General features: G+C 39.1%; 4 protein-coding genes and 1 long non-coding RNA gene across 18 annotated transcripts; 4 read left to right on the forward strand and 1 right to left on the reverse strand.

The window, feature by feature from the left end:
- Positions 1-24,173: 24,173 nt before the first annotated feature.
- LOC131691717 (GDP-Man:Man(3)GlcNAc(2)-PP-Dol alpha-1,2-mannosyltransferase) lies at positions 24,174-26,343 on the reverse strand. Its single transcript, XM_058978327.1, has 4 exons — positions 26,152-26,343; positions 25,884-26,093; positions 24,839-25,822; positions 24,174-24,665 (listed from the first exon to the last, which is right to left on the reverse strand). The coding sequence occupies exons 1-4, from the start codon at positions 26,169-26,171 to the stop codon at positions 24,425-24,427; spliced, it is 1,455 nt and encodes a 484-aa protein (XP_058834310.1). The 5' UTR covers positions 26,172-26,343; the 3' UTR covers positions 24,174-24,424.
- Positions 26,344-30,523: 4,180 nt separating this feature from the next.
- Positions 30,524-31,962, forward strand: LOC131689780 (ragulator complex protein LAMTOR1). Its single transcript, XM_058975073.1, has 5 exons — positions 30,524-30,775; positions 30,840-31,003; positions 31,066-31,202; positions 31,312-31,385; positions 31,465-31,962. The coding sequence occupies exons 1-5, from the start codon at positions 30,704-30,706 to the stop codon at positions 31,555-31,557; spliced, it is 540 nt and encodes a 179-aa protein (XP_058831056.1). The 5' UTR covers positions 30,524-30,703; the 3' UTR covers positions 31,558-31,962.
- Positions 31,963-46,989: 15,027 nt separating this feature from the next.
- LOC131691698 (uncharacterized) lies at positions 46,990-49,310 on the forward strand. Its single transcript, XR_009305836.1, has 3 exons — positions 46,990-47,435; positions 47,494-47,791; positions 47,849-49,310. It is a non-coding gene; the product is annotated as an uncharacterized LOC131691698 (long non-coding RNA).
- A 13,876-nt stretch (positions 49,311-63,186) lies between these two features.
- LOC131691347 (TCF3 fusion partner homolog) lies at positions 63,187-63,972 on the forward strand. The gene is made up of 2 exons (XM_058977667.1): positions 63,187-63,443; positions 63,650-63,972. The coding sequence occupies exons 1-2, from the start codon at positions 63,235-63,237 to the stop codon at positions 63,792-63,794; spliced, it is 354 nt and encodes a 117-aa protein (XP_058833650.1). The 5' UTR covers positions 63,187-63,234; the 3' UTR covers positions 63,795-63,972.
- A 12,724-nt stretch (positions 63,973-76,696) lies between these two features.
- LOC131689720 (fibulin-1) lies at positions 76,697-118,856 on the forward strand. 14 transcript variants are annotated; one of them, XM_058974993.1, is made up of 17 exons: positions 76,697-76,788; positions 86,581-86,995; positions 98,579-98,835; positions 98,895-99,060; positions 99,170-99,344; positions 108,655-108,851; positions 108,980-109,129; positions 109,299-109,401; positions 109,505-109,575; positions 109,720-109,848; positions 110,047-110,187; positions 110,252-110,578; positions 110,780-110,917; positions 117,406-117,918; positions 118,000-118,129; positions 118,237-118,473; positions 118,545-118,856. In XM_058974993.1, the coding sequence occupies exons 2-17, from the start codon at positions 86,929-86,931 to the stop codon at positions 118,705-118,707; spliced, it is 2,964 nt and encodes a 987-aa protein (XP_058830976.1). In that variant the 5' UTR covers positions 76,697-76,788; positions 86,581-86,928; the 3' UTR covers positions 118,708-118,856. The 14 variants fall into 14 exon arrangements, with proteins under 14 accessions (XP_058830976.1, XP_058830977.1, XP_058830982.1 ...); XM_058974994.1 differs by having other exon boundaries at positions 76,714-76,788; positions 86,553-86,995; XM_058974999.1 differs by having other exon boundaries at positions 76,714-76,760.
- The last annotated feature ends 3,040 nt before the right edge of the window (positions 118,857-121,896 follow it).

Consider the following 121,896-nt stretch of genomic DNA (forward strand, 5'->3'; position numbering starts at 1 on the left):
AATACCAGTTTAAATACTAATTGTTTTACTACGTAAGTAACAATTAGTTATATACTATTGTTTTTTAACATTTATTTAATTTGAATTAATTTTGAAATATAAAAAAAATTGTTCTCATTTTTGCTGTTCCTTATTGTTTATTTTTTTAAATTTTTCAAAAAAATGACTCGCATGTATAATTTGCGCACAGTAACTGCTGTAACAGTACGGTGCGTATTATCAATGTATTACTGGTCAGAATTTTTTTTTTTTTTCGTTTCAGTTTCCACACCATTTTGTTGTATTTTCCAAACCCGATTTTTAAACTTTCACTCTTCCAAATAATTGCCCTTTTTCAAAAATAACGAAATTCATTTTTATACCGTTTCTAGACCATTCTTTCAACTTTTAGAATCATTTGATTTTTTTCAAATCGGTCGAAAATTCGCAAGATTATAGCAATTTTTGTGAAAAAGTAAAAACCACGATTTTTTCACTTTTTTGTTTATTCCAATTTATGTATATACACAGCTACTTTTGCAATTAAAAACCTGTTTTAATCCACCTAGCGGTGCAATTGTGCCTTTCTCATTTCTCTAAACTATGGCACGGAGGCTTTTTATGTTCAACATAATTGTGGAAATGTCCATTACATTCTTAGTACACTTTGCACTTATACACAATGGCATGCCAGCCACGAACTTGATGAGCTACGTGTCGACGGTGAAACACTTGAAACAAAAAAATATCATACTCCATTAGCCTAATCATCATTAGATCAATGTTATCTGCTTGCTAACTCATTTTGTCATGCGGGGCTGGGTATGTGAAGAGGGCGAAAGTCCCATGAACGAACGACTCCCCAGCTTAAATTGGTATGCTTTGTGATACAGTGGTGGTTTAAAGATGATGGGGTTGAAAGGGAGGAGTATGAGGGCTGGATGGGGTGGTGGTCTGAGAGGTGATTTAAGGAGATTTTTACGCCCCTGTTAAAATCCAGAAACCCTAAACGAGTCGAAAAAAAAATTTGGCCCTCCGGCCGGGATTAGGTTGACGTTTTTCAGAGTGATTGCATAACCTTTCTATATGAGAAAGGCAAAAATGTGCCAAAATCCAAAAAAGTGAATCGTAGTCAAATTTTTTTTTCGAGTTTGCATCAAATCTCGACGTTTCATGCACCTTGAACACATTTAGCATCAAAAATAAAAATTCTATTTTTAATTTTTCCTATAGTTTATATGAGAAATTTCTGTGTGGCCGCACTCTGAAACCCGTAATTCCGGAACCAGAATTCCGATCGATCCAAAATTCAATAGCAGCCGATGGGAAGGTTGCACCTTTCATTTGAGACTAAGTTTGGGCAAATCGGTCCAGCCATCTCTGAGAAAAATGAGTGACATTATTTGACACATACGCACATACATACACACACACATACACACACACATACACACACACATACACACACACATACACACACACATACATACATACACACACACATACAGACTTTTTCCGATCTCGACGAACTGAGTCGAATGGGATATGACACTCGGCCCTCCGGGCCGGGATTAGGTTGACGTTTTTCAGAGTGATTGCATAACCTTTCTATATGAGAAAGGCAAAAACGAAGAAAATGATGTATTATACGTTTCTTTTGATTGCATTTTTACTTACGAAAATTGCGATCACACGCGTGAGGTACATTTGTACCCCAGTGCAACGTTCTAGGGTGAAAAACGCGCATGCAATGTTCTAGGGTTAACAGCACTGCCCAAAATAGATCGAGGATTTTAGCTTTTCTGCACCGTGTTCAAAAATAAAGTTAAAGGGTTGTGTGCAGGACACGACCAAGGTGACATTGAATATGTAGTGTGCAATACAATTTGCGGCGTCGTCAGCGGTAAAACATGATGATGAGTTATGTTCTATCAACGACCATGCGGTAAACATGGGTAGAAAGCCCAACACCTACCAGTAGAAGGCAATGGATTCTTCACATTTCCATTCGATCATAGCCATATGAGCCGGCCTAGTCCTAGTTTTCCGTTCTAAGTTGAAAACTGATTCGCTCTAGAATACCTAATTTTTCAATTACATTGCTTTCGTTTCTCTTAGTCTTAAATTTGCCGAAAACAGCCAACAAAATCGATACAATAATCGAAATATCGTACGTTTACTCTCTTCACGGATATGGTCGGACAGAGTATTCATTTTGTCAAGTAGTCGTTGACATCCGGGTTGTCAAACATCAATGGAGTTATTTGATGCCAACGAAACGCGCACATATTTTATGTGTTTGGATATATACAATCATACGTGGATTAATCTATATGAAATGGAAAAAACAGCGTTATATTTTACAAATACTTTAAACATTTTACATCGTTTGTCATCATATTAAAAGTTTTGCCGCATATATATGAAAACTAATAATAACTACTTAAACAGTGCGAAACCACACACATGATATGCATTAATTTAAAAATTGATTTATTGCGTATTTAAACATTTGCTTTGAAACCTACTTTTGTTGAGTCGATAAAGTTCAACTTCGAGTTAAACTATAATTTTTAAACTATATTTCTTTCGTTTAGTTTAAATGTCTTTAAATTATTTTCGATTTTGGCTTTACCATTTCGATCAATGCGTTGAACTTAATGCATATCGTTTTAAACAACAGCCAGTACGGTGCCAGGGGTCATGAATAAATGACGTAGCATTTTAGGGGGTAGGTGGGTATAGCAAATTTGTGACGAGGGGGAATATTGTGACAAAATGCTACGAGTGGGAGGGAGGGGTCGAAATTCGCCGAAAAAAGCTACGTCATTCGTGTACGGCCCCAATGGGTAGGGTTACGATATGAGTCGAGCTAACTAGGGCTCAACAGTTTCGATACGCACAAATCAATTAATCGAGATTTTAATCTATTATGCGAAACTAGTATCTAAATAAATCATTTTTTTCCGATGCGCACTAAAATGAGCAAAAGAGTAAATACACCGAGTTTCAAGGGATTCCACGAAGCTCAAAACAATCGGCTTTACAAATTTGAGAACCGTCGATTTGTTTTTTATCACTTTAAAAACTCTTGTGTCGCAAAAAACAACGCGGTACTAGATTCATCGAAACGACATGCTCTCAACTACCACTGACACTGAATGACGTAACTCTCCAGTTATGGTGTGCAAAGCAGTACACAGTGCACTGCATAATTTAAATGTATCTGTCGGTTACTGCTATCGTCTCCGCTCCGACGTTTGACCAGAGAATGAGCTCGCCCGAGCATTGAGCAATGCTGAAAGTTATATATCCGAGGATGACGTCATCGGCAAAATCAATACAGCCAATCAGAACCATGGAAAGGAGACGAGCGCTTGGCCGCTAGATGCCTAGAGTCTAGGCCCTAGACCTGTCGTCGTCCCCACCTCCAGCGGTAGCAGTGATCAAATGCAGCTCTCATCGCAGCGAATTTTCTTAACATGCCTGGTTGCTGCTGCTGTTCTTTACTGCCCGACGGTCGACAGGAAAATGAACTCGTACGAGGAATGATATTCCTTAAATAGTCGAGGATGACGTCATTCATAGACTCAATGTGCTGGGTGCTCAAATCTGTCGTACGAGACGCTATAGGTACGATGCTACTTGTTTGGAAAAAGAGCAACTACTGATTCAAATAGGCACGCGGCACATTCATGTATAACTTTTCGTGTTCGTTTGAGTCACTATAGTGCTTCCTATTGACGGCTCTACCTGAGAAATCTGCCCCAAGAATGGCAGTTTTCCCTTTTTTCGTAAACTTTTCAATTATATCGATTTTCAAAAGACTGCTTTTATGGCAGATATATTACATTATTACCAATGATTAAGTTAGGCGTTTCTGAATCGGTTGGTGTATAAATTATTAAAGTCCATCTAGTAATAGCGGAGTTGTAAGCGTGCAAACCTTACATAGTTTCGTTCCATAAGACATATTTTAGACATAAACACATAGCCCCAGATAGTGTAGTAAGACATTTTCTATGTCAAAAATTCGGTTCTCTCGTTATTAATGTAAAGTATGCTAACTTTGAAATTTAAAGGGAGAACACGAAATTATTGCGACATATTCAACAGGGCATAACTTTTTTACCATTGGGTAAAAATCTACCAAATTTTGCACACTTTCTCATTGATGTGTATTGTTAACATGCTGTCAAACTCGAAGTCGTGTTTTTCGATTCAACGAAAATGGAGGTGAACCAACGCGAGTCGAGAGAACAAATTCTTTCAAAACACCTGGAATTTCCTGACCTGTCGCACTGGCAGTTGGGAAAAATGTTGAACATTCACCATTCAACCGTCTGCAGAGTGTTGAAGCGGATCCAGCAGCGGTTGACGTTGGATCACGGCAAATGAGCCGGAAGAAAACCGGGACCGGAGAACAAAAAGACGGAGGGAAAGGTGAAGCGGATGATTAAAGCAAATCCCAACGTCTCAAGCCGTGATTTGGCTAAAAAGATCGGCTTGTCGCAGAGCAACGTCCAGAATGCAAAGAAGAGAGCTGGACTACATACATACACAGCAACAATCGACGGCTAAAACTCGGGCACGGAAGCTCTACGAGAATGCTGACAAAATATGGCTGCTGTGTGATGGACGACGAAACGTATATAAAAGCCGATTTTAAGCAAATTCCGGGGTTGGAGTTTTTCACCGGCAAGAGCAAGTTCTATGTGGACGACAAATTTAAGAAGAAGAAAATGTCGAAGTTTGCCTCCAAATATCTCATTTGGCAGGCCATCTGCTCTTGCGGACTGATGAGTGAGGCTTTCGTGACAAAGGGCACAGTAAATGGCGAGACCTACAAATCTGAGTGCCTCGAGAAGCGCCTTTTGCCGTTCTTGCAGCAGCACGACGAAGCTCCGCTATTTTGGCCAGATTTGGCATCATGCCACTATTCTAAAAGTGTCCTGGAGTGGTATGAGGCCAATTCTATCCATTTTGTTCCAAAGGACATGAATCCGCCAAACTGTCCGGAGCTGCGCCCGGTGGAGCAGTACTGGGCAATGATGAAGCGGGAACTTCGGAAGAGCAAGAAGACGGTCAAAGACGAGAAGGACATGTTAAGAAAATGGAAAAAAACTGAGAAACTGGTACCGGATAGTCTAGTCTTTGATGGAGGGCATCAAGCGAAAATGCGTTCAATTTTACACTCAAGGCTCCATCGATTAACTTTTCTTTTGATTTTTGAAGTAAATATATGTATAAAACTACCCTAAAATTTTGGTTTTATTTTAAACATTATAAGAAAATTGGCATGACATTTTCGGTATCGCAATAATTTCGTGTTCACCCTTTAACACAAAATTTGTGAGTAATTTTCCAACTAGAATTTCGCAGATATTTTGAAATTGGGCCTGTACATTAACAACCCTGACCAATAACTCGTGTAACCTTTCTGGAACATTTTCATATTATCGAAAAACATGAAACCCTTGAAGGTGCGAGATACTTTTTATTTGTGACTACATTCTAGCTGAATAGGGGAGGAGGGTATATACTCTTCCTTGAAATCGGCAATGATGGTGTATATTTTTATCTCGACCAGCATGAGGCCACCTAGAGCCATTTCCACTAGCTCTGTTATTGTCCGGCATTCTACGAGAATCGGATTAAAACTCTGTCAAAACAAAAGGGTCAAGTTTCGTTTCATAATGTAGTATGAAGGGTTTATAGATCCTATAAAAATAAACATTGAGGGCTTTTATAGAGATACGCAATCAATATCCGCAGTATTCTCGACACAGAAGAATCCGATTAAACGCTCCGGAAGTGGACTTTGCCTTCAGTCAAAATAAAACATGGCTCGTGAATGTTTTTAATTAAAATTCACGATTGGATCTAATCGCTCGAATCAGTCTGATGTGGTCAATACACACAGACTGAAAGCGGAAGCTCTATACAAATATGTGAAAGCAAAATGCGATACAGGCTCGCTGACCATCAATGAAACTGTCTCCTCTTCAGCACCTCTTGCTCCATTACAACATAGGGCAACGAGTGTTCTCCATATGAATGAAGCATTAATTTTTAAAGCGATGTTGAACAATTTTCAAATGAGGTGGATGGAACTAGTAAAACCTAAAATCAAACATCTGACCGTATGCTTTGCTTATGTCGTTATTCACAGTTGAACCGGTAATAACATCATCCCGAGTCATCAACGACCTGTCAACATCCTCTGCAAATGATTTTATTGCGAAAAAATCTTAAAAACATACTAGAATGGTGAGCCAATCGACAATCTTTCGCAATGTGGGTGTGGGTGGTGAAACACAAAAATTCCAAGGGAATCCACAAGTTGTCTGCAAGATGCACCCCGCTCCGTAAGTACCTACCTACTACACAGAGGATAAACCGCACAAATATATTTAATCTTCACACAGATATCGACGCTTTCCAGTAGCTTCTGTATAGTGCACGGATTCAATAAGCTGTGCTGCTTCGAATTTTTCTCAGCTTTTCCCGAGAAAGAAGCCCGGAAAAGCATGTGGATTTGTATCCTTCCTGGTTGCTGGTCGAGGTTCGGGAGAGCAAAAGAAAAAAGAAACGGAAAAAACTGGAATGAAATAAATTTCCCTCTGCCTGCCCACCACTTTCCAAGAGGCATTCCATTTTCTTTAGAAGTGGCTCATTGTTGGGTTTATTCTGCGGCGACAAACTTGGGAAAATAGATATCGACATAAAAGAGTTTATTTTGCTGGCAATGGGAAAATTGTTTTGCTTCCGGTTTCGGATAAAGGATGGTGGCGACAAGAGCTGAAATGGATCTTTTGTGTGGTGAAAATTGACCGCCGAGTTGCAGTGGATGTAATTTGCTGCTCACGCTGAACGCTTATGTCCTCAGTGTCAAGTTTAAGTCTACTTTGCAGACGATGATTGTATTGCTACAGTAAAATTACATCCTTAGGTATTCGCAATAAAAGCGTGCAAATTATTTGAAATACAATTCCACGTGCCCTCTCATTCCACGTAACACAAATCCATCATCATAAAATCCATTACCTGCCCAAAATTTTCATTGCGAAGGACGTGGCACTGAGTACTCCACGTTCATCAAATAAGCTTCAGGTACCGTTCTCACTAAGTACTGATTCAAAATACGTTTGCAAATCGGGATGTTGAACAAGTATAAAAAAACCCCATCAAATCAAGCGAGGTTAACCAAGTGTGCAACAATTTCCACTCTGACCCAGAGTGCTCCAAAGTGAAGCAAGCGTACGGCCAAAAGCTTCTATTGATTTCAATAATCAGATTTTCGCACCCGAAAATGCAAACACACAAACTGATAGACAGACGCCGCCAGTCGGCGGTTGTGCAAAAAGCTGACCGCAAATCAATCAGGTTTACCATCGAGTTGGTTTTATTCGTTTTCATTTTTTTTTGGATTCACAGTGGCAATAGTTTGCGTGCGCTTTCATAAACCAAAATCCCATTGTTTTCACATTGTGTTGTACAGATGGCATGAGCAGGAGAATTTTGAAAATAATTTTTCCCAAGTAACCAGAAGCATTAAGCCATTGCACTATATTGGCTATATATTTGAACTAATGTTGCATTGGAACTCCATTACAGCATTAACAATGCAATGAAGGTCTATATTAGCATCAATAATGCATAACTGCATAGCCGACATATAGCATTATCGCTTAAAGCTGATATAACGCGTACATGCTTCAATGGTCTTTAAAGCATTCAAGCTTTACAAGTGCATTTAGTGCCATTATAGAGCAAATAAAAAGCCGATATAATGCTATTGTAATGCTGTGGGTTTGTTTGTTATGCAACTCTTCTTGAAGATTATATTCGGCATATTTCATTTCAATCGAACATGTGCAACATAGTCTAGGGAGCAAACGCAGCGCACTTGCCGTGAAGGACGAGGCAAGGTAACTCAGTTCGAGACTGACTAAAGGTAATTTTCGTAAAACATTCATATTATGTGAGAACGAAAACCCATTAAGGATATTCATTACAATGCATTAGAAGAGAGTCAATTACGGTTTTAAACAGAACATCTTATTTTAAAATTTTTCTTTTTTGCTTATCATACCGAAAGGAAACATAAGAAATGGTTTCAAAACCATGGCGGACAATGGCAGCCAACTAAAACTTTTTAATAGCATTAGTATTGCCAATATAAGGCTTTCAAATTTGACATTTGTGCGCTGGTGCTATATAATAGCATTAGTACTGCAGAAACGAGCTGTCAATCTCTGCACAGTGATAGCACTATATTTCGCCTTTTCTGGCATAATATCAGCATTATATCAGTATTTTGGGCTCTTTAGGCCAGCTTTACATGTGGATCCAAAGCAGATATTAGGCTACGTTATAATGCTTATTGGTTACTTGGGTTACCAGGGTTGAAACACTTTAAAAGCGCCTTTAATCCACCAACAAAGTGATGAAAAATTTCTTATAAATCCTAGATCTCCCTCTTCGGATCTTTCATCGATCAAATTATTATTAGAAAACATCTTAACGAGAAATTTCCAAAGTCGAATAAAATCAAAGGCAAAGCGAAAAAATACCCTTTAAAATAGGCGGACAATCGACTTATTACTAATGCCTTGTGAATGAAATATTTAAGTTCTTCATTCATTGCATTATGTATGGAAAAACTGAATTTTCCTTTGCGAACTGTGCTTGTGCTGGCCCAAAAAAATGGAAAAAAATCCGTATATTTGAGGTACATATCATTAAGAGCGAATGTGAACTTTTCGACTGTAAGGACTGAATATATGAATGGGGTTTTTTCGGCTATGCAGTCTATGGTAGCAGCAAAAACGATGTATCGCTTCAGCTCCGACGTTTCGGTGGTTTATTCCACCTTTTTCAAGGAATCCAAAATTAATTTCATTTTTATATAATTTTTGGTTTTTGTTTCTATTTTGCGTTAGGGAGAGCTTACTGTGTGTTAGACTTACATAGGCTATTTCGTTTTGTTGTTAAGTGTGTGTGTATCTCTAACATTAAATCGCCTTAGTAAAAATATGATGGCGTCTGAAAAATTCCGATTTGGAAATATAATTTCGTTCGGTATTCCTAACGGATCTATGTTGTACTTCTACTTACTGCAAGTGTGTCGATATGTTTGCGGTCGACTGTATTTTCTCTTTTTGCATCGAATCGCTAGTCTGCTGGTACGGTTTGAAAAAAATCCTGTCTGTTTGCCTAATCTCTTTCTGCTAGTTAATGTAGCTCAAATCTACGGTTTTTTTTCCATTTTTTGGACTGGAGTTGAAACGATACATCGTTTTTGCTGCACAGCCGAAAAAACCCATTCATATATCATTAAGAGCGTTTGGGGCCATACACTAATCACTTAAGGGCATATGGGGGGAGCGGGAGTTTCAAAATATCTTACAAATTCTTATCTGAGGGGGAGGGAGGGTTTGTCCTTTCTTACGTAATATCATAAAACAAGTTTAAAAAATTAAATCCATAAGAAATTTTTTTTTTAATAAGAAAAGCGAACTATTTTCATTTGTACCATATAATCTTTGTATATCAAACAATATGAGTAATTTTTTGGCTCTTGGTTGTACATTGTTCTGTTCGGGAACTGGGGTCACAATATGCCTTACAAGTTAAGAAGTGTTGATACCCTTCGGGTTGTTAGACCGACTTTGTTCTTTTCAAACGTTCGATTCAAACCCGCAAGGTATCTGGAAAATGTTCTAACATGCGATTGTTAAGGATCTTGAATGTCGCATATTTCCAGAGTGTGAACTGTATTTTAATTCAAGAAAATTCGAAGATAGTTAACTCGGAGCTATGCGTACGATAAGCGTCACAGCTGGAACTCAGAAAAAAATCATGCCAGAAGAGGTTATAAACTTTTTTCAATTCTACATCACAAGAAAATAGATTGAAAGGAAGTGGAATATGTATAGCAAAGCAGATCACGTGGACCAAATTGGAGTTACTGAATATCTGACAACAGTTATTCTTTCTACTGGGCGAGATTGACATGCAATTAAAATTCTGCAGATGATTACAGTTAAATTTTGTCATGAGTTATAATGGAATTATGTTTACCTATCAATTAGTTACAAGAGACGCTCCTTAAGAAGCAAAATAATAAATAAATTGCTTTACAAAAACTGAATCTGGTATATCACAGCTGTCAATTGGCGGCCCATGTATTTTCTTTGCTGTGGCGTGTGCAATGCTGTGCGCGGCCGCAAGCCGCTGAACTGTAGTTGACGGAATAGGGGGTCCGAATAGCCCCGTACGCTCATATCGCACAAAAGTGGTGAGTGTCTCGAAAATATATCTGTTTTCACCCAAACAAAAATAATTCCATAAAATACGAGCCTCGAGCTATCCAAAACACGTACTTTTTATTATTTCACTTTTATTTGTTGCTTTAATCACGGTTTTTCCATTATAATGATTTTTGTTTTGAGAATTGCAAAACAACGAAACACGTTGAATCTCCTTTCTACAAAGAACAAAGAATCAACTCCAGCTCTCAAAATTAATGTTTCAGAATAGCGGTTCCACGAATATGTATGATAGTCAGAAAGTCTTGCTATTTTCTGAGAAATCGAGGGGGTCCTAATTGCCCCCACTGTCTTAATAGCTCCGAGTTCCCCTACATATCGTTTTCGCTATCTTATTATTTGATGAATTAACAATTCGATTTTTTAATTACGATAATCATAATAAGATCTTATGAGGGGAGGGGGAGTTTACCAAAATCTTACGAACTCTTATCCGGGAGGAGGGGGAGGTTGAAAAGCTCTAAAAAAGCCTTACGTAATTAGTGTACGGCCCCTTTATTCTAATTTCCATGGCGATCTGAGAACTAGAACTGAAAGTGCAGCTCTTGATAACACGCTACCTCAACGCGATTATTTCGATATCGACCTTTTCTGAAAGTAGCTTCACCGTGATCAACATGTTTCGAATACTGTTAGTTCCCCAATAGCTAATGTCGGTGTCGATTGATGATTTACCGGGCCGGTATTTATTGACGACAGTTATTTCACAACCGGAGACATTCTCCAACTTTGTCCAACTAACCCCCAAATATCAGTGTCAATCCGTATGCGGTTCGACTACTATGAAGGAACAATATTGCAAAAAAGAGTCACATAGCCGTGTCTGCAATAAACACATGCAATAACAGGCCTAAAGGGCGAACTCGAAATTATTGCGACACCGAAAATGATATGCCAATTTTCTTATAATGTTAAAAATCAAACCAAAATTTTAGGGTAGTTTTATACATATATTTACTTCAAAAAACAAAAGAAAAGTTAATCGATGGAGCCTTGAGTGTAAAATTGAACGCATTTTCGCTTGATGCCCTCCATCAAAGTCTTTACAGTGTCATCCGGTACCAGTTTCTCAGTTTTTTTTTCCATTTTCTTAACATGTCCTTCTCGTCTTTGACTGTCTTCTTTCTCTTCCGAAGTTCCCGCTTCATCATTGCCTAGTACTGCTCCACCGGGCGCAGCTCCTGACAATTTGGCGGATTTATGTCCTTTGGAACAAAATGCACAGAATTGGCCTCATACCACTCCAGGACACTTTTAGAATAGTGGCATGATGCCAAATCTGGCCAAAATAGCGGAGTATCGTTGTGCTGCTGCAAGAACGGCAAAAGGCGCTTCTCGAGGCACTCAGATTTGTTGATCTCGCCATTTACTGTGCTTTTTGTCACGAAAGGCTCACTCCTTAGTCCGCAAGAGCAGATGGCCTGCCAAACGAGATATTTGGAGGCGAACTTCGACATTTTCTTCTCTTAAATTTGTCGTCCACATAGAACATGCTCTTGCCGGTGAAAAAATCCAACACCGGAATTTGCTTAAAATCGGCTTTTATATACGTTTCGTCGTCCATCGCACAGCAGCCATATAAAAGTCAGCATCTTCTCGTAGAGCTTCCGTGCCCGAGTTTTAGCCGTCGATTGTTGCCGCTCATCGCGGTTTGGGAAGTTCTGTACCTTGTATGTATGTAGTCTAGCTCTCTTCTTTGCATTCTGGACGTAGCTCTGCGACATGCCGATCTTTTTAGCCAAATCACGGCTTGAGACGTTGGGATTTGCTTTAATCATCCGCTTCACCTTTCCCTCCGTCTTTTTGTTCTACGGTCCCGGTTTTCTTCCAGCTCCTTTGCCGTGGTCCAACGTCAACCGCTCCTGGAACCGCTTCAACACTCTGGAGACAGTTGAATGGTGAATGTTTAACATTTTTCCCAACTGCCGGTGCGACAGGTCAGGAAATTCCAGGTGTTTGGAAAGAATTTGTTCTCTCGACTCGCGTTGGTTCACCTCCATTTTCGTTGAATCGAAAAACACGACTTCGAGTTTGACAGCATGTAAACAATACACATCAATGAGAGTGTGCAAAATTTGGTTAATTTTTACCCACTGGTAAACAGGTTATGCCCTGTTGAATGTGTCGCAATAATTTCGTGTTCGCCCTTTAATTGATTCCCATCATTATCACCAGAGAGGACGACACACTGCATCACAAAAATTCCGCTTCCACTGCGTGACCAGTGACCACGCTACGTACAACGTGTATCGATTGAACAATAAACGGGATGGTTGCTTGTGCTACACCAATGAGGATAGTATGAAAGGTTGTACTACAACGAAACCACTGAACGGACACTCTAATCCTCCTAAATGACATCAGCTACAATGAGAGGGACAATATGTTGGAGGACTTTGTAACATTCCTTGCTCCATATCGTCATCATTCTTTTTTATCTGATGGAAAGAAAAGTGGAAGATCAGAAAGCTAAGAGAACAAAACTATAACACATAGCAGAAGGTAGGGAGATAGAGTTCTTCACTTACAAAAAAATGAGAAAAATGTATCATATCATATGATTCATTTAGAGACTAATCTTCTTTATAACATATACTGACAGTAGGCGGATTATGGTTATAAACCGACACCATAAGCGTAACGCTTTTATGGAGTTACCACAAACCAATATAGTTTGTGTACATATTTCTTCCATAGAAATTTCTTAACAGGGCCTAATTTTGTTAGCGCCTCAAAAATTTTATTTGATTTCTTATACTTAACAGAAAAGTTGGATTCGGTGTTTTGAATTCATCTTGTTAGTAACTAGCATTAAGTTGGGACTGATTAAAGGCTAAATCTGAACTAAGACACTAGCTTTCTCATCAATATACCATGACTTCTGGGCAGGTATTACTCGGGATTAGCCAGATACATTACTGCCACTACACGCACGATTTTCCCATGTTTTTAAGGTAGCGGTTCACAACCTTTCTCATACCACGGACCCTTTAGAAGTCACTCTGGGTTGTTGCAGACCCCTGCTGTAAAGCATCGATTTTATATGCTATCAATATATTATTTTCAGTCTGTTAGGAAACAAGATTTGAAATTTCAATATCCACTTGGAAAATATATTTTTCTTCGCGGACCCCCAGCAACGACTTCACAGACCCCAGGTTGAGAATCACTAGTAGTTTAGCCGTTCATACAAACTGTGTGACTGTTTGGTTTTAGTGTCTAACTGGTGCCAGTTTAGTGCTAGTTTAGATTTACTGTCTAATGGCAAGTAGGTCAAGTAGGTGCATGTTACTAAGGAGATGATTTCGAAACACTAAATCTAACTTTTCTAAGATTACTGTTATGTCCATATGCACAAATTGGTTCAATCATTTTGCTCCTGTAAGAGAGAGAATTTTTATTTACATATACTAATAAATGGCGATCAGTTCGAGTACCGTAGAGCGGGGTGTCTTTGATCACCTGGGTAGCTTTGATCACATGAGACTTATTTCAGTAACTGTACTATAAGACGATTCTCTCTAACAAAATCATTGAACTTATCAACCAAATCGCTTCTAAACATACTCGTCATTTATCAGCAACGATAATTTAGTAATTTTTAATGTACTTTCTGTTTGGAGTCTGGAGTCGACTGTTTCCAATTTTTGGGTTAGGTGTATGGCTTTGCAGTCTAATTTTTAAGCAAAAACAAACTATTCTGTCTTCATCCGACGTTTCGGCCAGTTTGGGGCCTTTATCAAGGATTTCGTAATTGTTGTTTTGTTGTCAGATCTGTTGTTGTACAACAATTTTGCAGGCTGAACGCGATTTTTTTAACATGAGAATTATTACTTTTCCTGTTTCCGAAAAGTACAGCCAGGTTTAACATCACATTTGAGATATGGGAGGGATTTGGGGTAAAGCAAGTACACATGTTTTGTCGGCAGGATGCGTGCGGTAGCTAAATAGCCACAGCAATAAATTTTTGAGACCATCTCACATAAAAACGCTTTTCATGGTAAACGTAAGCCAGCCTTTTGAAAAACCCGTTATAATCCACCTAGTGGTGCAATTGTGCCTTTCTCATTTATCCAAACTACGATTCCATGACTAGTTATATTTAATATAATGGTGGAAATGTCTATTACATATTCAGTGCGATTAACACATACATACAATGAATCGACAGCTACGAACTTGAGTTGCTACACAGAGAAAAACATATTGGTAAAAGTAAGAGCAAAAAACAACCAACGCCTACTATTAGGTTGAAAGCAAAATTTTTAAATTAATCAAGAATAATAATCAAAATAAAAGTTTTCCTTTTAAACTAATGAAGAATAGTAATCAGAATAAAAGTTTTATCTTTGAACTAAGAGTATACGATTGTTGTTTTTTGCTAAGAGTGGAAAACTATTATTTTCGTCAAAAAAAATTTCTGTGTGTATGTGTCGACGCTGAAACACTTGAAACTAGCGGCGGTTGTAGGAGGAGGCTGTGGGGGTTTGGACCATCCTCCCAAAATATTCAACATGTTAATAAATTTTAAATTAGTTTCTCAACTCAAAATCATTTCAAATCAAATTTTTCACTGGTTTTTCAGACCCATTAGGAAAATTTATTCTGAAGGAACTAGAAAATTTTATTCGGGTATGGGGGCATGATGAGGGAAGAGCGGTTTAGGGAAGGATGGTGAGTGATGTGGGAGGGGGTACCCCTCACCGTATCCCGCTAACTACGCTCCTGTTAAAATACAGAAAACCTATGCAAGTCAAAAAAAATTGGCCCTCCGGCGAATTCACTCTTCAACCCGTAACTCCGGAACCGGAACTCGGAATTTAATTAAATTCAATAGCAGCCTATGGGAACGTTGTATCTCTCATTTGAGACTAAGTGATGAAATCGGTTCAGCCATCTCCGAGTAACCGATGTGCATATTATTGGTCACATACATACATAGACACACAAACATACGCACACAAACAGACATTTGCCCCCCACTGCCAAAGTCTGGCGGCGACTGAGTTAGGTAAGGGGGGCAAACAGTGATAATAAATATCTCACGCCTTGAGCGCAGTCCACTGGACCTAAAAATAAATAACGAGAGAGATTTGGCCCGATCGATGAGAGGGAGATGTCACGATCTGCTTATAGGAGATATTAGGGGTCGATAGGTCAATTGGGAGGAATTGGAGGCTGCGGCGGTGATCACGATACTGTTGGGAATACGTGATGCCATCATCACAGTTCCTCGATGGCGGACTGGTTAACGCACCCAACTAGAGACTGGGAGATCGCAGGTTCGATTCCTTTTCACTGTTTCTTCATTCTTACCGTTCTGGTCATTCTTTCTCTGTCTGTTTTCCAGTGGACACGTGCATAGAAATAAATATGTTGTTCCATTTTGACGTTTGTTAGTTGCGCTGAGTTCATCGAAATAAAAACACGTTGTTCAAAGTGCGTGGTTGTGTAATTCTTTATTTCGTCCGGATTATCCGTGTTTTTCGTAGATCCGGTTCCGTCGATCAATTGTCCGCCCAACAGGTTTTAGGCCCACACTAGTTCGTGATTATAGAAATCGGGTTCGCGCTAGAAAAGTCACGGAACGGTTTATTTATCGGTCGTTTTATCGGTCGTTTGTTTGCAACGTCGAGCGTCGGCCGGTGGATTCCTGCAAGCGGCAAAATGGCGGATTCGGAGAAGTTTGCATTGCAGAAGTTAAAAACCACAAGTACCAGCCGTGGAAGTTTAAGATGGAGATGTTGCTGATTCGGGAGGATATATGCTACGTCATCGCCGAACCCCAAGTGAACCCAGTAACAGATGCGTGGACGAAGCAAAAGCTCGGGCGACAATCGGGCTCTGCATTGAAAACGACCAGGTAAGTTTGATGCGCAATTGTGCGAATGCGAAGGACACATGGGATGCGTTGAAGACCTACCACAACAAGGGGTCGGAGGTCTACCTCCTGAAGAAGATCACACATCTGGAGCTCAAGAAGGGCGACGATATGGAGCAACATTAGCAGACTTTTTTCGATCTACTACAATGGATCGTCGATGTTGGTGACAAGATTGGGATGAATTGACGATACAGCTGATGAAGTCTGAGTTACTGGCGGAAACAGAAAAACGCCGGGAGGTCGGCGGAGGTGTTACTTGGAGTAGTGGACACGCGTTGCGAGTGGATCATCGCCACCGACGTGGAAGTTGTGGGAGCAAGCTTGCTGGTGCCGGAAGTAAACAAGCGGAGACGCGATCCTGTTTCCAGTGTAAACAAACGGGACACATGAAGAAAGATTGCCCGAATGGTTCAGCTGGCGAATCAGTGACGAAGCCGATGAGGAAAGTCAGATTAACCGAAAGGGACCGCTGGCTTGGATGGTGGGACAAGCTGGACCATCGAGCTGGTTTATCGACAGTGGTGCTTCACGGCACATGACGGGAAATCGGAAGTTTTTCACTGTGTTGGAGCAAACCGGTGGTACGAGAGTGATGTTGGCCGACGGCGAGCAAGCTGAAATAGCTGGCACGAGCCGTGGAATCATCGTTGGCGTAACCACCACCGGAGAACCGATACTTATCGAGTTGAGAGATGTATTGTATATGCCGAAACTTGGTATCCTTGCGAAGAGGAGCTTTGAAGTGGTGTTCACTGAGAATCGGTGCGAAATTCGAAGTTGCACCGGACAAGTGTGTGCGGTAGAGGAGCGCCACAGAAGCGGAGCAGGCGATGATTAGTGTTCAGACGTCGCACACGGCGCATTGCTTGAATACGTGGCACAGACGCCTGGGACACCAGGATCCTGATACCTGTAGGTCGATTCACGTAAACAAGCAAACTGATGGGATGAAGCTCATGGACTGCGGAGTATGTAGGGGAAAGAGGGTAACAGTGGAACTATGAAATTGTATTGTTTTTATAGTTCCACTGTTACCCTCTTTCCCCTACTGTGTACCAACATTGCGTAGAAGGAATGATGGCACGGGCACCGTTTTCGAAAAGTGTGGATAAAGGTTCCAAGGAAAAGCTGGACGTGGTCCAATGAAGAGTACGCCGTGTGGAAACCAATACGTCCTTTGTTTGGTCGATTACCGTACACGAATGGCGTTCCTGTACCTTCTGAGGAAGAAGTCGGACACTGCAGAGAAAATCAAGGACTTCATTTGCATCTGCTGGCAAGGTTCCCAGAGTGCTGCAATCATACGGTGGAGGAGAGTTTACCAGCTAGGATTTGCAGAACTTTCTCCGAGCGGAAGGTATTGTAATCCAGTTCAGCGTGCTCTACTCACCGCACCGGTGTAGTAGAAAAGCGAAACCGATACCTGAAAGAGATGGTGGTTTGTATACGAAACTGGATCAAAAGTATCGGGAAGAGGCAATTCTGACGGCAACCTATTTTCAGAATCGGGTTCCTTCCAGATCCATTGGAATGCGTCCTTATGATAAGTGGTATGGAAGACTACCGACGTATGAGCCCTTCCAGATTTTCGGCTCCAAAACCTCGGTACACGTTCCAGCCGAGACGCACAGAAAAATGGAGTTTAAATTGCGTAAGCTGGTAATTGTAGGCTACTCCAAGCTCCAACGAGCATAAAGCCTATAGGCTGCTGAATACGATTTCGGGACGAATTACCATCAGCAAAGATGTACACTTCCTCGAGGATTAGCGTATGGACAGTGAACGCGTGCGGAAACTCGAAGCTACTGAATCGACGATTGAGTTGAAGCCACTACGGGGTCCGGTAGTCACTCGTGAGCCGGCACCCGTGCCATGAGTTTGGCACAATCAGTGCTGCGAAATTTCAAAATCATTTACCTATTTCTACTTGTATTTATCGAAACCGACATTCAGACTCACCGCCTCCCTCATTCATTTACTTTCCAACTGACTGAAATTTCATGCAGAATCGAATGCTTGAGTGTAGAGGAAATATAAATTCCTTCACCAACCAAAGCATTCATTTGTTATTATGTGGAGAGTTTGAAGGCAGAAGTTGGAATATTCTACATTTTCGAGCATAATTGAACTGCGTCATCTCTATTTGGGGCAGTTTTGCTCAATAATCCTTCTCATAGGTACAATAGAAACAAAATTCAGTTTGCTTCTGAAACCAAACAAGTCCAAACCTGAATGCGCTGTGTCGGGAGAACGAATGACGAGAGAAACGAACAAAAAAATTCATTCATCGAGGCGGGCGTGAATTGAATTTTGTTTTCTTTCAAGTTCACGCAGCGATGTCAATTTTTTCAAGCTCTGGGCACAATACACTAACGGATATACTGAAGCAGCTTGGATTCAAACAATGTAGTTCCGATTCGTGTTTATATAGAATATAGATTGGGAAGAATGAGTTGATGTATTTGCGCATATATGTGGATGATTTGCTGTTGGTCTCTGCACGGGAGGAGGAAATCGACCAGGTCGAGCAAGTGTTGCAGGGGCGACTGAAGATTACAAGGCTAGATGACATCCCAAGTTTCCTAGGCACTCTTGCGTGGAGCAATTTGGACGGGTTCTTCGTGGTTTCCCAAAGGGCTTTCATCAAAAGAGTGGTGGCACGATTTGGATGGGACAACGGTAAAGGAACGAAGTACCCATACAAGGGATGCTACAAGGTGACCGAGGATAGCTCGAAGATGGAAAGTAGCGAGGAATACCACAAGTTGATCGGTTGCCTGCTGTACTTGTCCGTCAACAGCCGTCCAGACGTCGGAAAGTTAGTTGCCCGTCGGTGACCGTCCCGGTTGACTACGGATTGACACTTGGAAGGAGTGGACGTGAGCTACTGCTATCAGGATTTTGCGATGCCGATTTGGAGGGCAATAGTATTGACCGCAGATCTTATACTGGCTACATGTTCAGTCTAGTAGGAGTGACCGTGACTTGGGTAAGCCGGCAGCAGAGCTGCGTGGCAGTGTCCACCATGGAGACCGAATACGTGGTCCTCTCAGAGGCTACGCAGGAAGTTGTTTGGCTACGGCTGGCTGAATTAATCGAGAAACACCGACGACCGACGATCATCTTTGAGGATAACAGCAGTTAAGGTCTGAGCACATAGACACGTGCTATCACTTCACTATAGGAGCTGCTGTTCATCGGGCGATATCGAGCTGCAAGACTGTGCATCGGAGTACATGCTTGCGTATATCTTGACCAAGCCACTAGGGTGAACCTGCAGTGATAGGATTGGCAATCGTGTCGATCGAGGAAGAGGCCGTTAAGGAGACTAGGGGTTAAATTCACTAGGAAGAGTGTTGCGCCCTTTCCAGATGTTGCGCTAGGCGTTTATGCACGAATACACCCCTGTAGAGCCAAAGTCCTTATCTAGGAAGGTCCTAGCATCCGTCAAAACGAAAACTGCCTCTGCGCTCGTATGTGTCTACGTTATCAATACCACCTTTTATAGGGTGTCTCTGTTCACTACTTTTGAGTTTGGACCCATTTACCACCAACAATTGTTTACTGCATTTGCCTAAAGGTTTTCCATACAAATAAAAATATTGATTTTTACCCATAACTGAAAACTGTGGAGCCGTTATCGACCTCCATTCTAAGTAGACAATTATCTATGGAAACATTTATCAAACACGGTTCGCTTGTTTTATTAAGTGACGTCACGCACATACACTGTAAATCACCTGTATTCCAATCATCATCGCTGTCATCGTCAGCTAGAGTCGTCTTCGTCGTCATTCTGCCCATTAGGGTGCTCAGCTGCTTCTCTGCACTCGTACCAGGCTTCGCTTCGTCTATAAATTTAACCGCATCTCGTTTCATATTTTTTAGTCTGAAGCATTTTCAGGAGATGCATTAGTGTTGAGGCTATGTGCCTTGTTATAAACACTAAGCAGACGATGCAAACTCGTCCCTGGGGGAACCTGAAAGTCACTGTTCAAAGTTTGTGCATTTGTTTTCGCTATGTTCCAAGTAGTAATGTATTTATCCATCGACTCTAGTGTAAGTTTCTCCTCATTGAGAAGTCTCTGCTTGAGAACTTCATCCCCCAACCCAGCTAAAACCCTATCCTGTATCGCAATGTCCTTGAAAGCCCCAAATCCGCAGAATTCTGCTTGCAAGTTTCACTGCTAAAACAAAGTCCTCTGCGGATTTGTCGGGTTGCTGGACCCGATGGCTGAATCTGTATCGCTGTACAAGATCAGGCTCTGATTTATCGAACTTTTTTTCAACTTATTGATCATCTCCGTATATCCTACTGTAGTTAAAGTTCCATTTTGGAACACAAGTTTTAATTGTGAATATACATAAGGTCCGCATTGGTTCATGAAGTGCGACTTCCTCTGAACTTCCGACACCTCATTTGCTATAAAATTATATTCTAGCCTATCAGCCCAGTCGGAAAAGGACGTACCTTTCCTATAGGGTTCAATGCTAGAGGCCATGTGCCCATTATTCTAACCCATTATGCATTATATTTGTCAAAAAAAATATTTTTGAACCCAAAAGAAACAATATGAAACAAAATAGAAACAGAAAAAAGCAATCATATGCTATAGTCGACTTGCGCACTTAATAAAAAGTTTAAAATGACTCACTCGATGCAGCTAGCTTGTTCCTGTGGCCTTTGCCAACTAATCGACAGTTGTCGTATTGTTAAATTCTTATTATAAAAACCTCCTATAATCGTGCTCGCCTCCGTTACTGAATTCGTTGCTTCTTGACACTAAAAATATAGGAAGACACTCTTAATAATTTGTTGTGCAATGAAATATTCTCTAAGTGTTTTTTAAAGAACAAAGGGAACAAAGGATGTTCCCTATAATGGTTTCCGCCTCTCCGAAGCTGAAACAAAAGAAATTCACACAAGACTAACACGTGGACAAAGGTATTCACTTTTGAGTGCCGCTTTTAGAAATATTTAAATTACCTTTGTGATGAACTTTCATCAAACCAACAATAAAAAACAAATGAGCAAATTCTTTTTGTTTTACCTGTTTCTACAGTCTTGGCATCAATTGACACCGTCGTGACGTCAGCAGAGGTTTATCTATACGGGATACTGCTTTTTCCACCGTCAATTGGGCCGTCGTAATTCTCGCACGCCGTCGAAATTCGTGTTCGCCTGTTCGCCGTCGAAATACTCGTTCCTGATTAGCCGTTTTTCTTCGCTGCCTGCGAACTCAACTGACGCCGACAAAACGCAATGGCGTCGTAGAACGGACCTTTGTACTTTCGGCCTATCTGCGATCGCAATTCGACGGTTGTCGTTGATAGCAGAACGTTGTATTTTCGCAATATATATCACTCGCGCTAACGTAAAAACTACTCCACGAAAAAAGCTCTTTTTTAATATAATAAACCACTAGTTACCGTTTTTCCTCGTCGCCAGTTAAAGAAAAAGGTGTTTCTCAAGAGAAAAGAGAAAAGTTGACTAGTTCGGGTAACTATTCTTTCAGAAGTGACAACTCGTTTTATTCTACCCGTCTACCGCGACGACACTTATCGGTAGCGTTATCTGCGCGTTATGTTCAATGAATGATACAAAACAATGAGTTCAATAATAGGTGAAGCAAATGGAAATATACAGTAGTGAGGGTGGACACATCAACTACCACTAACAGTTTTGACGCACGCTAGGACCTTGTTTAGAGGGACTTTGCTGTAGAGCAAAAATAAATATGTTGTTCCATTTCGACGTTTGTTAGTAGCGCTGAATTCATCAAAATAAAAACACGTTGAAATTTTGTCCGGATTATCCGTGTTTTTCGTAGGTCTGGTTCCGTCGTAAAACGTACAGGACTGGCGACTTACAAGAAGGCGATGACTCCAAATCGTGACGATAAACAAAACAAGTCGGCCAGAAGACGATCGCGGAATGTTGATGCGGACGAAGTTTGATTGCGTAGTACATGATGACGAAACCTTCGTCAAGGCAGACTTTAAACAACTTCCTGGATAGGAATATTATACGTCAACTGGCAGATATTTCCTAACATTAGGCTGTCGAAATTCAATATTCGCAAAATAGAAATATCTCGAGTGGCAGGCATTCTGCTCCTGTGGCTTGAAGAGCGATATTTACATCGCAACCGGGACCATCAACTAGGAAATTTATGTGCATGAGCGCCAGGAAAAACGTTTCTTGCCTTTTGTCATGCGAAACAATTATTCCGTTTTGTTTTGGCCGAATCAGGCATCTTGCCAACGCCCAGATAGTGCCCAAAGGCATGAACCCTCCCAACACACCAGAGCTCTGCTCTATAGAAAAATATTGAACAATCGTCAAGTGTCTGCTGTGAGAAAAGTGACCAAGGAAGTTGTGCACACCGTTTTGGAAAGTGTCAAACGAAATTCCCGGTAACTCGCATTCGCTAAAAAGGATGCTTGAGTGAATATTTTTTCTTTATTCTGTATGAATTGAACTTGCAAAAGAAACATGATTTAACTTTTTAATAAAAGTTTGACCGATTTACACACATTGTTGTTTACCCCATTTTTGATCGTAAAACCCCTTCCCTGACCCAGCCGTCGCAACCGAAATCGTACAAATAGACCATGCCGGTCGGAGGGTTGGCGATCCAACTTGCATCTCCCACATCAATCGACCAACTACAGGTACACGCGCCATTGGGCTTCAATAGTCTTGCTAGTTCTACGTTGAGAGTACATATAAAATTCCGAAGCTGAAGCTCGCCATTAAAGCCCGGAGATAATTACCTTAAAAAATCTCACCCTTTCAATGTGATTATAGCCCTATAACAGTCGCGATAAATTGTGGTCTTTGTCGCCCTACGTGATACCAAATATTACAAAGTTATAGTTGACAAATGATGAACACCTTACGTGATCCCACCCCCGGCCTTTAATCATCACTTATTGCCTATCACTTGATAACAACCCTGTCCCAGCACCAAAAAGTCGATTCCAAACCCGTTTGTTGTGCCTCTGCTCTGATAGAAGGTAACCCCCCAATGTTCGCTTTTCTACACCTTTTGGTGTTCTGTTCCTAACTAACGCTCCTTCGAAAACCTTCAGCCGCTTTGACGTTCGTGCTTGTCCACCATTTCGCTCAATATGTTCACTTTATCTGTGCAAATTCCGACAATATTTGATTACTTTAAAGCCGAGTACAAATCGAGTTGTAACTAATTCTTACATACCACTAACCAATTTGTATGTTCTCATTCGCTATTTGGCATGACGATGAGCGCAGCCTATGTTATCCGATAGATTACAAATTCTAAAAACCAAGAGACACTTCTGAACAACCTCTCGTCCCATCAACACACAAAATAATTGCCAAACAAACCATCAATTCGCCACAGAATCCCATTTGTTTTCAGTTTGCTCCCTTGCCTCGACCAACAATTTGCCCTGCCAAACTCACACAAAAGGGCGCTTAATTAAATTCAATTTCAGCTTTACACCCAAAACTTGTCCCCACGCCGGTTAGATTGAAGCGATGTCAAAGTTTCGCAACCTATAGCTAACCTCCCCTTTGGTCCGTCACCCACCCGCCGGGGCTGACCTGAACAATGTGATTGAATTCAGTTCTGTGACACATCGCATCGTCGCCCGACAGGGGCAAGGGTCCCAAAACTTTTCCCCGATACCCGGCATGTCACAGACACACACAGGACGGATTCTGCAGCACTCCTCACTAAAATTGAACCGTTGCAAACAACCATAACTATCGATAACTACCACCGGTTGGTTCTAATTGCATTTGTATGTGCGCATTCAGTTGAACTGAAAGTTGTCCAATTTTGCCCCATTGATTGGATATCGCTCCTTCATTTTGTGACAATTGCTATGGGAAAGTTTTCGGGCAACCGACTATTAGGTATCACTAATTGTGCTACATTTTCATGTGGCAACCGAAGAAAAAGTCCACAAAACTATTTGAAAAGGTTTATTTTAATTTACATCGTAGATAGTTATACTTATTCGAATAAATAACTAGGAATAAAGCCAATAGGATCTAATTCTAGGAAGCAATTAACCGTAGATTTATTCCTGGGTTAATTAATGCAGTAGAACTTTTTTTATTAGGAATAGCGGAGAATCAATTATTTTCGCGGTATTTACGAACATACACGAAATTCTATGATACAAACCAGGTTCAGTAACCAAACAGAACTGGTATAAGCTAACCAGATTGTAGGTTCTACTGGAACTCCTTGTCATCCATTATGGGTGATATAGCTCGAAGGAAGCCACTTTCGAATTCCTTTTCTGAAAAACGGCCAACTGACGCACGTGCTGCTTCACGGATTTTGTTATTCTGCTCCCGGCTGTTGTAGAGGATGGTGGCAATACAGCGCGCGTAGTCGTACGCATCGATCGCTAGGTAACCGTTTTGACTGCCTTCGGACGTTTCGATGATGTCCATCAGTGGGCCACCGGATCTGGCGAATAGTGAAAATAGATACTTAGAAACACTGAAGCCACTTCAAATTGTTCTAGCATCCGGTGTTGTTTGTATTCTCATTTACAACAAAATTAAATTGATTTGCCATTCGTTCGTATGCGGCAAACAAAAACCAAGTGTTTACATAAAAATAAGATCATCAAAACTCACCTGTTGGCCACCATAATCAAACCAGCAGCCATACCGTCCACCACACTGATTCCAAAGTGTTCATTCCACATCGCATGCAGTCCAATAGTAGCAACCTGATAGCACTGAATCAGCTCCTGGTAGGGCACGTTCACCAAAAATTCCACCGAATTCTCCAGCGAAAGATGTTTCGCAAAGTCCTGCATATTTTTTACACGCTCACGATCTTCCTCGTCCCTACAGGAACCGACAATCGTCAACCGTAGCTGGTTCCAAAGAGCCTCGTCCTTATTCAACAGTGTCCTCAGCTCGTACATCGCTTGCAGCTGTAAGGGGTGGTCCTTCTCCGGGCGAAATTGTCCCACCGATAAAATGATGATTTTTTCATGCGCGCTTGCCAACGATTGGAGCTTTCTCAAGTGCGAAACTTCGCACGGAGGATACACTCGGTGAGTTTTGTACGGAACATCCCACAGAGATATAATGTGATTCTCCGTCCAGCTAGAGTTTACCATAATCGTATCTGCGCAGCGTCCCACTACTCCGTATATTTTGGAAAATATTCGATAATAGACTATTTTAATCCAGGTAGCGAAGGGATTCTTGGCCACGTAACCACGATTGTTATAGGTGTGCATTTGACTTTGAACCCTTCTCAACATATCGGTACTAATGGTCGGATAGTGCGTGTAGCAACCAATCTTACACCCTCCAATGTAGGAGAAAATTGGATAGGTAAAAGCATAACCCATCGTATCAATAAAAACATCCGGCTGGAGACTCAATAATGCTTCCAGCGCCATTATCATCGATCCCAGACTTTGTCCTAGCAGAGTGAAATAAGGATAACGTTTCGCTTCTACCCATTTCCGCTTCTTCAAGAAAACAAACTGGATCGTGTCTCTGTCCAAACGTAGATTGAAAGTTCTTTCTGCCTTGTCAAGAATCTCCTCTCCGGTGACCTCTAAGTCCCCAGTGTAGATGAACAGTTTAATTCCATCGTATCTGGAAAATATGTAACCTTAAAACAACTTGCTTTAGGAAGTCTCACATGATAGACACTCACTTATTCTGCAATGCACGAACTGCGCACCATAGGACCCGTTCACCGCCTCCACCGGCGTTGCAATACGGATGAAGAAGCGCCACGTATTTATCAGTGTCATTATTATTTCGACGTTTATTTTTTTGGCTATTGATCAGCTGCCGGAGTAACAGAAACACAGTAAGTAGTCCGATCAGACTGAAAGAGCCGATGAATAATAGCACGTAGATCCTATAAAAAATAGCAAACTATAGAACCGTATTTAGATAAAATTTTACGTTGTATTCACAAGCTGCATAGACAGATCATTTTACAACTCGGCGCAGTGACGTTCGTGAAGAGCAATCTGGATTAGCACCTAGGACACCTTCAATCGATTACTTTATTGATTTTTGTTACCGTTTTCTAGACCGTGGACAGACCCATCCGCAAAAGGATTTTTTTTTTCTACTGGCGACAAGACAACGGAACCTCTTTGTTTATACGCGTATACTTTGACAGCTGTTCGATTTTGACGTGGAGTAAAGCCGGTCAGCAAGAAAGAAGAAAAGGAATAAAAGTGCTCGATTTTAGCTAAGTCGCAAACCATTTTGACATTTGGCATAATGTTAGGAACACCTTCTTTCTGAATTCACCACTTACCTCCAGTGACGCCAAATCTGCTAATTTCATTTTCATTACGAGTGCTGCATGAAATAAAAACAAATGCATCGGCTGAACAATAGGGTAACCAACCTAATTTAGACCCTACATATTTTGGACCCTGTCAATGTATTTGCCTCCTACACTGCCAAGTTTCTCTGCATTTGTTTGGTTTGATGCAGCAATTACATTCCTTGGGTTGTCTATCAAGTTTCAATATCATTAGTTCATCTCTAATTGTTTAAAATTAAACAGAATCCACAGTTTTCAAAAATATCACCGAAAACGTTTCATATTTCAACCACAGTTTATAAAGAACAGTTGCGCAAAGACTGAAGCAAATCTACCTATTGAACACTCAAAATGTCTACCTATCGGACACGAAGAATAACAATGCTCGAATGCGTGGGGAGTATCGTTATTATGTGATTATAATTATGAGAAAAAAATTCAATGATGTAATATTAACACTTAAATAATGTTAATATTTTTTTGCTTAATGACAATTATTAAAAAATATATGTTCACTGATATTCAAATTTGTCAATATTTTAACCCATTATATCCCAGGGGTTTCAAAAAGTGAGCCAAATGCAGTGATATCTTCAATTCCATCAAAAAATGTATCAAAGATTATGGGAAAAATAAAATCGCCGCTTAAAATGGTTTTGAGAATGAAAATATCTCGTGCAAAAAATTTCGTACGATTAAATAAAAACAACAAATTTTAAGTTGTTTCACATATTTCTTCGGATTTTCTGATAGACATCACTTCTTTTATACCTGTGGGAACGTGTTGTCACATAATAGAATTATTAGAACGAATTCCAACAATAAAATCTAACTAAATGTATTGCTTACTATTCAGCCGCCATTTGCCCCTACTATGGACGGTTCAAAAGTGTAAATAAAAGTACAAAAAATGGCAGCAGTCTTTTTTAACAATGAAATATGAGGTGTAAAGATCCCGTTAGTGCAATAATAAAGCAGTTAGATGCCAAAATTCTACAGTAAATACTCGGTAAACGATGGATAGTTCTGCGTATGAAATTTCATACGCTAGGATATAATGGGTTAAACACCGGAACAGCTCTTCCACCGACAATGGAAATATGAAGGTATTTCTCATAATTAAAGTGCAGCTAAAATTTGTGTATGCATTCCACTTATACATATGTATCTGTTTCAAATTTATCTTACGCTGCAAATTCGACTGTTTTTTGTCACACCCCAATCAGACGGCAAGCGGCAAAAATCAATGCATTTCGTTCTTAGTTGCGGATCAGTTGAGAACCGGAAAAAGCTTAAATTCTTTATACGATGTCATTTATCGTACTGATTTTTACAAAATAAAACTAAACACTTAATTTTAAATTTTTAAATGCACAAAGTTAACTTCTAACTGAAGCGTTCGGGTTAAGTCATTTGAAATTTAACTAAAAATAAAAGGTTGCCAAAATTTGAAAAAGACCAATGATTGGTCCAATGTTGCCAATCCTCTTTACGCAACTCTACTATTAAAAACTGATTTCAACGATAGCCAAGAGGAACCAGTGGAAATGATACATTTTCAAATTGGATTTAAATGTACAATTATAATATTTTTTATCGATTTAATTTGTTTGCCTCATTTGGTATTATGTAGTTCGAATTTTTTGTATTCGACGAGCTATATGTTGACAAATCTAAGAGACATATCACAGCTAAATAATGATAATAAGCGTGTGCTTGCTGAATTCCTAGAATCGCCTCACACTCACACGAACAGGAAACATCACGATTCAAGCGACGTAGTCCTGCTGTTTTACCATTGCGCCGAATAGTTGAATACCACAAGGCGAAAACTGAAGAAAAAAGTTAAGTAAAGGAAGAGAAACAAAGAAAAACTGAGCTTAGAAAGAATAACAAGAAACCACCTCGTAAACAAAAGCATTAAAAATTAATTTTTAGTACAAGAAGAAATCCTGACCAACTTTGAACCTTGATTTATCATCCACTTGAGGATGTTACTCCTTAATACTGTTACACGATATATATTATTGTTAACTCTATTGCATAACATTTAATGCTGCTTTGTTAAGTCTGCAGTAACCTAATTGTACCGAAAGTTTTTCTATTTCTCAAAATGATAGAACTAAAAAAATACTTCATGCAGTCAGCCTTCCATAAGATTAATGTACCATTTTTGATTGGCAGTCACTGATTTGCTTATGTTCTTCTTTCATGCATTAAATATATTGCAAAGAGAACGAATCAGTAGGTCAGTTTAGTAGAAAAAAAAACTTCACTGTTTCCAAAATATATTCAGTCACATTCAGTGTGTCCAAAATATACTTGGAACACTGTCCAAATTAGTGTGGAAGGGTCCGAAATGTGAAAAATTCATGCTGTGAAGAAATGTCATTTTCGAGTTTATGTCAATGCATAAAACATCCACTGACAGTTTTCTTTCAAGAACAGTAATTTTGGAGCAGACTCGTGCATGTATTGCATTAAAAAAGATAGGCAAGCAAATATTTTTTGACGTTCACGTAATTTCGCTTCCTCTAGGGGTCCAAAATTGGTTGGTTACCCTATTTAGAAAGATAGGCTCGGATTATAAGATAAAAGGAGAATCTTATTACCTAACTAATAAACATAACACTATGAGGGAATTCCTCCAAAAACATCGATCAAGTAATTTTCCCAGAACACAAACTCCACCTTTTTTCACGGTCCCAAACATTCATTTGCTGGTGGGCTACCCCTCAGGTTTAGGAATGATTTTTCACTAGTTTTCTATCCCAAATATGCTTGTTCATATGTCAGTGACGCCGAAATTGCAAATGTGGCAACAGTTCCAACTACAAATATATTTAAAATGACTGTTAAAGCAGGCGAAGAATTGATTTCGAGTGTTATGTCTGTTAGTCTGTGTTCATTCTTTTATTTTATAAACCGATAGAGCTCATCTTTCTAAATATAAATAAATATATATGTCCAATTTTTGAAATTTCAGAATGATTTTTAATAAATTTTCAAAAAAATGTAAACACGTCCTCGTTTGACACTATCGATCTTCCTTGACAATGAATTGAGCCACATGGGTTAGCATTTTAGACAGTTATTCGAACAAAAGAATAGGGGTTTAGGTAGCTCAATGGAAGGTGTGCTCGTGATAATTAAATTTTGTAAAATAATATTTATTTGTTATTTTGGGTACAAAAAAGTAAATGAAAATGTATGATTACTTATCTTTAACGTCAGCTGCATCAGGAAAAATCGAAAACAGCATTCCCGAATAGAATTTTACAATAGCATTTACCCTATAAACAATCATAAAACAATAAATATCATAATACAATAAATATTAGGTTATTACTGTTTCAAAATTGTTCGTCGCAAATCTCTAGCAGTAGAATTACAATAAAATTTAATGTAACAATCAATTTTACTGTTCAGGAAAAAACTGATACAGTAAATTACCATTCAATTTTACTGTTTTCGAGAAAAAATGTAATGTGAAGATACATAACCACCCCTTTTTGGCTGTAAAAGTCGAATTTACGTTTAAATGTACAGCAGAAACGTTGAAGTTCATTGTTTTTGTATTGTAGCATAACACTAGAACTTACTGTAAATTATTGTAAAATTACTGTACTGTCCAGTGAAGATCATGCTTTTGTTACTGTACACTCTATTCGGGTCAATGACCCAATTTTCAGACGAGTGAACATATCGGCTGCAAGATAAATCTTGCCGAATTCTCATAAGAGATATATTTCTGATTGAGTGTAATTCCTACACACAGAATTTTATTTATGCATCGATAGCATACTTTTCTATTTGCCTCTCGTTTCTTCTTTAATGTATACATTGGACATATTCGGTCTAACTACTCATTAAATGCTTATTAGAAGTTTATGCATGCATATTTTTGTTTCTCAGTGTATTCGATATCTAGTCCCTGATTTATTCATTCAGTTTACAGCTCACTGGGCATGACAGACATACCTTCTTCAAGAATGTCAAAAGTTCGAAACAAAAGATCAAAACAAAAGATATTTACTGGGTTGGACGGAGAACGCCCGTATATTTATTACGGTTTTATTATCTCGTGAATCTTGGAGATTCAAAAAGATTTGCGTTGATGTGAAACTAAGTTGGTGTTAAAGAATTAAAATAAACATTTAGTTCGATACCAGATATCCACCTGTGCAATGGATTGTTTTCGTTCGGTTGTAAACTACGCAGTCAGCTGCTTTACCTGCCAGGATGATTCAACTTCCCAGGTTTGTTCAGATTGCTAGTGAACTGATTTTGCCCATTTACTAATGTCCAATCAATTCCGATTAGGGCAATGAACCGAACGAGCGGACACATCTACTAGACAATCCGGTAAGCAGCTATCCAACAGTGCGGAGGTCCAACAGCGAAGATCTTAGCCAGGAGTTTGCAAGCTCAGTGCCGAAAAAAGACGATGTTTCGGCGTTGAACAAGATCATCCAAGATACGGCAGCGTAAGTTGAACTGGGTTGGCATTAGAGAGTAAACACTCAGGTTGTTCTGTTTATTTTTACAGAAATGTAATTGACGTGGCTGCAATGGATATTCATAACATCGAACCTCAGGAGTACAACGATCGAGTGAAGGTTTACTCGCAAAGATTGGCGCAGCAGTGGAACACTGTACCACATCCAAACAGTGTCAGCCATGTCGGTAAGTGAAATGAATATAGCAGGTGCATACAATAAATTACTCAGTATCAAAAGATATCATTATAGTCAAACGTTAGTTTCATAATGTTATTAAAATGTATTCATTTAAGGATTACTCAAAGATATTCCGTACCCGGAATCGATGCTTACTGCCGTACCCATAGAACCGGAAGATCTAAGTATGGTAAGTTTAACCTACTTTCATTGCAATAAGCTAGATAGAAACGAAAGCAAATACAAATCCCTTTTCACTTCACTCTCAGATCCGCAGCATGGTGCAAAAAGCGAATGTAGCCGTGGCAGAAATCAAAGTAAAACACACAGAGAACCTGGTGGTGCCTTTTAGGATCCCATAAAGGCAAGGCCGTTTGCCGCAGGGAAATAACTGTGAAAATGCTGTGTGGCGCGATACCGGAAATCAATCTTGATGTCGTTGATGGGTAGAAGTTTACATTTTGTTTGCAGTGTATCGCGTTCCGTTACTCTTCCCATGATTTTTTTTCTCGTTCCGTTTAAGTGCTATCGTTCTTTTAAAGTTTATTTTTTACGAATATTGAAAGTTGAAGATTTTTGTTTGTTTTTGAATATCTAATCGCATATGTTTAAACAGTAGATTCCATTCGGAATCTAGCAACAAATATAAGTCATATTGCTTTCAGAAAACTTTACAATCATGTCTTCAAATGAGAAAATTCAACAATTTAGAACATGTTGATACCTACTAAGGGAAGTACAGAGTGTAATAAAATTTATATTCTCAAGCGTGAGTGCTAATTTTAATTACCGAAAAAACCGAAAGGGTCATTAAATGTGTAGCAAGCGAAGTTCCGTTCAAAGCGCAAGAAATAAAAAGGCGCCTTCGTTGTCCTGTGAGAACAATGCGACTCGTGGAAGACAATTTATTTCACTAGTTTGAGCAGTTTCCGAACGAAAATGCATTGTTCGTCCGTGGTGTAGGAGGATGCAGATTAAATTCGGTTCCATTACTGTTGCAGTTAGCATGAACAGTAACAAATTTAAGTAATTCAGTTTTCGTTGATGATTGTGTTTCCTCTGAATGAGAATTGATGAGAATTGAGATATCTGACGTTAAAAATACGCACACTGAGATCTCGCATTTTTATACTACCGCCCTCCCCTTAGGCCAACAAGCAGTTTGTTTTCCTCCCAATTCGCAGTGCAAATGGTTTGTTTTCCTCCCAATTTAAACGTCAAAACGGCACAATACCAACGCAGCTGCCCAGTGCAACGAAAATCGTGCGCGTCGTGCTCCAATATGGCGTTTGTATTTGACGTTCCCATTCCGAGCCACTAGAGTGAAAGAGAGAGCTTTTTGATTTGCGTTTGTGCTGATCGAATATTTTCTTTCTCGCTCATTGAGTGTGCGTATTTTATCAGTTTTGCATAGTCACCGCGCGGATGCACTGCGTTTTTTTTGTTCTTCGCTTTCCTAGTAAGGAAAAATTTTTTCAGCTGTCCAGGCTGTGTTTAATCGGTTTTGTTACGGCTCGGCTACGGATATTCCCCCACGCAAAAGTTAATTTCGCGTTCTATCGCACGGTGATGTCTTTCTAGCCGTAATTTTCATTAAAAAAAAATAGCGGTGAAAAAAATGGAGCTGGACGATGTCGAAGATATCCGCTACGGAAGAATAATGGATTTTTGTGAATTGGTAACAAAATTTAGGCCTGCAATGATTATATCTGGTGTTAGTGATTAGTTGGACATTGTCGGATCAATCGACCGTGCATTTACGCTAGGTGCGTCAAGTGATTTAATCAGTAATCAAATCTGCAGAAGAATATAATTTTGCGTTGTGTGCCCGTTTCCCCGTTACGAGAGTAGCTACTTTTTCTGCAAACATCAATTGGAAGTAAAATGAACGAACTGTTTATTTTGTAGTACGTCTCTTGGTTCAGGTTAAGTTGGTCGATCTTAATTCCTCAGAAACCTGAACAATTACGTTACCGTCATAAATTACGAAAGTCAGCAGATCGTTAAAACTTTAAGAAGTATTATTCCGAAGTGTCTCGCACAAATTAAACCTTAACCAATTTGATCGGCGAATATGCACTAATTCGCAGCATCGCTGTATATACTTTGTAAACAAAACATTTTATATCAGAACATCACCATTCATTTGAACAAACCACTGAGTCTGCAGCAACGACATACAGTTGAAGCTGATAACCTGGGAGATAACATGGTCGATGAAGTATTCTCGAAGAACAGGCACTACCTGTACATTACATGTTGCAATGGAGGTATAGTACAACGTCTTCAACAATGTTTACATCGTCTTTATCAGCTACATGTCTGTAAACGTAAGGAATCACTAATCTCAATATTTCATAATTATACATCTAAGTTTTTTTTAGGAATTGAACCAAGAATTGAAAGCTGATTGAAATGAAGAGCTATGTACTACCATTTCAAATGCAGACCTATGTACTGACATACATCGTGTCGCTGGAGTGAGTACTTTATTTTTTATTTGCCTAATTTTATATTGCACATCTAGTGATAAAATCAATACTTTATTGTTCAAAAATAAGTAATTTGTGATACATTAAACCGACCATTAACAGATGAAAATGATAAAAGTATGTAAAATCGCGTAATTCCCCCAATTCTAACCATTATCTATTGTACGGTTTGCTGGACAAGTTTAGCTAGTTCTATTGTGTATTATTGTACTGTGATGGCGGATGGTATTTACAATGCGTTGAGAGCAAGCCAGATCATCAAGTGTGTTCCAAAAGCGAGCATCCCGGAAAATCCGTCCGAATCTAGCTCCTGTATGAAAATAAGTAATTGTAATTTGTTTATTGAGGGTTTTAACCAGATGGTCATTCACCCGTACATATGAAACTATGTATCCATCTCAGGAATTTAATGTACCTTAAGCCTAACCTACAATTGCTATGCTTATTTTTAATCTTGGGTTTCATTAGATAACTATGGTATAATTTATATAATTTAACAAGGAGAAACATAGTTACATAGCGTAATAATTTGTAATTGTATTTGTAATTTATTGGCTCACGATACCCTGTAGCTTACATTTGTACACTTCATGTCAGATCAAGGAAAAAACTATACTATGACACATTCTTTCGTGACGTTCACAACGATTTGACGAATCTTCATTCGACAAATATGTTATAACTTTATCAAATGAACGCCTACAGCAAAACTTATAACAGATTCGGAAAGTAGACAAAATTTCACGAAATATTCACTCAACATAAACTGAATATACTGGAATTTGATGATTTGACTTTTATTGAAATGCGTTGAAAGTTCTAATTTGTGACGCGTCTAACGTCACGTTACATTCTCGGTTATAAAACAATCTTCTTCTAGTATATTCAGTTTATGTCGTTTGAATCTTTCGTGAAATTTTGTCCACTTTCTGAATCTGTAATAAGTTTTTATGTAGGCGTTCATTTGATAAAGTTATAATATATTTGTCGAATGAAGATTCGTCAAATCGTTGTAACGTCACGAAAAAATGTGCCCCATGCAGTTATATTAAGGTGCTATAGAGTTACTACTGCTTATTTCTATTAGTCTAGTCTAGTCTACACATGCACAGCGAATACATGTAGGGATCCTGCACTGATAACACTCCAAACGTTAATTCTATTTGTTTCAAACCACTTAAAATCCATATGAAGAAGAAATGCTAATGTTATCTCGCGCACACATACCTTCTATGTGTAAACTGTATAAACTATGTATGCACAAACAAAGTTATATGTGCGTATTGTTATAGAATCGGGTTTTATGCACCTTATAGTTATGAAATGTAAGATTAAGATTTCTTGTAAATACACACATTCCAAATTTAGTCGTCAATAAGTGTGGACGTGTTTTGCATTCGCTCCCGGTATCGCGCGCTAAAGTTTGTTTAATTTCAATTTGACCAAGCGCCTCGTGCTAAAGTTTGTTTTGTTTCAAGTGACCGAATTTTAAAAAAGTGCGAACGATGGACGCCTCTGAGGAATTCCACGAAGATCCGTCCGAAAATCTTTAAAATCGTGACCGACCATCTTAGATTCCGATGAAACTTTACACATTTCACCGGCATGGAAGACTAAATATTTTCCACAGGTAATAAGATTATTTTGACTCAAGAGAAACTTATCAAAAGGGCGTAAGCGTTCCCACGTGTATGAATTTCAAATTTTTATTGTTCGATTACCGTATTTTATACAGCAAAACTATCTGAGAATGAGTTACAGGGAATGAATACTTCTATCCGAAAAAAATATATACTGAAAAAAATGTTGTCATTTTTCAACAAAATAAAAATTTCTGTTAAAAAATTAAATTGCGAAAAAACCCATTTTTCAAAAATTTTATATTTTGTCAACAAAAATCTAAAGAGAAAGGAAACATTTTGAAGGTGATTGCATGATGGAGAAAAAATCGGTAAAAAAGTTTTTCTAACAATAACTTCAAACATGTTTTTACATTTCCTACTAATTGACATACAAAACTGTAATTTTATTACAGAATATAATTATAAGCATAATTTAAAATCAAAATACATTTAACAAAAATCTTCCAAAATGTGATAGTTTTCGAGATATTTGGAATTTTGCTCCATCAAAAACAATTAATTCGCGTAATTATGCTCTTTTTAAAAGTTATTCGCGTTACCCAATCATAAAATCTCAAAAATCTAATGTTTATCGTTTTAAAAACGTAAATGCAACTTTTTCAGTGTATTTGGATCATGGAGAAGCTTTCAATAAAAAAGTTTTCCAACAACAACTTTTGACATATTTTTATAATTTATACTATTTGCAGTCAAAAATACAATTTTCTTTTTGAATATAGTTCTATACGCCATTTTAAATCGAAATGCTCATAACAAAAAATTTCTGAAATGTAGTAGTTCTCGAGATATTTTAACTTTTGTTTTAACAACACAATTATTTTGTTTTATTACGGCCTTTTCATAAGTTATTCGCGTTTCTCCATCAACAATAATAGGTTTTTAAAAAGGCCCATAACCTTTCCTGCAATTTTTTCTTTGACATCAAGGCGATATTGTAAATCTTTTGAAAGTTACATGAAAGCAACCAAAATATGATTCAACTATATAGTTTAATCATCAGACCCTATGGTTAAATAATATTTTGGTTACTTTCATGTAGCTTTCAAATGGTTTACAATATTGCCTTGATGTCAAAGGAAAAGTTGTAGGAAAGTTGATGGGCCTTTTGAAAAACCTATTATTATTGATAGAGAAACGCGAATAACTTATGAAAAGGTCGTAATAAAACAAAATAATTGTGTTGTTAAAACAAACGCTAAAATATCTCGAGAAATATTACATTTCAGAAAATTTTTGTTATGAGCATTTCGATTTAAAAAGGCGTTTAGAATCATATTCAAAAAGAAAATTGTATTTTTGACTGCAAATAGTATGAATTATAAAAATATGTCAAAAGTTGTTGCTAAGAAAACTTTTTTATTGAAAGCTTCTCCATGCTCCAAATACACTGAAAAATTTGCTTTTACGTCTTTAAAACGATAAACATTAGATTTTTGACATTTTATGATGGGGTAACGCGAATAACTTTTGAAAAGAGCATAATTACAGGAATTAATTGTTTTTGATGGAGCAAAATTCCAAATATCTCGAAAACTATCGGATGTTGGAAGATTTTTGTTAAATACATTTTGATTTTAAATGATTCTTAGAATTATATTCAGTGATAAAATTACAATTTTGTATGTCAATTAGTATGAAATTTTAAAACATGTATGAAGTTAATGTTCGAAAAACTTTTTTACCGATAAGTTCTCCATCATGCAATCACATTCAAAATGTTTCTTTTCTCTTTAGGTTTTCGTAGACAAAATAGAAAAATTAAAAAATGGGGTTTTTCGCAATTTAAATTTTTAACATAAATTTTTGTTTTTTTGAAAAATGACAACATTTTTTTCAGTGTATATTTTTTTTGGATAGAAGTATTTATACCCTGTAACTCGTTCTCAGATAGTTTTGCTGTATAAAATACAGTGAACGAACAAAAAAAAATTGAAATATCTACACGTAGAAACGTTTACGCTCTTTTGAAAAATTGCTCTTGCATCAAAATATTCTAATTGCCAGAGAATATCATGGAGATTCATACACCGAACACACCTGCAAAGTTTCGTTGGAATCTACGATGGTCATATTTTGCGGTCGGCCGGTTTCTCATGGAATCCCTCCTCTGCGGATTCGATTCTGTGGACGTGTGTTGGATGCCCAAGGAAGTATCATGCAGGCCTCATTGGAGTTACCGTGCAGCGGGGATCACTAAGGAGAAAGGACAGGAGATTGGTTGATGTCAACTCGTATATACTGCCATGCTGCGACTAGTGTCAGGAACTACTACATGGGAAAATTGATTTCAACGGACTCGCCGAGCAGAAAAAAACTTCTGGAAAAACAAATACGGGAGAATACTGAAGTGATTCATCAACTAACATTTCAGAAAAACAAGCCGGACGTAGTACATGAGGCGCTCGAAGGCCTAGAAATACTGCTCACCACTGTTAAACAAGAATTGATTGCAATCAACAAAAATAGTAGTCTAGCCGGCAGTGTTATTGCAATAAAAAACCTCGTTACCTCTCTGATTGACACAGCAATTAAGTCAACATCAGATAGTGTATACGAATCATTAAAAACAGTTACTTCGGAATTATCCGCTGATTTGCGTGACATGAACGCGGAAATAAGTCAGCTTAGTCAGCTGTCTTTAGACACAGCCAACAGCAATCCTATGAACCCAAATTCCACCCTAGGATACGAGATTCTCGACGAGTTGAAGTCGGTTTCAGCTGCCCTCAATGAAAACAAAAGCACCAGGCAACTACAGTCGTCACATGAATCAACGTTGCTGCCAGAAATTCTCAACGAAGTCAAATCGATGTCAGCATATTCGTCGCTGTTGTGCTATCTTATGACAAGCGCCATTTAGCTCATTTCGAGAAAAACGATTTTTAAAGTTTGAAATTGAATATCTTGAAACTTATAAATGGTATAAACAATTCAAAGAAGACAATTGATGCTTCTATCTATTCTTTATTAATCTCTCAAATATTATGAAGATCGGTTGACTATGTTGCGAGCTTTGACTATGAATGTAAACAAAAGTCGCACTCACACGTGTCATAGGTGTGTATAGATGACAAAATTTGTATGGCGTCATAATCGTGCATGGAAAATTTTCCATGGAAAAAAATCATCAATTATTAACTTTTATTCATATCTTTGGTTGAATTTGGCCTACAAACAATCGGTGAGATGCATTTTAAAGGAAATGAGTCAGAGAATCTAGCAAAAATAGTTATTTTTGGTTACAGTGTTGCCAAATATGCTATATTTCCAGTTAAAAACTAAAACTATATTTTTCACAATTCGTGTAATTTTGTTTTGAAAGTAATTATGCCATTGTGTTCTTTAGATAGTTTTACACATAAAACATTTTATATATCAAGATACCCTGAGTTAATCCCCAGACACAGTCATTTGAAGCAAAAAATTCAAAATTTCTCATCATGTTTTTGATATGTCTCAGTAACCAAGCAGAATATCAAAATTCTGAAAACGCCACTTTGTAGAGATTTTTAGACACGTGATGTGGCATATCTAACTCAGTTTACCCCAAAATGGCGTTTGTCATAAGATAGCACAACAGCGACGATATGTATATGCGAATAATAAGAGCGCGCAATTGCTATCGCCGAATGACTCACGCCCCAGTTTGGAAGTTGAACTAAATAACGATATTAACTCAGGATGGCGTTTCTTGGGCACGAAAAAAGTATGGAAAGCTGACTGGAGTGAGTACGATGCGCGAGAAATAAATCGATTGAATCAACAAAAACAGGCGGATAAGGCTAGAAAGCGTAAAAAGAAACAAATATTTAGAAACCGGAATACTAATATTAAAAACAACAACAACAATATTTTTCCACCTGATTGGAGACCCACTGCAACAATAAACGATCGTTATTATGGCCCGCCGGTCAATTTTTCCAATCGCAACTTCTTTAATCGTGCCAGTAGCTCCAGTCATAACCAAAACCGTCATCCCAATCATAGTGCAACACGAATCTTCTACCACCGGATAGAGTGCTTCTTGCAGCAGCCAAGGATCGTTTTTCCGGCCTATCTACAAATTATATTCCATCGATTCAATTTACAAGAGGCGAGATTTTGAATCCCTACCCAGCACGTGATACATCAAGATCATCGCAACAATTAAATGCAGTGAACACGGAATGTTCGCCATCATCATCACCATGTGAGGCATGCCGCTTTCAACATTCGTGTTTTCGGTAGTTTCGACACTTTCCTTAAAAGAAGAAAAAGACGAGTGTGCTGTTGAGCACAGTGTTTTCCAAGAATTAGGTAATGATGGTAAACTTTCAAATACAAAAAAGACTGCGACAGAATTATTAATGTATTGTCAAAATTTTAATAGGATGAAAAGTCCAGCAAAAATGGCAGAAATTTATAAACGTATATTAGGTTCGTCATATTTGGTTATATTAGGAACTGAAGCCAGCTGGGATGACAGCGTAAAAAGTGAAGAAATTTTCGGCAGTGGTTTTAACGTATTCAGAGACGACCGAAATCTTCACGAATCTCAAAAGAAGTCTGGTGGGGGAGTTCTTGTGGGTGTCTCGGCTCAATTTAATTCAGAAATTCTATTCACAGTGAAGTTTAAGGAATTTGAACATGTGTGGGTTAAAACATTGCCGACGAAATGCATGTTTTTGCCCCTGTATATTTCCCACCAGAGCATGCTAATATAACATCGTACGAAGCTTTTTTCCAAATTGCTGAACAAATTTTATCTGAACTCCCAGCAGAGGTTAAAGTTCACATTTACGGAGACTTTAACCAACGCAACGCAGATTTTATTCCGGACTCTGAAAACGAAGATATTTTAATCCCAGTCGTGGAAGAAAACGAAACATTGCAGTATATTTTCGACAAAACTGCTAGCATAGGACTAAATCAAATAAATCACGTAAAAATCGACAGAATTGCTATCTTGATCTTTTATTTACAAACAGTCACGAAGACTTCTGAATCTCTAACTCCTTTGTGGAAAAATGAAGCATTTCATACTGCTATTGAATTTTTCTTATTCATCCATGAAATTCAAAAACCCAGCGATTGTGACTTTGAGGAAGTCTTTGAATACCATAAAGCCAATTATGACAATATCAGGCGGAAGCTAAGTAGTGTCGACTGGCAAAATACCCTTAGAAATGAAGGAAATATTGTAACCGCTGTGGACGTATTTTACAAAATTCTTTTCAAGATAATTCATGAAGAGGTGCCTATTAAGAAAAAAAGACGACACGGCAACTCTTGTGAGCGTATGTGGTCCGGAATTCCACTAATCTCGTCTTTCATGGATGTGTCGAAGAAAACAGTAGATCAGAAGTATTTATGAAATGCACACGGTTGGGATAGTAAGAAGGATTAATATTTTGCGCCAAGGTACAGGGACATAAAACGGGTCTGAGAATTGAGCTCAAGAAGCCTTTCGAAGTTTTCAATCACCACCGGGTTCAAGATATCGCATCGAATGAACAATCGATATGAGAGTTCCCAAAATCGATTTTTCAACGGGAGAACGCCCGACAGCACTTCGAGACTCATCGTATGGGTCGACTGCATGCATCCTAAGGCGATACGCAAACAACGATACTGAATTCTTTCGAATTTGATGAAATGTATGTTCGCGGCGGAGCGAAAGCAGAAGCATCTGTATTCCATTACCGACAGTATCGTTGTTTGATACAACCTAATTAGGTCTCCTGGGTGGGCACCCCACCATGTTCCGGTTATTGTACGAAGAAAGTTGATGTTTTGCTGGCATTTCTGTTTCAGATACCGAATATGGCATCCCCAAGTACCTTTCGAGTCGAACCAGACCCCTAGATATTTTACTGTGAAGACCTGAGCGATAGTTTGACCCATTAATAGAAGCTGTAGTTGTGCTGGTTCACGCTTCCTAGAAAATACAACTAGCTCAGTTTTATCCGTAGAGAATTCGATACCCAGCTTAACCCATTATATCCTAGCGTATGAAATTTCATACGCAGAACTATCCGTCGTTTAACGCGTATTTACTGCAGAATTTTGGCATCTAACTGCTTTATTATTGCACTAATGGGATCATTGCACCTCATATTTCATTGTGTAATAAGACAACTGCCATTTTTTATAATTTTGTTTACATTTTTGAACCGTGTATAGTTGGGGAAAATGGCGGCTGAAAAGTAAGCAATACATTTAATTGAATTTTATTGTTGGAATTCGTGATAATAATTCCATTGTGTGACAAAACGTTCCTACAGGTGTAAAAGAAGTGTTTTTTTTATCTGAAAATCCGAAGAAATATGTCAAACAACTTAAAATTTATTGTTTTTATTTAAGCGTACGAAATTTTTTGCACGAGATATTTTCATTCTCAAACACATTTTAAGCGGTGATTTTATTTTTCCCATAATCTTTGATACATTTTTTGGTGGAATTGAAGATATCACTGCATTTGGCTCACTCTTTGAAATCCCTGGGTTATAATGGGTTAATAGCCCAAGCAGACAAATTGTCCAAGGTATTCTGTAATGGTCCTTGTAGATCGACAGCTTTGGGTCCCGTTACAGAAACCACACCATCGTCTGCAAGTTGCCTTAAAGTGCAGGAATTGTCAAGACATTCATCAATGTCGTTGACATAGAAATTGTATAAAAGAGGCTTAGACATGAACCCTGGGGAAGGCCCATGTAGCTAAATCGTGATGTCGATAAGTCACCATGCGAAAAATGCATGTGCTTTTCCGACAACAAGTTTAGTAAAAAGTTGTTTAAAGTCGCTGAAAGACCATGCTGGTGCAGCTTCTCTGAAAGAATGTTGATCGAAACTGAATCAAAAGCCCCCTTAATATCTAGGAACACTGATGCCTTCTGCTCTTTGCTAGCATAGGCCATTTGAATTTCGGTTGAGAGCAACGCAAGACAATCGTACTTATTTTATTCGTTTCATTCTTTGGATTCACTCTGATCAGTTTATTCTTTTTGTGCATTTTACTCATATCATTCATTGTTTTCATTGTATGCATTTTATTCATATTTTCCAGTTTCTTCATTTTAATAATCTACTTTTTCAGTTTTAATCATTTCATCCAAATAATTTTTTTGATTCAATTTATTTCTTTATATTAATTTATAACCTTTTACCATTGTTCAATTTTTCATTTTAATCAATGCATTTAATTTTGCTCATTTTCTTCTTTTTATTCATTTTATCACTTCAGCTCATTTTGTTTATTTAATTCGTTTGTTTTATTTATGCATTTCATTTATTTTTTACTTTATTCATTTTGATCATCCATTCTTTTTATTCATTTGATCCATTTCATTAATTTGATTCATTGTATTCACTGGATGAATTAAATCAATTTGATTCATTTAATTCATTTGATTAATTTGATTCATGTGATTCATGTGATTCATTTGATTCATTTGATTCATATGATTCATATGATTCATATGGTTCATATGATTCATATGATTCATAAGATTCATATGATTCATATGATTCATTTGATTCATTTGATTCATTCGATTCATTTGATTCATATGATTTATTTGATTCATTTGATTCATTTGATTGGTGTGATTCATTTGATTAATTTGATTCATTTGATTCATTTGATTCATTTAATTCATTTGATTCATTTGATTTATTTAATCCATTTGATATATTTGATTCATTTGATTTATTTGATTCATTTGATTAATTCAATTAATTTGATTCATTTGATTCATTTTATTCATATCTTTAATTTTATGCATTTCAATCATTCGTTTTATTTCATTCAATTTGTTAGTATGAGTCAATTTATTCTATTAATCTTATAACTATTTCTAAATATAATCTTAATTTTTATGTAATAACCTAATCTAATTTGATTCGTGTATATTATAATTCTGATTTCCATTAATTTTTATACTCATTTTATGAATATAAAAACCTATTGTTTCATTTTTTGCTTTACTTTTTTATTTCGGTCGTTTTGTTGATTTCTATAATTTATTCAGTTTATTCGAGATTTTATTCGTGCAAGTCTAGAAACTGTTTTCATCCCACCTCTAGTTGGGTGCCTACTTCTCGTGAGTTCTGCAAACTAATCCAATAGTGAAATATGTAAGAAATGTCTCATCTCACTGCTAGGTGGATTAAATCGGTTTTTATTATTCAGTCCACTATGTCCGAGAGTTTTATAATTCCAGTGCTGTGATTATTCTCGAACTGAAACAAAGGAACACTTGGGTTTTTTGATGTTCCTGGAAGTGCTGGGAACTCCTTCTCTGAGCTTAATCCTCCGAGACCAGGAGCTAATTGTTTTGGTTAGGTTGCAACACTTCCAATAGATGTCACTTTCGGAGCCCCGTCAAGGTACATCTTCTGGCCTTTACAAGGAACTTTAGGAGAGGAAATGTTCCTCCTCTTCTTATAACTTCTAGACACCCTAGTAGATGTTCCGTCTTGTGGGTTACCAGCCTCGCCCTCGTCAGGAGGCAAGTGAGCATAGATGTTTGTTGAGGATGTTGGCGTAGCATTCTTTAACATTTCTGCGAAAGAATGTGGATTGTCCCGCAAGGGAACGTTTCAGCTTATCCCCGCGTAGTTTGTACGCGGCACATGCCGATATATCATGCAGACTCTCCGCACAATAAGGACACTTTTCGGCTTGCTTACTGCACGAATCATCTAGATGATTCTCCCCGCATTTTCCACAGCGGGCCTTATTGCTACAATGGGTGGCTGTGTGACCCAATTGTTTACACTTTGTTCAATTCATGACCCGCGGCACAAACAGACGCACAGGCAGACGAACCTTGTGCAAGAGGACGAAATTTGGCAAAGCGGTACCAGCGAAGGTCACACGATAAGAGTTTGATTGGGGGTACGTTTTTGAACCATCCCCCGCAACTACTACTGAGTGCAAACGTTTGCACTCAAGTATTTTCACTGGCTGAAGTAAGCGGTCTCCAAAACGGTCAGCATATTCTCGCACGTCAAACTCTCATCGGTGACGACGCCTTCGGATTGTACCTTTACAGCTGGAATATACACGTTATAATCCCGCGTAAAGTTCTCACAGCAAGCAATATCGTTTGCCTGCTTTGAGTTGGCTAGCAACACCCTTACCTTGTCCGAGTGGACCTTTGAAATTTCGGTCACAGCCGAGAACCGTTCTGTCAGGTCTTGTTGAAGAAGATTCAGTGATTTAGTCTTGGGCCGAAAGAAGACCACAAATGGACCAGTTGAGAGTTCTGGATAGCATTTGGGCCAGGGGGGAGCCTTAGAAGCTTATACAGCTGGCTATTGTTTAATTCTCACACGCGAACAAAAGACTGAGGACCGAACCAAACTGGCTAAATAACCTTGAATGCGGATTAGCACTACACTTTATCGCCACACACAGCACTACGGACTAGAAAAAACAACTTCTGTCTCGATGAAGAGCCCGAAAACGAGTGCAAATTTAAGTTGTTTGAAAGACATTATAGCGAAATTTTTACCTTTTTTGCTTTCATCGGAGTATCGGTTTGAATCGGAATTTGCTATGTGATCGCACGCCACAACCTGTAACTCCGGAACCGGAAGTCGGATCGTGATGAAATTAAATAGCCATTTACGGGGGCGCAACAACTTTCATTTGAGACTAAGTTTGGTTGAATCGGTCAAGCCAACTCCGAGAAACCGATGTGACTGTTATTCTGAATTTGGATGCTTCCGCCGAGGCTTCCAGAACCGATGATGGTGACCAATGTGGCCAAAGAGACTTTGAATGGCTGTTAATGACCTAATACTACAAATCGAAGCAGTTGTGGTCATATTTTGGAAAATGTTTTACCTTTATACATTCATTGCAGAATTTAAGCTTAAGCCCTTTGCGATTAATAACGCACACCTACGCCCGCGATCAACGAACGTTTAAGCACATTCTTGTGTGACTTACTTAGAAAAGAAGTATTTCGCTATACAAATATTTGAAAGCACTTTTAAATTCACACTTGTATTATATTACATACTACACGGTGTTCTTATAAGTCCAACTTATAGTATAGTGAAATCAAAACGGAAACCTTTCTCAAAGCTGTAAGAAATTTATAAAATTCGACATACAAGTCTTGTATTTCGGAGAAAAATATTTTGATTTTATATTTCCTTAAATTGATACTAATTGATTTGAGCAGTAGTACACAAAAAACCAATGTCAAAAGCTTTATTCATCAATGTTTGTTTTTGTTCTTAATATTTGAAAAGCTTGAAAGAAATCTGAACGTCTCAGGTTAAATTTTTATTTGACCGTATAATGTGCTTCTTGCTATTTTCATTTTTTCCACAAATAAAAAAATCGAAAAGTCTACTTAGCCTTTAGAGGCGGAGGGGGTTGGCAAAAGTCTACTTAAGTCTACTAGGGAGAGGGGGGTGCTGGGTTCAAAAAATCTCAAATTTCGGTCTACGTGGGTCCCTTAACATCATACATTTAGTTGGACCAATCAAAAAATAATGCCCATATGAACAACGGAAAATAAAACTCACAAGGAAAGAAAATGTTTCATTAAACCCGCTATTAGAATGTAAAGATCAGAAATAAACTTCAAGCGTAAGAATCGGACTGAGATCCTTCAGCATAAAAAACACTAAAAAAGTTGTCAACCGCAAAACTCGACAAGGATGAACCTCCAGTTTAAAAACCGGTTAAAATTAAATAATTCGTATGCAAGAGTATCCGTATATTGCGACGTTCAAGATAAAAAGTCGGCTAAAAAACTACTTTGTAAGAATCGGTTAATTTTTCCGGTTTTTATACTGAATGTTATTTAATCCGACTCTTACAGAGTAGAACCTCAGTTCGATTTTTATGCTTGAAGTTTATATAAGAATTTCACATTCAAACCATTTGAAGCAGGTTTTACGAAGCATGTTCTGTCCTTGCGATTTTATTTTTGGTCGTTCATATCCACTTGACAACACGTTCCATGGCTACACTAGTGAACTCTAGTGATATGGAAAAACTCACTTTCTTCTTGCATCTGAACCGTACACCAAAAATTACGTATCTGATTCACGGTCCGCGATCATCCAAGAACACATGCGAATCTGCGAAAGGCACACGGTCATAAAATATAATTTATACACGCGAAGTTACATACACGTTAACATACGCGACATAGAAACTCACACGCGATCGAAAACGTTAATGTACAAACGCCTAAACCCTTCACTATGATACACGCAATCGCGAACTCCCTACGCCCGCACATATCTGAACCGTAAAATGAATATCACATTCAGAATCACGGCCCACTGAAATTGGCCTTAAGTAGTTTAGTGGGTAACATTTCCCGTCTCGTTTTCAATTGTATTGTTGAGAGTCCTGTCGAGACCCTAGCTCTACTGCTCCAGTAGGACAACTCTCGAGAAAAATGTACTCTGGGTTTTAACTGGAGTGTGCGGCGAAGGGTTACTCCCCCACATATCGCACCGCCATGTCCTAACCCCAACTCGTTAAACCCCCTCAGATCCCTCTCCACCAGTCCCATCAGACCCCGATAATCTAGGTCAATCCAATCTGATCCCTTAGATAAACAGCCAAAACAGTGCACCGTATTATTCGTATAATCTATTCAAATTTATTCACAGATTCGTTTTTTTCAGGTTTTGAACGTGATCATGGAATTCGGTAATTATTCGTTTTCGTGACACGTATTCAGGACTTTTTTTGGTAGAATTGTTTACACCTGATCTCCATGATATTCCACCCTGGACACTAATCCAGACACATTAACCTTCCCAGAAACCAGTGTCATGCAAACTCGTTCGAGTCCAAATGCTTTCCGAGTTTCAAAGTTTTGCGATCGTCTAAATATTTCAAATTAATGGTAACGATAAACTTTGTCGGATAGAAAAACTTTCAGTATAGTAATAGTCTGTATCACCTGGCAATCTGACTTCCTTGAATAGCACAAACCGTCGTCTTTTTATATCCTTGCATTATGGAAACTGTACAAAAGTAAGGACAATTAGTAGTGGTCGAAAAATGCAAGTGTTACTCCGGAGCTCCTATTGAACCACTAATAATCTAATCGTTGCACAATTATTTCGTGATTACTTTGTGTGGTTTGTTTACATTTCTGATTCTTGGATCCCCAATTACCAAACTTTTTTTTCTTTCCAGGAAATGAACCACAACGGCAGCCGATACACGTCGTTCGCCTTTGCTAGTGGAGGGATCGCTGGCAGCGGCGGTGCCCGAGGGGAACTGAGCAGTGGTAATTTGAGCAGAAAGCTGAGTAGTCCGATGGCAGAGTCGACACAGCTGGACAGCAGCGGTATCCGGGGGAATCTTTACGACAGTCCGGTACATGTTGGAGTTGGGAAAAGAAGCCTACCTCTCCGTTGCAAAATAGCAGGACAAATTTTAGAAGCAGCTGAACGGCGTCCGGGTCCAGTATGGATCGATTGATTGATCCTAAGTGAGTTTGCAAGTTTACACGTCCTTTATAGGTTCTAATTCAAGTTTAATTTTGCAGGATTTACACGGATGTTCAGAGCCGAGGATTGGTTAACCGGTTGGTAAAGAACCACGATAAAACGCAATCGCCGTTAAATAGGAGTCAATCGATGACTAGCCTGTACTCGAAGCCGGGTCAATTTCCTGTGTGGTGGAGGAGAAATAATTCTTCGATAGCTACCATTGGTTCGGATTTCCCCGTCAGAGAAGTCCGTGTTTCAGGCTGACACAAGGTGGAACATTTTACGGGAGGGATCGTTGCTCATTCCGGCGGAACCTCATCTGAAGATGGTCCGAACACATAGACACGAGGATAAGATTGATGCGGAAAATAGTGTGATTGCGTCTTCAACAGAACTGGATGCCGATTGGATCAAGAAACAATGTAAGGAACTATCGGAGGTTGATTCAGGCGAAGCTGGTACGAAGCAAGCTCGGGAAATTACATACACGGCTTCGCACCCGTGTCGAGGGTCGACGAATCAGCAGCTACAGACGAAGAAATGTAGTAAAAATAATAAGTTCACTTAGCTCGAGCCTGGTGATGAACACTCCGAAAGTGGAACACGTAGCGCACCGGCCGGCACGATTAAATGTGGATGTCTCTCGACGCCGGCAACATTGGATGCGACGGTTCCAGTTAGCATGATTGAATCGAGCAAACCGGCAAAATTAAGTAGGATTGATTCCGCTCCTTTGCCACATATTACGAGAATTGTTCCGGAGTTTCAACTGCCTCTGATGGAATATCCGCCACTAAAACTAACGTTGTTTAACAAAAAATACAACGTCCATGACATGACGAAACGGTGGTTCGACCCACGTCCACAGACAGTGAAGATAAGGATGATGATAAAGTAGGCGGACGAATCAGTTTCATTAAGCCAAAGGATAAATCGCCTATGCCAAGGTTGTTTTGAAGAGGTTCGAGCGCTCGAAATCATCGTTGATTCTGAGCTGCTTGAGTGATGATTTTGATGAAGACGAGGAATCGCCTATAGTTACGCCATCGCAGGGTTCATTTTATACGATAGACACCGCGGATGCACCACCGAAGGTTGAAGAGAAGAAACGGCTTCCGTCCCGACAATGAGCGGTATTTCAGCAATAGTTAACAGCCCGATCAAGGATCCTGGCCTAGGTAACCGAAACCGGTGGAAAATGTAAAAACGATAGAGCAACCGAAGTAAACCACGGGATTTGCTTTCGGAAGTACAACTGCTACCGTCAGCTCGGCTCCGGTTACAGCACATCAATCCGATACATAATTTACGTTTGGGACGCCCACTTAACCGTTACTGCTAAAATCATATCATCGGAAATACCACGTATCGTTTTCCTGTGCTTGGATTTCGGTACGTACGGAATCGGACGGCGTTTATGGCCGATACCATTTTATCGGAAAATAATGCGATTCGAGGTATTAATCACACGCCTACATCAAAAAATTATATAATTTGCAACTAATATTTTAAAAAGCCTGACGCTAATAAAAATGTTGAATCAAAAAAATATTGCTGTTTTTGTTTTTATTTGAAAAAAAAGAAAACCCAAACGTTTAAAATAAGAAGAAGAAAACGAAAATAATGAGCACGACGATCGCCCGATTTTCTATAGTTCTACATCGGGCTCACGTCGGTCCGATTACGTCGATGCGTTTGGCATATTTGAAGGTTGACGCGGTTCATGCAAATGGTGCAAAATTGCAGGATATAAACCCGATATCCTGCTCTGATCGGCCCGTTATCGGGCTTAGTCGGCCCGATCATCGGCCTGATAATCGGGCCGATTGAGCTCTACAAAATTTACTGGGTGGATAAGTCCATAGTCGTGTGGTGAGGTGAGAACGAATAAATTCGATCATGAATCGACCAAAGGGCCGAAGTCGCAATGATATCGAATAGAGAAAAATAGCTTTGAAAATTCGGTTCAGAAAATTAAATCGTATTTTAACAGTGTTTGCATACTGCGCCTTCAAATGTATTGAAACACTTTGAAACAATACTAGTTTTCGGAAGCATAACTAAAATGTTTTATATAATAACGTTTTCGATGATAAAATTGAAAACAGATTATTTCGCCGAGTGTTGTTATGAAATGTTGATTAGGCCATTTTTGAGTCGCCCTCTTGTTTTGACGACTCTCAATTTCGCCCTGCAGTGTCGCCAAAAAACAAAAATCAAATGTGGCTTTCGCCGTGCTCGCTGGAGGGGAAAATTTGTTATTCTCCCTGGGCGTAACAAGCACTTGGTTTTTGTTTGGGGCGATTCTGTTTACGGACCTTGTAAACAATGATGCTGTCAATTTCGCCTGTATACACTACCATAGAAATGCAGAGGCGTAACCCGCCTGGCTTTTTGTTTACAGTTGAAAGTCGGATCCGCCGTTTTGTTTTTTATTGATTTTCATGAAGTGTGAAATATTTATAAATGAGTTTTTATATTTTTTATCAAGTATTTTTACTCCTCTTTCAGATATTAATCAAATCTCTGTTTGTGTATATTTGTTAGTTTCGCCCATTTGTCGGGTCACGATCGAATTGTTCTTGAGTAATTACTGGGGGCCCTATGGAGTTTAGGAGATTTCCCTATGGAGTTTAGGTTGATGAACGAACGTGGAAATAAATGATATGAATAACTAATTTGCTTATGTTGCAAAGCTTCCAACCTCATTCCCAATTTTATGATGAAAGTGCTGTTTTGTCACTACATACAACTTTCTTTTACTTCATCTAAAAAAATCTTTACAATAAAAACAAAACTCTTTGGTTAGACCAGTATTACGATCTGGCCATAGTAAAACCATTGTTTAAAGCTCCATTGAGCAACATCGCATGAAAAACTCCTATACATATACATTCTTTACATAGCAGGTATTTATACATATTACCCACTAAGGGCAACGATCAGCAGGAAAAGGAAACGAAAATATGTTGTACCGAGCACGTTGTAATTGCATATGCTATACCGAGTGGAACCGATATTCCCTTTCTTCAGTTTCGAATCGCTTTGTGCGCTACCAGGAAGTGCAGCGGCGGGGTCGCGTTGTTTCACGCAAAAGGACACCATCGTCGTCGAAGTAAGGCAGTCCACACCTAGCGGAGGATACTACACACTAAAAACACTGCTCTTCTCGGACGAATGTCATGCAAAAATGCAGCTAGCAAAGCTGGTAGCAAAACATTTAAGACTGCAAGGCGGGCAGTGGAGGGAAAAACGTTTACGAGAAAGGGTTGGGGGAAGGAAAACAGTGAAAACCGGAACGATGCTATCGGTGAATGTGTTCTTTTTTTTCTAGCTCGTCTTCTAGTGCCTTGGGCAAATTTATGATATGGCATCGGGAAAACACAGCGAACGGGGGCAAAGAAACATAAAGCTGGTTTGCTTGGGCGCGCCTTGACACAGTTCCAAACTGTGAGAAATGAAAGCACCTTCCGGCTGTTTTGGGAATTGCTTTTTCTCCATTCCTCCAGATCGTTCGTTTGTGTATTTGATTTGTATCAATTGCCTATTGTTCTGGGCAGTCGAACATTTTTTTTCTTGCAAAGTAGGAATAAATATGTGGTAATGCAAGCCTTGTATCTTTCCATAAACTTATGCCCATGGCATTATGGTTTGGAATGTATAAGGACCGACTGTGTATTGCTTGGTGGATAGCCATATCAACTTTTATAATTAAAAGAGTCTCTTTATTTTTTCCACATAATTAAAAGTATTGAAGCATCTGTATTTCCAAGGGCTTCGGTAATGAGTACCATGTTTGCCAGTATTGATTGACCCCGAAGCTGAGTGCTTTTGGCTGCTTAAAATGTAACATTGAGTAGCTTTGAAATCATATTAACACTCTTTATATACAATACTAGCTAATACCCATCGCACGTTGCTGCGACCTTCAACGAAATAGGAGGAAAACAAAAAAAATTTCGAAACGCAATCTGGCGGGCAGATAATCTCCAACCAATAGAACACAAACACGCGCCATAACAAACGCCCACTAGGTATAAATTTTTACGGCAATCGGTTAAACCCGAGATGCATTATAGTATAGGTGTTCACATTCGTCATGTTTGAGTGTGTTTGTTTGTTGCTAGTGAAATTAATCATGGCGGCCCAGGACCGCGAAGTACATAATCAACAAACCTACCAATCGAAACGATGCTTGTAAGCACGTGGTAAAAATAAGTTTGGCGTCCGGGATCGCAAAAGAGCAAATGTTTACATCATTACCCAATCAGAATGAAGTATGGGACCACGTGCTTCTGTTTTTTTCTTCATTTCTTCTTGTTTGTCCGAAAAAAGTGCTAGCTGATGCACACATAGAAAAAAATGTGTACAACTGTATACACCTCGGGTTAAGCCGGTGGGAGTAAATCATATAGAGTACTTGACAATCTGTAACTGTATTAGTGTATTCGACGATTTATTTTCCTCCACCTGTCATAGGTGTAGTTAAACAAATCGAAAAAAACTCAATATCAATTCTTCAAAAGGGCTAATGAGATTTTTATAAACAAACTTATTTCGCTCATTACTCCGCTGTCGAGTCGAATTTCATGAAAGATACACATGAATCAACATCTTTAACCTTGGTAGAATCAATTTCAAATGTCTTCTGGGTTGAAAATACAACAAATTAAGAGAAATCAGCAAAACAAAAGTTTGTTTACAAATCTTATTAGCCCTATTCTAATGTTGATATGGAACTTTTCAGTCGGATTATTCTCGTGATGGAATCTGACCAACCTGCATTGTACGTTTTCGGAATGACTTTTACAGCGACAAAGAGAAATTCAGCACCATTATAAATACTTTATGCGAACTATTTCAAATGTTTAAATTGGCTGACAGTTTTACATATGACAGCTGGAGGAAAACAAACCTCCCAAGTGGTGTGAGTGAAATGATTTGCATAGAACTCTATGCATACAAACATTGACTTTTATATATATATATATATATATATATATATATATATATATATATATATATATATATATATATATATATATATATATATATATATATATATATATATATATATATATATATATATATATATATATATATATATATATATATATATATATATATATATATATATAGATCAGATAGATAGATTGGTGGCTCGGAAGAAGGCCGATGATTTGTGGTTTGCGAGACAGCGAATTATTTCGAGTTGGTATACTTAAATTTTGGAACAACATAGTTGTCTCTTATGGTAACAGTTTACGAACGATAGTTGTAGAAAGTCAGCATTCTGTGTTTCTATGATAAATTTACCAAGTTTTATGGAAAAGAACAAATTAGTACAGAATATTGGCAAGCTTAATTGTAAAATAAAATCGGTAAGAAGTGTAAATCACATTCTTCATGTAACGTGGCCGCACAGTTCTATATTCCGCACATTTTCGAATGTTCCACTTTGAAAATCGGAATAGACATTATTTTACTTTGTTACCTAGCATTCATCCCAGTTTCTCAATTCGTTTTAAATTTCGTGTTCTAATAAGAAATGTAAAACAAAGCGAATTACAAACACCATTCCTTAGGCTGGATGAATATAGTGCTTTCACGGTATAGTTTGTGTAGCCCTCAAATAGGCCGACATATATTGATTGGTCGATACACAGCAGAAGTTATTTCGTAAGCAAGGGGCCCTAATGACGGTTCAGTACCGTGCACGGACACCAATATTATTTCATACACATCAAATTGGAGCATTTATGGTGTCCGTACACGGTACCGAACCGGTCACTGAATCGGATCACAAACATATAAATTTGGTTTAACATGTTCGTGCTCGCTCCAGTCGAATATTCTGGTTGCAGTTGAAAACTGGAAAATCCAACCAGCGACAATCGTATTTTCTCTGGTTCTAAACAATGGAATCACGTCGGAAGTAGTGCGCTGTGTTCGTACAATGATGCGCAATCCAGCGCACTACTTCCGACACCATGGATTAGCACTAAACAGGAGAAAAACCGATTGTTGCTGGATGGATTTTCCAGTTTTCAACTGCAACCAGAATAATACGGACCAATCATGGCGCTGCTTTCACAAAGTCCATTATTTATTGTAATTGAACATTTTATGAAATTAAATACAGAACTGTGAAATAATGAGAGCACTAGAAGAGAGGATGAAATGTGTGGCAGAAACTATAACAGAGAAAATAAAAAGTAAAACAAAAAAATAGGAAAGATTTAACACAGTTGATTGACCAAGGAAGAAAAGCGATAGAGGAAAAAGTAGAGTCGTACACTGAGAAACAAAAATATGCAAAGTTAGCATACTTTCTATTCCCGTCTCTTTTCTTCTGCTGTGATTTTTATGCATTTTCATGCATATGCTTCTAGTAAGTAATCAATAAGTGGATAGACCGAATATGTCCAATGCATAAAATTTACAGCAAAAGAAACGAGAGGCAGATAGAAAATTATGCTATCGATGCATAAATAAAATTTGGCACTTTCGAGCAGAAGTGCACTCCACTACACCGGTTCGCATCAATCGAAAAGCATACTAGCAAGAAATGCAATCCAGTACCGAACACCGAAGGCCCTAATACACGGTCGCGGAAAAAACGTAGGTTGGAAAGTGATGATCAAAGTGAAAAATGTGAAACAGAAGAAATCGCAGAGAGCTTCGAAGCTCCCGCTTCGGGGCATGTAGATATACTGAATAAGAGGAAAACAATTCACTTTCTAAAGCCGAGAAAGGAAACGAAGTCAGTTATAATTTTTCGTCCAAACGTAAATCTGCACGGGAAACTAAAGATATTTAAAAGGCAAATCTAGACCGCGTTGCCAGTCAAATTCAAACAGTGCGAAACGGAAACAGAGGTTCGGTGATTCTAGAGCTGAAGAATGTTCAAGCAGTTCAATCTGTGCTGGAGTCAGTGGAGGAAAACTGTTGGGAGGGTTATGAAGTTGTAGTTCCGAAATCGAAACGACCGCGATTGAAAATTTTGGGAGAGAATGAGCTTTTAGAGCGTATAGTAGAACAAAATAGTGTGAAAGTGAACGAATTCAAAATGATTACCTGCCCTAGTAACAATTGAAGTTTTATGGTAGTTTTATAGCCCCTCATAAAACTTAGATTATATTTGTAGCTTGCTATAAAACTTCAATTGTTACCTGGGTGTTTTACAAATAAGTGCACAGAGTTTACCTCACAGAACTTCATAGTGAAGGATTGACCAAAACGCACATAATACCTTGATGGAAGGTGGTTGGGTTGATTGGGAAAGATGTAGGATAGTGGAACGCTTCGGTATTAAGCACTGAATGTAGTAATGAACAGACATGTTCCAAATGTGCAGGAAATTACAGAGCATATTAATCTGATTCTGTAATTATGTGTTGTATCAACTGCGACAGAATGAACAAGACTCGTGGGTCAGGCCTTGATACGAGTCACTGTGACTATAGCAGCGAGTGCACAGTATACAAAAAAATAGTAAATAGGAGACGGCAACACTAAGGTCTACAGTAATTACATCGGTTGGATTAAGAGTTCCCAACAATCTTTCGTGAAATCAACTGATGGACAACATAGCTCCAGTTCCAGTATCATCACTGGTCTAGCGATGAGCAACCCATATCCTGGTGACACCACGATTTCGGCTGTCCGACCGTCCGATGGTGACTAATCTCAACAGCTAGGAACGTACTACCAGAATATGTGGGGGCTGCGCATGAAGAACGACGCGCTGTTTGTGGCTACATCTGATGCGGATCAGGATATTATTGTGCAGACAGAAACATGGCTGAACGACGATATAAACTCGCTACAGTTATTCGGTCCTAGGTTCATGGTATATCGCAACGATCGTGATAAAATTACTCCCGGCAAAACAAGGGGTGGTGGTGTTCTGATCGCTATCGTCTAAAACAAAATAAGTCCACAATTTTGTGATTTATAATGGTAATATGTATCTACAACAATAATCTTGATATATAATAACTGCAATAAGAGTTTTTCAATAAAACTGCTACTGGCTTTTCAAAATTTTATGTAAATTCGTTTAATAAACACAAAAACCTGGCGGGCTAAAAAATAAAATATAGTTGGCGCGTCGAGCGGATAAGTTTTACGTTTGAGAGCCAATTGGGTCATTATATGAGAAAAAAATCTTTTTTTATTACATAAATCGATAAAGCTGATTTTCGTGATTACAACAATATTTTTTTTTCAACTCAGGAAACGTGAAAATAAAATTTAAATTTAAAATAAAGAAATGTGTTGACAGTCTTGATTTGACACTATCAGAATTTCACGACATATCGAATTTCACGACAAATGATGCCCTGTCAGAAAAAAATAATACATGTTTTCCCGGTTTTCCCGCAGGGTTATTTTTATTTGACATAAACACGTGTACGATGCATATAGTTTTTTTTTTCATTTTGGGTGTTGTATTGATAGGCCAGATGTAAACAACCGCAGTTTTCCTATGTTTACAGATTTAATTTAATTTAATTTAATTTAATTTAAAATCGTTTTTACGTATTACAACGAAATTATTTTGTGAATAATGTTACATATATTATGTATATTAGACCTAAAATTTATCGAATGGAACGGAAAACTATATACAGCAACTGTTCAGTAACTGGACTAAGAGCGCAGCCCAGTTAGCGAATGACCCAATTTTCGTTCGAGTTCGCTCGAAGAAGTACCAGATTATCGAGAATTATTGCCATTAGGCTGTTCGCAACGTTCATGTATTCTATATGGGATGTTCTATTTTACATCACCGACTAATACTACGTTCACACTACGAGTTAAATCATGTTTTAACGCTATCTTGATGACATTTTTCTTGTTGCTATATATTATAAAATGTTTCAACTCTGTAGTGTGAACATAGTATAAAACAGATCGATTGCAATGCTGAGATTCAGTTCTATTTTTCGAGTACTTTTTTGGATCAGAATTAAAACAGCTCGACTATTCTGTTTTAAATTTTCCACAATTTAAAACACGAATAGAACACTGTTCTAAATTTTACTTCATTGGTATGTGTGACGACTGACAGCAGAAAAAACAATATGTGTCACATATAACACAAACAATAACCAAATCAAATAAACAACATTTAGAACATGTATTGTTTACGTAAGAGTTAAGTAAATTTAAGGGGGGGGATTAAAGGCTTCAGCGCGGAAAAAATATTTTTTCGCGATTTTTTTAGAACTTTGCGTGCGTGAAGCGAATTGATCAAAACTTTCGCATAATATAATGTATCATTTCAATAACATTTAGTAATGTTTGTAACTTTTTGTAGAACGTCTGTGGAAAAACATGATTTGTGGTGTGACGTGCCATTCAAAAACTACTTAACCTATTTCTTTCAAACTTTGCATACACATTCTATGTAAAAACTACCCAACCCCTACGTTGAGTTTTTGAGATAATTTTTACTTATAAAAAGGTGGAATTTTTCGTGAAAAATAAAAATTTCTATTTAAAATAAGTAAAAAACCGCCTTAATTGAAAATTTATCTCAAAAACTCAACGTAGAGGATAGATATTTTTGAGAATGTCTATGCAAAGTTTGAAAGAAATCGGTTAAGTAGTTTCTGAATGGCAGGTAACACCTCAAATCATGTTTTTTCGAGAAACGTTCTACAAAAAGTATCACCACCAAGACGCTTGTCGATATTTTTGCATAAAAAAATTACAGAATGTTATTCAAATGATACACTATAATATACGAAAGTTTTGATCCATTCGCTTCATGCAAAGTTCTAATAAAATCCACAAAAAAAAATCACGCTGAAACCCTTCCCAATCAGAATGAAATAACAAGATTATAACAGAACACAATTTTTGTATCATATTGTGTTATAAATTAGGTCTCGTTAGTAGTTAAAATAACAAAAACTTATAACAAGTAACAATGCGAGATATAGTCACAGACTAACAGACATAACACTATGAGGAAATTCCCTCAAAAAACATCGATCCGACAATTTTCCCAGAACACTAGCTCCACCTTTTATTCACATTCCCAAACACTCATTTACTGGTGGGTTACCCCTCAGGTTTGGGAACAATTTTTCACTAGTGGTCTATTCCCCATGTGCTTGTTCATATGTCAGTGGCCCCATAATTTCAAATGTGGGCACAGTCCCAACTACAAATATTTTTAAAATGACCGTTAAAGCGGGCAAAGCTTTGTTTTTGAGTGTTATGTCTGTTAGTCTGTGATATAGTTTTGAAATATTTCTGTTATGTGTTTCTGATCGGGTTACCCCCCAAAAAAGAGTTCTTTATTCTTTAGCAACGCAGTAAATCTCACTTTTTTAAGTTTATTAGTACTGTTTACATGAACTTATGAAAAAATCATATACGAATCAGCTCGCTCGTAGCACATCGCAAAGTTCACGGAAACAGTGCTAGTAAACTTTGTCGGTAAATAACTCTATATGGCACTTTCCAGAAAGGGTTTGATAAGAGGATCTTAAAAATAGACTTTTCTACGGCTCATGTACGTACACGTCGCATGACACAAATACTACATGCTATTGATGGTGGAAAATAATAAACAAAGACGGCAAAAGCAGATGGGACTGTTTTGCAACCAGCAAACTGCATTAGTGTTCGTGAGACCGAACGACAAGAACTCAATTGAAGTTGGACACATCGACGAATGGAATATGTTAATCGTGCCTTCGACTCTCGATTATGAAATCGATCTTGAAAATGTTCTTCGGTAAAAAATACTAAATGCATGGATGTGGGTAGGTGTTAGCACCAACGATTTCCAATTATCCATGTTGGCTCTCTTATACTAGTTTCACATTTCCATACTCTATGATGTGATGTATGCGATGAATTTTGTTATCGTTGATAATATTGCAGTCGATGCAGGCGTTTCACGTGCGACATAGGCATATACACTCCAACTACGAGATAGAATAACCCCCAAGGAGGAAATTCATCGATTACGTATAAAATTGAATACTCCCTTACAGATAGACAAAAATATCTTTATGGTGAATAAAACTTGCACACGTACATAATGTATACATATATTGAAGCTTTATTTATTTATGTTTGTTTCTAGTAAATTTACCATTGTATTGTTTCGTCTTGCTAGTACTGGAAATCTTGTTAGAATATAATTAAGAATTAGAACCAATTGATCCAATGGGCATGTGCATTATGTAATTCGGATATTTGTTCTCTCATGTGGTAAAAAGCATAAAATCCCAAATCCTAGTATTGAAAGGTACAATTTATTACTTGAACCTTCTTTATCCGTTCGTTGCCCTTAGGCACCCAGGGGGATCCAAACCAAAACAGCCCACGTACCCCGCCCACAGAGCGACAGTTGTAACAACCCTTAAATTGCTAACCCATATCCTTTTCGCCCGACAAATCGATAGATAACACCCAGCGACCACACTTTCGCCACTTGGCGGAGATGAATGCATCTAGCTTGCCGCTTTGTCTGCCGCCATAATACTAGCTCGAAAGGATACGACTGATAGCATCTTAAGAACATGAAGGAAACCAGTCATATCACTTGTCGTAACGTTTTATTTTGTTTTTTTGCGAGTATGTACGGTGATCCGTTGGCCACCCGCACAACCCGTACTTCGTCGCGATGCGAATGTATGTGATGATTTTTATGTTCATCACTTTCTACACACTGCTGGTTCTTGAAGGGGTACGCGATGGTATCCCACTAGCGTCAACACTTTCCCCAACGGCAGGCGGACAGGGGACGGTTATACGATTTGATCCTTGCAGCCTGGATTTATGCTACATTTTCTCTAGGGGGTCCTCTGGTGCGTTTGAATATCTTCTAATGATATGGCTAAGATGGGTTTCTGGACGGTTGGCGCTTTTTGATGCTGACTGCTTTTGTCTTCGCAACTCGTTTTTCGCAGATATAAAGCTTTATAGAGCAGATTCAGTGACAAAGTGTTTTTATTTTCCCTTCGGTTTGGGTCAGGGTTGAAGCTGAGGAAGGGACCAAAAGATTCTTTAAAGATCCCAAATTATTTCCATTGGGAAAGAGAATTGCCGAGTCGTTGAAGATGCTTTTCACATCAATACCATTGACACACGCCATAGAATTTTCGTTTTTATAATAATTTAAGTAATTCTAACGTCATCTTTTCCAAGAATAGATTCAATTACGAATGAAAAACACTAACAAGTGAGAAACTTGTTGCTTTTTGTTGTTTTATGAGTTACCGGGAAAAACTATTTTTATGACGCATACTTAATCTTTTTCAATTCCATCAGCCAAACTTCCGGCGAATTTTCAGCAACTTTTAACAAGTTTTTTTAATGAACTTGAGGCACTGAAGCTCTCTTCCGTAGTGGAATGCAGTATCATTGCTGTCGCAAGCCACATCGCCGGTTATATGCGTACCGACCTTCCTAGGGTAGATGTTCCCTAATACATCTCATTCTTAAAGGTGTCACACTATCCAGGTCAGTAGCAAAATCTTTCTTCGTTCCGGAGAAGCAGTGTGGTGACAAAACTGACGTGTATAGTATAATATAGCAAGAGCCGATGAATAAAGCTTCTACCCTACATACATTTTTTGTCGTTCCATTCTTTTTATCGTCTCAAACCACAGATAACTCGAGAGATTCTTTGCCATGGTAGTTCATCACTTCGAGCCAAGCTGCTCGACTCACACTTGTTTTGCCATCAGACAATGACAACGAGTAGTGGAGTTGGGTCGAAAGTTTTCCAATCATCATTCAAGTCTAATCGGAGTGGCTTCTGTACAGCCAGGTGAATATTCATAATAAAAGAAATTATAACTACTAAAGGGAGCAAAACGCTACTGTCTCCATGTATTCACGGACTGAAACATGGGGTCTCGCTCTAGCGTATTGTATCCCATCACTTTGACATGTGTGTACCCGGGGCAATATGTGTCAAACTAATGGGCCTAGCATATGTAAGAGATGATAAATTTTCTGTGTTAACAGCGACCTCTAGTAGTTATAATCTCTTTTGTTAGGAAGCATTTCGAAAAAAAAACAAGAGTTTTGAAAATCCAAAAATTCATCAGAAGGATTGATCGGATACCAATGATTACAGAATGAAATTTGTTTACATTCGAGTCAACGTCATCCAGCTGGTCCTTGAGCCATATTTTGTTTTTGTTTATTTCAGATGCAGCTGATGTTAAAGATACGTAATCGGCCACTATTATTGTCTCAAAACAAAACTCGTGAAAAATATCAATTAGGTCAATTAATGAAGAATAATTTTTTTTTATTTCATAAACGGATAAAGCTCATATTTATAAATATAGCACTAGAGAAGACGTGCCTTTATTCATCTCATTACTCACGTTGTCACACTATTTTGCTGATAACTCGGTATACACTCATTGTATTGCGCTTAAATAGGTATCAACATCTTTGTTTCGTTCTTAAGAGGCAAATCAATAGAAAATCTGGCTTGTATAATGTAAAATACTAGCGTTGGAGCAAAGCGCAAAATCGAATACAACGCATCCTTATTCATCCTACCATTTGAGCTAATGCATTGAATAGAAGTAGCAGACACTGCTCTAACTAATGTGTTCAAATGGGTGGGATGAATAGAGGTACTAAGATGAATTAGGGAACAGAAACCCTGTTCAACCTTTAAAACTTCAGACTGGTTTTTAATTGAATTTCTAAAAAAATATGTGAACATAACACTATTGACCTTCCTTGACAGTGAATTTAGCCATATGGGTTTGCATTTTTGACAGTTATCCCATCAAAAGGATAGTGATTCCTATCCTATAGGTTCAATGGAAGGTGTGGTCGTGATAAATTAATTTTGTGAGAAAAAAAATTATTTGTTATTTTGCGTACATTATAGTGAAAAGAGTTCGATTACATATCTTCAACGTCATTTGCATCGGAAAAAATCGGAATCGGAAAATTTTCTGGCAATACTCCAGCTTCCGGTTGAACTCTATCGTTTTCGCAACTTTGGCGCCAGTTAATGATCTTTGTTTACATTCGACGAGCTTTGATTCTAGCCAACATCATCCAGTCGTTCATTCCACTACACCGGTGCACTGCCATCAAAAACGGCAATAGTTTCGCACTTCATGCTCACACAAAAGCAATAATCTTGTTCGTATAAACTCATGTCCGTGTGTTTATTATTCCGCCAGTTTGAATCCGAGCTCCCGTTCGTTATATATTTTGCTCATTGCTACTCTGCATCGGTTCCTGCCATTATTAATTACTGTAAAATTCTACTGTATCGATTTTAGTGGCCGCTATAAAAATTTTTGAGAGTAAAAAGTCAAGCGTATCAACAACTATCGCAATAATTCTAGCGACGCTTCCTGCGACAACATTTTTGTTTGATCATGTTTTTTTTGCAAATTTATTGACGTTTCCGTACATTTGTCAACTCTTCGATTATTTTCTATCTCGATATAATCCAGCATCTCGTCTGTTGTTGTCACGATGTGGATTTTAGAAAAGATTCGCAATACTGACGTCGCTTTTTACGCTGGCAGTACATTGTCCGTTTCATTTAGAATTTAGCCACATCTTTTTAATTTAACTGTCGCATCTCTAGTCGAAGCGAGAAACTAGGGACCGTTTTTTGATCCGGAACCGTTTTTTGTTTATTCAGTAGTGAAGATTTCATCGGAATTCATAACCACGTTCAAAAGTAACACCAAAGTTTTGAACCCAACGTGGGCAGACAAAAGGATCGCGAAGGTTCTCAAATTTCCAATATCGATTGTCAATACCATTCTTAAACTAACCGAAAAACTTTCATGTTAGAATATGTAAAACGAAACATACATGATTTGAAAAAAATGTGCCCTACGATACCAGTATAGTTCAACAAATCTGTATGCAAACAAGTACAAAGCCAGTAAAAATTCTAACAGGGCGCTAAAACAATATCTGATAGCCAAAATCTGTGTAAGAAAGCGGCAGAACCAATTCAGATTAAATGTAACGAATGTATTTTGATTTTTCTCCGAGTACGTTGAAATGTAAATTGAAAAATATCGTGTAACGTTGCATATAGTGACTGAATGAACGAAAACATTTAAATATTTATTCTTCGATTTTGTTTATTTTCTGAATAAATAAATTCACTGCTCTCTAAAACATCATCATGTTATCACATAATTAGATAAAATATACATTTTCGTGTTATCTATCTGTAGCACAGGCGGCACACGGAGCCTCGATTTGTATTTGGCGGGGTTTTGATGCGCATGCGTTATTGTCGAGCACGTGTTCACCACACATAAACATTCGAATTCACCACACATTACAACTCGAATTTCACCCGTGAGCCCTCTGCCATTTGGCATACAGCAGCGGTGAGACTGCTTCTGTCAGTGCCACATGAAAGTTCAGTGACAACAAAAACGTAAACAACTTTACCTTGATGGTCAATATTGGTGGAAAATGTTCAAATTTTAAGACCACAATGACGAGTGGAAAGCCATCCAAAATGCACCCGACCATCCAGGGGCAGAGCAATGGACATCAAGTGTTGAACGAAACAGAACAAAATGAGCTATATCGAAGAGGCGTGAAGATGTTGCAAGAGCGCTGTAAGGCAATTCAGAAAAACAACGAGAGAATTGTGCACAGGTATGCTATTGGGATTTTCGATTGATTGACACCGGTGTAGTGGATAGCACTGGTTTTGCACTTTCTAGCAGAAGTGTCAATGGAACATACCCAGTTTTCTGCACTCCACTACACCGGTGTCAATCAATCGAAAACCCCATATGTTTATGATGTTTTCAATCATTGCTGAACTGTACTGTACTGTATTGTTGCACATACATTCTTAGGTTACACGTTGTGAAACAGATGACTAAAAGGAGAAGCCGTGAAGTGGAAATGCTGAAGAACCGACTGGACCGGTACAACGATGGCTGGAGAACAGCTCCGCAACCTGTGGCAGAGAAGCCGGAGGAGAGTAAAGAAGTAGAGTAAATACAATACGTTCGTTATTATCATATCTGGTACCTGTCAGAATATTTATACCGTAATACCCAATGTGAATCCTAAGTAATAGTAATTTCTAATGCTAAATAGTTTGGAATTTCATCCAACAATGGGAAATGTATATTTGATCGGTGGAAATGAATAATTATTGTTTTCTTTCCAAGAACTACATAGTGTTTTATTCAAAATTTAGTCCTCCTCCCAAGGATCGGTGTTTACTTGGCAGACAGTTGCTAATTCGTCCAAAGCTCTATCAGCCCGCTAAAAAAAGAACTAACTAGTGTTTTATTGCAAACTTTTTTTTGAGTTGTCCTTAGACGGCTAAGACCGATCACGGTCCGTCTCGTCAAACTTTTTTTTATAGTCTCATCATGACTTTCTAACCATGTGGCACCGTGCGATCACCTTTATTCTTGTTTACGACGAAAACGAGATTCGTTCGAAAGCGGTTTGAATGGTTATGTCGTAAACGAGACTACGAACCACTTTCTTTCGAATCTCGCATTCATCGTAAACAAGAATAAGGATGGATGTTTTAAATTTAAGCATTTCATCCCTGACTGTACCGTGCACAGTATCACGCGCCCATTCGATTTACATCATAGAGAGCAAAAAAACAACACTTTCGGTTGCGTGCTACATACGAAAGGCCGTATCCCTACTACATACACCCTGCTCAACAACATCAGTCTTTGATAAACCGGGGTGAGCCTAACCCAGTGGTGTAGCTACTTATGAAAAGGATGTAATGTAGCCAAGGGTTAACCACTAACACATTCATGGTAGCTTGGAAGCCCAACGCAAACATATTCTGAACGGAAAAAATAACGAATTAAACGTTTATGAACCTGTTAATGAGTAAATAAAAAATAAAGGGTAAGTTTTTCTTTAAACTCCATCAGGTGATATAATTAGATTGACTACTTCTTCAGTGTCTGCGGAGAAGTGCACAGGAAACCGAAGAAGTCGGTGAAATACGTATATATACTGACCTTAATCGCAAGTCATCCCCGTGTTCTACGGGATGGCTTATCTACATGGGACTGACATGTGATTATAGGAACCATATTGAGCTTCCAATACTTATGTTCGATCTCAATTTTGGATGGTCATCTTTTCCATACATACAATTGGCACCCTAACGTATGTTCAATTCAATAAATAGCACCTGGTGGAATTAAAAGGAAAGCCATTTTCAGTGTTCTACACAAACGTTCCATAAAAGGAAAGCTCTGTTAATAAGTATTAATCGCGTACTTGATTAGCGAAAAGAGGCTGCCAGAAAGTAGCTTATCAAAAGATAAAGATTGCGTGCCGGTATAGTTCTTATCAAATGGAATGTTGGTCACGTTTCCCGACCAGGGAAAAAATAACTGGCCAATAACCCGAGTATAATATTTTCTGGTATTATACAATCCTCATTAAGGTATTAAGCAGGTATTGAAGAAACATTCTTCATTTTTACAAATACCAAATCAATACCTTATTGAATACCTCCATACAGAGAATTTTGTTATTGGAAGGTTGAAATGGTTTTGTTATTATTTCAGGTATTTTACCTCTTATGCAAGGTTCCTCAATACCTTATTGTGGTGTTCAAGTATCGGATACAGTATACCTGAATTTGGTATTCTGAAGTTATTTTTTTCTGCTCGGGTTATGAATTGCGTGAATACATTTCGTGCCTATGTCAGTTTAGAAAGTCATAGAAGCTTTTAGAGTATTCTACATAATTTCGACGGATTTTACGAAAACATTTCGAATTTTAAAGAAATTACTGCGAACTTTAATTGAATTCTTTAAAGTTTTGTTTTTTTTTCCAACCTCCCATCCTTTTCTCAAAGATGTCTACGAATTGTCGTGATACTACTGTTACGCATTCTTACTGTAGTGGCAATCAGGGATTTAATGCACCTCAGAGCAAATAAAGAGAAGAATAAAAACGCTAAAAACGCTCTTTGCACTTTTCATGCGAACCACCGCTCTTCTCTTTCACAATAACCCTCTTCACTCCGATGTGTGTTGCTCCCATACGTGCATTCTACTCCATGACTGCACACCACAAAGAGTAGAAATAAAGAGGCTCTTTAGTGTGACTCCTGGTCCCAAACGCACGGAAGCAGAGAAAGCAACAAATAAACCGAACAAATAAACGTTATTCTGATCAATCTTTATCTGAATTGTAGTTTGATTTAGCAGTAATATAAAATCAGTTCATTTCTTGCTATACATACGCTTCTCTTCAACACAACTGTCCAACGATTGCCACCACATTTACTTTCCTTTGCTGGTTGTTTTAACAGCACGAAGCGAGATTCCATTTCCGTCTGATTCTTGTTCAAACCTCACCAACATCATTAAAGGCAATATTGTGACTCATTCGTTGCACACGATGTTCTGATTCCACGAGTTTGAATGCTCTATTCTCATGTGCAGGAATAGAACAGTGCTGAAAAAGAGTGCCTACGCAGCGTAAGAGAACGAGATCCAATTATGGTCGTTATACAGTGAAGACCCGTTTTTATCAGCCCCTTCGAGAATTTTAAGCTGATAAAACAGGGACATTGATTAAATCGGGTCATATATTTTTCTGTCTTTTGAATGAACCGAGGCTCTTAAAATATTCTTTTTTGGTCCTTAGATATAGCCGCGTTACCTTTTCTGATTAATTACTTTAAGTTCCCCTTAAGGGGGTGTGACAGCGCAAAATTTGAAAATAATATTTTCATTTTTGCATTTTTCGGATCTCTAAGATAAGAATGCCCAAGAAAGGATTTACTCGAATTCAACTTGGTTCGTCTGCTAGAGCCCATCAAACTACCAACTATCAATTTCCATATGAAGCTGATAAAGTCGGATCAAAAAGCTTATAAAATCGAGGGTAGATAAAATCGGGGGTTAATAAAATCGGGTGCTGATAAAAACGGGTCTCCGCTGTATTACTTTTCAATATGAAGTCCAAGTGTTTATGTGACTTTTGCAGGGTTGGAAATTATTGCGCGTCTTATGAACATTGTGGAGAATCTACTTACCCATCATATAGACTAGTTGCGCTTTAGCCACAGACTAACAGACATAACACTCGAAAATAGTGCTTCGCTCATTTTAACGGCCATTTTAAATATATTTGTTGTTGGGACTGTGGCCGCTTTTGAAATTATGGTGCCACTGACATATGAACAAGCATATGGGGTACATACCACTAGTGAAAAATTGTTCCCAAGCCTGAGGGGTAACCCACCAGCAAATGAATAAAAGGTGGAGCTAATGTTCTGGGAAAAATGCCCGATCGATATTTTTTACGGAAATTCACTCATAGTGTTATGTCTGTTAGCCTGTGCTTTAGCTGCGCACTCTGAAAATAGGAGAAAACTCAATAGGCGTAAGTTCATTGTTTCAATTTTCAACTGCAATCAGAACATATCTAACAAGAAAACAGTTGCAAAGCCCTGAATTTTTCACCGGAGTCCATCCTGATTTTTTAGGCCCTGAGAAAAAGTTGCGAGAGAAATTCCGTGGGCCACTCTGCTATAATGTGACATCTGTTGATAACGGTGGGCTACAAAGAATGAATTATGAATCAGTTACGTAAATGAGCAAAATGACAAACCCAATCTGTGTATACAGAAGTAACTTCTCAATAGCCAACAAATCAATATGATTAGTCCAGGTGACTTCGACAAATAAATCCCAACAAGAATCGAGAAACTCAGTTGGTCAATAAAAAAAAACCAACAGCAATCAACAAAAGGCAACATAAAAGGGAAGCGAATCGAAGCAATAAGGATGAATAAGCAACCATTGTCCAAGATGGCAACAATCAAGTCTCTGGGAACACGGATACGAAAAACTACCAAAAGTTGAGCTCTTTTGACTCAATCTCGGAGTATCGTGGAATAAGGTAAAGTTAGGTTAACCGTGTTGAAGGTAGTTTCTCTTTAACCACGGCAAAAACCACAACTCATTGACAGGTTTTTTATACTCAACCTTGGCTTAAATTTGCCAAAATTTAAATGGCATCTTCCTAATTTTGAGTATACTTCAAACAACTCAAAAGTACCTTATTCCATGGAAGACCTCGACTGAGCCGAATCTCTCTCTTTGTTTGTGACAACACTAATAAGTGCGAAAGCGACACAAAACTCCAAACTACCTAAATTTAAGTTAAAAGAACTTATTCTGCGGGTTGTTTTATTTTTCCGTGAACACTTTTCAACCGATTTGAGAGTATACCCGAGCAGAAGAAAATAACTGCGGAGTGCTAAATTTCGGTACCAATACCAACGACTGTTTACCACAATATAGTATTAATGAGCTCTACATAAGAGGTAAAATACAAAAAAATGACACAGATATGTTCTACAAATAACTATTTGATAATAAAACAAGTTATTATAATACCTGAATCATAATAAAACATTTTTCAACCTTCCAGTAACAAAATTCACTCTATAGAGGTATTCAATAAGGTATTGATTTGGTATTTGAAAAAATCACTGGAATACATAAATAATACTAAATTAAAGTATTATGTCTCATTGAGGTATTAAGCAGGTATTGAAAAATGTTTCTTCAATACCTGCTTAATACCTCAATGAGGTATAATAATCAATTAGTACCAAGTTATGGTATGAATACCAAAAAATAGTATGCTCGGGTTATTGCCCAGTTATTTTCTCCTGGTCGGGTATACTGCCGCACGAGAGACCCGAAATTTGAATTTCGATGACCACCACGCAACCGAGTTAAGGCGCACAGAATTGAAGTAACAACCCAAAGCTGAAAGTATAGAGATGCGCTAGGATTGTCGTAACTTTTGGGAAAAATGTTTTAACTGTTGAAAAAGAATATTTCGCAGTGATATACGTACGAAATATTCTTTGTATATAAACAATTTGCCATTCACGGAACGGCAGTTGACAGTAAGAACTGTCATACGGAACGTGCTATAAAAAGCTCTGAGATGTCATCTGACAGAACGTCATGTGACAAAAGCTTCAAGTGGGTAACTTGAGCTTTTGCATATGGACGCCGCGCATGGATGTGTTGTTTACTATAGGCAGAGGGTATGACAGGGTATGGCAGTCAATAAGGGACTGTGATAAACAGTGCATGAAATATCAATCGATATCGAACTATGTTAGCATTATATAACTTGACGAACAAGAATCAAATAAAGTTATCTCAAACCTACCTACAGAAATACTTCGTGTTTTCTTACGGTATTATCAACAGGTTATGGGCCCAGTAGTTAACTGGAACTAGCCACCTGGACTATTGTAAAATAGTTGTTTTGGAAGATACACGTTTCGGGTAGAAACGGCCGGCGAGAACCATCGTTCCGGTAGCAGCGGCATCCAGCGACGACCAGCGTTTCGGGCAGAAACGGCATCCGGCGAGGACCAGCGTTTCGGGTAGAAACGGCCAGCGAGAACCATCGTTTCGGACAGAAGCGACATCCGGCGAGGACCAGCGTTTCGGGAAGAAACGGCATCCAGCGAGCACCAGCGTTTCAGGAGCAAGTAGAGGATGGCAACCCAGCAGCAAGCTGGAGGATCTGCCGAGAGGATGGCAACCCAGCAGCAAGCTGGAGGATCTGCCGAGAGGGTTACTCTCGAGGACAGAAGAGGTGGTAGCTACGAGAGGGGAACTCTCGAGCGCACCGTGCCGACGACGGCATACTTCGGTAGCGTCAACCGCGAATCGATATTCGACGGTTCGGAGTTGCGGTTCCCAGCCTGGAAATGGCGAATGGAACATCATCTTATAAAGATGAAACTCCAGCACACGTTGCTACGAACGCCCGAAGAAGAGGACTTCTACGAACCAGTAGTAGGTGCCTCGGAAGAGCTAGAAACAGCCAGGAAGGCTAAGCTCAGAAAACGGCTTGATGACGACGTCGAAGCATTGGACGAGATTGTCATGATGGTCAACAATGATGTTTTGAATAAACTCATTGGGCTCAACTATGCGAAAGAAGCCATGGATACTCTGGTCAGAACGTACCAAAAGGGCGGTACAGCCGCTATGGTTAATATGCGGGACCGGTTGTATACCATCAAACAAAGACATCACGACAAATTGTCCATGATTTTTGATGAGTACGATCTGATTATTCGCGAGCTAGATCGTATGGGTTCAAAAATGACAGCATCGGAAAAAGTTCATGCTCTACTGATCTCCATGCCAGACAAGTACCGACACGTCAAAGGCGCTCTGATGGTACTGACGAATGAAGAACTGTGTGCCAAGCCGATCATGGAGATCAAACGAATGTTTATTGATGCTGAAGCTGGGGAAGAGAAGCAGACAGAAACAAAAAACGTTGCGCTGTCTTCAAAGTACAAGCCAAGGAGAGAGGTAACCCGATGCTTCGGTTGCAACGAAACTGGGCATTTTAAAAATAAATGCCCACTAATGAAAAAGTTTAACGCGAAGGAGAAAGATAAGTTCAAGAAGCAGCAAAAGATGGAGCCTAAAAAGAGCTTTGCAATGATGACCAAAGTGAATCGTGGTAGGAGAGTCAGATTCGTAATTGACTCAGGAGCAAGCGACCATATGGTTAATGACGAGAAGCTGCTGGAAGATGTCCAAGAATTAGAGAAGCCAATCACCATTTCGACGGCGAAAGCGAGCCAGAATTTACGGGCAACAAAAGTTGGAAAAATGCGATTAAAGAGTGTTGTGGGTAACAATACAATAAAAGAATTGAAATTGTACAACGTTCTTTTTACTCCGGGTCTTGAAGAAAATCTCCTTTCGGTTAGAAGGGTTAGCAAAAATGGTAAAAGGGTTACTTTTACGGATGAAGAGGTTATCTTTGAATTAGAAGAAGAAATATACATGAAACTTCCACCAAACGTAAATGGGCAAAGACAAACTGTTCGTCTACACAAATGTTTGTATGGATTGAAACAGGCAAGCAGATCTTGGAATAAACATTTTGATGATGCAATGAAAACACTAGGTTTTGTCCCTCTCAAAAATGACAACTGCATCTATAAGTCAAAATCTAGAGGCATTATAGTAATACTATATGTAGACGACATTTTACTACTTGCCAAAAACATCGAAGCAATTACGTGGATTAAAAAGAAACTTGGAAGGTTATTCCAAATGAAAGACATGTTAGAGATTAAGCACTTCCTGGGAATGAAGATAAATCGTGATTTGGAAAGCCAGACTATTGAAATTTCTCAAACAATATACGTGGAGAAACTTCTTAGTAGATTTGGGATGGCTGATTGTAAACCAGTGGGGACACCATTGGATATCAACACGAAATGGTCAAAATCTGAGGCAAAAATCACTGAAGAGCCATACAGAGAACTGCTGGGATGCCTACAATATCTTTCACTAACTTCTAGACCTGATATTTGCTCTGCGGTAAACACCCTAAGCAAATATGCTAACTGCGCCACCGATTGGCACTGGTCAGGATTAAAACGAATATTGCGATATTTGAGGGGAACGAGCAACACAAAAATAATTTATTCATCAAATAGCGAATATCCAGCTTTAGTAGGATTTGCCGATGCAGATTTTGCAAATGATCCTGATGATAGGAAATCAATTTCAGGATACGCATTTCTACTATACGGTAATCTTATTTCGTGGTCAACGAAACGACAACCGACTGTAAGCTTATCAACAAGTGAAGCAGAACTGATAGCACTTTGCGCTGCTACGAAAGAAGGAGTGTGGTTAACACAACTTCTCAATGAATTGGATGTAAACATAACACCATTCATCATAATGGAAGATAGCATCCCATGTATCAACATAGCACAGGAGCCAAGATCACATCAACGGATGAAACACTTGGATATCAAATACCTTTTCATCCGGGATATCATCAAAAATGGTAGAGTAAAACTACAGTTCATCCCAAGCGTCGATCAACCTGCAGATGCCTTCACTAAGGGGTTACCTAAAAATATACACAGAAAGTTATTCGGTGTATTGAATGTGCAAATTGTGGGGAAGTGTTGAAAAAGAATATTTCGCAGTGATATACGTACGAAATATTCTTTGTATATAAACAATTTGCCATTCACGGAACGGCAGTTGACAGTAAGAACTGTCATACGGAACGTGCTATAAAAAGCTCTGAGATGTCATCTGACAGAACGTCATGTGACAAAAGCTTCAAGTGGGTAACTTGAGCTTTTGCATATGGACGCCGCGCATGGATGTGTTGTTTACTATAGGCAGAGGGTATGACAGGGTATGGCAGTCAATAAGGGACTGTGATAAACAGTGCATGAAATATCAATCGATATCGAACTATGTTAGCATTATATAACTTGACGAACAAGAATCAAATAAAGTTATCTCAAACCTACCTACAGAAATACTTCGTGTTTTCTTACGGTATTATCAACATTAACCCTCTGCAGCCCAAATTTTGGTTTTGATTAAGAAAGCTATGGTAGATTTTTTTTTGTAATATGAAAGCCGAAAAATTCTATAGCGATTCTCCCGTATCCCGCCAAAAGGCGGGGTTGGGCAGCAGAGGGTTAAACATATAGTTATCACAGAACAGTATTCAAACATACATGAACAAAACAAAATATAAGCGAAAAGTAAGAGAAAATCACTTTAAACGATTTGTAAAAAGAATTTGTAAATTTCTTTGCTTCTTTTAATCAAGTAAGAATAATAACAGTACTTACACATTTTGTTACGGTAATGTTAAGTATTAGGGCACAAAAAACTTTTAGACATTTTTTACATAACCCGCTCAGTAGTCTTGATGATGCGTCTCTCCAAGGCATTATCAAGCACAGTAAGCAAGGGGGCATGCAGAGGCACTAATTTTTCACAGGAGTCAACCCTGGTAAATTTCATCATGTTAGTTCTCGTGAGCAACGTAAAATGTTTAGTTTAACATCTTCACGGTTTCCGAGCATCTCTCGAAAGTGCGCGGAAAACTACACTGTCAGTCAGACTGTGCGGCGAGGACCGCTGAGCAGGGCCATCGTTACACTTTTAGCACGAGTGGGTAGTAAGCATAGGGTGAGGATAATAGAATAGGGATTTGTCTCATTTTCGCAATACACACGCTTGCATTACATTTACATTAAATCACTTGCAGTGTGTTTGTGTAAATGAAGTTATTGTGCATCGATATTTTCAAATGTGTGCCCGAGATACATACGTGGCAAATTTCAAATTTATGAAAATGTCAAAAATTTCGAGTGGGTGATTACCCACTTGGTTATTTTCGAGTGGGTAGTACTACCCATACTACCCACACTATCCGCCGACCCTGCCGCTGAGAAGAATGTTGTTATCAGTTACGGTGTGAAACACGCATTCTGGTATGAAGTGTGATAATAAAGAACACATCAATTATACCGAAACGTTGTTTATGTTCCGGTTTCTCGAGTTGTGAAAACAAATCCTTACGCTGCTCGGACATTAGTTACATAATATTAAAATATTATAATATTAAAACATTGTTTGAAGTGTTTGCAAAATGGAATGTTTTATCCATTTCAGATGAGATTAATTAATTGTTGTCTTAAATAAGGTTACACTTTCTTTACGCACACATTCTCATTCCATCTAGATATATCTAGTACACTAGAGTGTGAAACCAAATACAGGATCCGGTAATTGAGCTGTTATAAAAAAATATTACTGTCATGATGTTATACACAGAATTCAATTGCATTTAACTTTCAACAACTTATTTATTAACTTTCATTTTCTTACCAGACCCAATTTATATCACTTAAAATGATTAAGACAAATCGCATTAGACAGTTATTGGTTTATTTAAGGAAAGGACTGAGCACAGCCTCATAATGTCGTCTTTTATCACTCTGGACTAAAAAGGACTTCGCATGATTAATTTCCAGCAAGGGGTGACCGGTTAATTCATCTCATCTTCGCTCGATAGGTTATTTTGTAAAGAAAATATTGAATGAAACCTGAAACCGTAGTAATTCTGAAAATATCTTGTGGCTGGATTCAAATTTTAGAAGTACTACTGGTATGCAACGTTCATCATTTTTCTAGGTCATCTTCAACATATCATTGCACTCTATAGATTGATAGAATGATTTGACCAATGGAATGTGTCAATTTGGACTATTCTGAAGTCGATTTGACATAATTTGAAATTTAAAACAATAGTTCTGCTATACTTTTGGGTTAGTTTTTACGAAGCCCTTCATTTGCCGAACCCTATATATTGCTTGAAATTTCACACTAACTGACTACATTTCTGAAGTTTATCGAAGAGTTTTATTATTTGAAATTCAGTATTAGATATATAAATATGTAACGTGAAAAACACGTCAACTTTTCTTGGCAACTTTACCATAGGGGAGACCGGGGCTGGTTGGCCGTTGGCCGAGTGTCTTTTATAAAAAGGCATTTATGCTCAGTAGCGACATCTATCGTGATTTTGGTGGGGTATTAGGTTACCCATTTACGGACGTACTTTCAGGTGTTTTTGTGTTGTCGTTTGTACTGGAGCACGTTTGTTCCTTTTACGGTGCTGGTGAGTAAATTTTTGTTTATGTAAAGAAATGTATGTATCACGAACAGAGCTGCAAATTTCACCAGGTTGTTTTGAATTTGAAGGAAGAACAAATCTCAAATCATGCCCTACTATGTTCAATTCGCCGTTTTTTGTTTGCATAATTCATTCAAATAGCCGAGCTGCTCAATCATTTACCATTCATTTTCGATTTCAATGACCCTGTGAATATCTCTGTACTGGGATATTGACTAGATTTTTCAAGCAAAACTACTCTGAACATATTTCTTACTATTCATGTAAACTTGGAAACGCAAAATATGTCAACATTTAACCTAAACTGGTCTCTACAAAGCAGATGACAAGTTTGGTTGGTGAATGAAAAAGCATCAATTTGAAATGAAGACGTACGGTTTGGTTATGAAAATACCGCCAACTTGAAAGTGAATGATTAAGGGAGGCTTTGAATTTGAATCATGGTTGGGTTTAATTGAGCTGAAAGTTGGCATTTGAAAATGAAAATTTGCACCACTGATCACGAATCAATTTATATCCGATTTCCGAAAACCTAGTACCGCTGCAAAGGGTATTCAAAACCCAACAAAATGGTATAACGGTTTCCAGTGTAACCTTAATTTTGCTTTTGTAAACCGTGATTGTCCTCGAAAATATGCATTGTGGTAGGTTGACCGAGTTGTAAATTTAATATTCTTATAGAACATTCGAAGGATTGCAAAAATCTCAGAAAAAAGATATAATGAAAAAATGATTTTTTGGGTGCCTCCCACAAATAACGCGCTTTATCTTAACACCATTACATTTTGGATAGTTTTCATGTCCAAAAAGTTTTTTTACAGTAAAATTTTCTATAACTTTGTCATTGACACCATGACTCTATATCGAAAGTTAGTGGAAATAAATTTTCTATATCACATCTAGGTAGATTAATCACAATTCAGTATACATCAAAAGAAGAGTGCTCCACTGTGAAAAAATGTTCCTAACACACCAAATCGCTAAAATCAACCCCAAGAGCACCATTAATTAAACGCATGTTTTGGTACCATTGCGACCACTGTGCAAGGGGCTGATAAAAACGGGTCTTCACTGTATTTGCAACTCGTCCACCAGTATAGAATCCGCTGCAGATGTAAGCCTGCCTAAAGACGTCAGACCTCTCCCCAATGACTGATTCGCAGAAGCGTCATTGTGGTAAACGCCGAAACTCGGCCAACCTACTGGTCTCCCCTACGTTGGGAAACGACCCGTTAATCGGGTCAGAAATTATATTTTTGAAGCGCTGGAAAAATTAGACCTTGTTAGGGACCTTCTAAAGAAGAATTCTGTTCAGCAACTATAATTTTTATATCAACACAATTTACCTCTGTTTTTCAAGCGCAATTGATAGTAATTTGAGGCGTTTCGTATACAAATTACTCTATTTCCCAAGGTCTAAAGCAGACAGAGATTGTGGTGACCCTGAGAATGATGTTAACCTATTTTTTCCTCTTTGAAGTCAAAAAGAGTTGTGATTGAATACATTATGTTAATTCTGTCTGATATATGCTACTTCGTGTGAATCTGTTTTGCATGATTCTTGCAAGAAATATATGTACACTGTACATTGTACAGCATACATTTTCACAAACAGAACCAGGCTTATAAATTATGTACACGTATATTGGATAAACTTGACAAAAAACCAACAAGAAGTCTATCTTTGTGTAAAACATTCCGATGGTTCCTTTTCCATGCGGATTCGAAACATTTGAAAGCAATAAAATTCAATTCTATTCTTGGTACAAATTGCAATGAATGATAACACTTTCTATTAAACTTGGCATTGCTCCGTGCCACAAACTGAACACAAAATAAAGCTCTCTTATCGCAGCAAAACCCTCTAACACCATGTGCTGACACCCAGTCATATTTCAATGCCAATGGATCTGTATTTCCGTCGCATTTTCTAGCGCTTTTAGCATTTTCAAAGAATTTTATTGTACTGCAGTTGTTCACTTAGCATCAGAATTCACGTACCTACCCTATACCTACTTACGGATGGACAACTGGCGCCCCAACCAGCGACAGCAAAATGCGTTATGCTTTCCCATTGCACAATATATTTCTTGGTTTGCCCGCTCGATAGCTAGAGGATTCTTCCTGCTTCGACCAAGTAAGTATACACAGTAGTCGGTATCGTCTACCAACACACGACACCACGTTGATACCGGGCGCCCAGGTGAGTATAGATAAAAGATTCGCTTCTTAGTCGACGGTCTCCCATGTAGGACGAGAAAAAAATGTATGTACATATTTGAGAGCTATCTTCGAAACGGGTTCTAATTATCATAAAGCAAACATCTTCTATATATTAGCCTCCGCTGGCCGAATCTGGTGACAGTGTCTCACCGGGTGCGTTCATTGCTTAAAGATCGTCCGTCGTGTTGAGTCGCGGTTTATAGGTACTGCAGGCCAAGTCCATCGTGATTAGTGAGTTTTGTGTTAGTTTCCGTTGCAGGTTTCCGCCAGCCAGAAGAACTAGTGAAAAAGTGAAACTGTGTTCAGTTGGCGAATGGAGCCTTGTAACGTCCTGTGGACACGCTATTTCCTCGCACTGGCGAGCATCACGCTAGAACAAAAAAGTGATTTTTATTCGCTGAGATTGGTGGTGCTCAATTCTGCTTTTGAAACTTCTTCTTTCGCCGTCATCGTTGGAAAATCATGGGAATATCTACTGATGGAAAGAGTTATGTAATTCGTTGAGCGGAGATTTCTGATTGGGATTAGTGTCACTTGTTAGCGAATATCGAAAGACATCTAGTTAATTAAACACTGTTGAAGCTTTATTCCCAGGAAAACTCGTAGATTTTTTACACATACAAATCCATAATAGACTGAACTAAGTGTGAATATGATGTAATCCGTGCATGGAGAGATACAGTTTTTTATTGTTTCGATTATAGAGATTAAAATTCCGGGTCAGAAAAATATTTAACCGAATGTGCAGGGTTGGGAATCGAGCCCCAGTGAGCTGCGTAGTTTTATTTTTTCATTGGTTGTTTGAAGGGATGACAACCAGGCATATTTAAAATACTGCCAAGAAAAGTACATGCAATTTTAAAACGTAACGGAACTACTCTTAAATGATCGGAGACTCATAATTGTGTAGATTACTAAACGAAAAGAGTATCAAAAATTGACAAAAAAGAAACATTAAATTAAATACTAAGTTCTATAGAGATATCGTATGTAAACTCCAAACAAGGAGAGGCATATTTGAGTTAAATGGATTCAATTTGTGCTAGATACGCCTAATATATCTATCATTTCCATTTTTAGCCGGAATCGTATCAGAGAAGTACTTGATCAATTTATTTGGCGATGAAGTCTTCTTTTATTTCGATTTCGAGCATCTTTTTTTCGGGTTAAGAAAATCTAAGCAAATCTGGTCAAACTATGACGAAAGAATCCGTACACTGTGCGGACTGTTTGCCTGAGCATGGTGAATGATTTCGCTTCGATGCGGTATGGTGTACGGATTTTTTTGTCAAGTCCAGGTATTTTTATGTATTTACAACGCTTAATTATATAGACTAATAAAGCACTAAACACATTTTGTGCATGAAATTTACCATTGCACGCAGTGGCTATTAGCGTTGGTGATGGAAAGAATTTCATCCAGTCCATAATCTGAGATCCTCCATATCACCTTCCCAAGATGTGTCGTCTTGGTCCACAAGTCCAGAAAAATACGGTCATTAATGACGAATTTCTAATCACTTTTAATATACTCGGGGAATGTCATAAAATGACTAAAGATATTTTGGTTATAAATTGACAAGTTTTAGTCAAAAATTTCCTTTTGCTCTAATCCAAATCCAAAATGGGTAAAATGTATCATTATTTAATGAAAAGGATGGGTGGAATATAATAGGAGTGATGTAGAAGACAGCATGGAATATTACTTCGAATGGATTAACTTTCAGCGGTAGCCATTAGAATATGAATTACAATTAAAATATATTTGGTTTATGGACTGAACTTATACTTGCTATTTTGAATACATTTTTGGAGTAGAAAAATGTTTCTGTTCCCGATTTATTTTAAATATAACTATTAGAAACATACACAAAGAATGTTGAATTTTCGAAACGAATTAATAATTATTATAAAAATCAATGGTTTAGCCGTTGTCGCAAAGATTGTTGAGTTTTTCGACCTTTAATATTGCATAGTATCGGAAAACTAATCATGGTATAAAAGATTTTTTCAATTGTAATTCTAAGAAACTGGCAACTTATATTATCGATTTTTATTTGCCTTCATTCTGGTAATGGACTGCCATACGATGGATAGATTTTTTTTCTCGAGCAGATTCTTTTCGACTACAAACAAGCCCTCTATCTAATAAGAAAACTTTTTTAGCGCACTAGAAGTGTTAGTTCAGAAGAAAATCAAACAACTATCAATACTTATGGCAGCTTTATCGTATTTTTAAACAGGTCTTCAACACCATTATAAAAATGGGTCGATAAAACCTAAAATTGTTAAAAATCACTGGGAAGTGCTCTTGAGAACGTTCTTAAGTTTTTCTTTTCATGTTTAGAGGGGATTTTGGCTGTTTTGAAATAGTTTTGTAGAGTAATCGGTTTTATGAAACTAGTTTTGAAGATATCTTTAAGTGTAGAGTAGAGAGGGGTCAAGTAGGTCAATTTTTAGCGAGCTCGTGCGATGGTATCTTTGCACTGATTTTGACAAAACAAGCCCTTGTTGGAACGATTATACATCTGACAACATTTTGGCAACAAAAGTTTTATGCCTGGCCAAATATTTTTCAAGCTAAATCGAATAAGGCGAAGGTGCTGGTCAGCGACAGAATGTGCAGGTTGAGAATCAAGGGCCAGTTCTTCAACATCAGCATAATTAACGTGCATAGTCCCCACCTCGGAAGTAGCGATGACGACAAGGACGAATTCTACGCGCAGCTGGAGCGTGAATACGATCGCTGCCCAAGACATGATGTCAAGATCGTCATCGGCGACCTTAATGCTCAGGTTATCCAGGAGGTGAATACAGACCGGTAATTGGAAGGTTCATCGTCCACCAGCAGACGAACGAGAACGGCCTAAGACTAATCGATTTCGTCACCTCCAAGAACATGGCCATAAGGAGCACCTTCTTCCAGCACCGCCTCCTGCACCGATACACCTGGAAATCAGCGCAACAAACAGAGACGCCAATTGATCATGTTCTGATTGATGGATAACATCGACTGATGGTGATGGTTAAACTGCGTCCAAAACTATCCGTAGTGAACAGTTTAAGATACCGGCGCTCGCCACGGTATAACCTGGACTGACTAGGGGAAGCCAACGTCGCGACACGTACGCGCAGCATCTTGAAGCAGCGCTGCCACCGAAGGAGGAGCTCATCGATGCTCCCGTTGAGGACTGCTGGACCAGGACTAAAGCAGCCATAAGCAGCACTGCGGAGAGCGTCCTTGGATACGTACAGAGGAGTCGACGGAACGATTGGTTCGATGGTGAGTGCCAAGAGATATTCGACGAGAAGAATGCAGCAAGCACAGCGATGTTGCTTCATGGCACTCGTCAGAAAATGGAGTCATATCGACGGAAGCGAAAACAGCAGACTCGTCTTTTTCAGGACAAAAAGCGCCGCCTGGAAGAGTCTGAGAAAGAGGAGACGGAGCTGCTGTATCGCTTTCAGGAAACGCGGGCGTTCTTCAAGAAGCTGAATGACTCTCGCAACGGTTTTGTGCCGCGGGCCGAAATGTGTAGAGACAAGGAGGGTGGCATCTTGACAGACGAACGTGAGGTGGTCGAAAGGTGGAGGCAGTACTACAATGAACATCTGAATGGTGCGCAGGCGGACAATTGAGCCTTCGAGGAGGACGATTATGTCAGTGTCGCAGCGGACGGGGATGTACCGGCGCTCACTATGAATGAGGTTAACGAGGCTATTCAACGGCTCAAGAACAACAAGACAGCTGGTAAAGATGGTCTAGGAGCGGAACTCTTCAAGGTGGGTCCGGAGAAACTGACGGAATGCATGCACCGAATAATCGAAAGAATCTGGGACAGAGAACAGCTACCGGAGGAGTGAAAGGAAGGGGTTATCACCCCGATATACAAGAAAGGCGACAAATTGGACTGTGAAAACTACAGAGCGATCACAGTGACAAATGCCGCTTACAAAGTGCTGTCCCAGTTTCTGTTCCGGCGCCTATCACCGCTGGTAAATGGACTTGTCGGGAGTTATTAGGCCGGTTTCATCAACGGCAAATCAACAAACGACCAAATCTTTACTATACGGCAAATCCTCCAAAAATACCGCGAATACCAGGTTCCGACACATCACCTGTTCATCGACTTTAAAGCCGCATATGACACGGTGGACCGGGTAGAGCTATGCAAAATGATGGACGAGAACGGCTTCCCTGGGAAGCTGACAAGACTGATTAAGGCTACGATGGATGGTGTAAGGTGTTGTGTCAAAATTTCGGACTGCCTCTCGGATCCGTTTGAAACACGCAGGGGACTAAGACAAGGCGATGGTTTGTCCTGCCTGCTGTTCAATATAGCGCTGGAAGGTGTAATGCGAAGAGCGGGGTTCAACATGCGGGGCACGATTTTCACGAGGTCCGGACAGTTCGTGTGCTTCGCTGACGACGTGGACATAATCGGTAGAAACAAGGAGACGGTAGCAGATCTGTATACCCGACTGAAGCGCGAAGCAGCATGAGTCGGACTGAAGATAAATGTGTCTAAGACGAAGTACATGCTGGCTGGCGGAACCGATCGCGATAGGGAACGCTTTTGTCGCACCACTGTCCAGTGGTGTGCAGGAGGATGACGTGTGAAGGAGAAGAATGAACCACGAACTTGCGCTACGCTATGGTGAGCCAAGTATCCGGAAAGTAGCTCAAGCTGGAAAAGTACGGTGGGCGGGGCATGTTGTAAGGATGCCGGACAACAACTCCACCAAGTTGGTTTTCACCTCCAACCCGGCAGGTACAATACGGAGAGCAGCGCAGCGTTCCCGGTGGCTGGACCAAGTGGAGCAGAACCTGGCGAGTATCGGGCACCTGAGAGGTTGGAGACAAGCAGCAACTGGCCGAGTGACGTGGCAGAATATTGTGGAACAGATTAAATCATGATAATATGATGTATAATCAGGAAATATAATATAAGGCGAAGGTATTTCTTTCGATGTTTTTAAAATCTGGGGGGACGATAGGTCCCTATATTCGAGGTTTCTAGTCGTGCACATGCCTAGAAAATCAGCGGTTCAACTTTCATTTGAAGAGTATGAATACTGCAGATTATTAGAACATTAATAACACAAATAATGGATGCAATCCATTGACGTTGAGGAAGTGCAAATGATGTGAAAAATTATGAAACCGCGGAATGAAATGTTTATTCAGCAGCAGCGTCTGGCTTTGTACTTGCGAATGACTTCTTTGGTGTCATCGTCATTGCCAGAGTGTGGAATTGAAGTTATGCATTCCGGCTTACGTGGTTGCTTAGCTGCATGACGATCACATTTGCGTTTCGGAGCATTTTTTGGATTCCTTTTTCTTCTTTAGATTATGTTTTTTTTTCGATTGTCTACTTCCACAATAGCTTAAATTATTATACTGTTAACTCACGCGAAACATCTGACGCGCTTTCATTGATGACGAGCACTTTCCTTTCATAGGAGCACGTAATATTTTGAAAGGAGTCTTGAATTGTTTGGAGGCTGATCGAATACTGGCACCATCTTGAACAGATGCAATTGAGTTCTTTATGCCCTTTTCACAATCGACTTTTCAACAGAGTTTGTCCGGCAAATTCATCAAATTTTGCCCCAAAACCCTTAGCTCGGACAGCTCACGGCCGAGGCTAGTGGTTGCATGCCGAATTCAAATTGCAGAACTAAGCATGGTTAAAAATATCTACCTTGTTGTACTTCGTTGGTCCTGAGCCCATCTTGCCCATTTCGACAAGTTGGATGAGAGAAATTTTTTTCGAAACTCCACTGCGGCAATCACACGACAACTATTCAGCGCGCTGAGTCATTTTCATGTGATCTTTGTGAATTCGACTACGGCACCTCATATCATCTAATAAGCAACTATCCAGCAGTAGTGCAATTGCGATTTCGAGTTTTTCGCTGTCGTTACATAGACGACACCGTGTTTGGACGACTGAAACTCAGAGATATACTAAAGTTCCTTATCCAATTCGGTAAAAGCGATAAACCTAGCCGTTCCCGCAGGCGATTTAAACTACTTGGAATTTGAACTTATCAGCTGTTTGTTTTTTGTGCTAGTATTGTTCAAACCCTTTAAATTTTACTTCCTTCCTCTTCCTTCATTCCAGGTTTTAATGAAACTTTCTGTACAAGAGAACTTTGTCACAAAATATCACTTTGCATACTTTTTTTCCAAAGCTGATCTAGACTGTCTTTTGAAAAGGGTCAAACTTTTTTTACCAATTTTTTTTACATGGCTACAGTCTAAAAATGACAAATCTTATAAAATATGTTGTAGGAGCGATTTTCACAAAATTACACAAATTTTCGAATAAAAATATTGAGAAAATTCTTCATCGACTCCTACACTAAAAAAATTAAAAAAATAAATTTTTAGTATTTTTTTACGCGGATTTTGAAATTTACGCGGATTTTGAAACATACGTGGTTTTCATGTACGCGGATTTTGAAATTTACGCGGTTTTCATTAACGCGGATTTTTTAAATTATGCGGTATCCACTAACGAGGTTCCCATTAACGCGGATTCTTAAATTTACACGCTCTTCATTTACGCGGATTTTGAAATTTTCACGGTTTTCATTTACGCGGATTTTGAAATTTACGCGGTTTTCATTTATGCGGATTTTGAAAATTACGCGGTTTTCATTTACGTGGCCTGTATCCCCCGCGTAAAAAAAACCTGAGTGTACTATAAAACTAAGGGCATAAAGCAGTCTAGTAACAACAGTTGTGAAGCGCACTTCTAATAAAATTATCATTATGGATCAATTGTATAAATCAAAGTTAAACAGTATCAAGTGCTGTTGCAAAGATAAACAATCCGAAGTGTAATCGTAATAATGTACGTCCGGAAGTTGCCATCTTGGATTTCAACATGGCGTCAGACATAAATTTCTGGCACCTACTCGTCTAGACCATTCCGAAAATACCCAGTCAGTCTAGATTCTAGACTGTAAACTCTGGACTCTGCACTCTTCACGCTGGATTCTGGACAGCGGGATCTGGCCTTGATATTCTGTGCTATGGACGACTGAACTATGGTCTCTGGGGTCTTGATTCTGGACTCTGGAATCCAAACTCTAGACTCTAGACTCTGAAGTCTGGACTCTGAACTCTGGAATCTGCAATCGGGACTCTGGACTCTTGGCTTTCCCCTCGGGACGCTGGATTCTGGGTTCTGGTCTCTGGACTATGCACCCTGAACTTTAGATAGTTGACTCTTCACTCTCATCGCTGGATGATGGACTCTTGGCGCCGGCATCGAATTTCTGTTCTGGGCACTCTGGACTCAGAGGCATGGACTCTAGTATCTGGGGACTTCATCCTAGAATCTGAACTCTATCTGGACTCGGAACTTTGGGCTCTGTATTCGGGTCTCTGAATTCTGGACTGTGGGCTCTCTCCTTGGGACTCTGGATTCTGGTCTTTGGGCTCTGTGCTCTGGACTCCGGACTCTGGTCTATGAACTCGGGACACTGGGCTCAGTATGTTGGGATGAGGACTCTGGTCTCTGGACTATGAACTCAGCTCTCGGGATTCTCGTCCCTGGACTTTGAGCTCTAGCTTCTGGACTTTGAACTCTGGATGCTGCACTCTTCACGCTGTGTTCTGGACTCTAGACTCTCGCCTCGAGATTCTGTGTTATGGACTCTGGATTCTCGTCTCTGGGTTTTGTGCTCTGTGCTCTGGAGTCTAAACTCTTACCTCAGTATTATGGGTTAATTACTTCGGGCTCTAGATTCTGGTCTCAGAGCTCTGGAATCTGGCCTAATTTGGGTTGAGGACTCTGGACCCAGGATTCTCGACTCTGTTCTCTGCACTCTGAACTTCGAACTCTGCATTCTTAAATCTGGATTCAGAGCTCTTGCCTCGAGATTCTGTGCTATGGACTCTGGACTGTAGACTGTGGTCTCTGAGCTATGGGCTCCGGGTCTTGATCCTGGACTTTGGACTCTGTATTGTGGACTCTGCACTGTAAACTTTGGATTATCGAATCTGAACTCTGGAATCTGGACTCTGAGCTCTGGAATCTGGACTCTAAACTTTGGTCTAACTATTTTAGGTTAGGGGTTCTGGACTTTGGACTCTGGATTATGTGCTGAGAACTCTGGGCTCAGTATTTTGGGATAAGAACTCTAGACTCTGGTTTCTGGTCTCTGGGCTCTGGACTCTAGGTTTTGGACTCTGGGCTCTGGCATCTGAATTCTGAGCTCTGGGCTCTGAACTCTGCGCTCTGGACTCTGAACTCTGCACTCGGAACTCTGGATTCTGGACTCTAGACTCGCCTCAGTATTTTGGGTTAAAGACTCGCGACTTTTGATTCTGGTCTCTCTCCTCGGGACTCTGGACTCTGGGCTATGGAATCTGGAGTCTGGGTTTTCTCCTCGGGATTCTGGGTTCTGGTCTCTGGGCTATGGACCCTGAATAAAAATACACTGAAAAAAATCAGTTGTCCAAACTGGGAAAAGTTTTTTTCAAATAACTATTTTTTCCTTGAATGTTTTATGGAACACAATTACACAATCTTGGATCAAAATTTCATCCAAATCAAAGATGGGGTATTCTTTGTAAATCGACTTAAAATTTTCGATTAAAATCGATTTTTATCGGTGTAGGAGTCGATGAAGAATTTTTTCAATATTTTTATTCAAAAATTTGACTAATAAAGTTTGACCTTTTACAAAAAAAAGTCTAGATCATTTTTGGAAAATCAAAGTATTCAAAGTGGCTTTTTGTGACAAAGTCTTCATGTTCAGAACGTTTCATTAAAATCCGAGAGAGTGCTGCCAACTCTGAATACGATGTAGCGCGACATTCGTCTTTAACAATATCCGCAGTTTTGTATACTAGGTACAGCTCATGATTCAGCGTCTGCGCCACACTCCATTTTCGTTCATCCCGTCGAGTATTGTTCGCAGCACTTTACGCTCGAAAACTCCGTGTGCTCTCCTATCTGTCTTCTTCAACTTTCACGCTTCGTGTCCATGGAGAGCGACAGGGAGGATCAGTGTCTTCTATAAGGCAAGTTTTTTTACCTTTGCTGGTTGCGGGACCTAAGCTAGTTACGTAGGCCGTAAAAGGCCCTGTTGGCAGGCGCAACACGCCTGTTTACCTCAAGGGAAACATCGTTGTCGCAAGTCACAAGTGTACCTAGATAAACGAATTCTTCGAGCACTTCAAACACGTTACCGTCAAGCAGCCTAGAAGTCTGAAATTCGGTCACGATTCAGAAGAACCGGATTGTTCGGCCAGGGTGATGATGATAAAATATGTTGAAATGTAATATTACTGCATCTCCAGAGAATCAAACTTCTGGAGTATTTTCGCTGTTCCGTAGTGTACGCTCAATTTTTATCGCGAACCAGAATTGTACTTTAAGGAAAGCTTTTCCATGTCCAAAGATTTGTAAAACGGAACAATACATCCCTACATGAATGGTGAGCTTTTTTTCATTCGAACCCATTTCACCAACAACGGGAGAAAGTTCCGGCGGCTACCGATAAATCTTTCCCTTACTACCTATACACGGAACAGGAGCCATGTGTAATGTGTTGCAATTCGCGTCTCGAACCGCTTCGGTGCATCTATTGCCTGGGTTTGGCGCGTGTGAGGTGGGACGGGATAAACAGAGCCTTTTTCCTAGACCTTGACCAAGTTTACGACAAATGGTCTTGAGCTACAATAAATATTGCTTACCTACCTACACGTGAACGGTAAGGGTGACCGCGGGACACGCAATTGGGAAAAATGGGGAGCGCGAGAAGGTTTATGTGAAAATGTGGAACCATATTAGAATGTGATTCGTGATGAACGGATAAAGACCTGATAGTTTGGCTCCCACGCGGTTGCGGGATTTTTGTTCGCAAAACATCCATATTTTGACGGTATTTTCAATTAACAAGAAGGGATTTCCAAAGAAGGACAACACCACCAACAATGGCGGCGAATTAAATTGTGGTTTCTCGGTTGGAAGGCGAGCTAAATGGAAAACCATTTTGTAGCTGCTTATTGGATTACCGTAAATTGATTCCGGGGGTGGACGGTAGAGAAACGGACTGATGGAAGGTTATTGGCGACCAACTAAAAGTGTTACATAATTGTGAAAAATGAATGGGTTTTGAGATAAAAAAGTGACCTAGGAAAGTTCTGCTCCACGCTTATGCGGTAAAAGATCGTCGATAGTGGATTTTGCTTTGTAGTAAATGACGAAAAGTGGAACTGCAAAAATAATCTCGATAAGGAGCGCTATTTAGAGTGGATTGTGAAAATAGAATTTGGCAGAGGATCGTGAGTGTGGGAAAAGGATTAAAATTGATTAGATTTGGAGGCGGGTGAATTTTGGTGGCGCGATGGAGTTGAGAACGACGATTTTGATGTTGCTGCTGGTGTGCTGTGTTGGATTGGCGCGATCTGAAGGTGAGATTGTTTGATTTTTCCCACAAATTTAAATCGCTAGCGTTATATGTGCTCAATTTATTCCATGAACCCCATAATCTATTGTCTATTTAACGAAAATCAAAACACACCCACTAACATTCACCACCAACAAGTTGAAACTAAACATGTGGAAAATTTCGATCTGACTAATGGATCGTGAAACAATCTCGCTGTCTATCCCTTTAACTTCCGCTACAATCCCGTACGCCAATCTGTACCTCCTGATTTTAGATTCGCAAAAGGGTGAAATAAATTTCAATTTCTAAAATCAAACCGCGACAATTATTTATTACTGTATTCAATTCATTCATGAATGCTTGAATTCGGGACCATAATCGTTACATGCTTATAAATTTGCATTTGTATTGTGTAATAATCGGTGTCCTAGGCGGCGTTGGAAAGTGCGGTGCATGTTTAATGAGAGCGGAAGCAATGTGTAATCATGAAACGAGGCAATTTCAATAAACGTTCAAAGCGGAAACCAGTAACGGTTACCGAAGGGCTAGTGTTTAAAAGCTAATACTGTATCCACATAATTAACATCAAAATTCATACAGATGGTTCGACTCGTAAAACATTACCGCTCGTTAACTGGATGTGGTACATATTTAGAGTATCAAAATAGGGAGCTTGGCTATAATTTACGCAGTGGTATTGGGCCGTAAGCGATCTGTTTGCGCGATTACAGAGCAGGTAAATTAAATCCTATTGAAAACTTTATTGTAGATGATTTATCAGAACTGCCATTTGGAACTGCTACAATACATATGCCATCACGTAAACAAACACGCTTACGTGTCTAATAAATTTCCAAAGGAAAGTTGTCAATTAATCACATTGAAGGAAATTGAACAATTTCACACCTCAATACGGGTACTCCAAGCTCCAGTCCCTAGCGAACGGATGTTCCTGGCAGGAAAAAGAAAGAACAAACCGGAAATGGCGAAAGGACTTTCCCATCAAAAACAAGGCACCGTTCCTATTTTAGCTTGTAGTTGCTCCATGGCCAACACACCACACCAGCGATCATCATCATTCACATCATCGCTCGACTCGCAGCAGCAGAAACAGCGGTTCCATGCTGCACCGACCGACGACCGAGGGCGGGGTGGAAATTGAATTGTAATAAAACATTTTTCCATCTTCCTGCTAGAGCTGCACAGCAAGATGTAGGAACGCTGTATCGGCTCGGGGTGAAAATTATTTCGAAGCGTCCTCGTCGTTTCTGGTTTTAAAGAGAGCCATCGCATCGGTTGTATGGAGGTGACACTTTTATTTTGTAACATATTTTCCACCTTCCAAAGTACCCATTTGAAGCGAGTTCCGTCGTAACAATGCATAAGGCAGTGAATTCGTTACGTTGCCGGAGGTGGTTATAAAATAGTTTCATTCCATAATAATAGAGATATTATTACTTTCGAATGGAAAATGATCGTAAATTGAAGATTAAATTTGTTCAGTTAAAAAAAACCCGGATCGTAAAATGATTTCGTCCCTTTTTGCGGTTTTATGAACACAACCATATTTCTCGGTCGGGAATCCTGATGGGGATATAATTTGTAGCGTGTTTTTTTGCGTTGTCCAACAATAAGCACAGTTGTTCTGTAGTGATAGATGGTAATTGATACCAATCTGCCGCGGTGGCTGTCGAAATTCCGTCACAAGCACCCACCGTATGCTGGCCGGTCTTGTTTGCACCGAGGTATGGCTGTGGAATGTGCATGCCGGCCGGCCCGCGCATATAATTCACCCACAATAATCCAATTGACTCCTGCTGGGACGGCCAAAATACCGCACATCGAACAAAAAAAATTGACTCCTACCACATGTCGCGGTACATGCCGAGCAATTTGTTGATGAAAAATTTATGAGGCGAGAAGAATGGGAGAAACGGCTCCAGATCGGATGTGCGTTGATTGTGTAAAAATTGATTAATTTACGCTGGTGGCATTCCGAATCTAACGGAGAATTGGTTAGCGTTGGCACGTTCAGGAACGGGTTCAAATCGACGGGTTTCGAATAATGATTGCCGTCGTTTCTGAGTATTATCCTTGTCAGTTTTTAACTTTAAGTTCAAGTTCGCCGATTATATAAATTTAAAATCTTTTTTCGTAATCTATGCCATTTCGCAAAGATCTTAATTTCGGGTCAGTTTTTCAGAATTTTGAGTCAGAAGTTGTGCGAAGACTGAAAGATTTGATTTACAATATATTTCGATTTTTAATGTAGGAGGACCCGGGGCTATTAAGACAGTGGGGGTAATTCGGACCCCCTCGATTTCTCAGAAAATAGCAAGACTTTTTGATTGTCGTACATATTCGTGGAACCGACATTCTAAAACATTAATTTTGAGAGCTGAATTTGATTCTTTGTTCTTTGTAGAAAGGATATACAATGTGTTTCGTTATAATGGAAAAACCGTGATTAAAGCAACAAATAAAAGTGAAAAAACAAAAGGTAAGTGTTTTGGAAAGCTTGAGGGTCCTATTTTATGGAATGATTTTTGTTGGGGTGAAAACAGAGATATTTTCGAGACGCTTACCACTTTTGTGCGATATGAGCATACGGGGCTATTCGGACTCCCTATTCCGTCAACTACCATTCAACGGCTTGCGGCTGTGCACACCATCGCACACGCCACAGCAAAGAAAATACATGGGCCGCCAATCGACAGCTGTGACATACCAGATTAAGTTTTTGTAAAGTAATTTATTTTTTTGCTTCTTAAGGAGTGTCTCTTGTAACTAATTCATAAGTAAACATAGTTCCATTGGAATAAAATTAAAGAAACATAACGGTCTGAATTTACCCCGTAGGGAGGTTCGAATTACCCCTACATTGTAAAAGGATGGAAAAACGTAGAGGTTTGCAAATCGTCGCCTAGCGCTGCTATCAGTGGTGCAAATAAATCTTTTAGGGCACCAAAATTTAGCTGAGGTTTCAAACTAACAATTAGGGATTTCGAACGGTAAGTTTTTTCACATCTATCCACCTAAAAGGGCGATTTGCTTAAGTAGGTCCGAATAGCCCCGGGTTCCCCTACTTAACTATCGTTATGCCAAAGTCTAGGAATGAATGGAACCCAATTTTCCTGTTGACACGTATCAAGAAATACGTGGAAGAACTACTCGTGTTAAAAGAAGGAAATACCCACAGAATGTTTATGTATGTATGTATGTGTGTATGTAATAGGAAGCCACCATCAGTTCAAGGCATTACCAGTGGATGCGGGTAGACTTACAGTAGACTGAATTTGTTTATCAGGTAACTTTCATATTATTGCTGTTACCGAAGGGCTAAAATAGGATTGGGCGGACCCGTAAACAGAGACGTTTACGCGCATTCCACGGGAAATAGAGAATCTGCTTCCAACAATGACATCCGGCCATATAATAAAGAATCTCGCATACCAGCTTAAACCCGCCTGATGGTTTGTTTGCTAGAAAGGTGCGTCTCACTCATTTCAGACCTTCAGGAGGAAACGGTAGGTATCCTCCAAGTGATTCAGGTTGGCAATCCACTCCATCGTCCAGTTGTAAGGTGCCCTGATGCTATCCCTCCCTTCCCATATAATTGCATATAATTTTTATATTGAGCATAATGTGCGACATGATAATGCATACAATACGATAGTTAATATAATGGTAAATTGATTATCGGCAGTGAATAAAAAATGAATAATAAGATTAATTAAAATTAAGCTTATTTTGAACCTACTGAAAAATTAAAACGTTGTATATAAAAACATGATGAAATTGAATAGCACGAATGAAATGAAACCGATGTATATGATGAATATACTGAACATACTGTTAAGGGTGAATATAACGAATGTGATGCATATACTGGGTATGGGTATGAGGTTTCATTATGAGTTAAGTTTTAACTCTTAACAATACAAAAAATAAAACCTGCAATGAAAATAATACCATAAGTACTTGGGTGTTGACATACACTGAAAATCAAACTGATTATCGCTTATCAGATAGAAAAGTTATCAACAACACCATAGCCCTGAAGAACTAAAAGATCAGTGAAATTATTCCAAATTATGACTATGCCTGGCAACCCACGATATTCAGCGCAAATTGCTACCTAATTGACATTCGGATGTAGTATAACAAATTTAGTAAGTATGTAATCACATAGAACAGACGTCTATCCGGAGCGTTAAAGTTGTGTAAGAACTGTTTGTTCAAGTTAATTAAGATATCATCATCAAGTGCGCTACTGAGTTTTACTGAAGTGACAACTGATCATATAGAGATTTCAAAATGGTCAACATAGTTTTACCTCTAGTTGGGATTTGCAGGTATGGCTATGTTAGTGCTGTAACTGGAAATATCCACAAAATGTTTACACTATTAACTACAAATATTGTAAATAGAAAAAAACATTTAATTTAAGACAAACAAGTCACATTCGATACTATTAGGTAGTATCGATGATAGATATTGATAATAGAGACGGCCAGACGGCATTCGACCAGACGGCATTCGGCCAGACGGTATTCGGACAGACGTTAAGAAAGTTACCCAAGTAACAATTGAAGTTTTATAGCACGCTTCAAGTGCAATCTAAGTTTTATGAGTGGCTATAAAACCACCATAAAACCTCAATTGTTACTAGGGTTATAACACAACAAATTTACTTTCGATAAAATTCAATACAAACAATATGGCTGGGAAGTAGTATGTGATTTCAAGATGATTGTCGTTTTAATTGGTTTGCAAGAAGGATTAACTAAATATACCTATTTTCTCTGCCAGAGACATCACTAAGCACTACAATAATCAGTTATCAGAATATATTGGCTCAAATGACACGTTCCCCGCGTATATTCGAGGATTTGTGCCTTACCGTGTCTTCTTATCATTTCCCTGATCTGAAGTAAAGGAGAAGAAGAAAGAAGGAAGTAGAATTGAAAAGGTGGGAACAATGCCAGCACGAAATCAAACAGCTGGTAAGTTGTAGAATCACTATCGCCAATGTGATAATCATATGTTCTTTCTGGGACGTCATCATATCTTAGAGATAACAAAAGTGAAACCACCAAAAAGTCATTTCTAGTAATACTCTAATCTCATTTACAGTAATAAGGGGCGAACACGAAATTATTGCGACACCGAAAATGTCATGTCAAATTTCTTATAATGTTTAAAATCAAACCAAAATTTTAGGGTAGTTTTATACATATATTTACTTCAAAAATCAAAAGAAAAGTTAATCGATGGAGCCTTGAGTGTAAAATTGAACGCATTTTCGCTTGATGCCCTCCATCAAAGTCTTTACAGTGTCATCCGGTACCAGTTTCTCAGTTTTTTTTCCATTTTCTTAACATGTCCTTCTCGTCTTTGACTGTCTTCTTTCTCTTCCGAAGTTCCCGCTTGATCATTACCCAGTACTGCTCCACCGGGCGCAGCTCCGGACAGTTTGGCGGATTCACGTCCTTTGGAACAAAATGGACAGAATTGGCCTCATACCACTCTAGGACACTTTTAGAATAGTGGCATGATGCCAAATCTGGCCAAAATAGCGGAGCTTCGTCGTGCAGCTGCAAGAACGGCAAAAGGCGCTTCTCGAGGCACTCAGATTTGTAGATCTCGTCATTTACTGTGCCCTTTCCCGATCAAAAACACATAACAGAAATATTTCAAAACTATATCTCGCATTGTTACTTGTTATAAATTTCTGTTATTTTAACTACTAACGAGACCTAATTTACAACACAATATGTTATAAAAAATGTGTTCTGTTATAATCTTGTTAATTCATTCTGATCGGGTTGTCACGAAAGGCTCACTCCTCAGTCCGCAAGAGCAGATGGCCTGCCAAATGAGATATTTGGAGGTGAACTTCGACATTTTATTCATCTTAAATTTGTCGCCCACATAGAACTTGCTCTTGCCGGTGAAAAACTCCAACCCCGGAATTTGCTTAAAAACGACTTTTATAAACGTTTCGTCGTCCATCACACAGCAGCCATATTTTGTCAGCATCTTCACGTAGAGCTTCCATGCCCGAGCTTTAGCCGTCGATTGTTGCCGCTCATCGCGGTTTGGGAAGTTCTGTACCTTGTATGTATGTAGTCCAGCTCTCTTCTTTGCATTCTGGACGTAGCTCTGCGACATGTCGATCTTTTTAGCCAAATCACGGCTTGAGACGTTGGGATTTGCTTTAATCATCCGCTTCACCTTTCCCTCTGTCTTTTGGTTCTCCGGTCCCGGTTTTCTTCCAGCTCCTTTGCAGTGATCCAACGTCAACCGCTCTTGGAACCGCTTCAACACTCTGGAGACGGCTGAATGGTGAATGTTCAACATTTTTCCCAACTGCCGGTGCGACAGGTCAGGAAATTCCAGGTGTTTGGAAAGAATTTGTTCTCTCGACTCGCGTTGGTTCACCTCCATTTTCGTTGAATCGAAAAACACGACTTCGAGATTGACAGCATGTAAATAATACACATCAATGAGAAAGTGTGCAAAATTTGGTTGATTTTTACCCAATGATAAAAAAGTTATGCCCTGTTGAATGTGTCGCATTAATTTCGTGTTCGCCTTTTACTCAAAAGCCCTGGAGTCATCACGATGAGGCCGGTTTCAAGCCGGTTTCCCGTAGTCGATTTAACGGTACGAAGGGGGAAAGCTTCTGCATAGGATGCTACTATGAATGAGTTTATCGTATCCACGACGTCATTCAATTCGTTTGGGTGACTAATTGTTAGAAAATATCCACGAAATTTAGTCGCCAAGTTTTCCAAAAAGTGGTCCCAGTTTGTAGATTTAGTAATACGATATGTTACCACATTAAGGGTGGCATTAAGACGATCGAAAAATCTATATTGATGATCGGATAGAGCCGGTTTAGTTTCATTTGAACGCTGCCAACTTCCCCAACTCATGTGAAATTCTTTCAGAGCAAAACGTTATATCTAACACTTCCTCTCTCTCTCAGACATTGCAAAAGTTGGTCGGTTTCTCACATTCAGAACATGGAGATTTGTACTACTTATGTACTCCATCAGTTCAGAGCGTCTCAAATTGATGTCTGAGCTGTCCCCAATTATGTGATGAGCAATTGCATCACTGCCCATAATGAGTAGAAGCCCATTACTGCTAGAACGCTTTTGAAATCATCAGAAGGAGATGTCTCGTTATGCGGTAGATTTGCTGAACAATGCTTTTTTTCTATGTTACCGACAGTCAGTGGAAAGGTGTCTGTCGCTTCAATAGTTTTATTTCCAAGAATGCACGCACGAGGCATTTCACGTGGGTTAGTCATGCCTGCTGTAAGCAACGGAGGTAGTGTCGAGTAACTTTCCACTATAGAAGTTTCCTTTATGGGAGTACATCCGTACTTGAACCACTTGCTAGGGAAGCTTTACCTTCCTGCATAAGTAGAGATAGATTCCTAGTTGCAGTACGTTTATGCTGAAGATTTATTTGTGCTATTTTAACCATTGTTAATTAGATAACTGTACATTTCATTTCAGACATATATTGCACAACAACTAGAGGACACCAACCAAGTTGGGATGTTAACGCATGTAGCGAGCCATATCAGGTTTAAATGGGACACGATCATTGGATTCCCTCGATTTGCGAAGAAAATACCGGTTCACTGTTTCAGAGATTTGCATAGCACAGTAAGAGCAAAACTCAAAATGCTCCGTGCGCAACTGGCATATTTTAGACCCTCCAGTCATAAAGTTCTCAAAATCAAATCAATATTCGAACGCTGCACCCCCTTAATGATGTCCGATTGGGCTTGGCATATGGCATACATTCCTTTTTCGATGTAATAAGCATTTTATATAAGACTTTATGCGAAAATTTCCATTGACATCTGCCCAATAGAACCACCCTAGTTCGTCATACAAACTTTGATTTCAAACTGTTCGCAATTTAAAAAAAATCTTCATCGGTGGTTTCCTGGGGCACCTTTTTTCTGCAGCCAAAAAAAAAATTTTATTTTGTTTCACAGTGTTATGTTGTATTTTCTCAAAACTCCATAATGCTGAGATGTCAGTTGATTCTTTGTCACGTTGGGCGATATAATTTTATCATTCATAGACCTCACCTTCTTTTCGGATTCTGTCAAGATTCTTGGCACCATGGTACCTTTATTTTCATAGTCCATTTGATTGGTATGCTACAGTTCTTTTTATTTGCATCGACATGGAATTGCACCAAAAATATTCTTAGAGACTGCAGCAGTCACAGTGACACGACTTAGAACAAAAGGTGGACTAAAGTCCAAACTTTACCGTATCGGTTCAAATAGGACGTTTTTATGTAATTTAGGTACGCTGAATTCGTTTTTGATATTAAAACATTTTAAAAATAAACATTTACCGTTCATTAGGGTGTCTCAAAAATATTTTTTTTTCGAAATCGTTCTTAAAATTTGGGTATATTAATTTTTGTGTGCTAAATTGTTTTTTATATTAAAACTTGTAAAAAAATTCATTATACATTAGGGTGGCTCAAAAATTGTTATTTTGTTGTGAAGGTTCAAAAAAATTTTAAAGAAATTTCTGTGCGCTATTTTGGTTATAAAAATAGAAATTAACTTTACTACTTATTAGAGTGGCTCAAAAGAAAATCTATACCATTTATTCAAAACGTAATATCTAACAAATGTAAACAAACTGAGTTTATTATGCCAAATATAAGCTAAGCATTGACTCTTTATCGTCCACAAATAATAGAGACAAATTATATCTCTTTATATGTTAATTTAATCTTAAGTCAAAATGTCACATATAGTATACCAAAGCTTTGCTAATATTTTGTAGATGTGATGTTTTGTGTTGTGGTGTTTCTCCAAGTCGACTGTAGTTGGTATGTTTTTCCAATGCCAAACCTCATATCTACACTCTCGGTTGCAATACAGCGCATGAAATATATCACAACTACAAACCCGTCTCTCTAAACGTCACAGTAACATGTTCCTTCTACAAACGGTGTTGCCAAGACCACATATGTAAAAGAGCATAATAGCAAAAATGATCGGCAAAATGTAATAAAATAATAGTTATCAATTATCTCCCTATTATCTTCGCGAAAAACATGTAATATGCTTATACGATCCTGCAATGAGTAAATGCAGAGGTGATAGTAGAATTAATAGCTTTCTGTGTGCTTTAATTGTTAAATAAATTTGAAAGTCGCAAGGCAATTTTTGCACGCGATTTTCTCCGTTTGACGTTTCTGTTAGATATAATGTAATGAAAAAGGCTCTAGAAATATTTTGTCTTTTATTTCAATAGTAATTTTGGAATTTATTTTCCATATTGAAACGAATTGATTGAAATTTCATTATGAGGTTTAAGAAATGACTATTTTTTTTAAGGATCAAATAAGATGTGTTAGACTAATTTAGGAACGTTTAATTCATTATTGGGTTACTTGACTTGAAAACTACATTTTCTTTCATTTTCGAAACAAACATTTTGAGCGTCTTAGTGGAATGTTGATTTACATTCACTAATCAACAAGATTTTTTTCGCAGGTGTGTTTTACTTAAATTGCTTATTTCATATCTTAAACAAAATAAATCCAAAACCCTTTTTTCGCGTATATGGTTCATTTAAAAATGGTTTTATTTTATATGGATAATATCGCATATGCTTAAGCTATATCAGTGCTATGCAAATTCGGATCAAAATTGTCTCACCAAATGACTAGAACCCAACTGTGTTCACTCAATTTGACAGTTATTGAATAAGTTAGCAAAAATAGTTCCAGAAACATTTTATGACATATTTCAGATGGTTGAAAATATTTACTGATTTTTAAACATTCTTTACCACCTAAAAAACCATACTTCCCACGCGGCTTCTTATTCTTGATCACTAGTAAAACCCTTGTAGATCATGCTCTGAATACTATTTGAAAGTTGTGCATATATTAATGTCATTATTCTAGCTATAAAGTGATTATTTAAATTCAATATCACGAATAACCATGCGTCTCCATTGACAGTTTTTTTAAATTTTGATTGCTTATCGCAAGTTTTCGCAAAACTAGCATAGACTCATTTTAAAGAGAAAATTAAAAGCTTTCGAATGAGTATAGTGTGATCGCGGGCGTTCACGGGCGTCGTTGTTGTTATCGCATTAGAAGTTCGAATTCAATAAAAATTAATGATAAACAGTTATCTAAACACTAACTAAACCAACTAGTGACTTATTTTTGGCGATTTTACGATGTAATTTTATCACACGGATAATTTTGGTGAAGTAATGCAATGCAAAAATCAACCGTTTCTTTGAAAAACGAAAATAATCGTATGTAGTTTCTATGGTCAAATAATGCAAAAAACACTTGACCTTCAAAAAGCTGTCAAAAATTCATTTTGCGTTCAAATCACTCAAAATTTCGCGAAAATGTCTCTGATGGCTCAGCTGAAGCGAGAAAAAAACTAGTGAGAATATCGCATAATTTTCACATATGGACTTAAGCCCGGGCTCGTCCCACTGTGCAGTGTGGTCCAATTTGTCTCATTGGGATAAGCTTATGGATAAAACGGTACTCAACACGTTCTCGAGTCATTGTTTCTCCATATCACCTGAGGAGCATTTGCGTCGCATTGATTGGTTGAGTGTTTTGCATTTTGAATTTGTTTTACAACTTACTCAACTCCAAAGCTTAGTGTGAGTGCGGGTTTAGATCTTTTTTAATATTCCCTTAATTTATTTATATTTTTTTGCCTAACAACAGTAACAGCTGACCACAGCCTACATATCGAACCTCTGATTGCAACTGATAATTTAGGTGCCTCAAAAATAATATTTATCGTATTGTAGAGAACCTTTTGAAGCGACGTACAATCGTTTTCTATCCTTTACTAACAGTCATAAAATTCACAGCTCTTGTGTTTATTGATAACATAGTAAAATAATCCCAAACTCCTCCGCTTCTAGATGCCACCCCTAAGAAGGCGCCTTTTTTGGATAAGGAACATTCGTTCAAAGCTATAAAGTCTATGCAATCGCAGTAGCCGTGGCAAGAACTGCCCCTACCGTCCTATTTGTCACATGACCCAAACTCTCGAACCGAACATCCGAAATGCTGACTGGGCTGCGGTCTCTAGTCTTCAAAATGAGGGGGTGCAATTTTTCCATCGCTATACTGTTGCAGTTCGTGGAAAATAAAATTATGCTAATGAGGGTTAGGGTCGGTCGGAAATGTGTATTTTGAAGAAAGAAGCTATATTTCTTTTCCCACCACCCATCAACCAGCAACGGCGGCCGTGGTTTTCTGTTCGGCCAAAAAACGGGTTAAACCGCTTGGCTCAGCAGTGAAACCATCCGCTTCCGCCTTCAGTAATCTCGCAGATTCCTATTTCTATAGTTGGGCGAAAGGAAACGAAACTTCTTCGGGTGAAAGTTTTATTGTAAAATATTTTCAAGCAAAATCCTTGTCCGACGAATAAATTACCCATTGTGGAAAGGATTTTACTCAGCAACCTATGAGTGGAAATACCCATTTAGATTAAGATGTGTTTATAACAAAGCAATATTCACGGTGATATCCCTTTCTTTTCGTTCTAATCTTTCAGCTATTGCCATCGAGCAGATACTGTCGCTATGCTGCCAGGAAGGAGAAGAATGGGGCACCCAAAATAGGTTATGCTCGAGTTTCAACAAATCGCTGGAACTGGTCCCGGGCGAGCTGCGGGGACTGTGCCTTTCGACGATTGAAATCTGCTGCTCTAAGCAGCACAAGATTTATCAATGCACGGCGGGACAGATTGCTGCCCGTCAGGGTCTCAGCTGTTCCTTGAAGGGCGATCACTCTGGATCGGAGTTTTATACGGTAAGTTTATTGTCGGAAATCTGGTGCTATCTAAGATAACGATGTCAGCCAACTGGTAGGACTGCTGTGAAGCCTGCAAAATTGGACTGGTGGTTGGATCTAGCGCGAGCAAGTGTTCCGTGGAACCGTTCGCCTTCGGGAGTCCCTGGGATGAAGTATACGATGGATGCTGCAAGGATATTAAACAAGGCGAGGATACATTCGTTCTAAACGAAGAGGATGAAAGTAAGTTTGTCGTGTTATGGTATGATGCGCACTCCAATGCACACGCTGCACTGTTTTGAGCTTTCCGTTGCTGCCGCAACTTTTCGTTATTTATTGCATTTTTCCGCAGACAACTTATGCGGTCGCTTTGCAAATCTTTGTTCGCAAATTTGTGAGAACACTGAAGCCGGATCCTACAAGTGCAAGTGTCACCAAGGGTACACGCTGCTGGATGATAGGAAAACTTGCGTACAGATTACGTCGGAGGACGAGAATGAAATCTCTGTGGACGAAACTTTGTCGGAGTGAGTATTAGAAGCGTTTTTATTGAATTTAGCGTAAGGTGGAAAGTGATTTGAGCTGCCAGAATGCAGAAAGCAATCAGCAACAATGGGAGGAATGGAAGAGTGTGTAGATTGCTTTGACTTAACGAGGTGTTATACACAATTATCCCTCTTAAGCCAGATGTCTTCCGTTTAATTTCACTATATTAATTAGTTAATAAAATGCAAATAATGGTCTCATCCTATATAACCGCTTTATTCCCTTATTCCCACCGTCATTGTAAAAGAAGCATTGACTTATTAGAAGATTGGTTACAATAGTCTGTGTGAAAGCAAAGTAACAGCTTATATTAAACTTACACGCCTTTGTAAGGAAGAAAATTTTAACACATTACGGGGTGTCTTCCATAAATAAACTAGGGTTACCCACTCTCTCCATTTCTTTAAGAACTATTGCTGGCAAATTCAGAGGAATGTTTTAAAGAAAAAGGCGTTATGCCAGCGTACTAGTAGAGATGCGTTGATGATATCTATTGCATTATCAAATCTATAAATGTATCCCAGATTTTGGAAACCATTAATAACATCCATAAAAACTTCAACTTTACACATGACGAAGATATAGATGACAAAATTTCTCTTTTTGGCTGTCTTTGTGGAGATGGAAGGTCCGTAACTTTCGAAATATACAGAAAACCTACAAATACCGAAAGTCATACCAAATACTTCAAACTATTTTTATCTGCATTAAATGGACGCCATTCACTACACGGACCATTGAATGCTTAGGGGAAAAGCAGAAATTGGAGAAACAGATTTCAGTTTTGAAAAACACAGAACAAACTATCTCAAGACTCTCAATCTAAGGCTCTCACAACCTTATATTGGGTTATTGGGACACTGAGGATAGCAGGATAGCAAATTTCCACGCCGCTTAACCACTTAGAACGAATTTAAAATCAAGTTTGATATGGATCTTGAGTTCAGCAGTAAAACCGCCAACTAAAACCAATACTAGGTTCCACAAAAGTTCCGATAGACAAACTGAACAAATCATGTTCTCACTGTGATAAAGTTTATATCAAGAAAACCAAGAGAACTCTAGAAATTCGGTTGAAGGAGAACATAGCAGCAATCGCTAGAGCTTCTTTGATAGATTTACCATTTCACTTCAAATACAAGGTAGCGGAACACGCCTTTTCCAAAAAACAACTCATAACTACTGAAGATATAAAAATTGATTGATAAATTTCCAATGCCTGAAAATTGGATGGAGTAGAGAGAGAGAGAATGAGAATGTTGAGAATGTTCAAATAATTCTCTTCGTTTTACTCGACGGATATCAATATAACGGTAATGGCGAGCCTTTTGCAGATGATCTGCGTACCTACTTCTACCAATTTTCTGTTTAAAAGGTTCTAGCAATGGGAAATTGATCCAGACTGATATGAACACTGAAGAAGACTATACTGCCCATAAAAGCATAAGAGTCCCATATGGATTTTTGTCGAAAAATAGTAATGTGTTGGATTGTATTCTGTATCACCACTGAATCACAATGCACAAATAAGATAAGATGTTTGTTTAGAAAATATCGAAAAAATAACAAAACATAGCATGGCTCAATGAAAATGTAAATCTTGAACAGCGTTTTTCTCGGCTTGCTGTTTTCCAATATGGGACTCTTTTTGCTTTTATGGGCAGTATGCGCCATAGTAGAAATTCTAGTATCTGTTTGTCGGCATCTTCGAATCGGTTGACGTTTCAGTAGACCTAGGTAGGTCAGTTATACCGCGAAGGTTTTGAAAGTGAGCAAGAAACAACAGCTATGCGATTGCCGTAAGAGAAGAGTGCAAATGCAAGAGATTAATCCTTCCCTAAGTAATACCTAATAGTGGTTCCAGGAGAAATAGGATATAATGCAGGGCCGTCTTTACGTATGTACGTTAGAGTGAGACACGGTTGTATGAAAAAAAAAAAATAAAATTTTGCTCCGAGCAACTTTTTGGGTCCCATTTAGCTCCCAGAACATCTCTGCAAATTTTAAGCTCGATCAGTGAAACTATATTTTTACGCCAACTGGTTGCAACTGTTTAAAGTTTACATTGGATTTAGAATGGCGAACTCGTCTTTTAGGAAATAATTCGCCCAAGAGTCGCCCGTTACCTCCTAAAAATAAATAGATGTCTGATTTTTATAGGAAATTTGTCAAAGAAACAAAGTCTAGAAGACCATGAAACGATCTGATGCTTGTGGAAAAAGTTATTAAGAAAAAAACCGATTGATGCTCTGATGATTGATGAAAATTTCACTTTTCATAGCATCACTGCTGCTGACTATTTTTCTAATTATGTACAAAAAAGCCTCAAAATTCTTACGAAGTGGCCAAACATTATAGATAATTGATTTAGACATATTAAGAGAAGACCAAAACAAAATTGCATATAATTGGACAACCAACAGCAGTGGTGCTAGAAAAAAAAATGAATATTTTATCAATCGTCAGAACATCAATCGGTTTAAGCTTAATAACTTTTTTATCGAGCGTCAGATCGTTTCGTAGTTTTCGATACTTTGGTTCTTTGTTAAATTTCCTATAAAAGCCACATAACGTTTCATTTTTAGAAAACAATGGGCGACTCTTGGAGGAATTATTTTGTGAAAGTTAATTTTCCCATATAAAATCCCATGTAAACTTTAATCAGTGGGCGCAAAAATATAGTTTCAGAGATCGAGCTAAGAATTTGCACAGTTGTTCTAGGACCCAAATGATACCTAAACAGTTGCTCGGAGCTGGAATGTAATTTTTGTCCCACACTAATGTACGTATACTGGGCAAGGGGCCACGCAGTAAAGATAAGATAAAAATTCACACAACCTGCACTGACGGAATGAAGAATTTTTATTTTTATTATTATATTTATTGATGTTTTAACCACTAAGGATCATTCGCCTTGAAAAAAAGGGAGTCGTTACATTGCATTTTACATAGCCACTAAGTTCTTCGCTTAGATATCGCGTTCGGTGGCGATCGCACGCTAGTAGGGCCGCGTTAGAACCAAGAACCACAAAAGGGGGAACAAATATTTATGAAAAATTTCACCGGTGTTTTAAAACTAGGGATACAATTCTATTTACAAGATGGGGGACAATAGTTTTAACAAAGAGGTAAAATTACAAATATCTTAAAACTAGAAATACGGAATACAAATTTGTTTTTTTATCGGAGACTTATGCTTGGTCAAGATATTCAGAGGGGGGATTGTTTCCAAAATCGGTGTAGAAGATTTCTAACCCTATGTGCGGGGTCGGGACTCGAATCCAAGTGCGCTGCGTACAAGGCAATCGATTTACCAACACGCTACGCCCACCATCAGGTCCGCCTTAGATGGCTTCGAAAATATTGACATCCTTCAAGATTGCGAGTAGTGTCTCTCTCTGTGCTGAGTCGTTCGATAGTGTGTCCCGAATAGAGGAGGGCAGGGTATGAAGTCGCCGCCGGTCTTCGAGTTCCCGGCAGTTTAGGAGCAGGTTCTCTACCGTTAGTCTTGTATTGTATATCGGGTACATTAGAGAGTCGACGCGGGTGATGGTGTGGGTATGGGTGATCTATGTGTATTCTACCCGTAGGCGCGAGAGTGCTCTTTGTTCCCTCCGGTTTTCGCGGTCTGTCCAATTCACGAGATCTCTTTTTACCTTCTGTGGGTATCCTCGTAGGTTCCTCCAATGGGCGTTAAAGTGCTCGGAGGCTTTCACCTTGAATGCCCTAATAAGGTCAGATGATGGGACCTCTTTGGAAAACAGAGCGCATGAATGGCGGCAAAGTGCCGCTAAACGGTCAGCCTCCTCATTACCGCAGATTCCACTGTACCCGATGTTAAGTGCGGTTCGCCTATTCCACTTCGGGTGACGCGAGCTGATGGTGCGAAAAAGTCGTTTTCTATTTTCGCAATCCTTTTTCACACCAAGAATTTTAGGCTCCTTAGTTTGATTGGCCTGCCGGTGACTACATGATGGGAATTGCAGCAGTGCGCAATAGCGCATTTTGGGGCTGAGATAGTGAAATTGACTGAGTCAGCCCACCGGCTGACAGCGTTGACGGCTGCCTGTAGCTTCAGTCTTGTGTGACCAATTGCTTTTCCGATAGCTATTAGTATTATATCGTCGACGAAGGACCCGCATCCCATATCCTGTTGAATCCGTTTAGGGCTGCTCGCATGCCAACCGGGGGTAAATGCCTTAACGGAGGATAACCAACGTTGTCGAGTCCCGCTGAGTTGCCCTTTGCAGCACTCACCGCAGTGGCTAGTTCTACTCTAGAGAAAGGTTTGTTGTAATCCGGGCTAGCGTCTGGACTGAATGTTGTAGGGTTGGCTTCTATTGTTCTCTTCGTTCTCAGGAAGGCAGGGAGGGAGGAATCCCCAGAAAGAAAGGAAAAGTGTTCACCGATTGCATTAGCAACTTCAGAGGGTTCAACTGTAGTGGTATCGTTAACCGTTAGTGCGAAGCCGGTTTGGCCTTCTTTTGCCGCTTAGGGCGTTGACCATTCTCCACAGATCAGCAGTTGACGAATCGGAGCAGATCCCGTCCATGAAAGATGCCTTGGCTTTCTCGATGGCCCGCCTGGCCTGGTTCCTGAGGCGGTGAAAATCCGCGCTGATCTCTCATCCCATCGATAATGGTCAAGGGGGGTATTATTAAGAGTTCGAAGAGCTTTTCGTCGATCTTTTTTTACCCTTGCTACTTCTGGGTTCCACCAATGAACCGCTCGCTTTGGTGGTGCTCCGCTGGTTTGGGGAATGCATGGTTTTGCAGCTTGTGTCATGACTTTTGCAAGCTCGTCTGGAATATAGTCACGGTCTCGATCGAGTTCATCAGAAACGTTATCTTCACTCCGCCCGATCATAGAGCCAATGGCGACGCCGTGACGTAGAGGGGTGCATCCAATCATAGGAGATCACAATAGGGAAGTGATCGCTGTTTCCAGTATCGGCGAGAACCGACCATCCGCAGGCTCCAGAGATGGAGCTAGAACATATGGTTAAATCTAAGGCGGCCTCGGAGAAAAGTGATACTGTCGTCATTTAACGTCTCCCCGTTGCTGTCTTCAATGGCCTCGATGATGGCATTAGCGCGATGGCAACACCTATTTGAACCCTACGCTGTGTGATGGTCGTTAAAGTTACCCATTAATAGGAAAGGGGTGTGTAGTTGCTTGAAGAGATTCCGCAATTTCACCGATTCAGACGGCAGGTCAGCTCTGGTTCCTAGGCCGACCATCTGGTAGAGGTTCGACCCTTTGGCTGATTTCCAAGTGTAACGGTGACTGAACCAAGGTGGTGGATCCACGTCGCCCTTTATGTGGGTCTATTGGATAGCAAGACAGAGGGGCACAAGCGGGGTAATGATGCGTTGGAGGTCTTCTAGATTTGCTCTCAAGCCGTTGGTGTTCCAATGGATGGCCAGTTTGTTCCGTTGGGTAATGGGGTTGGACTGGGGATGGAGCTATTCCTGTTCGGGCTGCTGCTGGATACCATTTGGATGGGTCTTGTGGAAGTTAGAAGTACGAGTGGTGACGAGTCCGCTGGGGATGTGTGTTCAGAGGGTCTTTGGCCTGTCGTTGGTGTTTCTGTAGAAAAGGTAGAGGCGATAGCAGTTGGGTTCAGATGGGTTCTGAGGTTATAGGGACTTACCCGGGAGGGCCCCGGGTTTCCCGTGCCGGCAACCGTCGGGACTCATCGGATGTCTCCGGCACTTCCCGAATCGGGGGCTACACGGGGAAGGAGCTTTTTTTTTCCTGCACGGTGAACAGGTTTCATTGTTAACATTTTCAGGTCTGGACTTTGAGTTTTGACGTTAGTGCGGCTGTTTTTGTACCGTCGGACCCTGAAAGAAGGTAAAGTGCGACAGTTGGTTCCGATCGTGTTACAGGATTGGTGGATATCTTCGATACTTCCCGAGTCGGGGGCGACGCGAGAAAGGAGGTTTCTTTGATGTCCAGTGAGCAAGACATGTTTTGCGCTGTTTTGGAATAGACGTTATCTTCGGTGACACTGAGGTTTGGTGTTAATGCGGCTGATTTTGTACCATGGCGCCCTGTAGGAATGTAGAATGCGACAGATGGGACCGGACGGATTACGGGGTTAGCAAAACTTACCCGGGAAAGCCCCGGGTTCCCCGCGCCGCACAGTGGCTGGAGGCTGGCCAAAACCTCGAAAATTTATATTTGAAATATTGATATTTTATATTTTTCCTTAATTTCTCATGTATTGAATGACGTATATTCAAAATTTTATGATCATTGGATAAGAACACGATTTTTAACATGAGTTTAAAGGTAGCAAAGTCCGGACTTTTTAATGATTTTCATTTCCGAAACCACCATTGATCTGTTCACTTCAAATGCATGTTGCTCTTTTGATTTTGGTCCGATTTTAGCAAAACTTGTTTCATTGTGTAGAGGAACGAAAGAACTTGGATAGTGAATAAAATACATTTGGTAAATTTGCTTGGAACTATGACTTTTTCGTTTAAATATTTTTGAGGCGGCCAGATCAAAAATACTTTCTTCACTAATGTATTCTGTACAAATTTCGGAATCATTTCGGAACGGTCACATAGTATACATTCTATGGGAAATAACCTCTATTTTTCGAATATCATGGTCTCGTTCTGCGCCTAGGTGCGCAAAAAGGTTTAAGGAGATTTTGAAGCTTTGTTGCTGATATGGAGGCGCATGGTGTTTTGTCTAAAATATTTAGACAATCTACAGTAAACCAATGCGTTATACAATGGATTTAAAGTAATGATCTTCATTTTTTATGGTATTGCTGACATTGGTGAACAGTAACGGAAAATCTATCATGAAAACGGGTTCATAGTTATAAGAAAGGTTCAATGACACTGTATGGAAAAATGCATTTAATATTTTACAACTTTTGACATAAAAAATGAGCTCAGCACCTCAAAATTAGCTTAAATTAAGAATTTCAGCCAAATTAGGTAACATTCGAGGTTTTGTCCGACTTTTGTTTGAAGACCCGCCACTGTGCGCCGGCTACCGTCGGAGACTCATCGAGTATCTCCGGAGCTTCCCGAGTCGGGAGCCGCGCAGGGAAAGTGTCTTTTTTTCGTGTACGGTGTGCAGGTTTTGTTGTTCGTGCTGTCCCATTGTGATTTCGAGTGCACGGATTCTACAGATGCGGTGTAGTTGTAGCGATTTTCTGCGTTCATTTCGCTGCTCCTGTGGCGGTATCGAACTGGGTGCCAGAAGAAACTGGCTACAGGTCTTAGATGGCGGTTGATTCTTCGGTATTAGGTTTGTTATTTGTTCTTAGCCGAAGCAACGGGTCTGGCGAGAGATTGTTGCTCTGTTTTTCGATAGTTGGCGGCGGAGTGCCCCCTGGCGGGTATTGGCTGAAAAGATATTGGGGGCAGCCGGTTGTTGACCTTTGTATTTAGTCTGGAGGTACTGGCTTGGGTAAAACCCGTGCCCGCGTTGACAGCTGCCGGGGGTGCATCGGAAGAACCCGGAACGAACCCGGTCAGGGTCGACGTGGGATGATTGTTTGTTTATTTTTGACTATTGAATGTTGTTGCTATTGTTGTTTTCTGACTGCTGGGTTGTGTGCTGTTGGTTTATTCAGAGATGGGATTCGAGTAGTCAACGTCCGGTGGAGGTCCTTGGCCTAGCCTGTTGAATGGTGCTGTTGTACTGGAGCGAGATCAGGACATGGTAGAGTCCATAATCGGCGAAGGCAGTGTTATGTCGGGAGTAGTTTTGGGGTTGGGGTTTCTGGATTTGTCAGTATTAGCTTTCATAGTTTCTTTCTCTTTCTAGCGGTTGGATCTCCTAAGCACCAATTGGTTGTACTGAACAACGGGGGTTACGGTTATGGGGGCTGGTTCAATGAACTACTCTTTCTTGGGTTTTGTTCCCGTGGAAGCAGTATCATCGGAGGGGATGTTCTCACGGGAGTGAACAGACGGCTTTTGGTGGAGCTCGGTGACGGCATTACGCAGTTTGGCCATTTCTGCCGTGGCCGCTGGCAGCTGTTTTTGTTGTTTGGCGCATTGTTCTTTTAGGTAAATAATTGTCCGATCTTTGCTTTTCTCTTGGGCCATGCTTTCCTATAGAGTTGTTAGCCCTTTTTGTAGATGGGCTATTACTGTGTCCCGTTTGTCATCCTTGATGTTTCCTTCGGCAATGCTCGCGTAGCTGGGGCCTTGCTGCCGTTTAGTTACTAGAGCTCTTGCCTCAGAGAAAGTCAAGTTTTTGTCGATTCTGATATTGGTGATCTGTTCCTCCTCGACAAATTTGGGGCACCTCCTGCTGCGGGTCGAGTGTCCTTCTCCGCAGTTGATGCATAGGTTAGCGTTGCTGCAGGGATTTTCCTTAGATGTCTCGTGTTCTTTGCTGCAGTTCGAATAGGTGGCGGAGTTGGGGCAGAAACGGCTGCCGTGCCCGAAGCGACTGCACTTGAAACACGTCATCGGCAATGGATAGTACAGGCGGATGCTAGCACGCCTCAGGCCAATGAACACGTTTTCCGGGAGATTTCAGCCAGATAAGGACAGGATAACTAGTGGTGTATTGATTGGTTTATCATCAAGCAGCTCTTGAGCTCTTCCAGGAGTCGAGCTTCTTCGACGTCTTTGGTGTCACGGTCGTAGATGATGCCCTGTACTATTTTGAGTGTTGGATGGCATCCAAACACATCTACAAACTCTGGGTTATCCATGGGTCTTAAATTTTTTATTAAATCTGTTGGAAAACAGTTGTGATATACAAACTTGAATAGCGACTCGACTATTTTTGAGGCCTGGTTTTTATCCAATTTATTTAATGTTCGACAGTTTTTTCATCGAAAAAAGTGGTTTCATTATCCTTTGAATACTTGACAAGTCAAATCTCAGTGCAGTTTTTTCCCGAATGTAATATATATATATATATATATATATATATATATATATATATATATATATATATATATATATATATATATATATATATATATATATATATATATATATATATATATATATATATATATATATATATATATATATATATATATATATATATATATATATATATATATATATATATATATATATATATATATATATATATATATATATATATATATATATATATATATATATATATATATATTGGCTTTATTTAGCTACATGTTCATTTTACCCACTATTCCCCTGCTGTTTTTTAAACATAGTGAAACTAAAGCGAAACACCTTTTCCAAAGTTGTAATCACCACTTCAATGTTAAATATTGCACCACAAATTGCATTATACACCTTCCCCATCCAGCTGTCGCCGCGGTTACGAGAAGGACCAACGAACGGGCGAATGTGCTGACGTTGACGAATGCGAAACGGGTGAAGCCACCTGCGACATCGAGCGGCAGGTTTGTATGAATTTCGATGGCGGCTATCGCTGTTTGGACATCCAGGACGTGAAGTGTGATGCCGGCTTCCGGTACGATCGAAAAGCTGGCCAATGTGAAGGTATGTTGGTTTTTTTTTGTTTTGGTTATTGGTCTCACAGCATTCCCCTGTGAACATAGTTGCTTTATATCGCTGCACAACTTTGTTTCTTTCGTATTAAGCACTATTCTTTTGCTACTCTCGTTTAGATATAAATGAGTGCTTAGAGCAGACTGATGCTTGCGATAGGGAAACTCAGCACTGCATGAATGGACGCGGGAATTATACCTGCCAGCAGAAAGCGGTGGAAAAATGCTTGCCTGGGTACATCTATGACAGTGCCAGCAAGCTGTGTGAAGGTTTGAACATTGCTTTTACCTTTCATCTATCGGCCACTGACTGTCTCTTATCGTACGGTTTTCACTCCGAACCTGATGATTTTAATGTGCACTCTCAAGTGGCTTTCTGCGGCTGTGGTTTCAGCGTGGATTCTCAAAACATTTTCATTTATGCTTCCTACCTACACAGATATCAACGAGTGCGAGGACGTGGCAGCATGTGACGAGGGTTTCCAATGTGTCAACATTAAAGGGTCCTACGACTGTATAGCCGTTGTAAAAAACTATCCACTGTAAGTAATGCCCATTCACTGAACGAACCTGTAAGCGAAAACTCGATCAACTGTGCCAATTTAATTGATGAGATTTTTACCGAACCGCATGTTTCTATTCCAGCAGAACGCCACCGAAGAAAAAGGTCGAATCCTGTGCACCTGGATTCCGGCGCCACAACGATCAGTGCGTAGGTGAGACCTGTTGACCCATTAAAAATCTGCCGGAAATTAAACAGCTAGTAGTGAGCTTTTGTGGGCTTACCTTTTGTTGTTGCAGCTCAATTTGTTTGTTCGTCCCATTTGGTGGTTCATGCTTTTGTGTTTGCTCGTTTTCAGATATTGACGAGTGTGCCGCCGATAAGTATGCTTGCGATAGTAACCAGGTCTGTACAAATGAAATTGGCGGTTTTCGCTGTGACTGTAAAATCGGCTTCATGCTGGATCAGGTGACCAATGCTTGCGTGGGTGAGTACGGAGAGGTGCGAATGAAACCGCTTTTCAATTAAAACGAGTCCGGGTAATAATAATTACGGGCCAAACAAGTTTAATTAAGTTCAATTACCACGTTTTGGTGCTATTTCTTTTGTATTAGCATACGTGAAAACAAACCACAACATTGTTGCAAAAGTGGGATAATATTTGAAATATTTCTTTTTGTTCCAGACATAAACGAGTGCCAAATCAATGCTCACGAATGTTTGGAAAGCCAGCGATGCGACAACACGATAGGATCGTACACGTGCATCCGCTTGCAAAGTTGTGGCACGGGTTATACGTTAAATGCAGAATCCGGAAACTGCGATGGTGAGCAAACGAACAAATTGAACCCTTCCCAAAATGACGCTTGTTTTTTTCTTTCTTTGTCCAGACGATGATGAATGTGCCCTGGGACGACACAATTGTGTGCACCCGTACGAGTGCTTCAACACGAAAGGATCATTCCGCTGTCGGCAGAGGTCAAGGTATGCACCGGCCGTAAGTAGCCCCGCTAGAAGCGATAGTAGTACCAGCACTAGCACTAGCACAAGCACGAGCACTACAACTACTGCTCGTCCTGTCTATTACACGCAACCACCCAGGACCACTGGATCACATTCGCATTCGTACCAACCGTCTGGCCAGCAGGTTGAGTACAACCGATATCTTGGATCCTGTGGAATCGGATTCGAACGGAATGCACTCGGGGCTTGTGTTGGTAAGGTTGTTCATTCGCTTAGACCAGCGATGTATCATTTATATATAAGTATAGATATAACTCTAATCAATTGATTTATTTCCTCTACGCCTGCCTTGGACTATAAAGCTATCAACCCTTAACATCAGAAACTTTACTACCTTTGTCATTAAATCTTATGCGATGTTTGTTCATTTTATTTATATTTTGTTTTCTAATTAGACATTGACGAATGCGCACGTCCGAATGCTTGCAAACAGAATCAGCGATGTGTGAATGGGAATGGATCCTATCGGTGTTATGATTTGTTGGTTTGCCCGAATGGTTTCATGGCAAGCAACGATGGAACGGAGTGTTTAGGTAAGTAAACTTTTATGTAGGTACAATGCAAAATTTTCTAAAATTTCGGTAGAAAAGTGGCATTATCTTTGAAATGGAATGGCTTGTTATCGGTAAAATTATTTCATAGCGAATATGAGACAAATAATACGTTTTTATATATTTTTGGGCAATGACAAAATCGATTCGATACATGCCTTAAAAATATGGCCAAAAGTATATCTTGATTTTCAATAACTTTTTAGCAATTCTTTATATCAATCGGATTGGTTTCAAGAACCATTTTTACGTATTCCAAACCCACCACAGCTATCTCCGCCAACATAATCATCGTTTCGTGACCATAGTTGACCAACGGTTATCCGATATAGCTACGAAAACAGGGTTGAGCGAAGATGTATTGGATTTGAACACAGGTTCAGGTTTTGATTTTCACCGAGTACGGGTTGGGTTGGGTACTTAAGAAAATGCGAGTCGAGTCGATTTTTTTTTTCAAAATATTTCGCAATTATTCGTATAAATGTTTTTGAATGTATCATACATAAATATCAGAATGAATATCTTCGTAGAAAAATTAAAACACAAGCGCAATTTTCAATTCCACATACTAACTTTGTCCCATGGGTTAGCGTGTATCGACTTTCTAAAGACTTTGAACCAGAATATTTTGGAAAATTTTGGTGTACTGTTAGATGGAGAAAAATCTATCACTTTTTGTGAAGTTTCTCGAATGTTTTTCAAATATTTTTGTTGAAAATTTCCTTTTTTGAAATTCCCCTTCTTTGGTTAACGGGTTTGACGGTATTGCAAACATCATCAACCATATTTTGCCCATCAGCTTTAAAGAAATTTTGACAGACAATTATTGCTATTGTTATTGCATTACACCTCGATAGTTGTGCATCGAGGAGACCGAGAGGGCCTATGGACCTTTTTTTAAGTCTGATGTTTTTTATACTCTACACGGTCAACCATTATAGAAATATAAAAGCAAAAACCTATTAGTGTTAGTTTAGTAGTTATAGTAGTTTTTAGTACTAGTCTACAATTGTTCTGTGCTAGTCGTATATCTATCTGTGTATGTGTTCATCTGGGTCGGGAAATCGATGCAGAACTGGCGTATATGAAAGAATAGTGCGTAGTTAATTGTGTCGCGTCCGATTTTTCCCTTCCTAGGATTCGTTGGTCACTTTTTTACGGTGTTCAATTCTAGCATTCGATTCGATTCAGTCAGAAAGATCGGATTGGATAAAATAAGATTCGATTAATTTACCGCCACGCGTGAATTATCCATTCCCGATCCGCATAGTATTACAAAATTCTAATAGAATGCAATTGTCGTTGATGGTAGATGAATTGCTATTTGCTGGCATTTAGACGTATATGTGTCCTTTTCTCCTACTTCACCAGTTTGCTTTTGTTGTACTTCTATTAGGTTGCTTTCCACTACAGTGAAATGCATTTTAAAGGAAATTGATAAAAGAATCTAGAAAAAATAGTTTTATTTTGATACAGTGTTGCCAAATATGCGATATTTCCAGTTCAAAACTAAAACTGCATATTTCTTTTTTCGCAACACATACATTTTTAATTTTTAAAATTATTATGCCATTATGTTCCCCAGAGATCTAAACTTTTTATATAACTTGAACCAAACCCAAGATACAGTGATTTGAAGCAAAAAACTGACAATTTCCCATCATTTCTCTTGCTATTTCTCAGTAACCAAATCGAATTTCAGAATTCTGAAAACGCCATTTTGTAGAGATTTTTTGGATTAGTACCTAATTCAGTTTACCTTAAAATGTCAAAAAGTAGCACAACAGCGACGATATCCTAAATTAGACTCATATTGACACTCACTAACACAATCAATTGCATATTCTCTCATATACAGTCACAATCTCTCTCACTCCCAACGTACAATCGCTCGTAGCCTTCGCGTGAACACAAATCTGGTCACAAACGGGAACATGCCATTGCAATCATCTACACATACTTACTCCCGCGATCTCGCAAACATGAAAACACCTAGATGATTAAGGGGTTACAGAGGGAATTTTTCTTGATGCAATAAAATGATGAATCGAGGTCTTGTTAAATGGGATTTATAGCATAAGTAATGAATCGCAAAAAAAATTCAGGTAATTCTCACAAAATGGCGGCTTCGTAGCATGCGCTTTGTTTGGAAAGGGCCCTCGTAATTCCCGTAATTTTTAACCTAGACCCAAAAACTGAAGTTTTTCTGATTCCTTATGGCAATAGCAAGCGACGTACTTAGAATTTTTTCAATATTTTGATTTCTCACGAAATGGTGAACATTTGAGTGGAAAAACGCTGAAAATGTCATAAAAATCGACACAAAATTGTTAAATAAAACAAAATTAAGTCTAAAGAAAATAAAAACCTATGCACGTCGCTGGGGAACATAATTTCGAATGCACTATGAAAATTTCAAATCGATCAAAAATGAATTGTTCAAATGTTTCTCGTTTCGAGTAAAACGCGGTTGAAGTTTTCAGCACAGCCGGGGTTTTCATAAGGGGCGTTGCGACAGAATAAAAATTTGAGCATTCATGTATTCTTTTTGTTTTCCATGTTTTGGATATAATTTTTAGCATCCTAAAAGGGTGGGCTTAGCGTAGTTGGTAAATCGATTGCCTTGTACGCAGCGCACCTGGGCTCGAGTCTCGACCCCGCACATAGGGTTAGAAATTTTTCATAAGAGATTTTTCTAACCCGAAGAGGCGGATGCCCTTAAGGTTAAAACCTCTATAATCGAAATAAAAAACATCTTAAAGCATATGTTAGACTAATAAATTAAAAATTGATTTTTTTTTAAATACTACAGTGAACGCTTCAGCACTTATAATCTCATGATAATCGGTATCAAGCGTGGACCTACGTACACATGTGCTCGCGTGATCATGAATCGGTCACGTCAGAAAATCTCTACCCTCGGCCTTAGTATCCGAGGTCCATGCCTTCAGCAGAACAAAAAATGACGCTCATATCCACTAAACAACACGGTCCACGGCGATATGATCAGGAACCCTAGTGATATGGGGAATCTCACTCGCATTCAGCACGTTAACATACAAACGCTGTAGACCTTCGCGATCATTAATGCCCGCCGTCTTGTAAACATGAGAACATCCTTAGTGAATGTTTTACCACCAATAGACTTATAAACGCGGTCTCAAGCGGGAAGCTACAAACACCCATGTTCGCGCGATAATAAATCGGTTACGTCCGGAAGTCCCTACTCTCGACCCTAGCAGCCTAGGTCCATGCATTCAGTAGAACTAATCGAAAAAATGCCGCTCATATCCACTAGACTACACGTATGGGTGAACTTACTCTCTTCTAGCATCTGAACTGTACACTAAAAATTAAGTATCAGATTCACGGTCCGTACGATCATCCAAGAACACACGCGAATATGAATTAAATTTTTATACACGAAGTTACATACACGCCAGCACATGCAACATATAAGTATCCACGACGTCCACGCGATCGAACACGTTATCTTGCAAACGCCCGAGCCCTTCGCGATGATACACAAAGACGAACAAGCAATTGCGATCATCCACGCACAACTACAACACAAAAACGCCCCAATGAATTATTAAAGAACTCTAGCATTTATAATCTACATATTACTTTTAAAATAACTAACTATCACGGGCGAGTTTTGATGAAACATCCTTTAAATGTAAGTATAATTTTTGAATTGGTCTAGGTTTTTTTCCTTTTTGCCATTCTCAATAGAAAGGTATTGCAATTTTTATTTTGATTATGTTAGTTACATTTTCTTTTTTACATTTTAACGACATTCAATTAGCTAGAGATTACTGGGTAGGGAAAGTTATGAAAATTAGAGCCATAGTACTCAAGTGAGAGCAAGGCTGTAAAGTATACAGATCGGAAAGCTAGAAGTGGTAGAGTCATTAGAACAGGTTTAATATCTTACGGGCTTAACTTTTGTCTTCTGCTGATGAGGGTCGAGCTTAGGCAGCATCCTTGCTCTCACTTGAGTACTATGGCTCTAATTTTCATAACTTTCCCTACTCAGTAATCTCTAGCTAATTGAGTGTCGTTAAAATGTAAAAAGGTCTATATATGGCTATTTTAAATTGATTCTTCACAATGGACATGAATTGTATCAATCTTGGCCACCGGAAAACTGTTCCGGGAGAACCTTAGAAAATGCATACACTCATCTATTATTGCAGCTTTTTGGATTCATAGACTTATACGAAATGCGAAGTTCTTCAAATCATACTCTCCTATAGCTCTCTCAACGTTGGTATGGCCATTCCAGAACCGGTTCCGGATGGAATCAAATAAGGATATGTGACATCGTATGGATATCATTTGAAAGCGAGTAGTGAGTAGAAGACCGAAATTGATTATTGAAGCAATTTTGAAAACCAAGATGGCGGCTTCCGGTTACTAAAAAAAGTGTAAATCATCATCAATAATGGTCTGATTGTAAAGCAGGTGATTAGCAGAACACAGAAATTGATGATTGACGCCATTTTGAAAACCAAGATGACGGCTTCTGGTGACCACAAAACATCATCAACATGGGTGGCAATTGATAGAGTGTGGTCAGTAGCATACCGAAATTGATTATTGACACCATTTTAAAACCCAAGATGGTGACTTCCGGTTATCAAAACATTGAAAACCATCACCAATAAGGGTGTCATTTGAGAGGGAGGTTAGTAGAAGACAGATCTGAATCAGGGATGCCATTTTGAAAATCAAGATGGCGACATCCGGTAAGACATGCCGCCGCCGCCTTCGGTAATTTGTTAAAATACGCTGAACGATAGGCCGGCGGCGCGCCTCGAATCTTTTTTCCCATGCCGATTATTTACGAACTCGAATATTCCCAATATGCTTGCTTTTACAAAAAGAAGACAAACTGCTATGATATCAGTTCATTCAGTTTCCGATTACTCGCTTTTCTTGGTGACACTACGCATGACTACGGGTTTGCTCAGAAACACAAATAGCGTTTTCGTTCTTTGGAGCTAGCGTCAATCCGGCGCTAGCTTAGTCCTGTCACTAAGTTAATGTCGAATTGTGTTTCTTCAAAACTGATCCGTGACCCTAATTGGATGCCGGGTATACTCCACGGGGACTCCGAATAATTCCGGAAACGGTGAACGGTTTAGGGAGACAGAAACTGAAGCAAATTCCAAATCTTTTAAATCCAGTTGCATTCAAATCGGTGACATGATTAAAATAAAATTTTCAGAAAAATTGTAACCTGGTATGTAATATTAGCCTATCCAAACCGATTCAGCACAAGAAAATTACTAAACAACAATTCTAAGGAAATTTTCAACAAAATAAATATTTTCGAGTCACCCTAATTAATAGTAAATGTTTATTTTAAAAATCTTTTAATATCAAGCGTACCAAAAATTACAACAAACATAAAAGTAAAATGAACTAAAACCACAAACTTTAGTCCACCTATACACATATTCTCTGCTTAATTATCAAAATCAATTTGACGTAAGATTTTGATATTCAGTTGCATTTTAGTTTGGGCATAACCCAATTAGCGAACACCCCATCTAAAGAGCTTCCAAACAACGACCTCGCGCTGTATAATAAACATGATTTAATGGACTAAAAGCTAACCAATATACAATGTCAATGTTCTTCGTTTTGGTATTACTCTCGGAAACTACTTTTATGTTAATTTCATGATTATATAGCCATAATTGCACTCAGACAAGACCATGCGTATTCCCCGCGCATGATTTGCCCTATGGATTACTTTCCTAGTTGTCGAAATAAACATTAAACAAACAAAGAAATTAGTTTGCTCCGATATGCTTGCTCGATGAGCGTTCCTTGGAGGATGCCTTTTTATCTACAATATCATCAAATCAACGAACATTTAAAATTATATATTACAAAAATGTGCAATTTTTTAAATGATAATATGAAGACTACTGGTCATTTGCAATACAATAAGATCGGTAAAAAATATTTACCAAACCAAAGCGGTTTATTTTCAAAAATAACACTGATGACAAATGGTCGGTGTTAAGACAGACCGGACCAAGTCGCAATGCATCAAAAAATGAGTTAATGATAGCACTGGATAAAGAATTTCTTCATCTACATTCCACTTTTACCAGATTTGAAATATGAAACAATAAACAAGAGGGTAAAAATTATTTTCCAATTATAATGTAAAGGATGCAGCTATTCAAACTTTAAACGCCTTTTTCTCGAAATCAATGCACTGTCACTTAGTCCGGTCTGACCTAACACCGACCAAATCACCATATAAAATATGTGATAAAGACTACTGATTACCATCTAAAATTTCTGCATTTTTGGACAGTAGAAAAACTTTTATCTCATATAATGCACCGAGTTTTTGTCACTGTTTAACGACACTGACTTAATAAAATAGCAACCTCCGTTGTACATTTAGATCCTAAGAAATCAATTTGCTTTTTTCCCTTAACCAGATATCGACGAGTGCAACACTGGTGAAGCCAAATGCGGCCCCGATCAGGTCTGCAAGAACAAACGGGGCGGATATGTATGCCTCTGTCCACCGGGTCACATCATCGGACGGAATCACCGCTGTGAGGACATAAACGAGTGTGATCTGCACAAGGGTAAGGTATGCCCGCAGAACTCGGACTGCGTAAATACGGTTGGATCGTACCGGTGCGACTGTAAGGTCGGCTTCCGGAAGGATCGTCCCGAAGATCTAGTGTGTACCGATGTGGATGAGTGTAGTGAAATTTCCGGACTGTGCCACCAGCGGTGTATCAATTACTGGGGCTCTTATCGGTGCGGTTGCGATCCGGGATACAAACTGGCCCTGAACAATCGAACCTGCGACGATGTCGACGAGTGCGAGGAGTATAAGGCTAATAATTTGTGTGTGGGATTCTGCGAAAACACACCCGGCTCGTACGGTTGCCGATGCCCGCAAGGTTATAAACTGGGTCATGATGGCCGCAGTTGCATCGGTAATTATGCGGAATAACTTTCCTAATTGTTGCAAGCTTTCTACGATAATCGTTTTTCATTACTGGCTTCTATCGTTGCAGATATCGATGAGTGTGAGGCGAGAGATGTATGCACCGGACGGAACGAAATTTGCACTAATATTCGCGGTAGTTATCGCTGTACTCGCATTAACTGTCCACATGAATACGAAATCGATCCCGATAGGAATAAGTATGTTAAGCAATTTGCTCTTCCCTTGGTCCAATTCACAAGTGCTAGACATTAATTCAATTGCCCGTCGCAACTTTCTCTCATTTTCCAATTTTCCACACAATCAGCCGCTGCCGGCGGACAACCAAATACTGCAATCCCGGTGACCAGGAGTGTCTGCGGAAACCGACGTCCTACTCGTACAACTTCATAACGCTGGTTTCGAAAATGCCAGTGCCTCCCTCGGGACGGGCTCTGTTCAATTTACGAGGACCCACCTGGTACGAGGCGATTGACTTCGATCTGAAGGTGGTCTCGGTTGATGCACCGCCTACCGTTCGTCCGGCGGATCAGCGTTTTTTCAGGTCCGTTGCTAGTTAGCAAACGTTTAGTGTTGATTATATTCGTTACAACTATTTTTTTCTCGTTTTAACAGTTTGAACAAACTATCCAACGAGGTTCTACTGAATTTGGTTAAAAGTATAGAAGGCCCACAGGATATCGAGCTGGAGTTGAGTATGCTAGTTTTTAAGGATGGACAGCCGTTCGGCTCAAATATCGCCAAGTTATATCTAATGGTTTCGGCCTATGAATTCTGATTGATCTGGAAGTGCTTTAAAGGAAGGTTCGGTTGATTAATTTGCTTTAAAAAACAAGCTCGTTTACTTAATTTGTTTAGTTTTATATAAAAGTTAAGAATAAAGTGTTCCTTTAGGTAAGTTTTTTCAAATAAATTTGTAATTGCTAACGCGAAAATTATTTTGTGAGAATGCCTAATATTTGCCATAGTAATATGGTTCTGCTACCTGTTAGGGCTTATTAATCTGCAACAATGAAACTCACCACATTGGTGATCGTGACAAACAAAACTATGGAAAACCCAAAAACTCAAAAAATGGGTTTGAATTTACACATTGTATTTCCAGAATTCTTCAATGGAGACGCTTGGTATTTCATACATTCAAAAATGACCACACGTTTGCATATGTATTCATTTTTTCTTTTTCGTTTTCTGCCCTACAAAAGGTACAACTAAATTGGTTGTAATTATGATAATAAACATCTAGATACACAATTGATAAACTAATCATACTGTTTACTAACGCCAATATTAAAGATAAACGCATCGAATTATTTTACCAACGATTAATCAATTACCCATCAGGTTGCGCTAATTGCATCTGATATTGCAGTTTATTTAATTTACCCTCCGACACTTAGATTGCAATTTTCCTGCAATCACCCTTCGGGCAGCAATCGCATTAAAGAGTCATTATGTTGAGTTTCCCCACCATTTCATTCCTGTCACCAGCCGGACACTGACCCTCCCTTATTTGAACCCGAAACGTAAGGTACAGCGACGAAAGGAAAAATTCACTTAAACATTCGCACAGATGACGATCATCAGTCTCCCTCGCCCCAATCGGCACTGCTATCCGGTTCGTACCTATGCCAGGTATTTCAATCGGCTTTCTTGGAAGCGGAGAAAGCACATTTTACCACTGATTGCGTTAAAGTAAACTAATTACATCCCGCTGAAGGATGTAGAAACTATGCATCGAGCAGCAAATCTGTCCTGCTATGGCGGTGTTGGTGAAATGGCTTATCCCAAGCACTTGTCTGTTTTTACCCACCCGCGGCGGCGTCGACGATCTTTTCTGGTTCATTTCGGCCTGCCGGGGCTCTTCGTTCCACGAGAAAATCGTATTTCTTTTTGACTTTTCTCCTTCCAACCGGACATGGAAACAGTAATAGCATCCGCGGTGCGGTGTCCGGGGCAGTCGAGTGCAAATGGGAATCCTAAAAGGGGAGAAGTCATTTCCATAGTTTCCTCCTTCAAGCGGGTACGATTTGCCGATGGTTGAACTATATTTGAATTGAAATTGTTCACTGCTATGGAATAGTTCAGGAAGGGTTTGATAATTTTGAAGTTATGCGGATTGAATAGGTTATAAATATTAATATAATTTTAATCTTGAATAGTAAATCATGAAGCATCAAACAAATTACAATATCGATTTGCACAGTGTTTGGTACATAAACATTTCATATTTCATAAAATCAACATTTTACGGAGGATGTTCTATAATCATAATATTTATCAAAGAAATTACTATTTTTCCAAAACATCTAACAACTCGACCATCGAGTTCTACATGGTTAGTACAGTGACATCGGTCCAGCGTGGCATGTAATCTACCCACTAGTAAATCCTAGCCCCACCATAGTTCTGTAAGCATCCAAACCGAGCCAACCGAATGCGGGACGATTTGTCTCGAGATGTTGCTGCTGCTGCTGATTTTGGTTTCCCAGCTGTTAATGTGTGTGACGATGACGACACTGGAAGCGGTTTCCCCCCGCACCATATCCAGCTTATCTTCAGCAGCCTAGCCACACTAGCCACGATGGCGAACCAGCCGATGTGAACCCGTTTACGGTTTAGATGGATGAGGCTCATTCCGGGGGATTTGTGTGTAAACACACTGGGAACGGTTCGGGAAAGACATAATCGAGGCAAACGTTCGCGTGTCGTACATTCCGCCAACGAGTCCCGAGGCAGTCTGTTATGCACCCAACGTTGAAAACCCGAGTAGGAGCATGTTTCGCAATGGAAAACCTCAACGAAATCTCGATCCCATTGGCAATTGGTTGATATGGTTAAGAAAGGGGACCAGCGGCGACCCGAGAGAGGAGCGCAAAAATGTATATTTCTGTCCTAGAAGCGGACGGAAACAATTCAGGAAATGGGAAAAGATAATTTTATCTTCTTGTGTAAGTTTATCAAATCAAATATAAATTTGCGAAATGTCACAGTCTCTTTAATCTTTTCTCGGATTGCCTGCCCTTTCGGATGAATCAACAGTATGTGGAATGATTACTTTTTCACGTTTCGAGGATATGTGAGCCAAGCTCACGCGATTCTGATGCGCAAATATCAACTCACTACTTGGATTGTTCTTATATAGAAAGAGCATAAAGAGTGTACAACCGGGAATCATGCAAGTTTCGCATTACTTTGGTAACAGCCAAATATTTCCAATGTTGTTGGAACAGAAGGGCAAAGTCCATTTTCGGAGGATTATGGTACCAAGACCGAGCTTTTCGTAAGAAGACATACCATAAGATTTCTGCATTACATTCTATTTACGAGAAATTTAGAAATAAATTTTTCAGCCCCAGTTTAAAGTTGTTTACAGACGAGGCAACACGCCACAAAAAATGTTCTCCAAGAATCAGGAATCAGGAATGTAGTTGGGGATTTGTGCCTTGCCGTGTGTTTTCATCATTTCCTGAGCGAAAGAAAAGGACAAGGAGGTGTAGGGAAGTAGAATTGGAAGGGTGGGAAAAATAACAGCACAAAAACAAAAACAAACAGCAAGTAAGTTAAACTCACAAGTAGTTCAACTCGCCTGCGAGTAAGCCTAAAGCTCTTTACCACATTAGATAAGAAACTTTAGCTGTCTCTGAGTTTCAGTCGTCCAAACATGGACGGCCGAAAACTCGAAATTGCAATTGCGCTACTGATGGACAGTTGCATATCAAATGATATGAGGTTCCGTAGTTGGATTCACAAAGATCACATGAAAAAGACTCAGCACGCTGAATAGTTGCCATGTGATAATTGAGTTTTCAGTGAACGGTTAAAACCCTGGTCAGCATGCCGCAGTGGAGCTTCGAAAAATGTAGGATATTTTTGAAATCACTGGGCACGGTTGTTCTAGAAACGCCTTTGTTAGGCGACACAGACCGTATTTTTCTCTTTTTTGCATGAGACGAACCACTGGGAC

This window comes from Topomyia yanbarensis, chromosome 3 (genome assembly GCF_030247195.1).
Source record: "Topomyia yanbarensis strain Yona2022 chromosome 3, ASM3024719v1, whole genome shotgun sequence".
NCBI classification, from domain to species: Eukaryota; Metazoa; Arthropoda; class Insecta; order Diptera; family Culicidae; genus Topomyia; species Topomyia yanbarensis.

Bases quoted from the DNA above. Each gene is read 5' to 3' on its own strand.
- LOC131689720 (XM_058974993.1), top strand. From the start codon at position 86,929: ATGGAGTTGAGAACGACGATTTTGATGTTGCTGCTGGTGTGCTGTGTT. The intron at 86,996-98,578 runs GTGAGATTGTTT...CTAATCTTTCAG, and splicing joins TGGATTGGCGCGATCTGAAG to CTATTGCCATCGAGCAGATA. The intron at 99,061-99,169 runs GTAAGTTTGTCG...ATTTTTCCGCAG, and splicing joins TCTAAACGAAGAGGATGAAA to ACAACTTATGCGGTCGCTTT.
- LOC131691717 (XM_058978327.1), bottom strand. From the start codon at position 26,171: ATGATCTGTCTATGCAGCTT. The intron at 26,094-26,151 runs GTGAATACAACG...TATTTTTTATAG, and splicing joins ATGATCTGTCTATGCAGCTT to GATCTACGTGCTATTATTCA. The intron at 24,666-24,838 runs GTGAGTTTTGAT...ACTATTCGCCAG, and splicing joins TTGATTATGGTGGCCAACAG to ATCCGGTGGCCCACTGATGG.
- LOC131691347 (XM_058977667.1), top strand. From the start codon at position 63,235: ATGGTCAATATTGGTGGAAAATGTTCAAATTTTAAGACCACAATGACG. The intron at 63,444-63,649 runs GTATGCTATTGG...ATACATTCTTAG, and splicing joins AACGAGAGAATTGTGCACAG to GTTACACGTTGTGAAACAGA.
- LOC131689780 (XM_058975073.1), top strand. From the start codon at position 30,704: ATGGATTGTTTTCGTTCGGTTGTAAACTACGCAGTCAGCTGCTTTACC. The intron at 30,776-30,839 runs GTTTGTTCAGAT...AATTCCGATTAG, and splicing joins AGGATGATTCAACTTCCCAG to GGCAATGAACCGAACGAGCG. The intron at 31,386-31,464 runs GTAAGTTTAACC...CTTCACTCTCAG, and splicing joins AACCGGAAGATCTAAGTATG to ATCCGCAGCATGGTGCAAAA.